General features: G+C 42.6%; 2 protein-coding genes across 2 annotated transcripts; one reads left to right on the top strand and one right to left on the bottom strand.

Annotated features, from left to right (window-relative positions):
- The first annotated feature begins 35,617 nt into the window (after positions 1-35,617).
- LOC120063522 (hyaluronan and proteoglycan link protein 1-like) lies at positions 35,618-50,003 on the top strand. The gene is made up of 4 exons (XM_039013892.1): positions 35,618-35,717; positions 45,859-46,209; positions 48,682-48,984; positions 49,714-50,003. The coding sequence occupies exons 1-4, from the start codon at positions 35,618-35,620 to the stop codon at positions 50,001-50,003; spliced, it is 1,044 nt and encodes a 347-aa protein (XP_038869820.1).
- A 16,795-nt stretch (positions 50,004-66,798) lies between these two features.
- LOC120063521 (versican core protein-like) lies at positions 66,799-143,756 on the bottom strand. Its single transcript, XM_039013890.1, has 15 exons — positions 143,393-143,756; positions 141,582-141,756; positions 139,651-139,778; positions 137,657-137,950; positions 101,832-101,945; positions 101,427-101,540; positions 98,776-98,934; positions 97,893-97,975; positions 89,787-89,931; positions 89,337-89,519; positions 89,131-89,232; positions 78,202-78,384; positions 77,996-78,097; positions 67,067-67,249; positions 66,799-66,962 (listed from the first exon to the last, which is right to left on the bottom strand). The coding sequence occupies exons 1-15, from the start codon at positions 143,754-143,756 to the stop codon at positions 66,799-66,801; spliced, it is 2,493 nt and encodes an 830-aa protein (XP_038869818.1).
- Positions 143,757-144,179: the final 423 nt, after the last annotated feature.

Genomic DNA, 144,179 nt, shown 5'->3' with positions numbered 1-144,179 from the left:
TCCTCATCAGTAAGGCATTCCTTTTGAAATTGGACATTATCTTTATACTCAATGGCTATCAGTGTCTGTCAAGAGTTACGTTTTTCTTTCAGGACTGACTTAGATTGTAACTATGGTTACTCTGGGTTGCTAGCTCAGACCCCCATCCAGGGTTTTTTAAAATTCAGTTTATTAACTTCTTCTGTGTTTGCCCCCCATTTATTAATAAATCCCCCATCACAGTAATATTTCCTACATCATATCCCCCTACGATACCTTCCCCCATTTTCACCCCCCATTCACCTGAAAACCCCCCAAAAAGGAAATGAACCCCCTCCCCAATATTCTGAAAAGTGGCCAAACTAAGTTAATATTTTCCAGGCAATGGGAGCAGCCATCTTTGACTTTGTTTATTTGTGTCTTATGCTGCATTCAAAACAACTGGGCACTCTGAAAAATACAAGGTAAAATCATGACATTCTAGACTATTCTTCTCATTATTTTCAGAGTTCCCAGTTACTGAAGTCTGAGATTTCCGAGTTCCCAGTTGTTTTGAATGCGACACTACAGTGAATGGTATTCTAGGATTAGAGAGTTTTCGCTTGTCAAACGTAAACAAACATGGCTGCCATCAAAGAATTTAGCTGCTGTTAGCTTAGCTGACACACTTTTCATTTCAAAACAACATTTCCTTTGTCTCTTGTACTCACCAGAAATGTGGTACGTTGTAAACTAGTTTAGCTGTTAGGTCGCTAACTTATGTTTTGATTTTTGTCAGCGCAACCTGTTATTTAGACTGATTTATGGGATGAGTTTGGCTGTGGATGTGTTTCGTGTGATGCTTGGATGATGAAGTTTGCATTTATATTTTAAATTAAAAGGGAAAATTGAGGATTAAAGTTTAAGACATTTATGTTCCATCAGTACAAAAATATATTTATATGCCAACTTATTTCTCTCACCCTGGGATAATGTATATACCTCCTGAACCCAGAGAACAAAATGGAATGTGAGGTAACAGACAGGGCATTAAATATGGACAAGCTTCCAACATACACTATCGGCTATTTCAGCCAAACCCATTGCTGGCAGGTGTATAAAATCGAGCACACAGCCATGCAATCTCCATAGACAAACATTGGCAGTAGAATGGCCTTATTGAAGAGCTCAGTGACTTTCAACATGGGTCAGTCATAGGATGAAACCTTTCCAACAAGTCAGTTCGTCAAATTTCTGCTCTGCTGGAGCTGCCCCGGTCAACTATAAGTGCTGTAATTGTGAAGTTGAAATGTCTATGAGCAATAACAGCTCAGCCGCAAAGTGGTCGACCACACAAGCTCACAGAATGGGACCACCAATCATGACCCTGATGCAGACACAGGAGGTGGATAGTTCAGTTCACAGAAACTGGAAACAGTCTCACAAAGGGCTGTGAGACAGAGGTTTAATCCTAGGCACATGGAAAGTGGGATGTATACGGAGGGTGTGGGGCAACAGAAGACGAACAGCAGTGGGCTAAGGACTTTAGAGTTGGGGAAAGGGCCGATAAAGTGGGGGGAAAGTTTACGGGACTCCACCCGGGAAGGCAGGTCCCGAGTGGAGAGCCATACCCTCTGCCCAAGACGATAGCGTGGAGCCGGGGTCCAGTGGTGGTCCACTTGGAGCCGGGGCCCGGTTATGGTCCGCCTGTCACCAATACCTGGAGGTTGTCTTAAGAAGAGCGGACCGGGCTCTCTTCCAGGTACGACGACAGCGGCGGACGAACATCTGGGCCGAGGGTATGCTGACCTCTTCCTCGGGGAAAAGTGGAGGCTGGTAACCCAAGGAACACGCGATGGGCCAGAGACCAGTGGCCGAGCAGGGAAGGTTGTTGCGGGCGTACTCCACCCACACAAGTTGCTGGCTCCAGGTGGTGGGGTTGGCAGAGACGAGGCAACAAAGAGTCGTCTCCAGGTCTTGGTTGGCCTGCTCTGACTGGCCGTTTAGATTGGGGATGAAACATTATTTTACAATTAAAACAGCATAATAAAACAACATACCCATATGTGCATAAAGCAATATAATAAAATAAACATATTTAATAAAAGTAATCTCATTCAACTACATAGAGGTACTCAATCAATAATGTAAACTGCCTGAGTGGCACCAGTACATCTAACTGCAGTGAACTCTGTTCCACAAATTAGAGCCAATAAATCAATAAATCAAAACAGATTTTCCCAAATCTTTGGATACTGAAGGAATCTTTCGTGTTGTCCATTCCTGTGAACGGTTTGGTGCTTATGATTCTTAACTTAATTAATGAAGTTACATATGAAGGAAGTTTCTATAAGATTAAAAAAACAAAACAAAAAAACCAAACAGAATGCAGTTCTCCTCTTAAGGTCCATCCCACATTTTTATACAGACTACAATGATGAGTCCTAAAATTGTCTGTGTTGTGGTACTCCAGGACATTACATATCCAACTGTCCAGTAAAGGACCAGGCTCATCAGTAGGTACGAGTATGTATGCTAACCGACGTTTGCCAGAAGGCTTTTAGTACAAGCTAGGCTAGCAATCCCCTTCGACCGCACAACAGTACGTTTAGAATAACCAAGCGACTTAATGTACTTAACAAGAGAGCTATCCAAGCAACTCCACAGTGGGGAGGCAGAAGTAGCTAGCTAGCCTCTGCGAGTTAACAAACCTGGCTAGAGCTAGCTAGCCTGGTCTCGAGGACCGGACCACCGAGGTGGGACTGCACCCTTCATCGACAAGTCTGGGAAGAGAGACAAGCAGTGCTTGACCGAGGTAGAGACAAGCAGCGGGGCGTACCCACCAAACCTTGCCGCCCTCTCTCTTTGAGTACGCTCTCGTAATTGGCGACAGAACGTATAGAAGCCGGGTTAAGCTTGGGCAGCTACCGCATACACCACGCCTAGGCAGATAAGACATTTGCCCCGACCAAAGACCCAGTCCATCTCTGCGTCCCGTAACTCAGACTCTGCCAAGGTACGGGCACCCGGGAGAGGAATTCACTATCTTAAAACAGCAAGCCCCTTCAAGAATGCTACACAATTGTCAAGGGAACCTACACCGTGGAGTAGAGGAACAGTGCCAGCTGCGGTCATGCCAATGTTAGTGACACTGTCCCCTAGTCCCACACAAGAACTGATTCAATTGAGGGCAGCCAGAGCATGCACTGAGCCAATACTTTTTATCCACTTGAGCATGGTCACGAATCCGAACCCGGGTTGTTAGCCTTCGTTGTTTTGGTCGCGTTAGCCATCTCAGAATCTCAGAATACTCAGAATATTGCATGGTGTGCTTTTTCCGTAAAGTTTTTTTAAAATCTGACACAGCGGTTGCATTAAGGAGAAGTTTATCTAAAGTTCCATGTAAAACACTTGTATCTTTTATCAGTGTTTATTATGAGTATTTCTGTAAATTTATGTGGCTCTCTGCAAAATCAACGGATGTTTTGGAGGCAAAACATTAATGAACATAACGCGCCAATGTAAACTAAGATTTTGGGATATAAATGAACTTCATCGAACAAAACATACATGTATTGTGTAACATGAAGTCCTATGAGTGTCATCTGATGAAGATCATCAAAGGTTAGTGATTCATTTTATCTCTATTTCTGCTTTTTGTGACTCCTCTCTTTGGCTGGAAAAATGGCTGTGTTTTTCTGTGACTAGGTACTGACCTAACATAATCAGATGGTGTGCTTTCATCGTAAAGCCTTTTTGAAATCAGACACTGTGGTGGGATTAACAACAAGTTTATCTTTAAAATGGTGTAAAATGTTTGAGGAATTTTAATTATGAGATTTCTGTTGTTTGAATTTGGCGCCCTGCACTTTCACTGGCTGTTGTCAAGTCGATCCCGTTAATGGGATCTCAGCCGTTTTAAAGCTGGAATCCTTAATGGTGAAACAGCAACGTCAGTTTGCCTCTAATATTATTGCACATGCGATAGAAGTGCACAATATGTACTGCATTTTTTTTTTTAATGCTGAGCAAAGCCCCTCAGCTTGGCAACAAAAACAATATCAATGGTGGTGGGGAGGCCAGTGGCGCTGTTCCCCCTACTGCAGATTCCATCTTTAAATGCCCGTGGAAAAATGCATTCAGCACATCTGTGCAGCTGGGGGATGACTGTCTACTTATAGCAAGAGTGAGGAGGGATGGAGAATGTACTGTATATGGCTGATGCAGGGGTCTCATTTCTTTCTCTCTCTCTCTCTCTCTCGCTCTCTCGCGCTCTCGCTCTCTCTCTCTCTCTCGCTCTCTCTATAAGGTTTCTAACAATGCGTCCATACAATTCTCCCTACTTTTTTATGCCTTTAATTCCATTACTGCCTGCTGGTGGGAAAGACATCGTGATGGTTGAGAAACAGCTTGACGTGAGGTAGCCAATGAATTTTTACTGCCCACCAGGGAGGGGTAGTGCACTCAGTCCAGGGGAATTGTATGCTATAGGCTGCATAGTGGAAAATAATGATATAACTTGCAGCCTTTGGTCATTTGTTTTCCTTTCCTGGCATGGCCTAAACACAGTGTACGTGCATATGGGACACGTACGTAATGGATTCCATAAAGTAACCTCATCCCTATACTGTAGCTGCCCCCATTGACAGTGCAACAGTGTTTACCCGTTTCAGCATCTGGTTCATTATACGACTGATGAAAGCTTTTTAAGATGAACTTGCCGAGCACAGTTCAGGCCTCAACCCGCCTTTTCCCCTTCACCCCCTACTCCTCTTGTGTGAGGACATGTGGAATTCATTTACATGTTGCAGCGGGGACCCTTGGTTAGATAGGAAAGGGACAGAACGCAGACAGGGAGAGTGAGGCAGCTGCAGCTCTGTTGTATTGGCAGCACAATCAACCAGTCAGACAGCTGATTTAAAACAGGCTGAGACCCATGCTGTACAACTTACCACTAGAACAAGAGTGGAGAGGACAGGGATTTTTGTATTCCCATACTATAACTTCCTATTCGTTTTCCACTTTAACTCTCGCTTGTGTTCTCTTTCTTGTCTTCCATAGGGATTTTTGTAAATTGATGTCTGCTCGTGTGAATGGAAGACTCAGCCTTTGGAAAAGTGTGAAATCCATAGGCGTTGCTTTAAAGGGCTGAAGAGAAAGGGAGAGGAGAGGATCGATGAAAGGAGGGAAGGAGGCAGTGAGAGAGGGATATTAACAGGAAAAGGGAGGGAGATAGAAAGAAAGATTGCAGGGATTTGAGTGACATGTCAAATCAAAATAAATACAATTTTATTGGTCGCGTTCACATATTTGGCATATCAATCAAATGTGTTATGAAGCCCTTTTTACATCAGCAGTTGTCACAAAGTGCTTTATAGGAACCGAGCGTAAAACCCCAAAGTTCAAGCATTGCAGATTTTGAAGCATGTTGGCACAGAAAAACTTCCTAGAAAGGCATGAACGTAGGAAGAAACCTAGAGAGGAACCATGCTCTGGAGGGTGGCCAGTCCTCTTCAGGCTGTGCCGGATGGAGATTACAAGAGTACATGGCTATTAAGGCCAGATGATAACGCAGGTGTAGCGAAAAGCTTATGTTCCTATCTCTGACAGTGCAGTAATACCTAACAATACAAAACAATACTCTGTGGGACAAAGAACAACAAAGAAGAACATACGGGCGGGCGGCAGGTATCCTAGCGGTTAAGAGTGTTGGGCCAGTAACTGGAAGGTCGCCGGTTCGAATCCCTGAGCCGACTATGTAAAAACATTTTTGATGTTCCCTTGAGCAAGGCACTTCACCCTAATTGCTTTGAATAAGAGCATCTGCTAAATGACAAAAAAATCTGAACATTAGCAAAACATTGTATTCAAATAAGTGACCGTATCCCAGTATATCTGAAATAAGAAGTCAAGTCTCCATGTCTGGTTGTCAGAGTAGAAATATAGATGTGGTTGTATACAAAGGAAATCATTCATTTAAAATGTTATTACACCCACTTTGGAAGTAAAGTTCCTTGGGTGTGGGACTAGAAGTAGCATGATCCATTCTCTATGTGTTAAACAAAATTGTTTCAATGCATGTGGAGACTCATATATAGGTTTGTCCAATTCCATTTTCCCAAAGTTGGCGGGTCTATTAATCGCGAGCGAAGTCCTTTCATCAGTCAGGCTTCTTGGATGTGTTACATTGTATCTGAGAGGCAGGAACGTTGTGAATGATGGCACTGCGACAAGGCACAGGGGAACGGATAAAGAGACACAATTCAAGCAAAAAGTTCCCATTAAACGCACAAGTTTCTTCAGTTGTTGAGATTAATCCACCGGACCTCTAAAGAAATGCCTGGCACAGGATGCCAACATCTGGGGACTGTACATCAACACTGGGGGTGGTCTCTAGCCCTGGTGGTGTTTGGGAGTTTTAGGGTGGTCTGCTTCCCGTCTCAACAGTGCTCAACCGCACTTCCTTCTGCGGCTGTGATAATGGAAGCGGGACGGTGAGAGAGACGCACTGTCTAATTGATTGTTTTGTAAACATATGGACATTGAGTTTACAGAGCAGAAAGGAAATCGAGGGGTTAAAAGTCCAGAAAAAATAATCAGACTCACTTCCTGTTTGACTTTACATTGGAAGGTGGCATTTGGGAAGTTTAAAAAGCTCCAACCTTGCCGTAAAACACAATGATTATTTTTGTTGAATCACGTTAGCACTAATCCTTTATATCACCACCCCATTCGTTTGTGTAGTCGGTGGCAAGCGGTGAAACTCATGTAGGGCTAATGCACGTCAGTGGGATTCTGAGTCACTGACCCTAAACCGCCAAGACTAACCTCTGAGTGTGATGATAGCCACTCTGTCTGGGTGAAACATACTTCTAAAGGCCTGGAACATACGCCCCCCTGGCCCCTTAAACTGTTCAGATGCCGGGAAACGATCCAGCTTAGCTATAAAACCAATAATGAGAGAAAGCAAGTTTGGACCAGAAATTTGGAGCGAGAGTGTTTATAATAAAAATTTAAAAATCCTCTTCTTCCTCTCCTTCCCTGTTATTTTTAATAGACTGTTTTTCGTGAATGTGTTGTCATTTCCATTTCTGCTCTTTCAAAAGGGAGGAAAGAGGCAGATTGTGTTGGGAGGAGGAGAGCAGGGTGTCTCCATGTTGCCCTGGAGCTCTGCATGTGAAGCCACATCTGAAGGGAAGGGGAGTGGGGGGTTCTGGGAGCCTGGCTGTAATTACTGGGGCACTGATGTTGAGGGAATGGTTGAGTTTGTAATGACCAGTTCAAGACCCATGACCATTCCACTTCAAACAGGGGTCCAGGAAAGAAGGAAGGGGAGAATGGGGAAAGAGGAATGGATGCAGTCTTTTCTGCCCTTGTTCAAATGGATCATTCCAGGTACACAACGGGACCCCTATCAAAAGAGGGGTTATGTTTAGGATGTGGTAAAGACAGGGCTGGAGTCATAACACATTAGTTAACCATGCATTGGTTACACACAGTCAGTAACATGTTGTGGATCGACATTTTAATATTTACATTTCCATTGGACCTCTGTTAAAAGACCACATGCTAATATGATTGTTCTTAGATTCCGCCTCATAAAAAAAGGAATTAAACACTTGAACAATTGTGATTAAAAACCTCTTACGGATTGGACCCTTTTTTTCAATAATAGCCTAAAATGACATACCCAAATCTAACTACCTGTAGCTCAGGACCTGAAGCAAGGATAAGCATATTCTTGACACCATTTGAAAGGAAACACTTTGACGTTTGTGGAAATGTGAAATGAATGTAGAAGAATCCAACACATTAGATCTGGTAAAGGATAATAAAAAGAAAAATACATTTTTTTTGTACCATCTTTGAAATGCAAGAGAAAGGCCATAAAGTATTATTCCAGCCCAGGTGCAATTTATATTTTGGACACTAGATGGCAGCAGTGTATGTGCAAAGTTTTAGACTGATCCAATGAACCACTGCATTGCTGTTCAAAATTTTGTATCAAGACTGCCCAAATGTCCCTATTTGGTTTATTTATAACTTTTCAAGTTCATAACTGTGCACTCTCCCCAAACAATAGCATGGTACTGTAAATTGGACAATGTAGTTAGATTAACAAGAATGTAAGCGTTCTGCCAATATCAGATATTTCTATGTCCTGGGAAATGTTCTTGTTACTTACAACCTCATGCTAATCGCATTAGCCTACGTTAGCTCAACCATCCTGCGTGGGACCCACCAATCCTGTAGAGATTAAGGTAAATGTGAAATAAATTCAAATTTGTTGATGCCCTACACTTCAGCCAGCATGATGCGGATGAGTGAATGTGAGTGAAATAAGTGCCTTAACCCTTTCATGCGTGAGTTCCAAATATCTCTAACGGTCGCCCCAGCGTGAGTTGTTTTATGCACGTGATGTTAGAACGTTCTCTCCATTCAAGAATGTGATTGTTATGTAACAGTACATTTAATCTGCGCTGCCCTCAAACCAAAGCACGCCTTTGCCTGTTTTATTTGTCAATTTTAAATTATTTTCTAAACAGTTTTTTATTTTATAATAACAGATTGAAATTAGGTGTTCCGCCTCATTCATTCACATAAAAGTAGTCATTTTTACTTTTGCGGACCAATTAATTGTTTTGACATTTCTGACCCGGACAAAATTCCCCAAACACTTCTCAATTGTTTGTGCAGTTCAAGTCTGCAGACATTTACTCATCTGCCGTCCTGCATACACGTGTTCATATTTTCCACCTGTCGCCTGCATCGCAATCAAAGTTGTTTTCGTTACCAATAATAACTTTGGAAATGAGTGCGTTTCTATCAAAGTGCCTTATTACGTTATAATAGTTTCTGCATGTCGTGTTATGTCGTTTCTACTGTAGCATCATGTTTTTGTGTATATTCCTTATAACCGCGGACACGCGATGTAACGTTACTCATTTCATAACATGTATGGTGTTATACTCAATGCTTAGGTATCTAGCTACAGTCTTATTAGCTCTGGAAAACAATGCTAATTGCGTCACGGATGTATTAGCATGTGTTGTATGTTGAAGCTACCCTGGCCTTTTGACTCCCAAGTGGCACAGCGTCTCAGTGCTAGAGGCGTCACTACAGACACCCATCTTCAAATCCAGACTGCGTTTCTATCAAAGTAAGTGCCTAATTACGTTATAATAGTTTCTGTGTCGTGTTTTACCGTTTCTACTGTAGCTCACTGTGTGTATAGAGCATAATATATTTGTGTATATTCCTTATAACCGCGGACACGCTAGGTAACGTTACTCATGTTACTCACCTTTTATGGTGTTATATTCAATCGTGCTTATGTAGCTAGTTACATTATTCTATTAGCTCTGTAAAACAATGCTAAATGCGTCAGAAGTATTGGCATGTTGTATTTTGACGCTACCCTGGAAAAATATCTTATACCACTTGATCGTTTTCTGAGTTCATTCCACAAAGCTGTTTATCATGTCGGCCTTATCCACTGCCCCCATTTTGAGGTAATAGTCAAGCACGCAGTCTGGTTTGATGTTTCTCTGTCTGGTTTGTTTCTCTCTCCCGTCAGGTGGTTCACCTTCCCCGTGGCCGACCTGGTTGCTGTATGGACAGTGGAGAGGACATGGACGTCTCGTTTGTCATGGCACTTTACTGCCAGCTGTTGACATCTCTTGTTTTGTATAACGGGTCATTTAGGATGGCAGTAGCGTTGATGATGAAATGCAGTCATAGCAGCAGAACTAGAAAGCAGTCTTGGGAAAAGAGGGTGGCAAAGAAGGGAGTTGCAAACATAGGATCTCTGCTCCAGTATTCTCTTAGGGAGTTCTTCTTTACTGTCACCAGGAATGTATACATTTCACTAATTGTGGTTGTCCCCCCACTCCTGGTGTAACAGTATAACTTTACGTCCGTCCCCTCGCCCATACCCGGGCGCGAACCAGGGACCCTCTGCACACATCAACAACAGTCACCCACGAAGCATCGTTACCCATCGCTCCACAAAAGCCGCAGCCCTTGCTGAACAAGGGGAACCACTACTTCAAGGTTTCAGAACAAGTGACGTAACTGATTGAAACGCTATTAGCGCGTACCCGCTAACTAGCTAGCCATTTCACATCCGTTACACTGGCTCTCTCTTACCCTGTAGCTCCAAGGCATAGCGATTGGTCTCTACTATGTCTCCCACCAGCTCCTCTGTCAGAAACAACTTGAAGCACTCTGCCTCAGATGGAAATGGCAAGGGGCGTTGCACTCCAGACTGGAACTCATCAACACAATCAGCAGGGCCAGGAGGGGTGAAATGGCTGGCAGCCTTCTAGCTACCACAGAACTCCTGTACTTCATCCACTGTCAGTCTGCCACCATCACCACCAGCATCTTCTAATGGAACTGGGACTTTGTCAGTGGACAAGGGGTCCTCAGATTCAGGGTTCTCAATGGCTACAAGGTTGGGGGGCAGCTCCTCACTGTCAGAATCTGATTCCTGACTTTCATATTTCAGACTCAAAATCTCCAGAATTTCCACATTTGTGAGTTGTCTCCTTTTGAAAGTTATTGCTAATGCTACAGCTTAGCTCACTATCTACATACATAAACAACAACACTGAATGGTTTAGAGTGAGAGGGTACGTGGTTGACTGCCGGCACGCGCCACTTGTCTCAATAAATCACTATCAGAAAATGTTTTGTGTGGCAATTATTTGTGTATTTACTGTTTTATTCACATGTTTTCAATTCTATGTGACAAATCATGCATTCCGATTCTTGCACAGATTGTAATGGGCACATATTATGTGTGTAAAATGCTTTTTTGAAGGTTGTACTGATTATGATGAGCTAAGCTAATTCCAGCTGTGTAGCCATGTTTGTTGACATACAATGCATTCTGGGTTTCACGTAATCGTCTGTTTGACCAAAGTTGTTATAACATAAGGAGGTGAGTAAGAGTTCACTCATTTTTTGAGGACTTCCGGAAATGAAGGGTGGGATGTGAACGACAGTGATTGACACACCCCTTCAACATGCATACTATAAACAGACCAAACTCATCTTGTCTTCTCTTATTATCTTCGGTTTCTGTGAGGAACAAATGCATGGCTGCGCGCTGAAACTAATCGTCGGATTACTTTCGATTTCAAAAGTGTTTTACCTAATTATTTCGATCAATGGTGAGCTCACCCGTGATGTGATTAATTATACATAATAATTGCTATTAGCTAATTCATATTGTAGTTTATGTCAGCCGAGAGTTAGAAAATATTACTGCTTGTGTTGGGTCAATCTTTCCTCAGTTAGCGCTTGGAAAAATGTAGCCTACATTTTTCCGGTTAGGATGATTGTGTTATGCTATATATACTTCTGTGAATATCTGAACATTGCATCCCAAAATAAACTGCTCACATTCTGGACATAACTTTGTAAGGACTGTGTTTGTGTAAATAGTTTCTGAAAAAAGTGTGGCCAGCTCAAACGCTGATTGTTGCGTCATTCGAAACTGGCCATTCTAAACGAGCGTTCTAAATGAGTGTTCTAATCACACGGGTGTGATCATACGCTTCAGGGACCACTGTAGAACGATCACACCCGTGTGATGGTACGTGTGAAAGGGTTAATGTTATCAAAGGTCCAATGCAGCCATTTTTATCTCAATATCAAATAATTTATGAGTAAAAATTTTGTACCTTACTGAGAATGGTCAAAAAGAAACAAAAATTGCTTCTTAGCAAAGAGAAATGTGTTGTAACCAGTGCTTATTTTTTTCAGGCAAATTAACCATCTATTAGCAAAAATAAATATATCTTTGTCCAAAATGGTTTAGACTACGCCCTCTGGACAATAAAGCTAATCACAATTTCCCAGCAAAATTATTGCGAAAAAACAATTCCTTTGCCAGAATTATACATATAAGTCATGGAATTCAAACCTAGATCTTTGATGTACAAGGAAAGCACATTAGCCCACAAAGCTAAAGCCTAGATATAGACATAATACCAATGAACTACATAAGCCAATGGAACTCCTAAGGCATGGTTTACTCATCACACGACTGTAGTCACCGAAGCACCACTTTTACACTTAATCCCCCTTTGACCTCCTCCTCGTAGAAACCCAATCGAGTCATAGCATTAATGTGAATGACGGGGTTCATATGCAGGTATTCGACATGCCAGAAGGGTGCATTAGCCTGGTAAGCCAATGTCTGAGCATTGGCACCCTCTTCCCTTCTAGTCTGGCATTTTATGGGCTCCTGACCAATTATTTTGTATGTTTTTTTATGCTGATCTTAACTTTTGTACGTTAAAATCTTTAAGGAAGCATACATGAAAAAGAGGCAGGCTAGGCAGCCTCCTAACAAAATTACTTCAGCGAACAAATAGACCACCATTGCCCTCTGTTCTGTTGGCGAATTCACAGTCACTGGAGAACAGACTGGATGAACTCCGTTCGAGACTATCCTATCCTAGGGGAGGGGTGTGTCTATTTATTAATAACAACCGCTGGTGTGCAATCTCTAATATTATGGAAGTCACAAGTTTTTGCTCGCCTGAGTATGAATAACTCATGATAAGCTACCAAGAGAGTTTTAATCTATCATTTTCATAGGTGTCTATTTACCACCACAAACTGATGCTGACACTAAAACCGCACTCAATGAGCTGTATAGGACCATAAGTAGACAAGAAAATGTGTATCCAGATGTGGAGTTCTCGTGACCTGACATTTTAATGCAGGAAACTGAAATCTGTTTTACTTCATTTTTACCAGGCATTTCACCTGTGTAACTAGAGGTGAAAAGCTCTAGATCACCTTCACTCCGCACAGACACATGCAATGCTTTACCACACCGTCCATTTGGCAAATCTGACCACAACTCTATCCTCCTTATTCCTGTTTACGAAAACTCAAACAGGAAGCACCAGTAACAGGCTCAATACGGAAGTGGACCGACAAAGCGGATGCTAAGCTATAGGACTGTTTTGCTAGCACAGACTTGAATATGTTCTGGGATTTATTCGATAATATTGAGAAGTTTACTGCATCAGTTACCGGCTTCATTAATAAGTGCATCGACGACGTCATCCCCACAATGATCATATATAAATTACATATCCCAACCAGAAGTCATAGATTACAGGCAACTTCCACACTGAGCTAAAGACTAGAGCTGCCACTTTCAAAGGAGCAGGATGTGGCAGGGGTTGTAAACTATCCCGGATTACAAAGGGAAACCCAGCCCTGAGCTGCCCAGTGATGCGAGACGATCAGACGAGCTACATTCCTTCTATGCTCGCATCGAGAGAAGCAACACTGAACCATGCATGAGAGCACCAGCTGTTCCAGATGACTGTGTGATCTCACTCTACGTAGCCGGTGTGAATAAGACATTTAAACAGGTCAACATTCACAAGGCCGCCGGGGCAGATGACAAGAGTCTTCACTGACATCAACCTCTCCCTGACCCTGTCTGTAATACCTACATGTTTCAAGCAGACCACCATAGTCCCTGTGCCTGAGAACACCAAGGTAACCTGTCTAAATGACTATTGCCACGTAGCACTCACATCTGTAGCCATGAAATGCTTTCAAAGGCTGGTCATGGCTCACATCAGGGTGCCACTCAATTTACATACCACCCCAACAGATCCATAGATGATGCAATCTCTACTGCACTCCACACTGCCCTCTTCCACCTGGTAAAGCAGAACACCTATGTGAGAATGTTGTTCAATGACAACAGCTCAGCGTTCAACACCATAGTGCCCTCCAAGCTCATCCCTAAGCTCAGGACCCTGGGACTGAACACCTCCCTCTGTAACTGGATCCTGGACTTCCTGATGGGCTGCCCCCTGTTGTTGAGGGTAGGTAACAACACATCCGCCACGCTGACCTTCGACACGGGGGCCCTTCATGGAAGCATGCTTTGTACCCTCCTGTACTCCCTTTTCACCCACGACTGTGTGGCCTCGCATGACTCCAACACCATCATTAAGTTTGCTGATGACACAACACGGGTAGGCCTGATAACCAGCAATGGTGCGACAGGATATAAGGAGGAGTGTGGTGCCAGGACAACAACCTTCCCTTCAACGTCAGCAAGACTAAGGAACTGATTGTGGACTTCGGGAAATGGAGAGCCGAGCACGCCCCCATCCACATCAATGGGGCTGTAGTGGAGCGGGTCGAGATCTTCAAGTTCCTTGGTGTCCACATCACTAAGGAATTAACATGGTCCACAAACACCAACAGAGTCGTAAAGAAGGCACGAGAATGTCTCTTCAACCTCAGGAGGCTGAAAAGATTTGACTTTGCTCTCAGAACCTCAAAAGGTTCTACATCTTCACCGTTGAGAGAATCTTGACTGGCTGCATCATCGCTTGGTACGGCATCTGCTTGGCATCCAACCACAAGGCGCTACAGAGGGTAGTGCGTATTGCTCAGTACATCACTGGGGCCGAGGCCTCTGCTATATAGGATTTCTATACCAGGCCGCGTCAGAAGAAGGCCATAAAAATTGTCAAAGACTCCAGCCACCCAAGTCATAGACTGTTCTCTTTGCTACTGCATCGCAAGTGGTACCGATACACCAAGTCTTGAACCAACAGGATCAATCAATCAAGTTGTATTTGTCACATGGTGTAGACGTGGTGTAGAAGAACAATGAAATGCTTACTGATGGAACATTCCCAACAAAGCAGAGAGAAAAATGGAGAAATCATAGAAAATTATAACACAAGGAATACATCCACAATGAATAACGATAACGTGGCTCTATACATACATCCTCAACTGGCAGCTTCATTAAATAGTACCCGTAAAACACCAGTCTCAACGTCAACGGTGAAGAGGCGATTCCGGGATGCTGGCCTTCTTGGCAGAGTTGCAAAGAACAAGCCATTTCTCAGACTGGCCAATAAAAATAAAAGATTAAGATGGGCAAAAGAGCAAGGACACTGGACAGAGAAACTCTGCATAGAAGGCCAGCATCCTGGAGTCGCCTTCTCACTGTTGACGTTAAAACTGGTGTTTTGTGGGTACTATTTAATGAAGCTGCCAGTTGAGGACTTGTGAGGCGTCGGTTTCTCAAACTAGACACTCTAATGTACTTGTTCTCTTGCTCAGTTGTGCACCGGGGCCTCGCACTCCTCTTTCAATTCTCGTAAGAGCCAGTTTGCACTGTTCTGAGAAGGGAGTAGCACACAGCGTTGTACAAGATCTTCAGTTTCTTGGTAATTTCTCGCATAGAATAGCCTTAATTTCTCACAACAATAATAGACTGACAAGTTTCAGAAGAAAGTCAATGTTTCTGGCCATTTTGATCCTGTAATTGAACCCACAAACGCTGATGCTCCAGATACTCAACTAGTTTAAGGAAGGCCAGTTTTATTGATTCTTTAATCAGAACAACAGTTTTCAATTGATCAATCAGCCTTTTAAAATTATAAACTTGGATTAGCTAACACAACGTGCCATTGGAACACAGGAGTGATGGTTGCTCATAATGGGCCTCTGCACGCCTATGTAGATATTCCATACAAAAGTTGCCATTTCCAACTACAATATTCATTTACAACATTAACAATGTCTACACCTCCTTCAAGTTGGATGGGGTTCCGCTGGTGTACAGCAATCTTTAAGTCATACCACAGATTCTCAATTGGATTGAGGTCTGGGCTTTGACTAGGCCATTCCAAGACATTTAAATGTTACCCCTTCAACCACTCAAGTGTTGCTTTAGCAGTATGCTTAGGGTCATTGTCCTGCTGGAAGGTGAACCTCTGTCCCAGACTCAAATCTCTTGAAGACTGAAACAGGTTTCCCTCAAGAATTTCCCTGTATTTAGCGCCATCCATCATTCCTTCAATTCTGACCAGTTTCCCAGTCCTTATCTGATGAAAAGCATACAGACAGCATGATGCTGCCACCACCATGCTTCACTGTGGGGATTGTGTTCTCGGGGTGATGAGAGGTGTTGGGTTTGCGCCAGACATAGCGTTTTCCTTGATGGCCAAATAGCTCAATTTTAGCCTCATCTAACCAGAGTACCTTCTTCCATATGTTTGTGGAGTCTCCCACATGGTATTTGGCGAACACCAAACGTGTTTGCTTATTTTCTTCTTTAAGCAATGGCTTTAATTCTGGCCACTCTTCCGTAAAGCACAGCTCTGTGGAGTATATGGCAATGGTCCTATGGACAGACACTCCAATCTCCGCTGTGGAGCTTTGCAGCTCCTTCAGGGTTATATTTGGTCTCTTTGTTGCCACTCTGATTAATGCCCTCCTTGCCTGGTCCGTGAGTTTTGGTGGGTGGCGCTCTCTTGGCAGGTTTGCTGTGGTGCCATATACTTTACATTTTTTAATTATGGTGCTCTATGAGATGTTCAAAGTTTCAGATATTTTTTTATAACCCAACCATGATCTGTTTGGAGAGTCCCTTGGTCTTCATGGTGCCGCTTGCTTGGTGGTGCCCTTGCTTAGTGGTGTTGCAGACTCTGGGACCTTTCAGAACAGATCTATAACACACGCTTCTATGTGAATTTGGTCGGGTCGCCCAAAAAGTGACATATTGAGGCTTCATTGATTGTGTTGGAGTAGTGCGCGGCCACGCAGTCGTGGGTGAACGGAGAGTACAGGAAAGGACTCAGCATGCACCCCCCAGGGCCTAGACCCCCGTGTTTTGTATTTGTATTTATTATGGATCCATTGCCACCAAAGCAGCAGCTACTATTCTTGTGTTCCAGCAAAATACGGCTAGACGTTCCGCTAGTGTAACGTCTCGACAACATCCTGTGAAATTGCAGAGCGCGAAATTCAAATTAAATTATGAGAAATATTTAACTTTCATAAAATCACAAGTGCAATACACCAAAATAAAGCTTAACTTCTTGTTAATCCAGCCGCCGTGTCAGATTTCAAAAAGGGTTTACGATGAAAGGAAACCATGCAATTATCTGAGGACAGCGCCCCATCATACAAACACATGAAATTAATATTTCAACCAGGCAGGTGCGACACGAAAGTCCGAAATAACGATATAATTCATGTCTTACCTTTGAAGATCTTCTTCTGCTGGCACTCGAAAATGTCCCAGAAACATCACAAATGGTCTTTTTGTTCGATAAATTCCTTCTTTATATCCCCATAATGTCTATTTATTTGGCGTGTTTGATTCAGAAATACACCGGTTCCAACTCCCCCAACATGACTAAAAACAATCTAATAAGTTACCTGTAAACTTGTTCCAAACATTTCAAACAACTTTCCTAATCCAACTTTAGGTATCCTAAAACGTAAATAATCGATAAAATTGAAGACGGAATATACTGTGTTCAATAGCAGATAAAATCAACGTGGAGCGAGCTCCAGGTCGTGCGCAACAAACAATAGAGTCCACTTGGCTTGACACTCACACTCGGTTTGGTCATGGTCAAACACCAATGAGTGAGAGATCTGGAGTGGTATTCAAATATGAGCAGAAACAGCCTAGAACAGGGTTGACTCTACCGATCAGTTCTTCTTCATATGTGGCTTTCCATACTGTACAGATACATAATTAAATGTGACGGGGAAAGAAGATTGACAGCTGTGTGGGAAACTACTGACACATCTTTACTAAACACAGGCTTTGTTATGACTGCTTGTCATCTCATTATTTTCCTTTCCTATCTCATAACCAACATGGTAAGAAGTTCATTTCCCCAGTTATCCATTTCTGTTATCCTTTTATCGGACAGATGTTTTTTATTTCTATGAGGTACTCACATAGGAGAGACATTGGCTCTCCACCAGGGTACAATGTGGGCTACTAGATTAGGAAACGGATCCCTCTGAGCCACACACACACACACACTCAGTCTGTAGCTGTGTTCTACATCTGTTCCCTGGTCTGCTCCAGCTGTGCTATGACATGGTTCTTCTTAATCTAAAGGAGATCTATAGGGTCATTGACATTGACAAAGTGTATGGCTTCTGGTGTATACTGTAATCCACTGTGATCCCTCCAGTGCCTTTACATCTTCCTTTTATCAATTGATACAGTTCTGATGAAACTCCAACACTGTTAACTGGCCATATGTTTTCAATCTGCAAGCCCTCTTTAACGATTCGAACTAGAGCTACATCCATGTGGTATTACCTATTTGCTTACAATAAAATATGATGTTGATTAAACTCAAATTAAAAACAAACATTCAACAACTGACATGACGCGCGGAAGACATTTGAAGCTTGTATTTTGTTTGCAATGCCAGGTGGATCTGCAAAGCCCCACCCTTGTCCTTGGCGAGGACTTCAGTTGGGATCTTGGACTCCAGTTGCGATCTTGGACTGTGTGACTTTTTACGACCCCCTAAATCAATTACGAATATAAAACACGTGGCTGTAAACCTGTCCCTGTCCAATCTCTTGGGTCATTCATTAAATCTGCAAGAGAACAGTGATTGTTATGAATCAACCTCCCTACCCACTACCCCATGACGAACCTCCTTCAAATTCCCATTGTCTTCGGTTTCAGCTTTTTCCCATCCATAGATGCTGACTTCAGCTACATATGGCCTCCATACTTACTAACACTCTGTGAAGGCACTCCCAGACTAATCAATTCATTTCCATAGGATCATAGAATGCTGCTTGGATGAGATAGAACTCTCTTGGATTGCAAAGAAACATTGAAGGGAGGAACCCGTCACCCTAAGGCTTGCAGTGTGAGTAATGGCACTATGTCCAGCACTCAAAGCCACCCTGTCTTTCATCTTCTCCTGTCCTTTTACTTGGACCAAACCATGCCTAGACCACAAAGCTAATGATTCACCACTATTATTATAATATTGTCGTTTGGGTTGGGTTGCATCTGTGACTTAGTGCCAGGGTTCATTATGAGGAAGAGGGGCGGTTGTTTCTCCACAATCATCAGGGACCTTAATATGTTATCTGTTAGACATCTCCCAGAGCCACGTGTCTTCATAGTGCCACCTTAGCATCTGCTTCTGGACCTCAGAGAGGCCTAAGAGGCGTTGTTTCATTCTAAGTACAGAAAATACTGTACAAAGGACTTATTCCTGTAATTTGTCCCTTGAGGAGTGAACGTTTGCATATAATTTTGTCAAAGGGTCTGATATTTCAGCAGACGTCACTAAATGGTTTGGGTGGGAGGGTGAGAGTGAGAGTGAGGCTTACAGGCCACCGTAAAGAAGGATAGACCACCCCCTCCACTGATTAGTGACACATTCGTGCAGCTGACTTGTTAAACGTATGATCACGTACAGGAATATAACAGTAACTATTGTAGCTCGGTTTCTCGTAAATGGTGAATGTACAGCGCTGTACCACTCGAGGAAACCCCCCAAAAATGTGCTTTAACAACACCAGTGTGCTCAGTGATGGCAACCAGTGAACTTAAACAGCAAGCTATGAGACTGACAAAGTACTGTAATCACATCTGGGTTCTATGGAGCGTACACTTTCTTTATCTTCAGAGATATTTTATGAAGAAGTATTGTTTTGGGTTTGAATGTTTCCCTTTCAAACAACATACATTCAGAACCCATAATGAGACATAATTGTCCAATGCTTAGCTCTCCTTTATAAAAGCAAACTGAAACAGATGAAGAGAAACACATAGTGTTTGATTGTTGAATGTTCCTCTCCAGTGAATTCCCTGGAACATAGACATGTCTGTCTATGTTCACACTTTGGGAAGCATGCCAGCACTTATGCAAAGGCTACAGACCACCACTTCCTTCTCCCCATAATGGTTCTACCAGAGCCTGACTAGAAATGATGGGGAGTGTGTGCCCACTTCAGAGCCTCATCTTGTGTCCCAATCCAATATGGCTGACTCCATATGCAGAGCCCATTAGCTGTAGTCTCACACAGAGGTCACATGAATCCTATTAGAACCCTAATTATTCCCTGCTATGCATTCAGACCATGGGTCATTTGTTTTATGACACGTCACTGATTCAGATATATGCTGTTCCATAGAGTCATGGCCCTCTAAGCACTCTCAATGTCTCTATTCTACGCCAGCTGTGGGGTTACAGCCAGCAATTAGCTGGCATGAAAGAAAGTGCACTGTCCCCTGACTGCCAGCTATAGCGCCACCACAAATAACCAAGGCTTTGCAACAAAGGACATCTCAATAACATGTCAATAAGCCCCACATATTTATAAAACATTTGTTTCATTAACTCTAGCAACAACAAAAGAGAGAACAACAGAGTGACCCTTGCCAATAGCTGAGCGCCCAGTGGTGTCTCCATCCAACGATGACATAATTTACTGTTATACTGTATGTAGCAGTCATAAGAGGTTTAATAATTGAAGTTGGGCTTTTTAAACAATCAAAGGGTTACAAGAAAATGAAAAGATCCGATTTTTTTCATTATGAGCCCTACCTGTTTATCCAATGTCTTTATATGATGAACTCTGGCAAAAACTAAATGCACACCACAGACAATAAGTTGCTCTTGCCAATAGCCGAACGCCCAGTAGTGTGCATCATGATTTACTATTATAAGCAGTCATAAGAAGTCTAAAAACTAATCTTGGGCTCTTACCAATTATGGTGATGCTCCCGCCATCCTTGGCCGGAATGGTTGACATCTGCAGCCAAAGTGGAGCCATATACAGCTGAAGTTGGAAGTTTACATACACTTAGGTTGGAGTCATTAAAACTTGTTTTTCAACCACTCCACACATTTTTTATTAACAAACTATAGTTTTGGCAAATCTGTTAGGACATCTACTTTTTGCAAGACACAAGTCATTTTTCCAACAATTGTTTACAGACAGATTATTTCACTTATAATTTACTGTATCACAATTCCAGTGGGTCAGAAGTTTACATACACTAAGTAGACTGTGCCTTTAAACTGCTTGGAAAATTCCAGAACATGATGTCATGGCTTTAGAAGCTTCTGATAGCCTAATTGACATAATTTGAGTCAACTGGAGGTGTACCTGTGGATGTATTCCAAGACCTACCTTCAAACTCAGTGACTCTTTGCTTGACATAATGGGAAAATCAAAAGAAATCAACCAAGACCTCAGAAATAAATTGTAGACCTCCACAAGACTGGTTCATCCTTGGGAGCAATTTCCAAACGCCTGAAGGTACCACGTTCATCTATACAAACAATAGTACGCAAGTATAAACACCATGGGACCACGCAGCCATCATACCGCTCAGGAAGGAGACGCGTTCTGTCTCCTAGAGATGAACGTACTTTGGTGCGAAAAGTGCAAATCAAAACCCGAACTACAGCAAAGGACCTTGTGAAGATGCTGGAGGAAACAGGTACAAAAGTATCTACAGTTGAAGTCTGAAGTTTACGTACACATTAGCCAAATACAATTAAACTCAGTTTTTCACAATTCCTGACATTTAATCCTAGTATAAATTCCCTGTCTTAGGTCAGTTAGGATCGCCACTTTATTTTAAGAATGTGAAATGTCAGAATAATAGTAGAGAGAATGATTTATATTTCAGCTTTCACTTCTAACATCACATTCCCAGAGGGTCAGAAGTTTACATACACTAAGTTTCCATTAGTATTTGGTAGCATTGCCGTTAAATTGTTTATCTTGGGTCAAATATTTTGGGTAGCCTTCCACAAGCTTCCCACAATAAGTTGGGTCAATTTTGGCCCATTCCTCCTGACAGAGCTGGTGTAACTGAGTCAGGTTTGTAGGCCTCCTTGCTCGCACACGCTTTTTCAGTTCTGCCCACAAATTTTCTATAGGATTGAGGTCAGGGCTTTGTGATGGCCACTCCAATACCTTGACTTTGTTGTCCTTAAGCCATTTTGCCACAACTTTGGAAGTATGCTTGGCGTCATTGTCCATTTGAAAAAAGCTTTAATTTCCTGACTGATGTCTTGAGATATTGCTTCAATATATCCACATAATTTTCCTACCTCAAGATGCCATCTATTTTGTTAAGTGCACCAGTCCCTCCTGCAGCAAAGCACCCCCACAACATGATGTTGCCACCCCGGTGGTTCATGGATGGGATGGTGTTCTCCAGCTTGCAAGCCTCCCCCTTTTTCCTCCAAACATAACGATAGTCATTATGGCCAATCAGTTCTATTTTTGTTTCATCAGACCAGAGGACATTTCTCCAAAAAGTACGATCTTTGTCCCCATGTGCAGTTGCAAACCGTAGTCTGGCTTTTTTATGGTGGTTTTGAAGCAGTGGCTTCTTCCTTGTTGAGAAGCCTTTCAAATGATGTCAATATAGGACTCGTTTCAACTGTACTTCCTTGCCCCCCAAAGAGAATGGACAGAGAAGGTTGGGAGATTTAGAGAAAAATATATGCAATTGACACAGGGGTCTTATAATTCTCTTAACCTGCCTTGCAGTCATAAACTGATCCAATGTGTGTTTTATGCCCTCTTGTGTGTGTAGTGTATATCACAAGCTGTGTAAAGTTTCAAAGACTGATCTGGGTGGTTTTTGGAGGGGGTTGTGGGTACTCATGCTCCAAATATGTGCAATTGTTGTGTTCCTCACACAGTTGCTTCATGGCGGCACAGTGCAGACATATTCTCATTTGAACCTCTCTTTGTTCATGGAGTGGTGCTTTTATAACTCTAATGTAGCATTGTGTGTTTCCATCTAAAATCAAACAGATGGGCCAAATGCTAATCCTTAGCATTTGATGTTTTTGATATGCTGTGCAGTGATTAGGACCTTGCATGGGCAAAGGACAATCCTGCTATTACCACCCTGGACGCCACGCATTGCACACAGATAGCATATAAATGGGGATGCAGTGCTAAAGGAACTGTACCGTAAGTCTAGCTATCTTTGATCAGGATCAGATGACAAAGTACGTCCATAATAAGATAGCTTAACAAATCACATAGTTTTTGTTCCTCTCTGATCTTATGCGAGGCTGAAACCATTATGCAACGGCGGTGTGGTGTCTCATTACTTCTTATCACGCATGAGTCCATCCCTTTCCAAACGCACCTAGCTCATTTTCCCATCTTTGTGCCAACCACATTTTAATGTTAATATAAGCAGAATGTTGTCTGTGTGACATTAACCAGCAATATTCCTGCCCCATATCACATGCTGTGCCTGTGAAGATGATTAGAAACACGTTTGGTGGTGTTTAATGTGGCAAACATTGATACCCTCTCCCTGTTCAGCCTTGACCTGCTCTCCTCAGGCCTTTGTGGAGATTTACGTAATGGGGCCCGAGGGGTCCCAGATGGCCCTCCGGATGCCTGCAGTCAGATGGCCCTTGTCCCGTGGCCACCGATGGCGGGAGCCCAGGGAGCTGCTATATACACTGCTCAAAAAAATAAAGGGAACACTTAAACAACACAATGTAACTCCAAGTCAATCACACTTCTGTGAAATCAAACTGTCCACTTAGGAAGCAACACTGATTGACAATACATTTCACATGCTATTGTGCAAATGGAATAGACAAAAGGTGGAAATTATAGGCAATTAGCAAGACACCCCCAATAAAGGAGTGGTTCTGCAGGTGGTGACCACAGACCACTTCTCAGTTCCTATGCTTCCTGGCTGATGTTTTGGTCAATTTTGAATGCTGGCGGTGCTTTCACTCTAGTGGTAGCATGAGACGGAGTCTACAACCCACACAAGTGGCTCAGGTAGTGCAGCTCATCCAGGATGGCACATCAATGCGAGCTGTGGCAAGAAGGTTTGCTGTGTCTGTCAGCGTAGTGTCCAGAGCATGGAGACGCTACCAGGAGACAGGCCAGTACATCAGGAGACGTGGAGGAGGCCGTAGGAGGGCAACAACCCAGCAGCAGGACCGCTACCTCCGCCTTTGTGCAAGGAGGAGCACTGCCAGAGCCCTGCAAAATGACCTCCAGCAGGCCACAAATGTGCATGTATCTGCTCAAACGGTCAGAAACAGACTCCATGAGGGTGGTATGAGGGCCCGACGTCCACAGGTGGGGGTTCCTTCTTGCCACAGCTCGCATTGATGTGCCATCCTGGATGAGCTGCACTACCTGAGCCACTTGTGTGGGTTGTAGACTCCGTCTCATGCTACCACTAGAGTGAAAGCACCGCCAGCATTCAAAAGTGACCAAAACATCAGCCAGGAAGCATAGGAACTGAGAAGTGGTCTGTGGTCACCACCTGCAGAACCACTCCTTTATTGGGGGTGTCTTGCTAATTGCCTATAATTTCCACCTTTTGTCTATTCCATTTGCACAACAGCATGTGAAATTTATTGTCAATCAGTGTTGCTTCCTAAGTGGACAGTTTGATTTCACAGAAGTGTGATTGACTTGGAGTTACATTGTGTTGTTTAAGTATTCCCTTTATTTTTTTGAGCAGTGTATTAAACATTATGTAGTCTTAACATTCTGCATACTCCCTTGTTCTAAGGGTAAAAAATGACTTGCCTTCACAAAACCCCTAAAATAAAGCAGCTTAATTTAATTCTAAAGCCCAAATATATTTTGCATGAAGAAACAATCTGTCATTCATCGCAAACTTTGTGAATATCTGGGTTTTCCCTCTTCACAATGCTGAAAGACTGCATCAATGTTGGTGGACACCACTCATTTTTATTACAACACACCTGTCATAATTGTTTTCTATACTAAAGTAGAGGTTTATTATTATGGCTAAAGGTACTGCATAGGTGTAAACCTTTTTTTTTAGCAAGACAAAGCACTTGTATAGCCTAAGAAAGTAGCAAAAATGTGCAAAAAGTAGTTTTGAATGCATTTTATTGAAGGGAAACAATAACAGTCTTGAACTTTTTTGGCAACATAGTGATATATTCTTATATACTGTACAATGAGGAATTCAACTACAAAATACTAGTCTTCTCCCATTTGTTTAACCATTGCCCCCACCCACAAGGTGCATAAACAACAAATAAATAAAATAAGATATTCGAAAAAATGTAGGAAAAAAAAGAACCTAAATCAATCAACTATAAATAGCACATGTATGACAGTATGCAAGTGTGTGTGCATGGACTTTACAGATGCATTTCTCACATGTGCAGCACATAGTATTTGTTTTACAGACCTTCTTTGGGGGGCAGAATTGGCATATCCTCTTCCCTTCCCCAGCTGCAGCTTCAGGTGTATCAGGACAAGATTCAGCCCCCTAAAAAAGCTTTCACAAGTGCTGCAGAGGCTGCTGTGCAGGGAAGGCGCTCCCTTCTTTGAATGTGTGGGGTTACAAGTGCCTTTCCCAGCTGCTCCAAGAACACCCTCTTGTTCTGCTTATCATGCATCCAGGTAGGGTTGATCTTGTTCCATATCACAAACTCATTGTATGAGGACACATCAATGATGTTATGGAAGATGATCAGGGGCCAGTGGGCAGTCATCCTCATGCAGCTGTAAGTTCCAATCACCTTGTCCAGGTTTTCCACACCTCCTTTGTTGTGGTTGTAGTCCAGGATTATGGCTGGCTTCCTGTCCTCACGATCACTGATATCAGCCGTTTTGTGCAGTGTGCTCAGGAGGACCACATTATTGTTCCTCTTTGGGAGGTAAGAAACTAGAGTGGTGGTGGGGGTGAAGGTAAACTTTGATGAGAAGGCTTCTCTCCCTTTTGTTGCGAGGAGTGCAGGTGGCAGCTCAGGCTAGTTCTTTCTAACTGTGCCATGGTGATCTTCTTCTTCAAGAGCTGCTGAATTCAATCAGTAACACACATAATCTCGATTTCTCATTGTGTGTGTGTGTCGTTGTGGTTTTTGTGGTGTGTAAATGATTTTATAACTGCCGGGTCAAAAATTAACCAAAGACAATATTTGTACCCTGGTGGTGTACAGCCTTCATGGAAATATGAACAAAGACGATGTTTCACTTTTTCTAATGTTGGGGTCATTTACAACAATGTCTACACAATGTCTATTTCTGATCAATTTTATGTTATTTTAATGGACAAAAATGATGCTTTTCTTTAAAAAACAAAGACATTTCTAAGTGATCCCAAACTTTTGAACGGTAGTGTATGCATTTTTACAGAAATACCTTATTTATATAAGTATTCAGACCATTTGCAGTGAGACTCTAAATTGAGCTGAGAAATATCCTGTTTCTACTGATCATCCTTGAGATGTTTCTATAATTTTGCAGTCCACCTGTGGTAAATTCAATTAATTGGACATGATTTGGAAAAGAACACACCTGCCTATATTAGGTCCCACAGTTGACAGTTCAAAAACCAAGCCATGAGGTCGAAGGAATTGTCCGTAGAGCTCCAAGACAGGATTATGTCAAGGCACAGACCTGGGGAAGGGTACCAAAACATTTCTGCAGCATTGAAGGTTCCCAAGAACACAGTGGCCTCCATCTTCTTAAATGGAAGAAGTGTGGAACCAAGAACACGATGGTCACTCTGACAGAGCTCCAGAGTTCCTCTGTGGAGATGGGAGAACCTTCCAGAAGAACAGCCAGAACAACCTGCTCCAGAGCGCTCAGGACCTCAGACTGGGCAGAGGTTCACCTCCCAACAGGACTAAGACCCTAAACACACAGCCAAGACAACGCAGGAGTGGCTTCAGTCCCTGAATGTTCTTAAGTGGCCCAGCCAGAGCCCAGACTTGAACCCAATCGAACATCTCGGCAGATACCAGTAAATAGCTGTGCAGCAACGCTCCCCATCCAACCTGACAGAGCTTGAGAGAGGATCTGCAGAGAAGAATGGCAGAAACTCCCAAAATACAGGTGTGCCAAATGTGTAGTGTCAGACCAAAGACAACTCAAGGCTGTAATCGCTGCCAAAGGTACTAAGTAAAGGGTCTTGATACTTATGTAAATGTGGTATTTCAGTTTTGTACTTGTAAAAACTCCTGAAAACCTGTTTTTGCTTTGTCATTATGGGGTATTGGGAGTAGATTGGTGAGGTAAAAAAACAATTTAATACATTTTAGAATAAGGCTGCAACATAACAAAATGTGGAAAAAGTCAAGGGGTCTGAATATTTTCTGAAATCACTGTATATTCAAATCAGGGCCATTCACCATTATTCATCCAGCCAAATTAATGCATTAACCCTCTGACATATAGTTTTCTCCTCTGCAGTCTCATACATTTTCAGTGTTGATGATAATTTGGGTCACGTCATGTCACCTGGACATGGTATGACATTTTAATTACTTGTGCTGTTGTCATAATGCCCTAGCTATGAGTTTATATTTTAATGATGAAGTAGCATTTATACATGGTTATAGAATATTTAGGAAAGATAGAAATGCAAATGGAGGTGATGTTGCCGTGTATGTCCAGAATCATATTCCTGTTTGGCTGAGAGAGGATCTGATGTCAGATTTGGAAGTAATATGGCTACAGGTTAATTTGCCTCACCTAATGCCTATTCTCGTAGGAAGTTGTTGTAGACCATAAAGTGCTAAAAGTCAGTATTTGAATTGTGTGTGTGTAAAAAGTTGGATAATGTATGTGAAACCAAAAGAGGTTTATTTTCTGGGTGACCTAAAAAGACTGGTTGTCATCAAGCTGTCCACTCAAAAAGAAGCTCCAAGCTGTAACCTGTGCCTGCAATCTGGTTCAAGTCATCAGTCAACCTACCAGGGTATTTACAAACAGGAACGAAATCATCCATGTGTAATGATCACATCTTCACTGATGTTGCAGAAATCTGCAATAAAGCAGTGTCCACACCCATCGGATGTAGTGATCATAATATAATAGCCATATTTAGAAAAAACTACGTTGCAAAGACTGGTGCAGAAGGTGAGTTATAATACTTAACAGATACAAAAGAACAAACATGGGAAGTGTACTGAACGTGAGAGAAAAACCAATAACGACTAAGGACTGATGACGGAGTGCTAAATAAATGACGAAGTGCAGGTGTGCGTAATGAAGGTTGCCAGGTGTGCGTAATGAAGGTTGCCAGGTGTGAGTAATGCTGGGTTGCCAGGTACAATGGTTAGTAGACAACAACGTTGAGTGCCGGAGCGGGAGTAGACATGACTGCACCTCCCACTTGACACACGTCCTCCTGGCAGGACGACGTCAGCCAGTAGGACGGCCCTGAGGGAGAGGAGCGGGCCGGTCCTGACGGGAAGGTGGAACTCTCGGATGAAATTGGGATCTAGGATGTCGTCCTCTGGACTGTACCCCCTCCCAGGCCACCAGGTACTGGAGCTGAACCCCACAACGTCGGGAGTCCAGGAGGGATCTGATGTCAGAGGTGGGACTTCTCTCGATGTCCAGGGGAGACATAGGGGTGTCGTGAGGGACGGCATCAACCAGGAGACCAGGAACCACCGGTCTGAGGAGGAAAACGTAAAAAGAGGGTGAGATCCGGTAGTTAGTGGGGAGCTGTAATCGGTAAGTTACCTCATTGCCCCCACAAACCAGGGGCTCAGCTTTGGGCAGGGCAGGGCAGGCAGAGCGAAAGGTTGCTAGTGGAGAGCCAGACCTGGTCACCGGGATGGAATATGGGTACCTCACTACGGTGGCGGTCAGCCTGCTCCTTCTGGCAGCGGACAGTGCCTCACGTGGGCAGCGTCACAAACCTCCTCTGCACGTCGGAACCACTCGGGAAATATGAACCATCATGTTTCTCTATTTCTCCAGAAGGGACAGTTGGGCATTGCTGACCTGGGTAGATGGCAGGGTAGGCCGGGGGCTGGCTCACTGTGACGACCCGTGGTATGAGGCCCTCTGATAGGGGTATGGAGAACATCACTGGTGATGTCGAGGCGATGGAGAACACGGAGGACCTCCTCCATGGCCGTAACCATTTTTCCAGCTGGTCGTCGTGTTGGAGTAGATTACTTTGTTAATTAACCGTCTCGGTTGAATCTTCTTCTGCTTCCATATTGTGAGATGTTATTCGTAGATGCCGGGAGTCAGAAAGCAGGTGCAGAAGGTGAGTTATAATACTGAACAGATAAAAAAGAACAAACATGGGAAGTGTACTGAACATGAGAGAGAAACCAAAAACATGTTAGGACTGATGACAACAGAGGGCTAAATAAAGGGAAGCAATCAGGGAAGTGATGAAGTCCAGGTGTGCCTAATGATGAGGCACAGGTGTGCGTAATGAAGTTAAAGTTTAAAGTTAATCTTTATTTAACTACACAAGTCAGTTATTAAGAACAAATTATTAAAGGTGAAGACTGCCAGGTGTGTATAATGATGGGTTGCCAGGACCAGTGGTTAGTAGACCGGCGACGACGAGCACCAGCGAGGGCGAGCAGGAGTAGACATGACATAAATTGAGAAATTACATAACTACACTAAACAAAAAGAAGAAACTATACTATGGAACAAAGATACATGAAATAAAGAATGATAGTAAAATGCTCTGCAGTACTTTAAATTAAATTCTAAGTAAGAAATCAAAACTTGGCTCCATCTTTCATTGAGGCAGCTTTTGATGTCATTGATCATAACCTACTGCTGAAGAAACTTAGGTATTATGGATTTGCATCCTATCTCATAGAGGTAACGGAAGCCTCTCTCATGCAAATTTAGTTAAGTGTGGTGTACCTCAGTGTGGTGTAGGGCCATTATTGTTTTCTGTTTTTACAAATGACCTACCACTGACTTGAATAAAGCCTGCGTGTCTATGTACGGTGACGACTCAAACAGTATACACATCGGCCGCAACAGTAAAATAAATAACTGAGAAACTTAACAAAGAGCTCCAGACAGATTTATAATGGGTAACTAGCAACAGGCTGCGGCTAAATATCTCAAAAACTAAAAGCATAATTTTTGGGACAAATCACTCGCTCAGCGCTAAACCTCATTTAGATCTATTATTGAATACTGTGGTTATTGAGCAAGTTGAGGCGACTTGACTGCTGGATGTTGCTCTGCCTTCTTGACATCTCAGTCGACCAGACAGGCCCTAAAGGCTCTAGTATTGTCGCACCTGGACTACTGCCCAGCTGTGTGGCCATGTGCTGCAAAGAAGGGCATAGGTACGTAAATTGCAGTTGGTCCAGAACAAAGCATCACTTATTGCACTTACAGTGCCTTTGGAAAGTATCCAGACCACTTGACTTTCCCCCCCAAAAAATGTGGCTACAGCCTTATTAGAAAATTGATTAAATTGTATTTTTTTCTTCTCATCAATCTACACACAATACCCCATAATGACAAGGCAAAAACCGGGTTTCTAGAAATGTTTCCTAGTTTAACTCTGAAATATCATATTTACATAATTATTCAGATCCATTAATCAGTACTTTTGTTGAAGCACCTTAGGCAGTGATTACAGCCTCAAGTCTTCTTGGGTATGATGCTACAAGCTTGGCACACCTGTATTTACGGAGTTTCTCCCATTCCTCTCTGCAGATCCTCTCAAGCTCTGTCAGGTTGTATGGTGAGCATTGCTGCGCAGCTATTTTCAGGTCTCTCCAAAGATATTCGATTGGGTTCAAATCCGGGCTCTGGCTGGGCCACTCAAAGTCATTCAGAGACTTGTTCCGAAGCCACTCCTGCGTTGTCTTGGATGTGTGCTTATGGTCGTTGTCCTGTTAGAAGGTGAACCTTTGCCCCAGTCTGAGGTCCTGAGCGCTGTGGAGCAGGTTTTCATGAAGGATCTCTCTGTACTTTGCTCTGTTCATCTTTCCCTTGATCCTGACTAGTCTCCCAGTCCCTGCCACTGAAAACATCCCCCACAGCAAGATGCTGCCACCAACATGCTTTGCCATAGGGATGGTGCCAGGTTTCCTTCAGACATGACGCTTTGCGTTCATGGCAAAGAGTTCAATCTTGGTTTCATCAGACCAGAGAATCTTGTTTCTCATGGTCTGAGAGTCTTTAGGTGCCTTTTAGTAAACTCCAAGCGGGCTGTCATGTGCCTTTAACTCAGGAGCAGATTCCGTCTGGCCACTCTACCATAAAGGCCTGATTGGTAGGGAGCTACAAAGATGGTTGTCCTTCTGGAATGTTCTCCCATCTCCACAGATGAACTCTAGAGCTGTCAGAGTTACGATCGGGTTCTTGGTCACCTTCCTGACCGATGTCCTTTTCCCCCAATTGCTCAGTTGGCTGGGGCGGCCAGCTCTAGGAATAGTCTTGGTGGTTCAAAACTTCTTCCACTTAAGAATGGTGTAGGCCACTGTGTTCTTGGGGACCTTCAATGCTGCAAAATTGTTTTGGTGATCCTTCCCCAGATCTGTGCCTCAGCATAATCCTGTCTCGGAGCTCAACGGACAATTCATTCGACCTCATGGCTTGGTTTTTGCTCTGACATGCACTGTCAACTGTGGGACCTTATATAGACAGGTGTGTGCCTTTCCAAATCATGTCCAATCAATTGAATTTACCACAGGTAGACTCCAATCAAGTTGTAGAAACATCTCAAGGATGATCAATGAAAACAGGATACACCAGAGCTCAATATCAAGCCTCATAGCAAAGGGTCTGAATACTTATGTAAAAAGTTTTCTGTTTGTGTTTTTATACATTTGCAAAAGTTTCTAAACCCCTGTTTTCGCTCTGTCACTATGGGCTATTGTGTGTAGATTGCTGAGGACTTATTTATTCAATCCATTTTAGAATAAGGCTGTAACGTATCAAAATGGGAAAAAAGTCAAGGGGTCTGAATACTTTCCGAAGGCACTATACACGGAGGGAAAGTGTCAGTAACATGCATGCCAGTCTTTTCTGGCTCAAATTTGAGAAGACATTGACTATCACTATTGGTCTTCATGCGAGGTATTGATGTGTTGAAGGTACCGAACTGTCTGTTCAAGCAGTTGGCACACAGTTCGGACACTCATCCGTACAACAGAAGACATGCAACCAGTGGTCTCTTCACAGTCCCCAGGTCCAGAACAGACACTGGGAAACAGAGCCATGGTGACTACATGGAACTCTCTGCCACCCCAGGTAACTCAAGCTACCAATAAAACTGTAACGATGTGCGCTGAGAGTCGGGAAGCAAGTTCAGGGAGTGAGTGTTTTAATAAAATAAATGGAACATAATATAACACAAGAAACACTAACAACACACAAACATGAAACTGAAACAGAAACAATGACGCCCTGGGGAAGGAAGCAAATGGAGTGACATATATAGGGAAGGTAATCAGGGAAGTGATGGAGTCCAGGTGAGTCTGATGACGCGCAGGTGTGCGTAACGATGGTGATAACGAGCAGCCTGGTGACCTAGAGGCCGGAGAGGGAGCACATGTGACAAAAACCAGTTAAAAAAAACTGATAAACGAACAGCTTACTACACAAAGGGGACTGTGAAGAGACACAGCCATTTTATATATATTGTTTTGTAATTTGTACTATACTCTGTATTAGACATAGATATTGTGTGCATGTACTGATATGTACAATAGGCTGTGTGCGACATTTAAAATGTATGTAATTCAGTCCATGACTAATAATGTTCTGTGCTATGTATTATGTCACGTTTTCATGTGGACCCTAGAAAGAGTAGCTGATGCTTTTGCAGCGGCTAATGGGGATCCTAATAAATACCAAATGAAGCAGTCTTTCAACAGTACTGTGTTAAAGGCCAATTGTCAGTGATTAAGTTCGAAACACTAGCTAGGTTCCATCCAATTTGCGACAGATTTTCATGAGATTATTATAAAATCTGCATTATTAAAAAAAAATGCATTTTCGATAAAAACAGATTTGTTACAGATAAAAGGCTGTGCATGATGACGTAGTGCACATAAAAGAAGTTATGTGCCAAATATAAAATGTAAGTTCAATGTGTTTCATTTGCATTTTCCAATTTATCGATTTACTGTTTTGTCACGCAAAATGTTGAGATAAATGGCACACTTGCCCAATCTGGTTTTCATGCATACAACAGTTTGTTGATAAGGTTGACAGGTTAGGTTATATTATAAGATGTATAAGATTCTTATTTGTTATTTGGCAGCTAAACACTGATCATCATGTCACTAGCATACAGATTAAAATCTCAATATTTATTGGAAAGGAGCACCAAGCTCATAACCTTGCACTTTCAACACCCTGTGAAGTTCATCATCATTTATTTAATCTGTAGTTACAAAAACAGTGCATGCTTTTTCAAGTTGTGGTTAGAGGACATCACAATGTAGAATCTCGGGTCTATCTACTTGCCCAAGAAATCGTTTACCCCGCAATTTGTCACCAAATTCCTTTTACCGACACAAAACGATCCCACCATGTCGAGTAAGCAAATTGTCTGTCGACATTTCTGAAATTGTACTGACACTTCCTGTTTCCATGACAGCTGTCGTGATTTTTTTTCTATGGTATGACTGAACTTGCATAAAACTATGGATGGAAGCCCAAACTGTTCGGACACTATAGACAGAAGTTGTCAGATCAGCGGTACTAACTTCAGACGAGTCCTGTGACGCTTGTGGGGGAAAGTAAAGCACCGTTCGTACGCTACAGAAGTTTCCGCGATGTCTCATGGTCTGACAAACACTGCTGTAGCTCAGCCACCTTCCATCTTAGATGCGGAAGGCTGCCATTGGAAAGGAAAACCCTTGGGAAAATCAGATTTTTATTTTTTAAAGCATGGAATGCTAAAGTAACCGAGAAAGCCAATAGTTGGGGAACGTCAGGTATCAGTTGTGTCCTCAAAGGTTGATTGTGTGTCCAAACACACTTACATAATTTTTCCCGTTGAAAATTCGAGTAAAACAATACTGTTCAAATCTGCACACATCCAAGATAAACTGATTCAATAACATTGTAAGTTTGTTTCCAGAATGGTGGGTGTGTTCGCTGGATCTACATTTGCCCTTGTGGTTTGTCTGTAAGTGTTTCTCTCAATGGGGGTGAAAATTATCACAATCATAGCGGTGCTTGCTTTGATTAGAGGAAAACACTATATAGACTTGTATGTTGAGGTGAAATCCCCCAGTGGTTACAGAGCCATCCATTAGAGTTACTTACCAGCCTAGAGCAGGTATGTAGAGCTCATACGATCTGCCAAACATTGTCCCTGTAATTACTTCGGAATTGCTCAATCTTTAACTACCACAGGACTAGAATCTGTTGAAAGTATAGGCAAAGGTATTCATTTATGCGATATTGCACCATACATTGAGTTCCCTTGCATTTTAGATAAAAACTTTACTAAATCCTAACGCTGCCAACTTAAAGTGGATGGTTGAAGTTGCACCTGGCTAGCTTACGTTCCGAGTTCCTATCTCTGCCATGAGACTAGGGGTTTATAGTGTTTATGCGTCCCCCACGCTCATCTCTATAGTAAACTTATGACTTAAATCAAACCTTATGTACTATCTCCGGTGGAGGGAGGTTTAGGTGTGGAAGATGTGATTAGCTGGGGCTTTAGTCTATACGACAAGGGCCCATAGGGTCTTCTGAGACAGGGGTGTTGTCACATCTCAGGGTGTTTAAAAAAATAGAGAGAGATAGAGAGAGAGAGACCGAGAGGAAAAAATATATAAAAAGGTTTGAATTTCCCCAGCTGTAACAACTCTTGTGATCGAGGGGCCCAGGGCACAATCTATGGTTTGTCCCTCCGTCCTAGTGCTGCCGTCACTCAAGGACCATCCGGACGGCTGAGAAAATGATTAAGACAGACCACACACTCCCCCTCACCCGCCATACCCCGGAATAGCCTAAGCAGCCCTATCGAATCAGTTTAGAAAGTCCTGAAGAGGTTTCCAGATTAGAGTTTAAATGAGTCCTCCTCATTGAAGAGGGCACTATCTACGTATAGTGTTCCTATCTAGTCAGTTATTATTGCACACATCTGCCATATAACAACTTTAAGTGGCAGGAAATGAAAATAGGCTTTCACTGTACAGAGAAGGTTAGACTGAGAAACCAAAGAAAGGAGGGGATTAGGGGAAATAAAGAATGTGAAGGCAAGGAGAGGGATTTTCAATGAGGTGAACTTTGGGAGCCCTGTACAGATTTGCAGCCGGGCAGGTTTTTAGGTTCTTGCATCATCACTGGATGTAGAAATAAATGAAATATCAGCAAGGGCAGCAAAGAAAGAGCAGGTAAAATCACATGGAGGGCCTCACACACCCCAACACAAACCCCAGGCAGGTGCAGTCTCTATTTAAGATTATGCTCTCCCCCCTCTCAACTGGAAAGGTGCTTGGATTTCAGTTGCAGAGGTAAAACATTACAGCAGGACTTACAGCCATAGTAAAAGTACTATAATAGTTTAGGTTGTGCTGCAGGCTCGCTACAAAGAACATGGAAGAAGCAGCATTGTGGTCACAGGAAGAAAACGATCACCAAAAAGCAGAAAGTAATTAAAATGAGTGGATAAAGGTGTTTTTTGCTTTGGACCTGAATGGACACAATACACATATTTGTGAATATGTTTCTTTGTTCAGTGGACTCTCCTGAGGGACACTTTGAGGACAGTATAGTGTACCTTTTCTGCTCCTCGGGGAGACCAGCGTGGAGACACCTAACATTGTGGGGAGGTGGAGGAGAGCCAGGATGATGGGCTCTCTCCCTCTGAGGGGGAGTGGTCTCAGCCATGCTGGGCTACAATAAAAGGCACTTGTGTGGACCTCTAAGGAGTCCAAACTTTCCAGTAGCACTACCGGCAGCTGCTACACCAGGGTTACTGGCACACTTCAAACAAAGAACTCTTGATTCTGATACATTTGCTACCTAGCAAATTAGTGTGACATTTCATTTAGAATTTCTTTGCATTTCCAGTGAAGAGGCCCCTTGGTGTGAAAAAGAGAAAATGATAGCTCTGCTTTGCACCGCTTTGCTTTCTCTGACCCTGGCCAGCAGTGTGTACAGTGATACCAACAGCACTGCTTCTGCACCAGTCTACGCAGCAGGTAAGTGTGTGTGTCTGTGTGATGTGTCTCTGTGGGTTTGTGTGTGTGTGTGTGTGTGTGTGTGTGTGTGTGTGCATGTGTGTGTCTGTGTGATGTGTCTCTATGGGTTTGTGTGTGTGTGTGTGTGTGTGTGTGTGTGTGTGTGTGTGTGTGTGTGTGTGTGTGTGTGTGTGTGTGTGTGTGTGTGTGTGTGTGTGTGTGTGTGTGTGTGTGTGTGTGTGTGTGTGTGTGTGTTCGTGCAGGGGTGTGCATGTGCATGCCATGAGGCCTCAGTAAAGTGGGGACCATAGACTACTATAACAGCAGGGTCATTATAGTGGTTGGTAACAGAACCCTCTCTGGGATGCCATTCACAGTCTGACTCACCACTGACTAACGGTTTACGGCTAGCCACTGGCTGAGCATAAATCAGCCTGTCAGTCACAATGGCTTGCTTCCACACATCACAAACTAACGGTTTTACACTGCATATGGACCAAACTACTATTTTTAGAAGGAAAATGTGTCCGTTTTCATTGTAGCTCAAATTGGGTTCTTGTTCAAAATTGTTTACAGATAAACTGTAGATAATTGATTATTATGTCTACAAATGGACCACTTGGCCTTTTTTGTTCCTTTACAATGTATTTATTAGGAGGGAGTGAGAAGTGGAAAATTGGAGGGGGACATTTTCAGATTGCACCTGCTCAAGCTACTTAAATAGCACCTGTGGCCTACACCAAATACTGTGAGATATCTTACTGCCAAATGCAATAGTACAATACCACTGAGAAACATATGGTTCTAGCTCAAACTAGAGTCTCAATGTACAAAGTGAAGAGTATTTTAATTAATTTGTCCAGCCCTGTAGGCTGACTCAGGGGATTTGAGTTTCAGCATGTGTTAGCTCTATCAGGGTAGAGAGAGAAATCCTGGCAAAAGGCAAACAAATACACTTCCTCCTGTAGATGAGATGCTGCTGTTCTGTCTGTCTGTCTGTGTAAACGTTTGTTCTACTCCTGTGGCCTGATGATGTCAGAAGTTTGTGCGTGTTTATTTGTTTTATTTCACAATGATTTAAAAAGGTAGGCCAGTGCTGTGCTGTGCGTGACACAACACACGTAACTTTTATGCACTGAAGAAATATTCAAGCAAAGTTGCACCCACCTTTTAGATAAGAACATGTCTGCCTACCTTTCTGTCATGTCAACCATCCATCCAAATCAAATAATTCCACGTGTCCGTCTGTCTTCATAAACGTTCACTACATAATGTAATAAGCTACGCGAGTTAAAGTTTATGGTAGGGATCATCAACTACATTTAGCCGTACTCTGTTTTTTGTTTTTTTGAGCAGATTGTCGGGGGGCTGAAAAACAATTACACATTATTTTTAGACTGCAAATTGACCACAAGAAGCCCAAACAGATATCATAATTGACAATGACATAATCATTTCAAACCTTGCTTACATTTGTATATGATCACGTGTCCTTCTATTATCCGTGGGGATACTTGGAGTTGATTTCCTAGTGTTTTTACAGGCTTTCATGCCCAACAATGAAAAAAGAAAGCAATGAAACATTTTTGGGGGGGGATTTGTGTTTTTTTTTTTTGCTCAGAAAAATTGAGAGCCAAATAAAACCACCCATGGGCCAAATTAACCACAAGTTGGGGAAACCTGTTATATGTGGTAATCAAATGAGGAACACTGCAGCTGTAGATTGCCAGTAATAATCATTCATCACGTATACTATACAGTATATAATCAATACACAACTTTCAGGAAGTAGGGTATTTAATGCAAAAATGTTCACTCTTTTCTATTTTATAAAATTATCACATTCTCTTTCTCGCTCAAAGAAGGCAATTTGGCCCTGGCTTGCAAACGAAATATCTTGCATCATGCTGTAAATTAATGTCATTCGTCTACCGATTTGTAAATGTAGGCAATTAATAAATGTTGGCCCAATAATAGCATATTTTAATATAACCCAATAAAAAATTGGAGAGTGTGTATAAATCGCATTTCGATAGATGCACGCATCAGTATTCTATTATAGCCTATCTGCAGCGGGGAAAATATTGTACAGGGATATGTTTCCTGTCAGCTGGCTACTGTAGGAAAGTTACAATCTAATGAAACATTTGTTACATAATTTAGCTCATGAAGTGGACGTTATATTGCACATTCAACACTAACTAGGTGATCCCTCTTATTTTCCTAGGTATACGTATATTACCGTCGAACAATGGATGTAGGGTCAAAAGCATACGACAACATAACACGATGGACAATGTTGATTGGCAGGTGGAATGATGTCCAATAGGATTGCAAGGTAAAAGTGGAAGGTGGGATCAGGTTGGCTCCCTTTTCCCTTGGTTGGTAGAGACTTCAGAAAATATGAAATTGTTACCCGCACCATAAACATGTATGTGGGGGGAGTTGACGTTTGTGTGTATGCATGCATGTGAGTGTTTGTCAAATCAAATCAAAAACATACACATGGTTAGCAGATGTTAAAACGAGTGTAGCGAAATGCTTGTGCTTCTAGTTCCCGACAATGCAGTAATAACCAACGAGTAATCTAACAAATTCACAACAACTACCTTATACACACAAATGTAAGGGATGAATAAGAATATGTACATATGAATATATAGATGAGCAATGGCCGTGCGGCATAGGCAAGATGCAGTAGATGGTATAGAACCGTATATACATATGAGATGAGTAATGTAGGATATGTAAACATTATTAAAGTGGCGTTATTTAAAGTGACTAGTGATACCTTTTATTTAGTCCATTTATTAAAGTGGCCAGAAATGTGAGTCTGTATGTTGGCAGCAGCCTCTCTATGTTAGTGATGGCTGTTTTAACAGTCTGATGGCCTTGAGATAGAAGCTGTTTTTCAGTCTCTCGTACATGCATGCGTGTGTGTGTGAGAGTGAGTGGACGTTTTTTGGGCACGTGCCAGGGGTGTGTGTGTAGGTGTGTGCCTTGGTCACAGCTATGCCTGTTAACTCCATCTTCTTATTGATTCAGGCTAGCTGTGCAGAGCTGTAGGATGTTGTAAAGGATAGCATGTCTAGCAGGCCTGGGTTGGTGTGGTTTTTCACTCAACGATACACATGTAGTTACAGCTGTGTAACATACTCTCTCTCTGTATACATACTGATGTAGGCTTATAGGCTAATTAGTGACTATTCAACTTGCTCGGTTGCTCCTTCAACATCTCAAAGACCACAATTACACCAAGTTAACATAAGGTTAGGATAACATTATTCAACTTCTGTAGACGCCGAACATACAGTATATGCCGCATGGCAACGTTGGACCATTATGATGTTACTGTTCATTTATTCCATTATGATGTTACTGTTCATTTATTGCCCTACGTTGCTACACTCTCAAAGACACAGCTGTTTTCAATAGCGCAGTACTGTAAGCTTTTATGGAGTGAGAGAGAATTGTGCACGATCGTAGAAATGGCAGTAGGTCTTGGCTTCTGCTGTACTTTTTAATTGTCACGCACATGTGTTCATTTACTTATTCTCTCCTCTCTTTCATTTTCACCCCACCCTTGAGAAAATATGTGGGGGGGAAATGGTTGGTAATGGTTTAATGAGCCGTTTCTATACGTTATATCTGACAATTAGGGGGAACCCTTGACCCCACAGAAATAGCCTTGTATAAATAAGCTAAGGCTTGATATATGACAGACAGAAAAAAATATTTAGCTGCTTGCCAAGTGGTTAAATACACATGCAAAGCTGTCGCTTTATGAGTGCAGTGTATATTACTTGGGGCCACATACACTCAAGGGCAATATATCTCCACTGGTAACTCAGGTAGCAGGGACAGGGGTAAGAGAGCAGTCTTACACTCACATCTCTACTGAAATTAGGCATTTTTGGGTATTGTTCACCAATATATCTTTACATTGGCATTCTTTGCATCTTTTTGTACAGGATCTGTCTCTTCTTGATGTTTCAGATGCATGTGGCCAGTCTATGTGCTGTATGGGGTCTCCTTGTACAGGGTTTTTTAGTTTATGTTCAACCGCATAGTGTTTCCTGGTAGCTATGAGATCTCTTATTTGTACCATGTACACCCCATCCCCAGCCTCATATGTTCAGGGATTATGAACCTCAGCCAGTGGCTTACGAGCGCTAGAACAATGTTTCTATAAATCAGACAAACGAGGTCTTTATTATTTTGCCTCGTATCTGTTGAATAAGAATCGGAAATGTTTAGGGATAAATCCTGGATGGCGTCACATCTGGCCGACTGCTGTTGACGTTGTCATGCGCTCCCGGTTTGATGAGGAGCGATTGTGTCATTCTGGGCTTTCAGTTTCCAATGAAACCTCACTCAACGGCTTCCCAAGTCCAGAATTTATGAGGCAGAGAGAAGCTGTGAGTCATAAGCCAGTGACAGAGGGAGAATTCATACAAAGATGCTGGGCCTCTCCATGAAACTCTCCATGCCCCATTCTTTTAAGAAGTGTGATTTTTTATTCTGCCTCGTAAACCCTTTGGCATGCGTCTGGTGTGCCTGCCTGCCTGCCTGCCTGCATGGAGGCGAGGTGTCTGGGTGGGAATGGAGGGGAGGGATGGTGGTGAGTGAGTTGCAGCCCTGAGGAAAGGAAGGAAATGAAAGAGCAGTTAGAGATATAGGGTGAGATTACATTTGTCAGGCAGCACAGCTTCTGCTCATTAAACCCCTCTGCAGGATAGCGTGCAACTGATAACGTATAGGCCACTCTATTAAGCTGAGCCACGTGTCGACTATTTGCTTTGTGTACATGGTAGAATGGGGTTTAGAGAGGTTGGGTGAAAAGCAGGGGTGGAGGAAGTTGGGGTGTGGGGGAGAAATGATCAGAGCGGAAGGCTGTTAACCTGGAGTACCTGGTAGTGATTCCTGCATCTGTAAATGGCACATGTGGAAAAGGTTTTACCCATTGAAGAGAGGGCAGAACCATTTTCCAGTCATGGCTTTGGTGTGGCTCAAGGAGAACCCGACAAGGACAAAAAAAAGAGGAAAGGAAGGAGAGAAAGAGGAATAGAGAAACCAGGAGACACAGTCAGACACAGAAGGGAGGAAGGGAAAGCGGGAGAGAGAGAAGCATATTATTTTGTTAAGCTTACACACTGGCTAGGACGACTGCGGACACTAGTTAGTAGCTACTGATGTAATTTGATCACTAACCAGGTATCTATCCAACCTTTTTATGAGTAAAGTACATGTCAGATAAAAACATGTCATTACAGGCCTATTGGAAACAGAACGTTTTTCCGTAAACTTTCCAAATGTCGACGAAACAAAATACACTAGACAAGGTGGCATCTTTTTGTGTCGGTAAAATTAAGAATGCGAGAGATGTCGGTGGAAACGCTTTAATGCACAAATATTGTTGTGAAGGGTCTGGAGGTCAGGGAGATTGTGGGAACTCACATGGAGTTGTCGGAAAAGCATGCAGTTTATTAGGATACAGACAATATAAATGATGATGAACTTCACAGGGTGGTGAAACTACAAGGTGATAGCTTGATTGTCCTTTTCAAAAAATATTGAGGGTTTTAATCTGGTAACATGATAATGGATGCTTTGCTGCAGTTTGAAAAATAAAAATAATCGTGCTCTTTTGTCCATAACAATAATCTCATCATATAGGCCAGGGGTCTCCAACAAGTCAATCACGAGCTACCAGTAGCTCGCAGACCACCTATGAGTAGCTCGCCAAACAATTCCGAATGTACATGGAATTTTTTCGCCGAATACAACTGGTGTAGACCTTACAGTGAAATGCTTAGTTACAAACCCTTAACCAACCATGCAGTTTTAAGAAAAAATAAGTGTTAAGAAATATTTACTAAATAAACAAAATAAATAAATAAGATAATAGAAAAATAACAAACAATTAAAGAGCAACAATAAAATAATAGTAGCGAGGCTATATACAGGGGGTACCGGTACTGAGTCAATGTACGGGGGCACCGGCTAGTTGAGGTAATATGTACATGTAGGTAGAGGTAAAGTGACAATGCATACAGTAGATAATAAACAGAGTAGCAGCAGTATAATAATGGGGGGGGTCAATGCAAATAGGCCGGGTAGCCATTCGGTTAGCTGTTCAGGAGTCCTATGGCTTGGGGGTAGAAGCAGTTAATAAGAAGCCTTTTGGACCTAGACTTGGTGCTCTAGTACTGCTTGCCGTGCGGAAGCAGAGAGAACAGTCTATGACTAGGGTGGCTGGAGTTTGACAATTTTTAGTGCCTTCCTTTGATAATGCCTGGTATAGAGGTCCTGGATGCCAGGAAGCTTGGCCCCAGTGATGTATTGGGCCATACGCATTACCCTCTGTCGTGCCTTGTGGTTGGAGGGCGAGCAGTTGCCATACCAGGCGGTGATGAAACCAGTCAGGATGCTCTCAGCTGAACTTTGAGGATCTGAGGACCCATGCCAAATCTTTTCAGTCTCCTGAGGGGGAATAGGTTTTGTCGTGCCCGCTTCACAACTGTCATGGTGTGCTTGGACCATGTTAGTTTGTTGGTGATGTGGACACCAAGGAACTTGAAGCTCTCAACCTGCTCCACTGCAGCCCCGTCGATGAGAATGTGGGCGTGCTCGGTCCTCTTTTTCCTATAGTCCACAATCATCTCCTTTGTTTTGATCACGTTGAGGGAGAGGTTGTTGTCCCGGCACCACACAGCCAGGTCTCTGACCTCCCTGTAGGCTGTCTCGTTGTTGTCGTGATCAGGCCCACCACTGTTGTGTCATTGGCCAATTTAATTATGGTGTTGTAGTCGTGCTTGGCCGTGCAGCCATGAGTGAACAGAAAGTATAGGAGGGGGCTGAACACACACCCCTGAGATGCCCCTGTGTTGAGGATCAGTGTGGCGGATGTGTTGTTACCTACCCTTACCACCTGGGGACGCCCCGTCAGGAAGTCCAGGATCCAGGTGCAGAGGGATGTGTTTATTCCCAGGGTCCTTAGCTTAGTCATGAGCTTTGAGGGCACTATGGGTTGAACGCTGAGCTGTAGTCAATGAATAGCATTTCTCTCTTGCTAGATGAGCAATTAAAAATAAAATTGAGGAAACATAATTTGGGAAAATAATCACTGATTATATAGATTTTAAAGGGACAGAAAACATAGTGCACTACTTTCTCTTGTACACTAAGGACCCGGGGAAGAATTGCAGGGGAGATGAGAAGAGAACAATGTGCCTCTTTGAAAGCTAGAAATAAACTAGTAGCTCGCAACGTAATTTAAAAAAAACTAGCTCTCATGCTAGAAAAGGTTGTAGACCCCTGACATAGGCTATACCTGCGCTGTTGGCTAGTGCACACGTGCCAATACCAGAGTGGGCACACGCGCTATATAAAGCAAAAAAAATGTGTGAGAAATCCACCAGTAGAGTTGAAAATGAGATGGAAACCCTTTTAACTTGTATTTTTTATATGGTACATGGGAATTTAACTGTAAAAAGTAGTTTCATGTGCACTACATCATCACGCAAAGCCTTTTATCTACAAACAAGTCAATTTGATGGAAACACATATCTGGTGAGAAAATGTGCATATTGTTTTTATGGAGATTTTAGAATATTCACATTTAAATCTGTCGCCAATTGGATGGAAACCTACAGTAGCTTATGACTCGAAAGGGGACTTGGTTCTTACCAAAGGCTGCTTTTTTTCTACGAGCATACTCGGCTCAAAGGGGAGGGGATGTGAACATTCTGCTTTGTTTGAGAACGTTATCTACGGTAACATACAGGCAGTGGTGTAAAGTACTTAAGTACAAATACTTTAAGGTACTAAAGTAGTTTTGGGGGGAATCTGTCCTTTACTTAAAAAAAAAAAATGTTGATTCAGTACATTCCTAAAGACAATAATGTACTTTTTACTCCATACATTTTCCCTGACACCCAAAAGTACTCGTTATGTTTGGAATTGGTTAGCAGGACAGGAAAATGGTTGAATTCACACACTTATCAAGAGAATATACCTGGTCATCCTACTGCCTCTCTGGGGCACTCACTAAACACACATGCTTTGTTTGTAAATGATGTCTGAGTGTTGGAGTGTGCCCCTGGATATCCATATATTTAAAAAAAAATGCTGTCTGGTATGCTTAATATAAGGAATTTTAAATTATTTATACTATATTTTACTTTTACTGTTGATACTTAAGTATATTTTAGCAATTACATTTACTTTTGATACTTAAGTATATTTAAAAACAAAAACTTTTACTCAAGTAGTATTTTACTGGGTGACTTTCACTTTTACTTGAGTCATTTTCTGTTAATAAGGTATCTTGACTTTTACTCAAGTTTACCAATTGAGTACTTTTTCCACCACTGCATATACTACAGGAAATGCTTATTTTACTCTTACTCTCGATCATATAGACAAACTGTTTGTCTTTTAGCCATGCTTGTATAGTTCATTGAAGTGTGATGTGTCAGCACCATATATTTAAGAAGAGGCTGATGTGTGGTGACCATTGGCTGCTCTGTCCGGCCCATGGGGCTGTATATCCTGGGGCTCTACATACAGCTTTATTGGTTGCGGCTGCACCAGTGGTGAGTGGGTCATGGGTCAAGTGCATCCATCATGTCCCTGCCTGGGCTCAGTGGACTGTGTGTAGGCAACCACTGGGTGGGGTCCCAACAAAGCAACACTCTCATAAAGGGCCTGGAGGTCAGGGAGTGACTGATAGCAGCTACCTATCTGAACTGAAGGGTGGCCTGGTTAGGAGGGAGGCCAGGAGGGAGGGAGGATGGGAAAGAATGATGATGGCCATAACGTGAGGGAAAATGTGTCTGTTTGCAAACCGTATAGTCACCTTTTTTTGTAAATCCTGAATAGTAGGATGCCCAACTCATGTTTTACACAAGTCAGCTGGGGCAGGTGAAAGATAAACATTTCATATTGGGGGTTAATGTGGAGTAACGTTGAATTTGTTAACTGCCAGAGCTGGTCATGGTATATAGTTTGGTGAGAGCTAGGTGGAGATTATTTGCAGAGGAGGGAGACTGGCTGGTTCCCAAAGCTGAATCTATTTAGGACTGAAGGGCTACTTTGATAATATAGCTGATTGGCCACTACAGAGAGGGGAAGAGGGAGTGTGTGTGTGTGTGTGTGTGTGTGTGTGTGTGTGTGTGTGTGTGTGTGTGTGTGTGTGTGTGTGTGTGTGTGTGTGTGTGTGTGTGTGTGTGTGTGTGTGTGTGTGTGTGTGTGTGTGTGTGTGTGTGTTTCTAGGCAATGTTGAGAGGGGCATTTTTCAGAGATATTTTACTGCTTTTTTGCTTGCCAATCAAACACATGCGAAACCATAATTATTGAGGGCCATCTTGATTCTTGTAAAATTGGATGTCCTCGCACATCAATCTTTAAAATCAATTCATTACTCAAAACATTAAAAGATGTGACACGTCTGAACTGACACCAGTAATTAAAAGCCTTTAAGGATCCGCCCCTTTTTTTTTCAATTTCTCGCCTAAAATGACATACCCAAATCTAACTGCCTGTAACTCAGGCCCTGAAGCAAGGATACGCAAACACTTTGACATTTGTGGAAATGTGAAAAGAATGTAGGAGAATATAACACAATAGATATGGTAAAGGGAAAAAAAAACGTTATTTTGTATTTTTTGGTACCATCATCTTTGAAATGCAAAAGAAAGGCCATAATGTATTATTCCAGCCCAGATGCAATTTAGATTTTGACCACTAGATGGCAGCAGTGTATCTGCAAAGTTTTAGACTGATCCAATGAACCATTGCATTTCTGTTCAAAATGTTGTATCCAAACTGCCCAAATGTGCCTAATTTGTTTATTAATAACTTTTCATGTTCAAAACTGTGCACTCTCCTCAAACAATAGCATTGTATTCGTTCACTGTAATAGCTACTGTAAATTGGACAGTGCAGTTAGATTAACTAGAATTTAAGCTTTCTGCCAATATCAGATATGCCTATGTCTGGGAAATTTTCTTGTTACTTACAACCTCATGCTAGTCGCATTAGCCTATGTTAGCTCAACCGTCCCTTGGACGAAGTTAATACAACTTTGTGACGTATTCTACTGTATTCTTCTGATGCTTTAGTAAATCTTGACTTACTCACCTTTTCTTGTCCTTCCCAGAGACTGAACTTGGTGATCAGAACCGTGTGTTTGCCAGTCGCGGCTCCAACATCACTCTACAATGCCGGCTCCACCGCCAGCACGGGACGTCTTTCGGCCGCATGGGCATGAGGATCAAGTGGACCAAGCTGTCTGCGGATGAGTCACTGGAGGAAGATGTGCTGGTGTCCATGGGCTTCCACAAGAAGAGCTACGGCAGCTTCCTGGGCCGTGTCCGCCTGCTGGAGGCCGACGATGACGATGCCTCACTGCTCATCAACGACGTGTCCCTGGACGACATGGGAAAGTTCCGTTGTGAGGTCATTGATGGCATGGAGGATGTCATTCATGAGGTTACCTTGGAGGTGCAAGGTAGTGTAGGCTACAGCGATGGTAAATCATTATCTTTTTACTTCCTTCCCCGGCTCAGCGATGGCCATCTCATCTCATCCTCCCCGCACATCACGTCACCACCCTCCATTTCATGTTCTCTTCACTGTTGTGTCTTTATGGTGTTGTTATACTTTTGTTACCCTGTAAATAAGGACAGGAGGTTTTCATGACCCGACCCATAAACTACTGTCTGGTAGAAATGAATGGTTTCAAGACCAGAACCAGGAAATAATGGTTTCAAGACCAGAGCCTGTTTCCTTATTTTCAACACCTCACCACCATTATATTGATGTATGTGTAGAAAGACAAAAGACAAAAAAGAAGACAGCTTTTGTTCATTTTCCAGAGTTCGTGCTGATTATATTCACACAGCCTTACACTGCAGTACATGAAAACACATTTTCCATCTGAACTAATCCCACTCCGCATCGATTCTAACATCCTCCTTGCTCATACAGTACTATTTGCATAATCGTGAAAGGAGTCCTGTTCTTCCTTTTTAATATGTGGCACAAATACAACCTTTTTGTTTTGCATTCTATTCATAAAACTGAGTCAGCCTGAATCTATTGAATACTATTACACGGTCATAGTTCCCATCTGGGCCAAGACCGCCTGAGCAGATTTTGCTCCAGGTTAATAAAAGGGATCTTGAATAGAGAACAGCTAGCTAGCTGGCCATAATGAAAACAGGCTGGAACGACTGTCTATTGTTAACATTGGAACGAAGTCATGCCCGATGAAAAGCCTCTGTGCTGGTTGTGATTTTCCCTCAGAGTAATCCAATTGAATGTTCTCTTGTGTGCAGCTGTATACATCTGACAGTCAAGCACTCAGCTAGCACTAGGCTACCATGGGATGCAGGCTTGTGTAAAAGATGAACCTACAGACGCTGATGTAACAATCTAATGTGTTACAGGGGATTGTTTCTGCTTTATCGGCTCTTAGTTGTTTCTAAACCACCAAGGGCCAAATGCAACCCTCTCTGTTAGCTAGCAGTGGCACAAAGTACATTAACAAGGGATGAAGAAGTCCAATTCAGTGCTTTTTATATTTTTCCCTTTATTTAACAAGGCAAGTCAGTTCAGAACGAAATTCTTATTTTCAATGATGGCCTAGGAACAGTGGATTAAGTGTCTTGTTCAGGGGCAGAAGGACAGATTTTTACCTTGTCAGCTCGGGGATTCAATCTTGCAACCTTTCGGTTACTATTCCAACGCTCTAACCACGAGGCTACCTGCCGCTTTCCAAGAACATTGCATCTCCTAAACAGTATGTCAACAATCCCTACAGCCAAACGATAGCCACCTTTCCCTCACAACACTTTACATTTTAGGCATTTAGCAGACTCTTATCCAGAGTGAGTCACAGTAGTGAGTCACAGTAGTGAGTCCATACATATTCATACTGGTCCCCCATCATGGGAAGTTAACCCACAACCCTGGCATTGCAAGTGCCATGCTCTTCCAACTGAGCCACACTGGACTAAATTTCACACGTATAAGGGATTACATTTGTTTGTAGGCCGGACACACATAAAATACTGGTCAGGACAATAGAGTGGGCCAGCAAAGTCTGAGTCAAGATAATTCATTCAATTACATAACCATAACACCTAAGGGGGTGTTTTACGGGTGTAAAATCACATAACTGGACCACCAAATGATTGACACCAGAGGTTCCATTTGCTGTACACAGTTGATGATTGTGCTTTGTATTATAGTGCTTTGGAGTCTTGTTCTGGCCTAACATATTTGCTAGCTTGGCTGTTACAGCCTAATTAAAACGTAAACAGCGTGAGATGTATCTCCCTTCCCTGCTGAGGGGCAGAATACCACATAATTAATCAGTTAGCGAAGTCTGAATCCTCTCTGCAGCTTACCAGGAGCTGCAGGACCAAGAACAGCAATAGCTTACACTCACTAACATTATACTATCAGATCGTATGTCAGAAACCCCCAATCCCTCATGGCTGGTCCAGTCTAGACCCAAGGACCACACACATTCTTCATCCTACTGGCTGGCTGGGTCTGCAAACCCACAGGAGGATGAGTGTGTAAGACATAAATCCAAATGTATCTGTATTCAGATGGACTGTATTGTGTTAGAATAACATTCCTCTCCTAGAGTATGCTGTGATATACCGTGTTTTATGTGTATCTGTATGTTTTAATTTACGGTAGATTTCCATGAACTGTATTTATATAACATGCATAACTATGCAATGGGTTTCTATCCACTGTGGTGATTCAATTAAAGACAAAAAAGAAACATTCACGTAAAGACACATTCAAAAAAGTGCATGTCATAAAAAGGATAACAATCGATTCGCTAATAGTTGTCTTACAATAGAATAGTGAGTTCAGTTGGCATTTTCCTGAATGGGTGCTCCATTTAGCCTAAGAGCCAAATTAACTATGATATTAACACCAGCGCCTTGCTCATTCCCAGGTGTGGTGTTCCCTTACTCCCCACGGCTGGGCCGATACAACCTCAACTTCCACGATGCTGAGCAGGCTTGCCTGGACCAGGACTCTGTGGTGGCCTCCTTCGACCAGCTCTACGAGGCCTGGAGGAGTGGCCTTGACTGGTGCAATGCCGGTTGGCTGAACGACGGCTCCGTGCAGTACCCCATAACCAACCCCAGACGGGCCTGTGGAGGAGTCAACTCCGGTGCGGGCCTGAGGAGCTACGGCCAGCGTGACAAGTCCAAGAGCCGTTACGATGTCTTCTGCTTCACCTCTGCCATCAACGGTGAGTTTGTGTCTGCTTTATGTGGTTGTTTTTGAGGTAGTCATTGGACATGCAGTATCTATTATTTTTTATTTATTTATTTTTAAAAAATGTAAATAATTTGTTTTACCCCCTTTTTCTCCCCAATTTCGTGGTATCCAATTATTAGTTGTTACTGTCTTGTCTTATCGCTACAACTCCCGTACGGGCTCGGGAGAGACGAAGGTCAAGAGCCATGCGTCCTCCGAAACACAACCCAACGAAGCCGCACTGCTTCTTAACACACCGCGCATCCAACCCGGAAGCCAGCCGCACCAATGTGTCGGAGGAAACACCGTACACCTAGCGACCTGGTCAGCGTGCACTGCTCCCGGCCCGCCACAGGAGTCGCTACTGCGCGATGAGACAAGGATATCCCTACCGGCCAAACCCTCCCTAACCCAGACGACGCTAGGCCAATTGTGCGTCGCCACATGGACCTCCCGGTCGCGGCCAGCTGCCCGGAGCCTGGGCTCGAAACCAGAGTCTCTGGTGGCACAGCTAGCACTGTGATGCAGTGCCTTAGACCACTGCGCCACCCGGGAGGCCCCAGCAGTATCTATTATTTGAACAAAAGTAGTAGAAATAGATAGACATACATTACAGTAGGGAATAGTTAATCAGCATATCTAATTGACCTCTCTTTAAAATGAGGCAACCCAACCAAAATACTCTGTTTTCATTTGGCCGTCTTCCCCTCTCTGACCTCAGGCCGCTTCTACTGGCTGGTGCAGCCCGACAAGCTAACGTTCAACGAGGCTGCTCAGGCGTGCCAGGATGATGGAGCTGAGATCGCCAAGGTGGGCCAGATGTATGCTGCATGGAAGCTGAACGGCTATGACCGCTGCGACTCTGGCTGGCTGGCTGACGGCAGTGTCCGCTACCCCATCTCCAGACCCCGCAGGAACTGCAGCCCGACAGAGGCGGCTGTGCGCTTCGTGGGATTCCCCGACAAGAAGCAAAAGCTCTTTGGCGTCTACTGCTTCAAGGGCCAGCAGTGAAGAGGAAAGGGCTCAGCCCTGAGCACCAAACTTATATAACCCATCAAAGAAAAACAACAACGACAACAACAACACCAATAAACAGAAGATGCATGTCGTTGCATCAGCTCATTACCTTACCAATACTGTGATAAATTGTTTTTATGAATACTGTAAAATCTCATTTTTCATCCTGCAATGATCCAAAACTATTTTGTAAGCTGAAACAAGCGTTATTCCTTAACATTTTCAGTCATGTAATATGTCGCTCATATAATATAGCAATACCATTTTTAGTTATACAAAATGTTGGTCATATAATAACACAGCACTATGGTTGAAATGGACTGGATGAGTTACATCTTCTAAGGGCTAGATTCAATCAGATCCGCTTTAGCCAACATCTACATAGCGGTTGTTTTGGCGGTGTTGGAGGTGGAACTGCATTAGAGCTGTCAAATCGGGGAGCAGCTGGTCTTGATCATTGTTGCAAAGCCACAACCGTCCCACTCGCATTAAAAGTGTAGGCTACATAGAAATAATGCTCTAATTGAAAATCATTCAATGAAATGAGGATTTCTATCACCCTAATCAAGGTGTAGATCACATTCCAGTGTTTGAACCTGGAAACTAGGCTACAAGGGATTTCTCTTAATTCTACTCCGTGCAGCCAATGGCAACATCCTCTTTAGGTATAATGCCAGGAGCCACTTGTGGATTTGACAGCTCTAACACAGTTCCACCCCCAACACCGCCAAAACAACCGTTATGCGGATGTCGGCTAAAGCAGATCTGATTGAATAGAGCCCTAACTAACATGTACTGAGGCCTATCTAGCAGCTTATGAGCTAAATTGCATGAACATAATGACCACTGTTTGACTATGGCAGAAGTCTATTTTGATTTCAGTAACACTTGCACAGTAATGCTACCACAAAACAATTTAAATATATATTTCAATCCGAATCTGAAGTGAATATTCATCTGAGGAGAGGGGCATTTCACAAAGGAGATTCAAGCTAACTTTCCTGAAACAGCAAACTAGGATATTGTTCCAAAGTTTCAGAATTTCAGAAAAGTTTGCTACTAATTTACAGACCCTAATCTCTGAAAAACACCTTGTATTGTTGCTTTTATTTTAATGATACCTTTCTCTCCTCTGTGTCTAAAGACTTCCCCCTTACACCTCTACTAACAATTCTTTGGGGTGCTTTCAACTTTATTAACTGTGATCCGACATGAAAACATTTCTGTTTAAGGCATAAAATGAATGTATGCGTGCCGAACTGTCACTCACTCATCATAGCTAGTTTAAATCAATAGCCATACAGAGCAATTAGTGTTACTAATATACCTTTTTTGTTTTCATTATCTTTTTCTAATGATCATTTTATGTCACTATGTGTGGCATATTGCATCTCTTTCGAGAGTAAGACATACTCCACATACCTGCCCCTCACCCAAATTTCAGTTGGAAAAATCTCAGCGTACTATAGGCCTACTATAGGCCTAGTGTTTAAACACAATGACCTAGCCATCCACTCACAGCCAAGTGCATATCAGGATTGCAATACAATTGGAGTGAATCCTTGCAAACTAAGCGGAACTCTGATATTGGTATTTAACAGCAGTACAGAAACAGCTGTATGTCTGTAACACTGGAATGGCAGCCAAATAGGGATCCATATTGACAAACTGCTGCTGTTGCAAAGGATTTGGGTTGACTGTAAATCATCACCGAAGTTACGAGCTGCAAACAAAGGGCTTACATTACACTTCTCAGAGCATGCAACCCCCTTTAAGACCCCGTTGCTAGTGTGCGACAGTGCTTTAAGACAGTGCCTTAAGCCAGGTGACCATTTTGGGTGATCCATCCAGGCCACCCAAGACCTGCTTTGAGAACTGCCAATTGTATAATTCAGGCAAAATGACGTTGACGCACAAATAAAAACGCAGGGTCTGACTTAAATCCTGGCTTGAAGAGGTTGGTCCAGTCCAGACTCGAAGATCAAACCAGTCACAAAGTATTTCAAAACAAATATAAAGTGGGAAAAAAGAGAGACTAGAAATATTGCATCTGACTTGTGGTCTATATATGTTATTGCTTGGTATTCTCTTAGCATTAGAATAGTAATGGGCCCCTAGGACATGCAGGAGGTCGACAACTGAGATCTGTGTTGACTGAAATCACAACCACTAGCCTATTGAAGCCAATATTTGCCAATAAAACTGATCATACAATTTATGGTGGTCATCTTTCTTTTTTTTGTGTGTTGTATTTCGGCTTACCTTTTTCTCTTTCCTAGATCTGGCATTGACATAGGTAGCATGTGGTTATTTTGGTTGAACCTGGTTTACTAACTGCAGTTAGATAAAATACACTGTTAAATAGACTGATACACATGCACCTGTGGAGGAGGAGATGCACTGCGGTACTTAATGCACCTGGTGGCCACACCAGATACTGACTGTTACTTTTGATTCCCCCCCCCCCCCCCCCCCCCCCCCACACACACACACATTGTTCGGGGACACATTATTCAATTTCTGTTATTCCAGTCACATGTCTGTGGAACTTGTTCAATGTATGTCTGTTGTTGTATCATGTTATGTTCATACAAATATTTACACAAACACGCAGTTGAGTTTACAAAAGAGAATGATATACAGTGCCTTTGAAAAATATTCCGGCCCAATGACTTTTTCAACATTTTGTTACATTACAGCCTTATTCTAAAATGGATTAAATACAAAAAAATCCTCAGTAATCTACCCCGTAATGACAAAGTGAAAACAGTGTAGAACCTTTTGAAAAAGTGTATAAAAAATACAATAAACAAATCCTTTATTTACATAAGTATTCAGACCCTTTGCTATGAGACTCGATATTGAGCTCAGGTGCATCTTGTTTCCACTGATCATCCTTGAGATGTTTCTACAACTTGATTGGAGTCCACCAGTGGTACACTCAATTGATTCGACATGATTTGGAAAGGCACACACCTGTCTATATAAGGTCCCAAAGTTGACAATGCATGTCAGAGCAAAAACCAAGTCATGAGGGCGAATGAATTGTCCGTAGAGCTCCGAGACAGGATTGTGTAATGGCACAGATCTGGGGAAGAGTCAGCTAAAAAAAATCTGCATCATTGAATGTTCCCAAGAACACAGTGGCCTACATCATTCTTAAATTGAAAAAGTTTGGAACCACCAAGACTCTTCCTAGAGCTTGACGCCCGGCCAAACTGAGCAATCGGGGGAGAATGTCCTTGGTCAGGGAGGTGACCAACAACCTAATGGTCACTCTGACAGAGCTCTAGAATTCCTCTGTGGAGATAGGAGACATTTCCAGAATGACAACCATATCTGCAGCACTCCACCAATCAGGCCTTTATGGTAGAGCGGCCAGACGAAAGCCAGTTCTCAGTAAAAGGCACATGACAGCCAGCTTGGAGTTTGCCCAAAGGCACCTAAAGGACTCTCAAACCATGAGAAGCAAGATTCTCTGGTCTGATGAAATCAAGATTGAACACTTTGGCATGAATGCCAAGCATCACGTCTGGAGGAAACCTGGCACCATCCCTACGGTGAAGCATGGTGGTGGCAGCATCATGCTGTGGGGATGTTTTTCAGTGGCAGGGACTAGGAGACTAGTCAGGATCGAGGCAAAGATGAACGGAGCAAATTAGAGAGATCCTCGATGAAAACCTGCTCCAGAGCGATCAGGACCTCAGACTGGGTCAAAGGTTCACCTTCCAGCAGGACAACTACCCTAAGCACACAGTCAAGACACCGCTGGAGTGGCTTCGGGACAAGTCTCTGAATGTTGTCAAGTGGCCTAGCCAGAGCCCAGACTTGAACCCGATCAAACATCTCTGGAGAGACCTGAAAATAGCTGTGCACAATGCTCCCCATAAAAACTGACAGAGCTTGAGAGGATCTGCAAAGAAGAATGGGAGAAACTCCCCAAATACAGGTGTGCCAAGCTTGTAGCATCACAACCAAGAAGACGATGTAATCCCTGCCAAAGGTGCTTCAACAAAGTACTGAGTAAAGGTTCTGAATACTTATGTAAATGTGATATTTCATCTTATTTGTAACACATTTGCAAAAATGTACAAAATCCTGTTTTTGCTTTGTCATTATGGGTTATTGTGTGTAGATTGATGAGGGGAAAAAACAATTTAATACATTTTCTAAAAGGCTGTAACGTATCAAAATGTGGAAAAGTAAAGTGTTCTGAATACTTTCCTGAAGGCACTGTAAAAGAAGGCTCTACTTTGTGCAACCCTGACATGGATTTGACATAAAACACTTAAATTGTGGAGGAGGATAGTGAGATCCATAATAAACTTGAAAAAATACAAAGTTATAAACAGGGACATCTACTTACTATCAAGACCAAACCTATAGGAAATGTGTGTATTTCCCCTTTATCTCCTCTGGCTGTTAATACTTCTCCATGGGAGACATGCCAGCTGTGCTTCAATTTACTCTTATCTAACAAGTGAGAAAGCAGGACAGACTAGACTTCTACTTTCTTTGCTTTGGTATGCTAAGTGTAAGTGTCCCCTAGCCTACCAAGTAGAATAAAGGGAGCTTTTTCTCCAAGTGGTTCTAACTGTGGTGAAATTGAATGGGGATACATTTGTGTAAGTGAAAAGAAAACCCAGAAGAACTTAAGGGTGTTAATTACCATCCCATGAACCGATTGACATGCCACTTTAAGAGGTCGTGTGACAGCCACTTCCAAGACTACTTAACGCACTGCAACCGACAGGGAGATGGCTGGAAATAGCATTAATAAGGCCATAAAAAACTATGTAGAGGTAAATAGGGACAGTGCTGTTTACAAAACAGTCATGAGTATACAGACTGTGTGTGTGTGCGCGTGTGTCAGGGGGTTACATTTCTTTCAATATATATATATTTTTTTAACTAGGCAAGTCAGGTAAGAACAGATTCTTATTTACAATGACGGCCTACCCCAGCCAAACCCAGACAACACTGGGCTAATTGTGTGCTGCCCTATGGGACTCCCAATCACGGGATTTGATACAGCCTGGAATCGAACCAGGGACTGTAGTGACACCTCTTGCACTCAGATGCAGTGCCTTACACCGCTGCACCACTCGGGAGCCCATGTTTCATGCTCATTACTGAAATCCAGATTAAGGATGAGGAGATGCCACAGAAATGAATGAACAATGTACATGGCGCGGGGGTGATCTTAAGATGGCGCCAACAGATATGGCAGCTCTGCTTCTAGTTCATAAGCAACTTCGCAGTATTTTTTTGTGTGTTTACAAGCATTTTGCTACACACGCAATAACATCTACTAAATATGTGTATGTGACCAATACAATTTGATTAGACTCAGACGGAGCCTGAGACGACCAGGAAACCAGAGAACGCCAGAGCACATTTCCTTTCCAAAACAGAAGAGGTCCCAGAAAGCATCCGATATCCCAAAGAAACCGTGTGAGAGTCTTGTTTTCCGGAGCTTAGCAGCGGGACATCTGCGTTTCATGAGGAAGATTGAAGGATTTCTTTCCCAGCCAGAGACCTGTAATCACAAATCAAGTCTGCTCTAATGACAGTGCAGCAGTCTACACAATGAGAACTTAACAAGCACCTTGTCATGGAGTGCATGTCCATGACTTGTAGACAATGAAACTGAAACAAATTATTGGTTTTAGACTCTTTATTGTATCTCTTCAAGGTATAGCCAAGAATCCTGAAACAAAAGAGAATGTTGGATTGAGTAGTGCATTCATTTGCCAACAATACTTTGGCATAAGGCGCCAAAGTCAAGTGTCTGCTGTGAGTCCCATGTATAAACCTGCCCATTTAAACGTACATGATCTAGCAATGTGAAATATTACTCGAATAACGATTGAAGTGTTGGTAGAGTATAATCATATAATTTAACCTACCTCGTGTGTTAGTCTGAAGCGCGGCGCTGTTTCCTTGTTGAAGTGCGGGTGTGCAGGAGGCAAATTAGTCTACTACTTCTTCTGGGGGGTTTATTGGGTGTTGGCATCCAACGGTATGGTGCATTACTGCCACCTACTGTACTGGAGTGTGGGCCAGAGACGGGGAAAAATAATCCTACCTGACAGCCTCTTAAAAAAGATAACAAAATATTTGAGACTATATGTAATGATGTCCTACTCAATATACTCTTTAAATTAATTTCCTGTATCCCTTCTCCCTCATACTAGACCTCAGCCTCTCTCTTTCCTTCTGATACTGCCCACACTGTAGCAATACATGCTCCACGGTCTCTGTTTCCTGGCAAAATCACACTTTCCCATTGGATGCTTTCCTATCACATTTATGTTCTTATTAAACTAGCTGTGTCCCACCATTAATCTTGTAAAAATAGCCTCCTCTCTTCTGTCCCTTCCAGCCGTCCTCCCCTCCTTGACTTTCCCCTGTACTTTAAATAAATGCCTGCCCTTAGTATCTCTATTCCACTGCTCCTGCCATCTCTGCACCATCACTGTCCACATCAGGCTTTTTGCCTCTGCCCTGCTCATTGAAACTATAACATCAACATCCCCACTTCTAAGTGCTTGTTTAGCCAGTACATCAACTGCCTCGTTCCCCTCCAACCCCACATGGGCTGGGACCAAAGTAAATCTTATCTGTTTATCCATCTGTCTAATCCTGCCATGGGGTTGTAGCACCTCATAAAGCAGGTCTTGTCTGCTACATGACCTAAAGGACTGGAAACGCATTAACACTGCACATGAATCAGAGCAAATAACTACTCTGTCTGGCTTGACTTCCTCCACCCACTGCAAAGCCAACCGTACGGCCATCAGTTCCGCCGTATATACAGCCAGACGATCTATAATACGTTTCCTGACTTCCACCCCACATTCCTGCACTACAAATGCTTACCCAGTACGTGTCCTTGGATCTTTTGAACCGTCTGTGTAAATGGCCCCAAAATCCTCCCTCTATATCTTTCTATAGTCTCTCCAACACTTCTAGATCAACTACTGGAGGCGGGAGTAGCCATGGTGGATTTACAGGAACAGCTACCGTTGGACTAAACTCCCTTCCATATAGTCCCATCTCCATCGCCTGGGTATTACCTACCCACCCAATGCTCGTGTTCTGTCTTTGCTTATGTTCCCAGCATACTTGTAAAATCCCTTTTGCAGGATGAGACACCCCATGTCCCTGTAGGTTGACCCAATAATGAATTGCCAGCTGCTGTCTCTTAATATGCAATGGCATAGCACCCATCTCCACCTGTAGTGCAGCCACCGGGGAAGTCCGAAATACCACACTACATATTCTGAGTCCTTGCCGCTTGGTAAGGATGTCTGGGCTACTGAACCATACGCTATACTGCCATAGTCTATTACAGATCGGATCAATGCAACATACATGATCCTCAATGAAGAACGCCCAGCCCCCAACTCCTTCCCCGTCAGACAGCGCATCACATTTAGCACCTTCTTACACTTTCCCAACACTCTCTCAATGTGTTCTGCCCAGGTCAGTCTAGTGTCAAAGTATACCTCAAGGAACCTGAAGGCCCCCACCCTCTCTTAGTCTCTCCCATATAACCTCAAGCATACTTCATCTCCCACCTTCATCCTGGTAAAGAACACTGAGTTTCCTCTGCAGAGAACCTGAATCCCCACATTAATGCCTACCGTTCTACCTCATCAATTGCTTCCTGTACCTTCCTGACTATGTTTGGCACCTTTCTTCCCCTCTTCCACAAGGCCCCATCATCTGCAAATAACGACCTCACAATATCCTGTTGTACCTGAGAGTAAACATCATTGATCATGATTGAGAACAACAAAGGACTAATCACGCTCCCCTGTGGTGTACCGTTATCCACCATGTAGCTGCCTGAGAGAGACTTCCCCACCCTCACCTGGATAGACCTTCCAAACAGGAAATCCTTTATCCATTTGTAGGTTCTCCCTCCTACCCCCATAATATCAAGCTTGATTAACACTCCCTCCTTCCACATCATATCATACGCCTTCTCCACATCAAAAAAGACAGCTACAACAGTATCCTTGTTCACCTGAGCCTTCCTGACCTCTGTTTCTAAGCAGAGCACTAGGTCCATAGTTCCCCTTCCCTTCCTGAACCCACTCTGATGTGGCGATACTAGCCCCCTGCACTCCAGGAAGTAAGTTAGCCTCTCCGTAATAAGTTAAAGCTATTGGCCGATAGCTTGTTGGCCTCATTGGGTCCTTCCCTGGCTTCCAGATTGGTGCCACTACTGCCTCCTTCCAATTGTCTGGTAGTTTCCCCTCCTCCCACACGGTGATGTACAACACCAAAACCTTATCCAGTGTCTCATCACCAAGATGGGCCAACATAACATAGCACACCTCATCTTTCCCAGTTGAAGTTAACCCAGCCTTACCTATTGCCCTTTTCACCTCTGCTATGGTAAATGGTGCATTCAACGCATCATTTACATCCTCCCTCCTTTCCAGTACTTCAGGATGCCTCTCTCTCATTTTCTCTCTCCCCCTCTTCTGACAAATATCTAGAGCTATGCACTTCTACAAACGCGTTGGCCATCATCTCTGCCTTTTCGTCATCTGTTACTGCCACATCCTTCTCACTTGTGAACACTTTTCCTGACAGATGTTGGAAGTTATGCATATTTTCCAGTACTCTAAATGACCTGTCCCTACCCCTCACCATTTCCCCACACTCCTCTGTCCACCATGGGACTGCTTTCCTCCTCCTCCTCCCTGAACTCTTAGGTATAGCCTCAGTAGCTGCCCCCACTAGTGTCATGCACAAACTAGGTGCCTTAACAGACTTGCCAAAACTATAGTTTGTTATTAACAAGAAATTTGTGGAGTGGTTGAAAAACAATTTTTAATGACTCCAACATAAGTGCATGTAAACTTCCGACTTCAACTGCACATACTAAAGATGCAGTAGCACTGTCAAAGCTGTACAAAAAAGTCTGCAATCAAGCAAACACCGGTCACAAACAATGTGTTTACAATACCACATTGGTAATAAAGCAAAATGTGTTAAACCGCAACTTCTGTGGAAGCTAGCTTTAGCTTGGTACCTAGGTAACACCAATACAACCAGCCTGAAAACATTGACCAGTAGAAACTGCAGTCATTTTCATTATTCTTAGCAATGATTTAGGAATTCTTGTGAGTATGCCACTTGCTGTTCGCCTATTGAAATTGAACTTCAGTTCATGAAAATAAATAGCTAGCGAGCTACTTAACCCTGTTGCCCAAAGCTAATGTTATAAGCAGCCAGCTAGCGTCAATTGGCTAGTGACGCTCGACCGGACCGGGTTATGTGTTGTGAAGCTATCCACAATAAGGATTAGGCACAGTAGTAGAATTTGCATTTTGCCTTCAAAATAAAAGTGTGTCATTGACAGTGATGCAAATGAATACAAATAGTAGAATTATGCTGTACTTTTATTTTGTAGGCTAACCGCAAAGTCCACCATTGTGGCTAATCCTTATTGTGGCTAGTTTCACATAGATGGGTCTGACCACCATTAACCAAATATTAAAACTGTCTTATAAATTAGGGTGATTTTAGATGATGACACGTAGCTATATAATCAGCTAGCTAACTATAGCTACTGAAACAGATTATGTTGTGTTATTTGACATGTCAAATTGTGTAATTTGACACGTCAAATAGTGTTATTTGATGTGTATCTTTTTTGACACGCAAAGACCCAAATGGTGTTCCATAGAAATCCTGGTTGAGAATAAAACGACTGAACAAATGAACAACGAAACAGCACAGCAAGTAAGTGAAAGAAATAGGTTTTGATTATGTTTTACTGGTAAGGGGTACATACGTAAATGCCAACAAAAAAACTTTTTGTTCAGTGTGGTGTGTGTGTGTTTGTGTAACCTTTTTTTAACTAGGGAAGTCAGTTAAGAACAAATTCTTATTTACAATGACGGCCCGGACTACTCTGGGCCAATTGTGCGCCTCCCTATGGGACTCCCAGTCACGGCCGGATGTGACACAGCCTGGATATGAACCAGCCTGGATATGAACTGTAGTGACGCCTCTTACACTGAGATGCAGTGCCTTAGACCACTTTGTCCATGTGTGTGTGTTAATTATTTAACTGTACTAGAATGCTTAAAAGGCCGCAATTTTTTTTTATATTGGTTATCGGTACCGTTATTTTTGGGTAAGGAAAATATCGGATATCGGTATCGGACAAAAATGTCATATCGGTGCATCACTATTTTAGACTATTTAATTTCAGTGGAAGGAGGCAATTTTTCAATGTCCCAAGTGCTGTTCAATCATCTTCAACAAGAATAATTAGGAATAAAAAAATATTTTCAAATTTTCTTCATGAAATGTTATCTTATTTTAGTCTTTTATGTTAAATGCTGCACTTTGTATGAGAATATTGACTATTTTCTGTACTTCCTCAAAGTCGTTGTTCACCCTGTGAACATTTTCTACAATGAAATTAATTATGTCACTTCCTTGGCCGGAAAACAACTGTGGTGAACCTGGTGAGTATCTAGATTTCATACTATTACATTTGCATCATTATATGTTGGTGAGGTGTTATGGGAAAGCATCATTTGTCCACACTGTTATGCAAAAATACAAGAGACGTTCATCGAATTTCATAATTTCAAAATATTATTGTGAAACAATGCAAATTCCTTTTCAAGTGGCCATTATCCTAGCATACCATTATCCTAGCTTCATCACGATCACTTGGAGCATAGTTGCTAATTTTAGCTCAAAATGTCCACCCTGTTATCTATGTACTGTACACTTAACAGGGCGGACATTCACTCAACAGGGTGGACAAATGGATATCTTTCACTAATGTGTTGCAAAATATGTGTTTTTGTTCATAAATTGTAATAAATAATTACAGTATACATATCAGGTATAGTATTTTAAGAATAAATATCAATTGAATCAGGTTTTTCTGAAGGAATGGCACTTCCTCTTAGTGCAGTTGAAAGACAGCGGCTATCAGGGAGTGTACGGGAGGCAAAGTCAGGTGCAGGAGAGCAGAGTATAGTAAACAGGCGCACTTTTATTTTTTGTTCCAAAACCGAGAGCACTACATAAATCAAACGCGCTCAAAACACGAAACATAACAAAAGTAAAGCGCGTAATAAAACACCACATAACATGAAACAATTACACACAAAGACATGATGGGAACCAGAGGGCTAAATACATGTAGATTGATTGGGGAATGAAAACCAGGTGTGTATGGAACAAGACAAAACAAATGGACATATGAAAAATGGATCGGCGATGGCTAGAAAGCCGGTGACGTCGATCGCCGAACGTCGCCTGAACAAGGAGAGGAGCCGACTTCGGCGGAAGTCGTGACAGCGGCAATACACAGAACGACAGAGAATGACGTAATGCTGACCCAGAAAGAAGGAGAGAGTATCTCGAGAAAGAGAGGGAGAGATGGAGGAAAGATAAATAGACAGGGATGAAGAAGGCAATAGCTGAACTCAGTGACAGAGTGCAGTGTGCAGAAAGGAAGAAATGGAGATATTCAAAAAGCATACTCAAGTCCAAGGCTATTGCGTTGCTGCATTCCCAAACACTCCCCTCAACTCCTGAAAATCAGCCTGGGCCTTCAAGGTTAGAAGAAGCTTAAGATAAGGCATTTAAGATTTTTAGTTGCTAAACTTTCTGGATGTAGAGGAACATAAGATTAAGGTGGAGTGCATGCACCGGAATGGCATCAACAAATTCTTCTTGTCAAGTCCAAAGGAAGATATTTGTTGGTACTCTGATGGACATATAATTTGTCTGATGCCAGAGCCACATGCTGTTAATAAATGCTCTGTGAATATGGAAAAATCCACCTGGAAGTATGTGGAAGAGCATTTGGGGTGAAAGGGGGGAGAGATGGAAAGAGGGGGAGCGAGAGCGGGGGAGAGGAAGAGAGGGACAGGAATGTGTTTTAATGCTAATTCCAATGATTTTGTACCGGCAATGTATTTTTGTGTTGTTGTTTTTCACAATGAATATGTAACTAAATAGCAGTTCCAATGTTGTTACTACATGTATTACTATGTAGATGTATATTCAGTGTTCAGGGTTTAATTTATGTTCTGTCCCGTTATAGCTGTCCACCCTGTTATCTTGGCATCTTTTTCAAATTAATTCAGTTACATTGTCAAATATCAAGGATTTGTGTAATGTATTTTAAAGAGCAAGACCCGGCCAACAACACACAATTATAAACTTGGATAAAATATGATTAATACCGGTCTCAATTTAGAAAGATATAAGGTGCAAATTATGCTTGACAAGCGGTAGCAGAATGGAAAAAGTTCCAAGTCTAGGAGCCTCACTGGCTCCTTAACAGCTTCTACCCCCAAGCCATAAGACTTCTGAACAATTAATCAAATGGCCAATGAGACTATTTACATGGACATCCCCCCCCCCCCCGTTTGTTTTTACACTGCTGCTACTCACTGTTTATTATGTATCCATAGTCACTTTACCCCTACCTACATGTACAAATGACCTCGTTAACCTGTACCCTTACACATTGACTCGGTACCGGTACCCCCTGTATACAGCCTCGTTATTGTTATTTTATTGTGTTACTTTTTATCATTTTCTACTTTAGTTTATTTGGTAAAGATTTTCTTAACTCTTTCTTGAACTGCATTGTTAGTTAAGGGCTTGTGAGTAAGCATTTCAAGCATGTGACAAATAAAGCTTGATTTGATTTGATATGGAGATGACTTGTGCCTCAAAGTGTGAGGGGGTTGTTTTAGATTGTGAACTGTACAACAATACGGAGTCTTGCTTTGGTAGCCATTACATTTCCTCTAATTAATTTGTTCTGTCATATCACTCGCATTTTAAAATATAATTTATTAGGTACACTTTTCTAGTACTGGGTTGGACCCCCTTTTCCTCCAGAACAGCCGTAATTCTTTGGGGTATTCTACAAGGTGTTGGAAGCATTCCACAGGGATGATGGTCCATGCTGACGCGATGGCATCACACAGTTGCTACAGATTGGACGACGGTACATTCGTGCTGAGAACAGCCCGTTCCATCTCATCCCAAAGCTGCTCAATTGGGTTGAGGTCTGTGGACTGTGCAGGCCACTCAAGCAAATTGGACTCGCTGTCATTCCAGGCGATGTTTTTCCACTCCTTAATTATCCAGAGTTGGTGATCGCGTGCCCACAGGATGCGCTTCTTCTTGTTTTTAGCTGATAGGATTGGAACCCGGTGTGGTTGCCAGCTGCAATAGCCCGTCCATGACAAGGATCGCTGAGACGTGAGTTCCGAGATGACGCTCTGCACACCAGTTGTACTGCGCCATTATTTGTCCGTTTGTGGCCCACCTGCTAGCTTGCACGATTGTTGCCATTCTCCTTCGACCTCTCATCAATAAGCTGTTTTCACCCACAGGACTGCCGTTGTCTGGATGTTTTCTGCTGCACCATTCTCTTTAAACACTGTCGTGCATTAAAACATTCAGGCAGGAATAAGGTATCTCCTGGATACGTGCTCAGGAGTTACTCAAGTGAAAGTAACTACCCCAGTTCATTGACAGTAGCTGTTCTTGTAGACAAAAGATTTGAGCAGTAAATGTCATGTCTTGCAACTACTGGAGTGCAAATGTGAAACAGTGCCACCTGCTGGTAATAAGTATGTACTACTAACACAGAGAGGTCATGTTGACCAACAGAATCAAAAAAAGTCTAAGCTTACTTCTGAACATTAATTCATGGTTTGGAATATGGTTTGAAACCTAGCCTCTACCAGACTGGTATTGAATGTAATGGTGGTGAGCTTACAAACAAAAAGGAGCCTAAGTTAAATGTACAAACATTTATTGTTTTTTGGGGGTGACGGAGAGCAGGTCTTGTTTTCTTTTTTTTTTTTATTACAAAAATCCCAGACATTCACATTGTAAAAAAAAAAGTTATGCTATGAATATAAAACTTTATTATGTGCACTTTAATGCTAAAACATAACTGGCAAAACGAGACAAACATACAAGACAAAAACGGTTTTAAAAAGCACAACTGCTGGGGACTCCACAAATTGATGACAGTCTTCAATTGTGCAACACAAAATCTCTACAAAGTGTTTCGTAATATTGTGACGAGGACAAGGCGTAATCAGCTGATTGAAGCCATACACTTTGGTCCATTGTTGACCCCTAAATGTCAAACTATAAGGTCAATTTAGTGTAGGGTGTAGTAAAGGAATATCTTCATCACATTGACTAATACTGTGATGATAGCTGTCTCCTGCAAAGCCTGTACAAAACATGTACAAAGTGTTGAGACTGTAGTCAGGCCAACTGATTGCATCATCAGAATATTTCACTGATGAAATAATAGCATAGCAAGAAGAGGAAAAGCAGCTTGAAAAAATAAATTACATCGCATCTCTTGTTGAAAAAGGTGTTTGTTCAAGTCTTTTGGAGTGTTTCACGGAGCACATTCTCTCAATTGTCATTTTGCGTTGACCTAAGTAAACGGCACCCATTATCAACGTATTATATATCCTTTAATATCTATTCATATACAGTTGAAGTCGGAAGTTTAAATACACTTAGGTTGAAGTCATTAAAACTCGTTTTTCAACCACTCCACAAATTTCTTGTTAACAAACTATAGTTTTGGCAAGTCGGTTAGGACATACATTTACATTTAAGTCATTTAGCAGACGCTCTTATCCAGAGCCACTTACAAATTGGTGCATTCACCTTGTGATATCCAGTGGAACAACCACTTTACACACTTTACACATATCCCTACCGGCCAAACCCTCCCTAACCCGGACCCGGAAAACGCTAAGCCAATTGTGCGTCGCCCCACGGACCTCCCGGTCGCGGCCGGCTGCGGCAGAGCCTGGGCGTGAACCCAGAGACTCTGGTGGCGCAGCTAGCACTGCGATGCAGTGCTCTAGACCACTGCGCCACCCGGGAGACCTACATACATCTACTTTGTGCATGACACAAGTAATTTTTTCAACAAATGTTTACAGACAGATTATTTCAATTATAATTCACTGTATCACAATTCCAGTGGGTCAGAAGTTTACATACACTAAGTTGACTTTGCCTTTAAACAGCTTGGAAAATTCCAGAAAATGATATCATGACAACAATGTCAAGGTATTGGAGTGGCCATCACAAAGCCCTGTGTGGGCAGAACTGAAAAAGCGTGTGCAAGCAAGGAGGCTTACAAACCTGACTCAGTTACACCAGCTCTGTCTGAAGGAATGGGCCAAAATTCAACCAACGTATTGTGGGAAGCTTGTGGAAGGCTACCCGATACATTTGACCCAAGTTAAACAATTTAAAGGCAATGCTACCAAATACTAATTGAGTGTATGTAAACTTCTGACCCTCTCGGAATGTGATGAAAGAAACAAAAGTTGAAATAAATCATTATCTCTACTATTATTCTGACGTATCACATTCTTAAAATAAAGTGGTGATCCTAACTGACCTAAGACAGGGAATTTTTACTAGGATTAATTGTTAGGAATTGTGAAAAACTGAGTTTAAATGTATATGGCTAAGGTGTATGTAAACTTCTGACTTCAACTGTAGGTGTTCCTTTTGTCGAGGTGGGAAAGGGCAGTGTGGAGTGCAATAGAGACTGCATCGTCTTTGGATCTGTTTGGGCGGTATGCAAATTGGAGTGGGTCTAGGGTTTCTGGGATCATGGTGTTGATGTGAGCCATGACCAGCCTTTCAAAGCACTTCATTGCGACAGACGTGACTGCTATGTGTCAGTAGTCATCTAGGCAGGTTACCTTAGTGTTCTTTTTAAACATGTTGGTATTACAGACTAGGATTAAATATCAGGAATTGTGAAAAACTGAGTTTAAATGTATTTGGCTATGGTGTATGAAAACTTCCGACTTCAATTGTATATTTATCTTTACAAGACACGGATGAGATGAGATGAAGGCTGCAGCTGATTACAAGGAACTGGTTATTTGTTCAAAACCGCCATCACAAGCACTCTAAATTGATTGGATCGGCCTCCCCCATGTTTCTTTTTTCTTTCGGTGATCTGAAATCTGATTGGTCAATGACGTGTGCCATCCAATAATCCCAGGGCCTACTCCGTTCCTCTGGTAAAGATGAAATCTTGGATGAAAAACTGCCTAAAATACATACAGTAATCATGTTTAACAACAAGACCTATATTGATGATAAACCCAAGGATAGATCCTCTTTCTTTGAAATTGTATTTCCGGATTATGGAGAAGATCTTAATGGGAGATGTATTGGGTACTGTGGATTCATTTGAGCATTAGGAGCTGCGTAGCACAGCCTATTTGAAAATGTTTTGTATTCATTTGCATAACACAAGAGCAATAATTTCACAAAAGCTGGCATTTGCCTGTATCTTTTTCACCATATAAGAGTTGAACAATCTTCAGTCTGTGTAAAATAGAGAACTGTCTAATGAATGCACTATTTGGTTCAAAGTTCTTCCCCAGCACACTCATGAGAGGTTATTTTTCTTTATTTTCCAGTAGCCAGCGGAAGGTATCCACTTTGGCGTTGTTATAAATTAGTGTCCCTTTATCAGAATATTCTTTGAAAAGGCACTTCATTCCAAGATTCCATCATCAAAATGGTAAGAAAATTTCACATTTCCTTTGGGTTTGTTTTTTTGTTCCTTTTTTGTTAAAAAGTATTTTTTCTTTTTTCATTTGTAAAAAAAAAAACATCTCCACATGAGTGACAGTCATGCATTCCTATTGTGTAGGTTCTGGAGATTGTGAGCATGCGTAACCTAGCCTAACCATGGCGATCACTGTCTTCTGTTTCGCCTGTTCACCGATCTCCTCAATCTCCTTCCTCGATGGTGAGGACGGTGTCGGGCCTCCGCCTCGTCGGACCGCCACTTGGAGTTGTTACTGCTGAACAGGCGGTAGCTCTGGTGCCTACTTGAGAATGCCCTTTGGGAGTTTGATGCTGAGGAAGAAACAATGGCACGTTGTCAGAAAATGTGGAGTGAAAACCAGTAAACAAATGTGTCCTCACTAGAATCAGTCAAATAATCAATCTATTGTACTTACGACTCATGCAAGCAATTTTGGGCATGTCCCATCGGCCATCTCCACGGCAACGGATGGTTGGCACATGCCTCTGGATGAAGCCGTCCTTATAATGGTACCTCACCAGAGCATTGATCTCATAGCGTGACCTCTTCCTGCCGAAGGTCTGAGCATTCTGTACCAGAGGGGGCTGATTACAGGCCACTGAGGAGAACACACAGGGGTAGATGGAAGAATGGATGGCTGAATGGATGGCTGAATAGAAATTTCCTGTATCCCTTCTCCCTCATACTAGACCTCAGCCTCTCTCTTTCCTTCTGATACTGCCCACACTGTAGCAATACATGCTCCACGGTCTCTGTTTCCTGGCAAAATCACACTTTCCCATTGGATGCTTTCCTATCACATTTATGTTCTTATTAAACTAGCTGTGTCCCACCATTAATCTTGTAAAAATAGCCTCCTCTCTTCTGTCCCTTCCAGCCGTCCTCCCCTCCTTGACTTTCCCCTGTACTTTAAATAAATGCCTGCCCTTAGTATCTCTATTCCACTGCTCCTGCCATCTCTGCACCATCACTGTCCACATCAGGCTTTTTGCCTCTGCCCTGCTCATTGAAACTATAACATCAACATCCCCACTTCTAAGTGCTTGTTTAGCCAGTACATCAACTGCCTCGTTCCCCTCCAACCCCACATGGGCTGGGACCAAAGTAAATCTTATCTGTTTATCCATCTGTCTAATCCTGCCATGGGGTTGTAGCACCTCATAAAGCAGGTCTTGTCTGCTACATGACCTAAAGGACTGGAAACGCATTAACACTGCACATGAATCAGAGCAAATAACTACTCTGTCTGGCTTGACTTCCTCCACCCACTGCAAAGCCAACCGTACGGCCATCAGTTCCGCCGTATATACAGCCAGACGATCTATAATACGTTTCCTGACTTCCACCCCACATTCCTGCACTACAAATGCTTACCCAGTACGTGTCCTTGGATCTTTTGAACCGTCTGTGTAAATGGCCCCAAAATCCTCCCTCTATATCTTTCTATAGTCTCTCCAACACTTCTAGATCAACTACTGGAGGCGGGAGTAGCCATGGTGGATTTACAGGAACAGCTACCGTTGGACTAAACTCCCTTCCATATAGTCCCATCTCCGTCGCCTGGGTATTACCTACCCACCCAATGCTCGTGTTCTGTCTTTGCTTATGTTCCCAGCATACTTGTAAAATCCCTTTTGCAGGATGAGACACCCCATGTCCCTGTAGGTTGACCCAATAATGAATTGCCAGCTGCTGTCTCTTAATATGCAATGGCATAGCACCCATCTCCACCTGTAGTGCAGCCACCGGGGAAGTCCGAAATACCACACTACATATTCTGAGTCCTTGCCGCTTGGTAAGGATGTCTGGGCTACTGAACCATACGCTATACTGCCATAGTCTATTACAGATCGGATCAATGCAACATACATGATCCTCAATGAAGAACGCCCAGCCCCCAACTCCTTCCCCGTCAGACAGCGCATCACATTTAGCACCTTCTTACACTTTCCCAACACTCTCTCAATGTGTTCTGCCCAGGTCAGTCTAGTGTCAAAGTATACCTCAAGGAACCTGAAGGCCCCCACCCTCTCTTAGGTCTCTCCCATATAACCTCAAGCATACTTCATCTCCCACCTTCATCCTGGTAAAGAACACTGAGTTTCCTCTGCAGAGAACCTGAATCCCCACATTAATGCCTACCGTTCTACCTCATCAATTGCTTCCTGTACCTTCCTGACTATGTTTGGCACCTTTCTTCCCCTCTTCCACAAGGCCCCATCATCTGCAAATAACGACCTCACAATATCCTGTTGTACCTGAGAGTAAACATCATTGATCATGATTGAGAACAACAAAGGACTAATCACGCTCCCCTGTGGTGTACCGTTATCCACCATGTAGCTGCCTGAGAGAGACTTCCCCACCCTCACCTGGATAGACCTTCCAAACAGGAAATCCTTTATCCATTTGTAGGTTCTCCCTCCTACCCCCATAATATCAAGCTTGATTAACACTCCCTCCTTCCACATCATATCATACGCCTTCTCCACATCAAAAAAGACAGCTACAACAGTATCCTTGTTCACCTGAGCCTTCCTGACCTCTGTTTCTAAGCAGAGCACTAGGTCCATAGTTCCCCTTCCCTTCCTGAACCCACTCTGATGTGGCGATACTAGCCCCCTGCACTCCAGGAAGTAAGTTAGCCTCTCCGTAATAAGTTAAAGCTATTGGCCGATAGCTTGTTGGCCTCATTGGGTCCTTCCCTGGCTTCCAGATTGGTGCCACTACTGCCTCCTTCCAATTGTCTGGTAGTTTCCCCTCCTCCCACACGGTGATGTACAACACCAAAACCTTATCCAGTGTCTCATCACCAAGATGGGCCAACATAACATAGCACACCTCATCTTTCCCAGTTGAAGTTAACCCAGCCTTACCTATTGCCCTTTTCACCTCTGCTATGGTAAATGGTGCATTCAACGCATCATTTACATCCTCCCTCCTTTCCAGTACTTCAGGATGCCTCTCTCTCATTTTCTCTCTCCCCCTCTTCTGACAAATATCTAGAGCTATGCACTTCTACAAACGCGTTGGCCATCATCTCTGCCTTCTCGTCATCTGTTACTGCCACATCCTTCTCACTTGTGAACACTTTTCCTGACAGATGTTGGAAGTTATGCATATTTTCCAGTACTCTAAATGACCTGTCCCTACCCCTCACCATTTCCCCACACTCCTCTGTCCACCATGGGACTGCTTTCCTCCTCCTCCTCCCTGAACTCTTAGGTATAGCCTCAGTAGCTGCCCCCACTAGTGTCCATGCACAAACTAGGTGCCTTAACAGACTTGCCAAAACTATAGTTTGTTATTAACAAGAAATTTGTGGAGTGGTTGAAAAACAATTTTTAATGACTCCAACATAAGTGCATGTAAACTTCCGACTTCAACTGCACATACTAAAGATGCAGTAGCACTGTCAAAGCTGTACAAAAAAGTCTGCAATCAAGCAAACACCGGTCACAAACAATGTGTTTACAATACCACATTGGTAATAAAGCAAAATGTGTTTAAACCGCAACTTCTGTGGAAGCTAGCTTTAGCTTGGTACCTAGGTAACACCAATACAACCAGCCTGAAAACATTGACCAGTAGAAACTGCAGTCATTTTCATTATTCTTAGCAATGATTTAGGAATTCTTGTGAGTATGCCACTTGTTGTTCGCCTATTGAAATTGAACTTCAGTTCATGAAAATAAATAGCTAGCGAGCTACTTAACCCTGTTGCCCAAAGCTAATGTTATAAGCAGCCAGCTAGCGTCAATTGGCTAGTGACGCTCGATCGGACCGGGTTATGTGTTGTGAAGCTATCCACAATAAGGATTAGGCACAGTAGTAGAATTTGCATTTTGCCTTCAAAATAAAGTGTGTCATTGACAGTGATGCAAATGAATACAAATAGTAGAATTATGCTGTACTTTTATTTTGTAGGCTAACCGCAAAGTCCACCATTGTGGCTAATCCTTATTGTGGCTAGTTTCACATAGATGGGTCTGACCACCATTAATCAAATATTAAAACTGTCTTATAAATTAGGGTGATTTTAGATGATGACACGTAGCTATATAATCAGCTAGCTAACTATAGCTACTGAAACAGATTATGTTGTGTTATTTGACATGTCAAATTGTGTAATTTGACACGTCAAATAGTGTTATTTGATGTGTATCTTTTTTGACACGCAAAGACCCAAATGGTGTTCCATAGAAATCCTGGTTGAGAATAAAACGACTGAACAAATGAACAACGAAACAGCACAGCAAGTAAGTGAAAGAAATAGGTTTTGATTATGTTTTACTGGTAAGGGGTACATACGTAAATGCCAACAAAAAAACTTTTTGTTCAGTGTGGTGTGTGTGTGTTTGTGTAACCTTTTTTTAACTAGGGAAGTCAGTTAAGAACAAATTCTTATTTACAATGACGGCCCGGACTACTCTGGGCCAATTGTGCGCCTCCCTATGGGACTCCCAGTCACGGCCGGATGTGACACAGCCTGGATATGAACCAGCCTGGATATGAACTGTAGTGACGCCTCTTACACTGAGATGCAGTGCCTTAGACCACTTTGTCCATGTGTGTGTGTTAATTATTTAACTGTACTAGAATGCTTAAAAGGCCGCAATTTTTTTTATATTGGTTATCGGTACCGTTATTTTTGGGTAAGGAAAATATCGGATATCGGTATCGGACAAAAATGTCATATCGGTGCATCACTATTTTAGACTATTTAATTTCAGTGGAAGGAGGCAATTTTTCAATGTCCCAAGTGCTGTTCAATCATCTTCAACAAGAATAATTAGGAATAAAAAAATATTTTCAAATTTTCTTCATGAAATGTTATCTTATTTTAGTCTTTTATGTTAAATGCTGCACTTTGTATGAGAATATTGACTATTTTCTGTACTTCCTCAAAGTCGTTGTTCACCCTGTGAACATTTTCTACAATGAAATTAATTATGTCACTTCCTTGGCCGGAAAACAACTGTGGTGAACCTGGTGAGTATCTAGATTTCATACTATTACATTTGCATCATTATATGTTGGTGAGGTGTTATGGGAAAGCATCATTTGTCCACACTGTTATGCAAAAATACAAGAGACGTTCATCGAATTTCATAATTTCAAAATATTATTGTGAAACAATGCAAATTCCTTTTCAAGTGGCCATTATCCTAGCATACCATTATCCTAGCTTCATCACGATCACTTGGAGCATAGTTGCTAATTTTAGCTCAAAATGTCCACCCTGTTATCTATGTACTGTACACTTAACAGGGCGGACATTCACTCAACAGGGTGGACAAATGGATATCTTTCACTAATGTGTTGCAAAATATGTGTTTTTGTTCATAAATTGTAATAAATAATTACAGTATACATATCAGGTATAGTATTTTAAGAATAAATATCAATTGAATCAGGTTTTTCTGAAGGAATGGCACTTCCTCTTAGTGCAGTTGAAAGACAGCGGCTATCAGGGAGTGTACGGGAGGCAAAGTCAGGTGCAGGAGAGCAGAGTATAGTAAACAGGCGCACTTTTATTTTTTGTTCCAAAACCGAGAGCACTACATAAATCAAACGCGCTCAAAACACGAAACATAACAAAAGTAAAGCGCGTAATAAAACACCACATAACATGAAACAATTACACACAAAGACATGATGGGAACCAGAGGGCTAAATACATGTAGATTGATTGGGGAATGAAAACCAGGTGTGTATGGAACAAGACAAAACAAATGGACATATGAAAAATGGATCGGCGATGGCTAGAAAGCCGGTGACGTCGATCGCCGAACGTCGCCTGAACAAGGAGAGGAGCCGACTTCGGCGGAAGTCGTGACAGCGGCAATACACAGAACTACAGAGAATGACGTAATGCTGACCCAGAAAGAAGGAGAGAGTATCTCGAGAAAGAGAGGGAGAGATGGAGGAAAGATAAATAGACAGGGATGAAGAAGGCAATAGCTGAACTCAGTGACAGAGTGCAGTGTGCAGAAAGGAAGAAATGGAGATATTCAAAAAGCATACTCAAGTCCAAGGCTATTGCGTTGCTGCATTCCCAAACACTCCCCTCAACTCCTGAAAATCAGCCTGGGCCTTCAAGGTTAGAAGAAGCTTAAGATAAGGCATTTAAGATTTTAGTTGCTAAACTTTCTGGATGTAGAGGAACATAAGATTAAGGTGGAGTGCATGCACCGGAATGGCATCAACAAATTCTTCTTGTCAAGTCCAAAGGAAGATATTTGTTGGTACTCTGATGGACATATAATTTGTCTGATGCCAGAGCCACATGCTGTTAATAAATGCTCTGTGAATATGGAAAAATCCACCTGGAAGTATGTGGAAGAGCATTTGGGGTGAAAGGGGGGAGAGATGGAAAGAGGGGGAGCGAGAGCGGGGGAGAGGAAGAGAGGGACAGGAATGTGTTTTAATGCTAATTCCAATGATTTTGTACCGGCAATGTATTTTTGTGTTGTTGTTTTTCACAATGAATATGTAACTAAATAGCAGTTCCAATGTTGTTACTACATGTATTACTATGTAGATGTATATTCAGTGTTCAGGGTTTAATTTATGTTCTGTCCCGTTATAGCTGTCCACCCTGTTATCTTGGCATCTTTTTCAAATTAATTCAGTTACATTGTCAAATATCAAGGATTTGTGTAATGTATTTTAAAGAGCAAGACCCGGCCAACAACACACAATTATAAACTTGGATAAAATATGATTAATACCGGTCTCAATTTAGAAAGATATAAGGTGCAAATTATGCTTGACAAGCGGTAGCAGAATGGAAAAAGTTCCAAGTCTAGGAGCCTCACTGGCTCCTTAACAGCTTCTACCCCCAAGCCATAAGACTTCTGAACAATTAATCAAATGGCCAATGAGACTATTTACATGGACATCCCCCCCCCCCCCGTTTGTTTTTACACTGCTGCTACTCACTGTTTATTATGTATCCATAGTCACTTTACCCCTACCTACATGTACAAATGACCTCGTTAACCTGTACCCTTACACATTGACTCGGTACCGGTACCCCCTGTATACAGCCTCGTTATTGTTATTTTATTGTGTTACTTTTTATCATTTTCTACTTTAGTTTATTTGGTAAAGATTTTCTTAACTCTTTCTTGAACTGCATTGTTAGTTAAGGGCTTGTGAGTAAGCATTTCAAGCATGTGACAAATAAAGCTTGATTTGATTTGATATGGAGATGACTTGTGCCTCAAAGTGTGAGGGGGTTGTTTTAGATTGTGAACTGTACAACAATACGGAGTCTTGCTTTGGTAGCCATTACATTTCCTCTAATTAATTTGTTCTGTCATATCACTCGCATTTTAAAATATAATTTATTAGGTACACTTTTCTAGTACTGGGTTGGACCCCCTTTTCCTCCAGAACAGCCGTAATTCTTTGGGGTATTCTACAAGGTGTTGGAAGCATTCCACAGGGATGATGGTCCATGCTGACGCGATGGCATCACACAGTTGCTACAGATTGGACGACGGTACATTCGTGCTGAGAACAGCCCGTTCCATCTCATCCCAAAGCTGCTCAATTGGGTTGAGGTCTGTGGACTGTGCAGGCCACTCAAGCAAATTGGACTCGCTGTCATTCCAGGCGATGTTTTTCCACTCCTTAATTATCCAGAGTTGGTGATCGCGTGCCCACAGGATGCGCTTCTTCTTGTTTTTAGCTGATAGGATTGGAACCCGGTGTGGTTGCCAGCTGCAATAGCCCGTCCATGACAAGGATCGCTGAGACGTGAGTTCCGAGATGACGCTCTGCACACCAGTTGTACTGCGCCATTATTTGTCCGTTTGTGGCCCACCTGCTAGCTTGCACGATTGTTGCCATTCTCCTTCGACCTCTCATCAATAAGCTGTTTTCACCCACAGGACTGCCGTTGTCTGGATGTTTTCTGCTGCACCATTCTCTTTAAACACTGTCGTGCATTAAAACATTCAGGCAGGAATAAGGTATCTCCTGGATACGTGCTCAGGAGTTACTCAAGTGAAAGTAACTACCCCAGTTCATTGACAGTAGCTGTTCTTGTAGACAAAAGATTTGAGCAGTAAATGTCATGTCTTGCAACTACTGGAGTGCAAATGTGAAACAGTGCCACCTGCTGGTAATAAGTATGTACTACTAACACAGAGAGGTCATGTTGACCAACAGAATCAAAAAAAGTCTAAGCTTACTTCTGAACATTAATTCATGGTTTGGAATATGGTTTGAAACCTAGCCTCTACCAGACTGGTATTGAATGTAATGGTGGTGAGCTTACAAACAAAAAGGAGCCTAAGTTAAATGTACAAACATTTATTGTTTTTTGGGGGTGACGGAGAGCAGGTCTTGTTTTCTTTTTTTTTTTTATTACAAAAATCCCAGACATTCACATTGTAAAAAAAAAAGTTATGCTATGAATATAAAACTTTATTATGTGCACTTTAATGCTAAAACATAACTGGCAAAACGAGACAAACATACAAGACAAAAACGGTTTTAAAAAGCACAACTGCTGGGGACTCCACAAATTGATGACAGTCTTCAATTGTGCAACACAAAATCTCTACAAAGTGTTTCGTAATATTGTGACGAGGACAAGGCGTAATCAGCTGATTGAAGCCATACACTTTGGTCCATTGTTGACCCCTAAATGTCAAACTATAAGGTCAATTTAGTGTAGGGTGTAGTAAAGGAATATCTTCATCACATTGACTAATACTGTGATGATAGCTGTCTCCTGCAAAGCCTGTACAAAACATGTACAAAGTGTTGAGACTGTAGTCAGGCCAACTGATTGCATCATCAGAATATTTCACTGATGAAATAATAGCATAGCAAGAAGAGGAAAAGCAGCTTGAAAAAATAAATTACATCGCATCTCTTGTTGAAAAAGGTGTTTGTTCAAGTCTTTTGGAGTGTTTCACGGAGCACATTCTCTCAATTGTCATTTTGCGTTGACCTAAGTAAACGGCACCCATTATCAACGTATTATATATCCTTTAATATCTATTCATATACAGTTGAAGTCGGAAGTTTAAATACACTTAGGTTGAAGTCATTAAAACTCGTTTTTCAACCACTCCACAAATTTCTTGTTAACAAACTATAGTTTTGGCAAGTCGGTTAGGACATACATTTACATTTAAGTCATTTAGCAGACGCTCTTATCCAGAGCCACTTACAAATTGGTGCATTCACCTTGTGATATCCAGTGGAACAACCACTTTACACACTTTACACATATCCCTACCGGCCAAACCCTCCCTAACCCGGACCCGGAAAACGCTAAGCCAATTGTGCGTCGCCCCACGGACCTCCCGGTCGCGGCCGGCTGCGGCAGAGCCTGGGCGTGAACCCAGAGACTCTGGTGGCGCAGCTAGCACTGCGATGCAGTGCTCTAGACCACTGCGCCACCCGGGAGACCTACATACATCTACTTTGTGCATGACACAAGTAATTTTTTCAACAAATGTTTACAGACAGATTATTTCAATTATAATTCACTGTATCACAATTCCAGTGGGTCAGAAGTTTACATACACTAAGTTGACTTTGCCTTTAAACAGCTTGGAAAATTCCAGAAAATGATATCATGACAACAATGTCAAGGTATTGGAGTGGCCATCACAAAGCCCTGTGTGGGCAGAACTGAAAAAGCGTGTGCAAGCAAGGAGGCTTACAAACCTGACTCAGTTACACCAGCTCTGTCTGAAGGAATGGGCCAAAATTCAACCAACGTATTGTGGGAAGCTTGTGGAAGGCTACCCGATACATTTGACCCAAGTTAAACAATTTAAAGGCAATGCTACCAAATACTAATTGAGTGTATGTAAACTTCTGACCCTCTCGGAATGTGATGAAAGAAACAAAAGTTGAAATAAATCATTATCTCTACTATTATTCTGACGTATCACATTCTTAAAATAAAGTGGTGATCCTAACTGACCTAAGACAGGGAATTTTTACTAGGATTAATTGTTAGGAATTGTGAAAAACTGAGTTTAAATGTATATGGCTAAGGTGTATGTAAACTTCTGACTTCAACTGTAGGTGTTCCTTTTGTCGAGGTGGGAAAGGGCAGTGTGGAGTGCAATAGAGACTGCATCGTCTTTGGATCTGTTTGGGCGGTATGCAAATTGGAGTGGGTCTAGGGTTTCTGGGATCATGGTGTTGATGTGAGCCATGACCAGCCTTTCAAAGCACTTCATTGCGACAGACGTGACTGCTATGTGTCAGTAGTCATCTAGGCAGGTTACCTTAGTGTTCTTTTTAAACATGTTGGTATTACAGACTAGGATTAAATATCAGGAATTGTGAAAAACTGAGTTTAAATGTATTTGGCTATGGTGTATGAAAACTTCCGACTTCAATTGTATATTTATCTTTACAAGACACGGATGAGATGAGATGAAGGCTGCAGCTGATTACAAGGAACTGGTTATTTGTTCAAAACCGCCATCACAAGCACTCTAAATTGATTGGATCGGCCTCCCCCATGTTTCTTTTTTCTTTCGGTGATCTGAAATCTGATTGGTCAATGACGTGTGCCATCCAATAATCCCAGGGCCTACTCCGTTCCTCTGGTAAAGATGAAATCTTGGATGAAAAACTGCCTAAAATACATACAGTAATCATGTTTAACAACAAGACCTATATTGATGATAAACCCAAGGATAGATCCTCTTTCTTTGAAATTGTATTTCCGGATTATGGAGAAGATCTTAATGGGAGATGTATTGGGTACTGTGGATTCATTTGAGCATTAGGAGCTGCGTAGCACAGCCTATTTGAAAATGTTTTGTATTCATTTGCATAACACAAGAGCAATAATTTCACAAAAGCTGGCATTTGCCTGTATCTTTTTCACCATATAAGAGTTGAACAATCTTCAGTCTGTGTAAAATAGAGAACTGTCTAATGAATGCACTATTTGGTTCAAAGTTCTTCCCCAGCACACTCATGAGAGGTTATTTTTCTTTATTTTCCAGTAGCCAGCGGAAGGTATCCACTTTGGCGTTGTTATAAATTAGTGTCCCTTTATCAGAATATTCTTTGAAAAGGCACTTCATTCCAAGATTCCATCATCAAAATGGTAAGAAAATTTCACATTTCCTTTGGGTTTGTTTTTTTTGTTCCTTTTTTGTTAAAAAGTATTTTTTCTTTTTTCATTTGTAAAAAAAAAAACATCTCCACATGAGTGACAGTCATGCATTCCTATTGTGTAGGTTCTGGAGATTGTGAGCATGCGTAACCTAGCCTAACCATGGCGATCACTGTCTTCTGTTTCGCCTGTTCACCGATCTCCTCAATCTCCTTCCTCGATGGTGAGGACGGTGTCGGGCCTCCGCCTCGTCGGACCGCCACTTGGAGTTGTTACTGCTGAACAGGCGGTAGCTCTGGTGCCTACTTGAGAATGCCCTTTGGGAGTTTGATGCTGAGGAAGAAACAATGGCACGTTGTCAGAAAATGTGGAGTGAAAACCAGTAAACAAATGTGTCCTCACTAGAATCAGTCAAATAATCAATCTATTGTACTTACGACTCATGCAAGCAATTTTGGGCATGTCCCATCGGCCATCTCCACGGCAACGGATGGTTGGCACATGCCTCTGGATGAAGCCGTCCTTATAATGGTACCTCACCAGAGCATTGATCTCATAGCGTGACCTCTTCCTGCCGAAGGTCTGAGCATTCTGTACCAGAGGGGGCTGATTACAGGCCACTGAGGAGAACACACAGGGGTAGATGGAAGAATGGATGGCTGAATGGATGGCTGAATAGAAATTTCCTGTATCCCTTCTCCCTCATACTAGACCTCAGCCTCTCTCTTTCCTTCTGATACTGCCCACACTGTAGCAATACATGCTCCACGGTCTCTGTTTCCTGGCAAAATCACACTTTCCCATTGGATGCTTTCCTATCACATTTATGTTCTTATTAAACTAGCTGTGTCCCACCATTAATCTTGTAAAAATAGCCTCCTCTCTTCTGTCCCTTCCAGCCGTCCTCCCCTCCTTGACTTTCCCCTGTACTTTAAATAAATGCCTGCCCTTAGTATCTCTATTCCACTGCTCCTGCCATCTCTGCACCATCACTGTCCACATCAGGCTTTTTGCCTCTGCCCTGCTCATTGAAACTATAACATCAACATCCCCACTTCTAAGTGCTTGTTTAGCCAGTACATCAACTGCCTCGTTCCCCTCCAACCCCACATGGGCTGGGACCAAAGTAAATCTTATCTGTTTATCCATCTGTCTAATCCTGCCATGGGGTTGTAGCACCTCATAAAGCAGGTCTTGTCTGCTACATGACCTAAAGGACTGGAAACGCATTAACACTGCACATGAATCAGAGCAAATAACTACTCTGTCTGGCTTGACTTCCTCCACCCACTGCAAAGCCAACCGTACGGCCATCAGTTCCGCCGTATATACAGCCAGACGATCTATAATACGTTTCCTGACTTCCACCCCACATTCCTGCACTACAAATGCTTACCCAGTACGTGTCCTTGGATCTTTTGAACCGTCTGTGTAAATGGCCCCAAAATCCTCCCTCTATATCTTTCTATAGTCTCTCCAACACTTCTAGATCAACTACTGGAGGCGGGAGTAGCCATGGTGGATTTACAGGAACAGCTACCGTTGGACTAAACTCCCTTCCATATAGTCCCATCTCCGTCGCCTGGGTATTACCTACCCACCCAATGCTCGTGTTCTGTCTTTGCTTATGTTCCCAGCATACTTGTAAAATCCCTTTTGCAGGATGAGACACCCCATGTCCCTGTAGGTTGACCCAATAATGAATTGCCAGCTGCTGTCTCTTAATATGCAATGGCATAGCACCCATCTCCACCTGTAGTGCAGCCACCGGGGAAGTCCGAAATACCACACTACATATTCTGAGTCCTTGCCGCTTGGTAAGGATGTCTGGGCTACTGAACCATACGCTATACTGCCATAGTCTATTACAGATCGGATCAATGCAACATACATGATCCTCAATGAAGAACGCCCAGCCCCCAACTCCTTCCCCGTCAGACAGCGCATCACATTTAGCACCTTCTTACACTTTCCCAACACTCTCTCAATGTGTTCTGCCCAGGTCAGTCTAGTGTCAAAGTATACCTCAAGGAACCTGAAGGCCCCCACCCTCTCTTAGTCTCTCCCATATAACCTCAAGCATACTTCATCTCCCACCTTCATCCTGGTAAAGAACACTGAGTTTCCTCTGCAGAGAACCTGAATCCCCACATTAATGCCTACCGTTCTACCTCATCAATTGCTTCCTGTACCTTCCTGACTATGTTTGGCACCTTTCTTCCCCTCTTCCACAAGGCCCCATCATCTGCAAATAACGACCTCACAATATCCTGTTGTACCTGAGAGTAAACATCATTGATCATGATTGAGAACAACAAAGGACTAATCACGCTCCCCTGTGGTGTACCGTTATCCACCATGTAGCTGCCTGAGAGAGACTTCCCCACCCTCACCTGGATAGACCTTCCAAACAGGAAATCCTTTATCCATTTGTAGGTTCTCCCTCCTACCCCCATAATATCAAGCTTGATTAACACTCCCTCCTTCCACATCATATCATACGCCTTCTCCACATCAAAAAAGACAGCTACAACAGTATCCTTGTTCACCTGAGCCTTCCTGACCTCTGTTTCTAAGCAGAGCACTAGGTCCATAGTTCCCCTTCCCTTCCTGAACCCACTCTGATGTGGCGATACTAGCCCCCTGCACTCCAGGAAGTAAGTTAGCCTCTCCGTAATAAGTTAAAGCTATTGGCCGATAGCTTGTTGGCCTCATTGGGTCCTTCCCTGGCTTCCAGATTGGTGCCACTACTGCCTCCTTCCAATTGTCTGGTAGTTTCCCCTCCTCCCACACGGTGATGTACAACACCAAAACCTTATCCAGTGTCTCATCACCAAGATGGGCCAACATAACATAGCACACCTCATCTTTCCCAGTTGAAGTTAACCCAGCCTTACCTATTGCCCTTTTCACCTCTGCTATGGTAAATGGTGCATTCAACGCATCATTTACATCCTCCCTCCTTTCCAGTACTTCAGGATGCCTCTCTCTCATTTTCTCTCTCCCCCTCTTCTGACAAATATCTAGAGCTATGCACTTCTACAAACGCGTTGGCCATCATCTCTGCCTTCTCGTCATCTGTTACTGCCACATCCTTCTCACTTGTGAACACTTTTCCTGACAGATGTTGGAAGTTATGCATATTTTCCAGTACTCTAAATGACCTGTCCCTACCCCTCACCATTTCCCCACACTCCTCTGTCCACCATGGGACTGCTTTCCTCCTCCTCCTCCCTGAACTCTTAGGTATAGCCTCAGTAGCTGCCCCCACTAGTGTCATGCACAAACTAGGTGCCTTAACAGACTTGCCAAAACTATAGTTTGTTATTAACAAGAAATTTGTGGAGTGGTTGAAAAACAATTTTTAATGACTCCAACATAAGTGCATGTAAACTTCCGACTTCAACTGCACATACTAAAGATGCAGTAGCACTGTCAAAGCTGTACAAAAAAGTCTGCAATCAAGCAAACACCGGTCACAAACAATGTGTTTACAATACCACATTGGTAATAAAGCAAAATGTGTTAAACCGCAACTTCTGTGGAAGCTAGCTTTAGCTTGGTACCTAGGTAACACCAATACAACCAGCCTGAAAACATTGACCAGTAGAAACTGCAGTCATTTTCATTATTCTTAGCAATGATTTAGGAATTCTTGTGAGTATGCCACTTGTTGTTCGCCTATTGAAATTGAACTTCAGTTCATGAAAATAAATAGCTAGCGAGCTACTTAACCCTGTTGCCCAAAGCTAATGTTATAAGCAGCCAGCTAGCGTCAATTGGCTAGTGACGCTCGATCGGACCGGGTTATGTGTTGTGAAGCTATCCACAATAAGGATTAGGCACAGTAGTAGAATTTGCATTTTGCCTTCAAAATAAAAGTGTGTCATTGACAGTGATGCAAATGAATACAAATAGTAGAATTATGCTGTACTTTTATTTTGTAGGCTAACCGCAAAGTCCACCATTGTGGCTAATCCTTATTGTGGCTAGTTTCACATAGATGGGTCTGACCACCATTAATCAAATATTAAAACTGTCTTATAAATTAGGGTGATTTTAGATGATGACACGTAGCTATATAATCAGCTAGCTAACTATAGCTACTGAAACAGATTATGTTGTGTTATTTGACATGTCAAATTGTGTAATTTGACACGTCAAATAGTGTTATTTGATGTGTATCTTTTTTGACACGCAAAGACCCAAATGGTGTTCCATAGAAATCCTGGTTGAGAATAAAACGACTGAACAAATGAACAACGAAACAGCACAGCAAGTAAGTGAAAGAAATAGGTTTTGATTATGTTTTACTGGTAAGGGGTACATACGTAAATGCCAACAAAAAAACTTTTTGTTCAGTGTGGTGTGTGTGTGTTTGTGTAACCTTTTTTTAACTAGGGAAGTCAGTTAAGAACAAATTCTTATTTACAATGACGGCCCGGACTACTCTGGGCCAATTGTGCGCCTCCCTATGGGACTCCCAGTCACGGCCGGATGTGACACAGCCTGGATATGAACCAGCCTGGATATGAACTGTAGTGACGCCTCTTACACTGAGATGCAGTGCCTTAGACCACTTTGTCCATGTGTGTGTGTTAATTATTTAACTGTACTAGAATGCTTAAAAGGCCGCAATTTTTTTTTATATTGGTTATCGGTACCGTTATTTTTGGGTAAGGAAAATATCGGATATCGGTATCGGACAAAAATGTCATATCGGTGCATCACTATTTTAGACTATTTAATTTCAGTGGAAGGAGGCAATTTTTCAATGTCCCAAGTGCTGTTCAATCATCTTCAACAAGAATAATTAGGAATAAAAAAATATTTTCAAATTTTCTTCATGAAATGTTATCTTATTTTAGTCTTTTATGTTAAATGCTGCACTTTGTATGAGAATATTGACTATTTTCTGTACTTCCTCAAAGTCGTTGTTCACCCTGTGAACATTTTCTACAATGAAATTAATTATGTCACTTCCTTGGCCGGAAAACAACTGTGGTGAACCTGGTGAGTATCTAGATTTCATACTATTACATTTGCATCATTATATGTTGGTGAGGTGTTATGGGAAAGCATCATTTGTCCACACTGTTATGCAAAAATACAAGAGACGTTCATCGAATTTCATAATTTCAAAATATTATTGTGAAACAATGCAAATTCCTTTTCAAGTGGCCATTATCCTAGCATACCATTATCCTAGCTTCATCACGATCACTTGGAGCATAGTTGCTAATTTTAGCTCAAAATGTCCACCCTGTTATCTATGTACTGTACACTTAACAGGGCGGACATTCACTCAACAGGGTGGACAAATGGATATCTTTCACTAATGTGTTGCAAAATATGTGTTTTTGTTCATAAATTGTAATAAATAATTACAGTATACATATCAGGTATAGTATTTTAAGAATAAATATCAATTGAATCAGGTTTTTCTGAAGGAATGGCACTTCCTCTTAGTGCAGTTGAAAGACAGCGGCTATCAGGGAGTGTACGGGAGGCAAAGTCAGGTGCAGGAGAGCAGAGTATAGTAAACAGGCGCACTTTTATTTTTTGTTCCAAAACCGAGAGCACTACATAAATCAAACGCGCTCAAAACACGAAACATAACAAAAGTAAAGCGCGTAATAAAACACCACATAACATGAAACAATTACACACAAAGACATGATGGGAACCAGAGGGCTAAATACATGTAGATTGATTGGGGAATGAAAACCAGGTGTGTATGGAACAAGACAAAACAAATGGACATATGAAAAATGGATCGGCGATGGCTAGAAAGCCGGTGACGTCGATCGCCGAACGTCGCCTGAACAAGGAGAGGAGCCGACTTCGGCGGAAGTCGTGACAGCGGCAATACACAGAACTACAGAGAATGACGTAATGCTGACCCAGAAAGAAGGAGAGAGTATCTCGAGAAAGAGAGGGAGAGATGGAGGAAAGATAAATAGACAGGGATGAAGAAGGCAATAGCTGAACTCAGTGACAGAGTGCAGTGTGCAGAAAGGAAGAAATGGAGATATTCAAAAAGCATACTCAAGTCCAAGGCTAGTGCGTTGCTGCATTCCCAAACACTCCCCTCAACTCCTGAAAATCAGCCTGGGCCTTCAAGGTTAGAAGAAGCTTAAGATAAGGCATTTAAGATTTTTAGTTGCTAAACTTTCTGGATGTAGAGGAACATAAGATTAAGGTGGAGTGCATGCACCGGAATGGCATCAACAAATTCTTCTTGTCAAGTCCAAAGGAAGATATTTGTTGGTACTCTGATGGACATATAATTTGTCTGATGCCAGAGCCACATGCTGTTAATAAATGCTCTGTGAATATGGAAAAATCCACCTGGAAGTATGTGGAAGAGCATTTGGGGTGAAAGGGGGGAGAGATGGAAAGAGGGGGAGCGAGAGCGGGGGAGAGGAAGAGAGGGACAGGAATGTGTTTTAATGCTAATTCCAATGATTTTGTACCGGCAATGTATTTTTGTGTTGTTGTTTTTCACAATGAATATGTAACTAAATAGCAGTTCCAATGTTGTTACTACATGTATTACTATGTAGATGTATATTCAGTGTTCAGGGTTTAATTTATGTTCTGTCCCGTTATAGCTGTCCACCCTGTTATCTTGGCATCTTTTTCAAATTAATTCAGTTACATTGTCAAATATCAAGGATTTGTGTAATGTATTTTAAAGAGCAAGACCCGGCCAACAACACACAATTATAAACTTGGATAAAATATGATTAATACCGGTCTCAATTTAGAAAGATATAAGGTGCAAATTATGCTTGACAAGCGGTAGCAGAATGGAAAAAGTTCCAAGTCTAGGAGCCTCACTGGCTCCTTAACAGCTTCTACCCCCAAGCCATAAGACTTCTGAACAATTAATCAAATGGCCAATGAGACTATTTACATGGACATCCCCCCCCCCCCCGTTTGTTTTTACACTGCTGCTACTCACTGTTTATTATGTATCCATAGTCACTTTACCCCTACCTACATGTACAAATGACCTCGTTAACCTGTACCCTTACACATTGACTCGGTACCGGTACCCCCTGTATACAGCCTCGTTATTGTTATTTTATTGTGTTACTTTTTATCATTTTCTACTTTAGTTTATTTGGTAAAGATTTTCTTAACTCTTTCTTGAACTGCATTGTTAGTTAAGGGCTTGTGAGTAAGCATTTCAAGCATGTGACAAATAAAGCTTGATTTGATTTGATATGGAGATGACTTGTGCCTCAAAGTGTGAGGGGGTTGTTTTAGATTGTGAACTGTACAACAATACGGAGTCTTGCTTTGGTAGCCATTACATTTCCTCTAATTAATTTGTTCTGTCATATCACTCGCATTTTAAAATATAATTTATTAGGTACACTTTTCTAGTACTGGGTTGGACCCCCTTTTCCTCCAGAACAGCCGTAATTCTTTGGGGTATTCTACAAGGTGTTGGAAGCATTCCACAGGGATGATGGTCCATGCTGACGCGATGGCATCACACAGTTGCTACAGATTGGACGACGGTACATTCGTGCTGAGAACAGCCCGTTCCATCTCATCCCAAAGCTGCTCAATTGGGTTGAGGTCTGTGGACTGTGCAGGCCACTCAAGCAAATTGGACTCGCTGTCATTCCAGGCGATGTTTTTCCACTCCTTAATTATCCAGAGTTGGTGATCGCGTGCCCACAGGATGCGCTTCTTCTTGTTTTTAGCTGATAGGATTGGAACCCGGTGTGGTTGCCAGCTGCAATAGCCCGTCCATGACAAGGATCGCTGAGACGTGAGTTCCGAGATGACGCTCTGCACACCAGTTGTACTGCGCCATTATTTGTCCGTTTGTGGCCCACCTGCTAGCTTGCACGATTGTTGCCATTCTCCTTCGACCTCTCATCAATAAGCTGTTTTCACCCACAGGACTGCCGTTGTCTGGATGTTTTCTGCTGCACCATTCTCTTTAAACACTGTCGTGCATTAAAACATTCAGGCAGGAATAAGGTATCTCCTGGATACGTGCTCAGGAGTTACTCAAGTGAAAGTAACTACCCCAGTTCATTGACAGTAGCTGTTCTTGTAGACAAAAGATTTGAGCAGTAAATGTCATGTCTTGCAACTACTGGAGTGCAAATGTGAAACAGTGCCACCTGCTGGTAATAAGTATGTACTACTAACACAGAGAGGTCATGTTGACCAACAGAATCAAAAAAAGTCTAAGCTTACTTCTGAACATTAATTCATGGTTTGGAATATGGTTTGAAACCTAGCCTCTACCAGACTGGTATTGAATGTAATGGTGGTGAGCTTACAAACAAAAAGGAGCCTAAGTTAAATGTACAAACATTTATTGTTTTTTGGGGGTGACGGAGAGCAGGTCTTGTTTTCTTTTTTTTTTTTATTACAAAAATCCCAGACATTCACATTGTAAAAAAAAAAGTTATGCTATGAATATAAAACTTTATTATGTGCACTTTAATGCTAAAACATAACTGGCAAAACGAGACAAACATACAAGACAAAAACGGTTTTAAAAAGCACAACTGCTGGGGACTCCACAAATTGATGACAGTCTTCAATTGTGCAACACAAAATCTCTACAAAGTGTTTCGTAATATTGTGACGAGGACAAGGCGTAATCAGCTGATTGAAGCCATACACTTTGGTCCATTGTTGACCCCTAAATGTCAAACTATAAGGTCAATTTAGTGTAGGGTGTAGTAAAGGAATATCTTCATCACATTGACTAATACTGTGATGATAGCTGTCTCCTGCAAAGCCTGTACAAAACATGTACAAAGTGTTGAGACTGTAGTCAGGCCAACTGATTGCATCATCAGAATATTTCACTGATGAAATAATAGCATAGCAAGAAGAGGAAAAGCAGCTTGAAAAAATAAATTACATCGCATCTCTTGTTGAAAAAGGTGTTTGTTCAAGTCTTTTGGAGTGTTTCACGGAGCACATTCTCTCAATTGTCATTTTGCGTTGACCTAAGTAAACGGCACCCATTATCAACGTATTATATATCCTTTAATATCTATTCATATACAGTTGAAGTCGGAAGTTTAAATACACTTAGGTTGAAGTCATTAAAACTCGTTTTTCAACCACTCCACAAATTTCTTGTTAACAAACTATAGTTTTGGCAAGTCGGTTAGGACATACATTTACATTTAAGTCATTTAGCAGACGCTCTTATCCAGAGCCACTTACAAATTGGTGCATTCACCTTGTGATATCCAGTGGAACAACCACTTTACACACTTTACACATATCCCTACCGGCCAAACCCTCCCTAACCCGGACCCGGAAAACGCTAAGCCAATTGTGCGTCGCCCCACGGACCTCCCGGTCGCGGCCGGCTGCGGCAGAGCCTGGGCGTGAACCCAGAGACTCTGGTGGCGCAGCTAGCACTGCGATGCAGTGCTCTAGACCACTGCGCCACCCGGGAGACCTACATACATCTACTTTGTGCATGACACAAGTAATTTTTTCAACAAATGTTTACAGACAGATTATTTCAATTATAATTCACTGTATCACAATTCCAGTGGGTCAGAAGTTTACATACACTAAGTTGACTTTGCCTTTAAACAGCTTGGAAAATTCCAGAAAATGATATCATGACAACAATGTCAAGGTATTGGAGTGGCCATCACAAAGCCCTGTGTGGGCAGAACTGAAAAAGCGTGTGCAAGCAAGGAGGCTTACAAACCTGACTCAGTTACACCAGCTCTGTCTGAAGGAATGGGCCAAAATTCAACCAACGTATTGTGGGAAGCTTGTGGAAGGCTACCCGATACATTTGACCCAAGTTAAACAATTTAAAGGCAATGCTACCAAATACTAATTGAGTGTATGTAAACTTCTGACCCTCTCGGAATGTGATGAAAGAAACAAAAGTTGAAATAAATCATTATCTCTACTATTATTCTGACGTATCACATTCTTAAAATAAAGTGGTGATCCTAACTGACCTAAGACAGGGAATTTTTACTAGGATTAATTGTTAGGAATTGTGAAAAACTGAGTTTAAATGTATATGGCTAAGGTGTATGTAAACTTCTGACTTCAACTGTAGGTGTTCCTTTTGTCGAGGTGGGAAAGGGCAGTGTGGAGTGCAATAGAGACTGCATCGTCTTTGGATCTGTTTGGGCGGTATGCAAATTGGAGTGGGTCTAGGGTTTCTGGGATCATGGTGTTGATGTGAGCCATGACCAGCCTTTCAAAGCACTTCATTGCGACAGACGTGACTGCTATGTGTCAGTAGTCATCTAGGCAGGTTACCTTAGTGTTCTTTTTAAACATGTTGGTATTACAGACTAGGATTAAATATCAGGAATTGTGAAAAACTGAGTTTAAATGTATTTGGCTATGGTGTATGAAAACTTCCGACTTCAATTGTATATTTATCTTTACAAGACACGGATGAGATGAGATGAAGGCTGCAGCTGATTACAAGGAACTGGTTATTTGTTCAAAACCGCCATCACAAGCACTCTAAATTGATTGGATCGGCCTCCCCCATGTTTCTTTTTTCTTTCGGTGATCTGAAATCTGATTGGTCAATGACGTGTGCCATCCAATAATCCCAGGGCCTACTCCGTTCCTCTGGTAAAGATGAAATCTTGGATGAAAAACTGCCTAAAATACATACAGTAATCATGTTTAACAACAAGACCTATATTGATGATAAACCCAAGGATAGATCCTCTTTCTTTGAAATTGTATTTCCGGATTATGGAGAAGATCTTAATGGGAGATGTATTGGGTACTGTGGATTCATTTGAGCATTAGGAGCTGCGTAGCACAGCCTATTTGAAAATGTTTTGTATTCATTTGCATAACACAAGAGCAATAATTTCACAAAAGCTGGCATTTGCCTGTATCTTTTTCACCATATAAGAGTTGAACAATCTTCAGTCTGTGTAAAATAGAGAACTGTCTAATGAATGCACTATTTGGTTCAAAGTTCTTCCCCAGCACACTCATGAGAGGTTATTTTTCTTTATTTTCCAGTAGCCAGCGGAAGGTATCCACTTTGGCGTTGTTATAAATTAGTGTCCCTTTATCAGAATATTCTTTGAAAAGGCACTTCATTCCAAGATTCCATCATCAAAATGGTAAGAAAATTTCACATTTCCTTTGGGTTTGTTTTTTTTGTTCCTTTTTTGTTAAAAAGTATTTTTTCTTTTTTCATTTGTAAAAAAAAAAACATCTCCACATGAGTGACAGTCATGCATTCCTATTGTGTAGGTTCTGGAGATTGTGAGCATGCGTAACCTAGCCTAACCATGGCGATCACTGTCTTCTGTTTCGCCTGTTCACCGATCTCCTCAATCTCCTTCCTCGATGGTGAGGACGGTGTCGGGCCTCCGCCTCGTCGGACCGCCACTTGGAGTTGTTACTGCTGAACAGGCGGTAGCTCTGGTGCCTACTTGAGAATGCCCTTTGGGAGTTTGATGCTGAGGAAGAAACAATGGCACGTTGTCAGAAAATGTGGAGTGAAAACCAGTAAACAAATGTGTCCTCACTAGAATCAGTCAAATAATCAATCTATTGTACTTACGACTCATGCAAGCAATTTTGGGCATGTCCCATCGGCCATCTCCACGGCAACGGATGGTTGGCACATGCCTCTGGATGAAGCCGTCCTTACACTGGTACCTCACCAGAGCATTGATCTCATAGCGTGACCTCTTCCTGCCGAAGGTCTGAGCATTCTGTACCAGAGGGGGCTGATTACAGGCCACTGAGGAGAACACACAGGGGTAGATGGAAGAATGGATGGCTGAATGGATGGCTGAATAGATAAATGGGTGGATTGATGAATGGATGGATGAATGGATGATTAGATCATGTACACAGTCAGTGGATTGAAATAGCGCTCAACTGGGCACTGCATGTTTTACATTGTGTAGTTGTGGTGAACACACTCCCCTTTTTAAAATATGGCAAAAAGTATTGTTTTCAAAGAAAATTAAAATTAAAACAACAACAAAAAACAACTTTGTCTTACCTGTGCCTTTCTTGCAGGTGAAGGTGAGGTGATAATTACAGGGCACATCGTTCCACTGGCCGTCCTCGTGCCAGATCATCACCACACAGTCCTCTCCAGACGAGAAGAAACTGTCCGGCTGGTTGGGGCGCCAGTTTTCATATTGCTGATGGGGAGGGAAAGAAAGAACAGAAACAAACTATTATGAAAAGATGATCATCATCGTCATCAGTAGCAGCAGCAGCATCATAATCATCGTCGTCCTCATCAGCATCCACCTCAGCATCATCAGGTTTAGGATTATGTTTATTTCAACATCTTGGTAGATATGGAGAAACATATATAAAATCTGATGCAATACAATATAAAACACAAGTAAAATACATGATCGGTGTATCATCAATGAATCACAAGTCATAAACAACCAATTGACATACCACTAAATCAAATAGGATCAGACCAGGATCTCCGTAAATACAACATAGAGATTTTCCACTAGCAAGTGTCTCACTTTGTCCTACCCCATACAACACAAAAACACATACTCTGTCTCTCTAAGAATGACAGCTAACAGCATGCTGACAACACTGCTTATCTCTGGGGTATAATTGGAACAGTAGATATGGTCAGTGATAGTCCAGTCTTAAGCCCGCTCTAGGGCAACGGCTACACAATCAGTACATTCACTATCACAGTAAATCCCAAATATTTCTTACCCCTAACATGACCCACCAGCTCCCACTTGCTATTGCACGTAAATGTACCAAGTTAGACTCTATTGATAATAAAGGAACTTGGGCTTTTACCAATAATGTGTAAGATGCATTGTTTGATGCGGCAGGAGGGAGCAACACAGCTGTTGAAACTATAAAACAAATGCCGTTGGTTTCACATTTGCAGTCTGTGTTACTAACAGCCTTTCAGTATGTATACTGAACAAAAATATTGCAACAATTTGAAAGATTTTACTGAGTTACAGTTCATATGAAGAAATCAGTCAATTTAAATCATTAGGCCCTAATCTATGGATTTCACATGACTGGGAATACAGATATGCATCTGTTGGTCACAGATACCTTAAAAGAAATGGGCCTCACAATGGGCCTCAGGATCTCTTCACGATATGTCTGTGCGTTGGAATTGCAATCAATAAAATGCAATTGTGTTCGTTGTCCGTAGCTTATGCCTGCCCATACCATAACCCCACCGCCACCATGGGGCAGTCTGTTCACAGCGTTGACATCAGCAAACCGCTCGCCCACGTTGGACGTACTGGACGTACTGCCAAATTCTCTAAAACGACATTTCAGGTGGCTTATGGTAGACATTAAATTATCTGGCAACAGCTCTGGTGGACATTCCTACAGTCAGCATGCCAATTGCACACTCCCTCAAAACTTGAGACACCTGTGTCATTGTGTTGTTTGACAAAATTGCATATTTTAGAGCGGCCTTTTATTGTCCCCAGCACAAGGTGCACTTGTGTAATGATCATGATGTTTAGTCAGCTTCTTGATATGCCACACCTGTCAGGTGGATGGATTATCTTAGCAAAGGAGAAATGTTCACTAACAGTGATGTAAACAAATTTGTGCATTTGAGAGAAATACGCTTTTTGTGTGTATGAAACATTTCTGGGATCTTTTATTTCAGCTCATTAGACATGGGACCAACACTTTGCATGTTGCGTTATATTTTTGTTCAGCGTAGTTAGCTGGTGAGGCAATTTCTGAATGTGACAGCTGTATGTGATTCTTAGATTCCCCACATGGGGGCACAATTTTCCTCTTTCCTGTTCAGATCAATACAGACTTTTGACACATCTGTAACTATTATAATGGTCATGTTGTGGCGCTATAGACATCACAACAAAAACATTTCTTAAATAAGATGTATTATTTAAACACGTGTTAACTTACAAACAAAGATCAGGCGAAGAGTTGTAAAATGTACTGTCACTTAGGGTAAGCTAAATCACTTTTCATTTTCTCCCACTTTCAAACTGACTCTCCTACCCCTCTGTCTCTCTGACCACCCTCTTAGCCTCTATCCTAACCCTCTCCACCCCTCTGTCCTCTATCCTCACCCCCTCCACCCCTGTCCTTTATCCTCACCCTCTCCACCTCTCTGTCCTCACCCCATCCACCCCTCTGTCCTCTATCCGCACATCACCCCATCCACCCTGCTGCCTCAGAGACCCCAAAGGATACTGCAGGACCAGCTACTCTATGACATAATTATACAGAGTTTTCTGAGAGAGGCTTCACTTCAAAGCCAAACAAAGGAAGAGAAAAGAGATCAAAACACAAAATAGACTGAGCATGTGAGCCCTGCTCAGATACACATTTACACTGCTACAGAGATGTGCTGTGCAGCATGGAAATAGTCTGGAGAAATATAAGGTTTCTACTAGAAATACAACGTCATTTTGCCAATTTGTAAGATGGTGGACACAGATCAATTTTGGAGTATTGCATATTATCTATTCATCCAAGGAAAGTATATTCCAAATGCTGCACTAATAATATACGTTTCCTAAGTCAGGATATTTTTTCCGAACAAGGTGAGAGCTGGGTTAAGAGATTCTCAATGCCTTGCTATCGTCATTGTACACTACAATCTTAGAAAAGGAAAGGTGCTATTTAGAACCTAAAACTGTTCTTCGGCTGTTCCCATAGAAGAACCCTTTGAAGAACCCTATTTTGAAAAATCTTTTCCACAGAGGGTTCTACATGGAACCCAAAAGAGTTCTACCTGGAACCAAAAAGGGTTCTCCTATGGGGACAGCTGAAGAACCTTTATGGAACACTTTTTTCCAAGAGTGTACACCAGCGGAGGCTGCTGAGGGGAGGATGGCTCATAATAATGGCTGGAACAGAGCAAATGGAATGGATTCAAACCATGTGTGTGATGTATTTGATACCATTCCACCTATTCCACTCCAGGCATTACCACAAGCCTGTCCTCACCAATTAAAGTGCCATCAACCTCCTGTCGTGTACACGTTTCCAACAACATACAATAGTATTATGTCATCACATCCCACATACAATACATGCGTGGAATTATTAGTGTAACTCAGCTTCCACACACTACAATGCACATACACGTACAGTTGAAGTCAGAGGTTTACATATACTTAGGTTGGAGTCATTAAAACTTGTTTTTCAACACCTCCACCCATTTCTTGTTAACAAACTATAGTTTTAGCAAGTCGGTTAGGACATCTACTTTGTGCATGATACAAGTAATTTTTACAACAATTGTTTACAGGCAGATTATTTCATTTATAATTCACTGTATCACAATTCCAGTGGGTCAGAAGTTTACATACACTAAGTTGACTGTGCATTTAAACAGCTTGGAAAGTTCCAGAAAATGTTGTGATGGCTTTAGAAGCTTCTGATAGGCTAGTTTACATAATTTGAGTCAATTGGAGGTGTACCTGTGAATGTATTTCAAGGCCTACCTTCAAAACTCAGTGCCTCTTTGCTTGACATCATGGGAAAATCAAAAGAAATTATCCAAGACCTCAGAAAGAAAATTGTGGAAGGCTTACTGAAACATTTGACCCAAGTTAAACAATTTAAAGGCAATTCTACCAAATACTAATTGAGTGTATGTAAACTTCTGACCCACTGGAAATGTGATGAAAGAAATAAAAGATGAAAGAAATAATTCTCTACTATTATTCTGAAATTTCACATTCTTAAAGTAATGTGGTGATCCTAACTGACCTAAAACAGGGAATTTTTACTAGGATTAAATGTCAGGAATTGTGAAAATCTGAGTTCATATGTATTTGGCTAAGGTGTATGTAAACTTCCGACTTCAACTGTACATGTAGAGTATATATTGACACAGCTTCAGAGCTGCTTGGAATGCACTGCTGCATTGATCAGAGCTACCATCTCTCAGCGCGGCTTTTTGTTCAAATAGTCTGTTCAAAGCTGTGACCCCCCCCCCCCCCATTCCTTCCCTAAGGCCCCATGCAGGGACCCTGTCATTACGGTTAGCAAACACATCAGCTTCCTGCTCAGCTGACTGACTCAACAAACACCCGCTTGGGCAACCCCACAACAGCCCCCTGCATCCTCCACAAAATAATCAAACAGCCTCTTCATCCCCCCAATCCCCCCCCCCCCCACACAGTATAATTTATACATGTTCTGAATTAATTGAGAATCAAGGCTGTGCGTGTTACAGTTGAAGAGGGAAGTTTACATACACCTTAGCCAAATAGATATGAACTCAGTTTTTCACAATTCCTGACATTTAATCCTAGTAAAATTTCCCTGTCTTAGGTTAGTTAGGATCACTGACTTTATTTTAAGAATGTGAAATGTCAGAATAATAGTAGAGAGAATGATTTATTTCAGCTTTTATTTCTTTCATCACATTCCCAGTGGGTCAGGACTTGACATACACTCAATTAGTATTTGGTAGTATTGCCTTTATATTGTTTAACTTGGGTCAAACATTTCAGGTAGCCTTCCACAAGCTTTCCACAATAAGTTGGGTGTATTTTGGCCCATTCCTCCTGACAGAGTTGGTATAACTGAGTCCGGTTTGTAGGCCTCTTTGCTCGCACACGCTTTTTCAGTTCTGCCCACAAATTTTCCATAGGGTTGTGGTCAGGGCTTTATGATGGCCACTCCAATACCTTGACTTTGTTGTCCTTAAGTCATTTTGCCACAACTTTGGAAGTTTGTTTGGGGTCATTGTCCATTTGGAAGAACCATTTGCGACTAAGCTTTAATTTCCTAACTGATGTCTTGAGATGTTGCTTCAATATATCCACATCATTTTCCTTTCCTCATGATGCCATCTATGTTGTGAAGTGCACCAGTCCCTCCTGCAGCAAAGCAACCCCACAACATAATGCTGCCACACCCGTGCTTCACGGTTGGGATGGTGTTTTTCGGCTTGCAAGCCTCCCTCTTTTTCCTCCAAACATAACGATGGTTATTCTGGCCAAACAGTTCTATTTTTGGTTCATCAGACCAGAGGACATTTTGCCAAAAAGTACGATCTTTGTCCCCATGTGCAGTTGCAAACGGTAGTCTGGCTTTTTTATGTCAGTTTTGGAGCAGTGGCTTCTTCCTTGCTGAGCGGCCTTTCAGGTTATGTTGATATAGGACAAGTTCTACTGTGGATATAGATACTTTTGTACCCGTTTCCTCCAGCATCTTCACAAGGTTCTTTGCTGTTGTTCTGGGATTGATTCGCACTTTTTGCACCACCGTTTTTCAGATAGAACCTTCCTGATAGAACCTTCCTTCCTGAGCGGTATGGCGGCTGCGTGGTCCCATGGTGTTTATACTTGCGTACTATTGTTTTTACAGATGAACGTGGTACCTTCAGGCGTTTGGAAATTGCTCCCAAGGATGAACCAGACTTGTGGAGGTCTACAATTTCTATTCTGAGGTCTGATTTCTGATTTATTTTGATTTTCCCATGATGTCAAGCAACGAGGCACTGAGTTTTAAGGTAAGCCTTGAAATACATCCACTGGTACACCTCCAATTGACTCAAATTATGTCAATTAGCCTATCAGCAGCTTCTAGAGCCATTACATCATTTTCTGGAATTTTCCAAGCTTTATAAAGGCACAGTCAACTTAGTGTATGTAAACTTCTGACCCACTGGAATTGTGATACAGTGAATTATAAGTGAAATAATCTGCCTGTAAACAATTGTTGGAAAAATTATTTATGTCATGCACAAAGTAGATGTCCTAACCGACTTGCTAAAACTATAGTTTGTTAACAAGAAATTTGTGGAGTGGTTGAAAAATGAGTTTTAATGACTCCAACCTAAGTGTATGTAAACTTCCGAATTCAACTGTACGTGTGTGTGTGTGTGTGTGTGTGTGTGTGTGTGTGTGTGTGTGTGTGTGTGTGTGTGTGTGTGTGTGTGTGTGTGTGTGTGTGTGTGTGTGTGTGTGTGTGTGTGTGTGTGTGTGTGTGTGTGTGTGTGTGCATTGTAGTGTGTGGAAGCTGAGTTACACTAATAATTCCACGCATGTATTGTATGTGGGATGTGATGACATAACACTATTGTATGTTGTTTGAAACGTGTACACGACAGGAGGTTGATGGCACTTTAATTTAACAATGAAGAGGTGACTCAGGGATGCTGGTCTTCTTGGCAGAGTTCCTCTGTCCAGTGTCTGTGTTCTTTTGCCCATCTTAATCTTTTATTTTCATTGGCCAGTCTGAGATATGCATTTTTCTTTGCAAATCTGCCTAGAAGGCCAGCATCCCGGAGTCGCCATTTCAACGTTGAAGTTGAGACTGGTGTTTTGCGGGTACTATTTAATGAACCTGCCAGTTGAGGACTTGTGAGGCGTCCGTCTGTTTCTCAAACTATACACTCTAATGTACTTGTCCTCTTGCTCAGTTGGGCACCGGGGCCTCCCACTTCTCTTTATATACTGGTTAGAGCCAGTTTGCACTGTTCTGTGAAGGGAGAAGTACACAGCGTTGTACAAGATCTTCAGTTTCTTGGCAATTTCTCGCATGGAATAGCATCATTTCTCAGAACAAGAATAGACTGATCAGTTTTAGCAGAAAGGTCTTTGTTTCTGGCCATTTTGAGCCTGTAATCGAACCCACAAATGCTGATGCTCCAGATACTCAACTAGTCTAAAGGCCAGTTTTATTGCTTCTTTAATCAGAACAACAGTTTTCAGCTGTGCAAACATAATTGCAAAAGGGTTTTCTAATGATTAATTAGCCTTTTAAAATGATAAACTTGGATTAGCTAACACAACGTGCCATTGGAACACAGGAGGGATGGTTGCTGATAATGGGCCTCTGTACGCGTATGTAGATATTCCATAAAAAATCAGCCGTTTCGAGCTACAATAGTCATTTACAACATTAACAACGTCTACACTGTATTTCTGATCAATTTTATGTTATTTTAATGGATAAATAATGTGCTTTTCTTTCAAAAACAAGAACATTTCTAAGTGACCCCAAACTTTTGAAATGTAGTGTACATCTAATGTGTTTTGTTCTTCTTCTGTCCAGCTTCTTATGCAAGAGATTATTTAATACAAGTTATGTTAATAGACTCTCTGCTCCCAGATAAAGTCGAGATACAGTAAAGCTGACCACCCACCCAGGCCCACTACCCTACCCCTTCTCTCTATTTGCTGCCGTGCACAGGTGCTGCCCATCTGTGTGTCTGGCTGCTGATTGGTGGCCCTTCCCCCGGGTGCCTGCTGTGCTTCCCGAGGAGAGGGAGGAGAGGGGGAGGCCTGTACCTGTCTGTGCCTGTCAGCTCCTCTCTATTCCGCATCACTGACACCTTCATTCCTATCTCTCTCAGCTGAGAGGGGATCCTGCTGCAAACGGACACAACTTATCTCCTGCCCCCCAGGCGCTCTCTGTCCTTCCCCCTTCCACCCTCCCCCTCTCCACTGGTGATGGTGGGCTCTTATCTTTGAAGTGGAGAGTTCATCTGTATTACGTAGCTGAAAGTAGTAATTAACCACTTTCCTGTTTAGTGAGGGGAATCTGCAGTAAGTTTACACAGCCATAAACAAACACACTTCCACTTGTGCAGACGCATAACGCTACATACTGAGGCACACCTCGTGGCTCTTCTTTTTTTTTTTTTTTTTTAAATTGTTAAAGTTTGTGAATGACAGAGATTGTTGTCATTGAGTGGCACCCGATGTCACTGGACATGTAGTGTAGCGTGACACCAAGCCAGTGCGCTCGTCCAACAGGGTGTCGAGGACAAAGTAGTGTACATCATGAGAAAGTGACCACAGTGAGTTTATTTTTTCACTACTTCAGGATATTTTTTTTAAATGTAACCTTTCTTTAACTAGGCAAGTCAGTTAAGAACAAATTCTTATTCACAATGACGGCCTACACCGGACAATCCCGGACGACGCTGTGCCAATTGTACGCCGCCCTATGGGATTCCCAATCACGGCCGGTTGTGATACAGCCTGGATTCGAACCAGGGTGTCTGAAGTGACGCTGAATTGCAGTGCCTTAGACCACTGCGCCACTCGGGTGATGGCCACCCAGATGATGGTGTCAGCAACATATTTAACAGGGTTCAACACTGTCACTGAGGCTAAAAACTGTGAGAACCCCTTCTTACCATGGGCATGCTGTCGGTCCAGCGGAAGTCATTATCGTACATCTTATCGTTCAGGCCGATCCATTGGTAGTCCTGTCCAAGACCTGGTGGGCACGGCACAATGAAACACAGGAGGTCAATGATTTGATTCCACTGCCTTATTAGGCGTATTTCAGTCCCTCCATAAACACAGAGAGGCATTTTTAAATACATGCATCACTCTTCCTGTTCCAACTGCCTGCCTCCATTCTCTCTCTCTCTCTCTCTCTCTCTCTCTCTCTCTCTCTCTCTCTCTCTCTCTCTCTCTCTCTCTTTCTCTCTCTCTCTCTCTCTCTCTCTCTCTCTCTCTCTCTCTCTCTCTCTCTCTCTCTCTCTCTCTCTCTCTCTCTCTCTCTCTCTCTCTCTCTCTCTCTCTCTCTCTCTCTGTCTCTCTCTCTCTCTCTCTCTCTCTCTCAGTCGAGACATTTGTCGTCTACTCTGCTGGCGCTGCTAACCAGCCAGAAAACTACTGTAGTCATCCACTATGCCTCTTCAACTATTACTCCACAGCCCATATACACTGCTGAGGTGAGAAAATACTGACTTTAATGCGAGCAGCATGGGGATGCATGTGTTGTGAATCCCCTGGTGTTCCTGGAAATCCGTTCCAGATGTAGGATAATCCTACTATTGGCCGCTACCTTGCAGGGGTTGTGCCTTAAGAGGTATACTGTCTGTGACACGCCGTAGAAGTAACTTACAGATTGTTAATACGGTGTTATTGAGCGTTCTTCTCTGCAAGAGTGTCTGTCTGCTTGCCTGTCCGGTAATGCAAACGCTTTGAACTATTAGTTGGTTGTGTCTTGTGTGCAACTAATGGCGTTGTTTGTGTGTCGTGCACGTGCATGTGTGATATCACACTTACGGTTGACAAACTGCTGCTCGTCATGGGAGAGAATGCTGGTGAGGTGTGCCCCCTGTACCCGACACTCCTTCTCCGCTGTGTCCCAGTTCCTCCTCTGGGGGGTGTACTTGTAGCAGTGTCCCTGGAATTTATGCCAGCCGTAGTCACATGCCTGAGTGTCTGAGAGAGAGAGCGAGAGAGAGCGAGAGAGAGCGAGAGAGAGAGAGAGGTAATATGATTAGTAGATATAAAGGTTACACATATTCCAATACCCTTTCACTATTATTTCACAGAAAAATAAAATCTGCCTTAAAGAATTAAGAATGTCCAATCTGTCCAACACCTGCAAGAGCCTAGTCCTATCTGCATGTTTATCTTTGTTTGTTACTAATCCTCCAGTGCATAACAAATAGATTAAGGAGATATTTGGGAGAAAGACAGAGAGCAGGGTACTGTGTGTCTGGCCCTGTTGCTATCTCGGACACACTAATTAGAGCTATCTCTCTCACTGTATTTCTCTCTCTCAGGGTCAGGATATGGCTGCTGCCTCCATCACCCCCCAGCACCACTAAACGAGTGGGGAGATCAAACAAAGAAAGATACTTAGGGTCTACAACAGCAGGAGTATCACACTAACAGCCTGGATAGCTGTGTGTACTGGATCTTCCCCAAATCTCAGGTCGATGCTAAACAATTTAAGGTTATTATTCTTATCATAGCTAATTAAAAGTGAAATACTTTAAGATTTTGGAATGTAATTTATATAGCTCTGCAAGGTGACTGCATATATATAGCTTTTTAAAATGTATATAGCTCTGCAAGGATACTGCATATATGGATAATTATGTTGGGAAACCCCTGACTTGGTACCAATTAATATTATATAATGTAGTTGAGCATCGGCTGGCAATTCCTAATATAGATTAGCATCAGCTGGCGATTCCTAATATAGATTAGCATCAGCTGGCGATTCCTGCAGCAGTTACTGTAACTGGAACCAAGCCAGGGGTTTCCCAAAATAAGAATCTAAGTATGAAGCATCACACATTCAGCTATCAATCCCCTCAGTTTCGAACAGACACACCGGAAGAATAACATCTCCTAACCTCATTACATAAGGGCTGCATTAACACAGGCAGCCCAATTCTGATATTTGTTATACTTATTAGGCTTTTGGTCAGCTCTGAAAAAGATTTGATGTGACTGGTCCAAAAACAATTTGTGGAAAAAAATATCTTAATTGAGATGCCTATGTAAGCACAGCCCTTTGGTAGCCTACACTAGTGGTTATCTATGTATCTTTTTCAATATCAGATTTCATTAACCATTTTGATTGTAACCCTGTCATGATGCAATCGGGTGTGTGTGTGTTGTGTGTTTGTGTGTACTACTGTGACACGTCTATTTACTTCTATTTACTATTTACTCTCTCTCTCTTGTCGTGGTTACTCCCTCGATACAGCTGTACAACCCTACGGATTAATCGTGACCTTTTCTCTGTTTGTCTACCCTTACTGTTTCTCTTCTGGCACGAGACCCTTAGAAAACAGCTGGGTCTTAGCACACAGGATCCGTCCCTGGCTCGCTGATGAGTGAAGGCAGCAACATTCGAGGTGTGGTCGGGACAAACTGGCCCATCTGGATAATGCCCTTGGTCAACACACTAGGGACAAAATGGGTTGCAGCGAAGCTATAGACTCGAATAAGAGGCTATGAGTTGGTCTGGATGACATCATCCTTCGTCATTACACCCATCCATGTCAACGAGTGTCCCGACCCAGGTTCTGTTGAACAAATCCAGCAATGTCTACTGATTCCTTTCACATTCCCTGCTTAAGGCCAGGGATTGATTGCGTCGTTGTTGAGCTGATTAAGACTAGCACACCTGTACTGGTAAATTCCTTCACAGCTTGACCGGTGTGGGTATCAACCAAATGTCTGTGATTTCTTTATTAGGCCATTGTGTTTCCAGTCATGTGGAATTTGTAGAGACTGTTGGCCCTGGCAATGTGTTTAGTAACACTACCCTATATCTTAATAGTATGAGTGCCTGAGGCCGACACTAAGGCCTGTAAAATGTGGATGTCCTGAAGACATAAATAAAGATGTTTATGACTCAGAGACTGTCTGTGAGTGGAAGCAGCAGGTGTTATGGAGAAGGCACTGAATGGAGCTGTACTGTGAGGTGGGAGGTGACCATCACATTTCTACTCTAACTCCAGTGTTTTAATGACTCAGGCTCATCGTCTCACTCTATTTCCCAGCGGCGCAGGTAACTGATCACATATTAAGATAGATCACACATACACACACACACACACTATCTGGAGATACGTCACTTTTCTCCAACAACGCCAAATGTCTTTCCTCTGTTTCCTAAATTCAATGATCTGTGATGTATTTTTGTGTGAATTAGAAACCAGCGATGGAGCACCTTGAGCCATTGCTACGAACAATGACGTAGTTTATTTTACTATGTCATATTCTCCCTTGTACGTACAAGTGCTCTAATGTGTGGATACACTGTAGGTCGGACATAAAAACATTTATGTCCGACTGGAAGCCTGAAACAACCTAAAACCAATATCTTATCAAATTATTTGATTCAGCTGATATGTTCGACAGGGAGAGGATCATACTGACAGATCCCATGGAAATTGTAACAAACATACCTTCATCACAATACAATCCAGCATAGCTTGGGAGGCAAACACAGGTGAAGGAATTCAGGCCGTCAATGCATGTACCTCCATTGCGACAGGGGTTGGATTGACATTCATCAATGTCTGAAAATTATTTTTGAAATAACATGGGTAGATTACACTGCATAGGAAAACAAAAAAACATGGGGGGGGGGGGCAAATACATATTTCTGAAGAACTCTATGAATCCAAATATTATACAGATCCTACCATTCGTCAAATTTTGGCACATGGCTAATGCACCCAACGCTACACCAGTAAGCCACCAAAATGTGTCTTCTTTAAAATGTATTTCATTAGCATATTGACAACTGATCATCACACTCTAAAAAAACACGTAGTCCACCACTGACTAAAAAAACATTCTTGGCATACCTGTCTCACAACGATCTCCACTGTAGCCAGGGGCACAGCTGCAAGATTGGAAACTTCCGCTTCTGTAGCAAGAGCCCCCATTCAGACACATGTTCTCATCGCAGGAGTGGATGCCTGTGGTGTAGAATAGGAGTAAAACGAGAAAAACAAACACTCAAATGATTTCACATTCTAGAGAAGACAAATGTTAAATGACAAATGTTAAAACGTTTGATATGATGGTATTATTTCCATAACACACAATAGCATTGTATTATTGACCAACATTTTTTAAATGACATACCTGCAATCTCAACTGTCTCACCAACAGTCATGTGGCCCAAATCCATTCCAGTCTCAGCTGAAGTGATAGTTTCCACTACCTTGATGGGGGGTTCACCCTCGACTAATGTAGGTCCTGATACATTATCATAGTCCACACTTTCCTCCTCCTCACACACAGATGAAGGAGTGCTTTGGATCATAGAGACGGATTCTGTCCGGCTCGGTGTTTCAGCTGGCGATACAGTTGTGTACTCTGGCATTTCCCACATTGGCATCTTAGTGGCAGGAGTAACAACGTCAGAAGCCGTCTTTCCTCCGGGACTGCTCTCAGAACCCGCCGACTCAATTTCAGCCCTAGGATGCGTGAGAGAGGGTGAACCAGTGATGGCGGTTGCAAGTTCTGTCTGAGTAACAGAGCGGGATGGGGTGGTCTCCTCTGTTGTGTCACTCTCTGGCTTCACAGCGGAAACTTTGGTCACCTTTTTCTCCAAGCTGCTTCCTGAGCTGCTTTCTGAGCTGGAGGAGGCCAATACTGACTGAGTCACAGGTGGGTTTGACTCTTCCTCTGAGCTGCTCGATGAACTGCTCTCTGAGCTTGATGATGCACTCTCAATCTTCTGAGTCTTTGTTGGGACAGTGCTGAGCGCGGTTGCTTCTACCTCAGGTGTTGTGGTGGTTTCAATGAGGGAAGGTTTAGACTCAACCTGTAAGGGCTCTGTAATACTTTCATAGTCCACCTCTTCATCAATGTCTGTCGTTGGTGTTCTATACACTTTAGTTTCTAACACTTTCTCAGTTAGAGGAGAGCCAATGGCAGAAATGGCTGTTTCTTCGACCTCAGCCTCTTGTTCGGAGCTGCCCTCTGCACTAGGAGAAGCATCCTCTGTTGTAGGTACCTGGCTTGAAGCTGCAACTTGTTCCTCTTCCTCTGATGTAGATAGTACAGCATCAGTCTTCACTGGAGAGGCAGTGGAGACTAAATTTGATTCGGAGCTCTGTGCGGGTGTTGTTATAGTGTCAACAGACTGGCTTGAATCTTCCTCAGTCAGCATGGGTCTGGTTGTGGGCATTGCCGTTTCCTCAGAAAATATGTCAGGTTGGGAACGATGGGTAAATGCAATCTCAGACAGGGCCTCTTGGAGCAAAGCCTCAGGTGTTGTCAGGTCTGGTTTGTGGGAAAATGTTGTGACAAACTGGATCATCACATTGGCCTCCGTTGTCACCTTAGTGGAATGGACAGAGACAATTGGAGGGGCTGTACTAGCCAGGAGAGAGGCTTCTGTTGCAAAACCATCTGCGGTGAAACCCTCACTTGTCTGGTCCCCTGAGCTCTTGTCATCTGTAAAAGGTAAGACGGAGCTGGTTTCAGTATCATCAATAACTGATGGTTTGTCAGAGCCTGCTGGTCTCTCTGTTTGCTCAGTGACTTCACTCTCTGCTGTTACAGTTTCCTGTGAAGATACTGTAGCTTTCTCAGTGCTATACAGAGAAGAAACTGTAGTAGTTGGTGAGTCTTTGGTAAACCTATGAGGAGTCTGGTCACCTGAGCTCTCCTCATCTGTATCAAGTAGGACTGAGCTCCCAGTGCTTTCCATTGAACTGGAAACACCCGATGGCTGTTCTATGCTTGTTGATTCCATCTGTTTTGTTTCTTCACTATCAGCAGTTATTTCAGCAGAGGCGAGGTCACTCATTGAGTCGGGTTTCTCTGTGCTGTACAGAGAAGACACTTTTGTAGATGCCATATTTTCACTATCTGCTCTTGTGGTCATTAAGTGTGGCATTTCTGTGGTTGTTACTTGTTCAGTGGCAGACTCTTTGGTAGACATATCAGGGGTTTGATCACCTGAACTAGTTTTGTCTGTAGAGGAGAGAACTGGGCTTGTCTCCGTCTCATCAATAACAGGAGTAGATGATGGCTGTTTTGAGCCTGATGGCCTCTCTGTTTCTTCTGTGACTTCCGTCTCTGCTGTTACAGTTGCATGTGAAGATATTGTAGGTTTCCCAGTGCTATACAGAGATGAAGCTAACGTTGTGACAAACTCTTTGGTAAACATATCAGGAGACTGGTCACCTGAACTCTCCTCAATTGTATCAGGTAGGACTGAGTTCACAGTGCTTTTCATTGAACTGGGAAAGTATGATGGCTGTTCTGTGCTGGTTGATTCCGTCTGTTCTGTTTCTTCACCATCACCAGTTATTTTAGCAGAGGTGAGGGCACTTTCATATTCAGAGACTGGTGATGTGGATGTCTGCAATGGCTTGGCTGTGCTACTGTGCACATGAGCTTCTGTTTCAAGAGACTCCTGGGTGGTCATTGGAGTCGTCTCGTCTACAGAACTATCTTCATCTGTTGATCCTGTTTCTGTGTCATCAACACTTGGAGTAAAAGACTCCTGAGAGTCGGATGGTTTTTCGGTATGATCAATAGCAGCACTCGCTTCTGGTGATTTTGTTGTTGTCATTACATGTAGGACTGGGCTCGCCTCTGCCTCATCAATAACAGGAGTAACTCCTGGTCCCTCGGTTTGGTCTGTGGCTTCAGTCTCTGTTGTTACCGATTCTTGTAATAATGTTGTGAGTTTCTCTGTGCTAAACAGAGAAAAAACTGTGGTTGTTGTAGTTGCATACTCTTTGGTAAACATAGCAGGTGTCTGATCACCTGAGATCTCTTTATCGACGGAGGTGAGGACTGAACTTGTGTCAGGGGCAGTGCTGACAGCTGTAGGTTCTCCCTCTGGTTTTGTGGTTGTTTGAAGAGCAGTTTCAGATTCAACCTGTAAGAGATCTGGAATATTTTCATAGTCCGCCTCTTCCTCAATGTCTGGCAAAGCAGATGATACCGCAGCGGAAGCAGGTGTACTGTACACCGCAGTGGCATTGTCCGTGACTAGAGTAACAATATACCCGGTCGCTTCCTCCTTTATAGAGATACTGGTGGGAATGCAAGTCCTGTTGACCTCACTATCTTGTTCTGAGCTGACCTCTGTATCAGTAGAAACTCTCTCTGTTGTAAGTCCCTGGCTTGAAGATTCAACTTCTGATTTAAATGGTATTGCTGTAGAAGCCGTGGCAACAAAAGGTGATTCTGAGCCCTGTGCAGGTGTGGTTACAGTGTCAATGGAGTCCCTTGAATCTACCTCAAGCAACATGGGACTCGTGGTGGCCTCTGCAGTTTTTTCAGATGAGACGTCAGTGAGAGGATGTTGGGTAAATGCAATCTCAGACCTGGCCTGATGGAAAGATTTCCCAGGCTTTGTCATGTCCACCTTGGGCACAAAGGTTGTGACAAACTGGACCACCACATCAGGCATTACAGATGGCTCAACAGTGGAATGGACAGACAAACTCAGCTGGGAGTAAGCTTTCTCTGTGTTCTCAGTGCTAAACGGAGACAACACTGTAGTAGATGTAGTCTTTTCACTCTCTGCTATTGCTTTTTCAGGTGACATTGTTGCGGCTGTTACCAGCTCCATTTTCACAGTACTGTCAAATGGAGAAACTGTGGTAGTTGCAGACTCTTTGGCAAACATATTAGAGGTCAGCTCACCTGAGCTCTCTTCGTTTGCAGAGGTTATATCCGAAATGGAAGCAACTGAAGGTTTCTCAGTGCTGTAGAGAGAAGAAGCTGAAGTTATAGCAGTCCTTGCAGTCTCATCTGTCACAGTTTCATTTGACGATGTTATTACTTGTCCTGGTGTCTCAGTGCTAAACAGAGAAGAACCTGTAGTTGTGGCTGTAATTTGTTCCCTTACAGTAACAGACTCTTTGGAAAACATTTCAGGGGTCAGATCATCAGTGCTCTCTTCATGCATGGAAGTTATTTCTGAAACGGACACCCCTGATGGTTTCTCTGTGCTATATAGAGAAGAAGCTGAAGTTGTAGCAGTCCTTGCAGTCTCATCTGTTACAGTTTCACGTGACATTGTTGTTACGTGTAAGGGTTCCTCAGTGCTAAACAGAGAAGAAACTGTAGCTGTAGCAGTCTTTTCACTCTCTGCTGTAGCAGTTTCCTGTGACGCTGTGGTAGGTTTCTTAGTGCTATCCAGGTAAGAAGTTGTAGTTACAGAGTCTTTGGTAAACATATCAGGGGTCTGGTCACCAGAGCTTTCTTCATCTGTAGAGGTTAAATCGGAAATGGAAGCTACTGATGATTTATCTGTGCTATACGGAGAGGATGTGGTTTCAGAGGGTTTGGGTGTCCAAGTTGTCATTTCCTCCCCAGAGATGCCCTCCTCTGAGAATGAAGGTACTGGAGTTGTAACCTCTGTCACTTCTCCCTTCTTAGTAGCTGTTGAGCTCGTGTCTGGGGTGGGAATTGTGGTTTGGGAGGTCTCCACTACAGAGGCGGAGGTTCCAGAGCCTTCAGAGTCGTCATCCCCTGAAAACCCATCAACAGGGAGTGGACTGGTTGATTTCACAGTCTCTCTGTCTTCCTCATTGGACACTGACGTCTGTTGTGTAGCAGCGGCAGACACCACGCTGGCTTGCATGGAACTAGATAAAGTTGTTGTGTTCTCCACTTCAGAATCCTCATCAGATGGGCCTCCTCCTGCAGAATCAATAGTCTTAGGAGAAGGGGTGGTGGATAATTCCATCTCATCTGTCAGGAATTCATCATGCTCACTGCTAACTGTGGTCTGTGTGCTTGCATCTATGGGGTGAGTTGATGCATGGGAGGATACAGGGGCAGAAGGATTAGTCTCTGTATTGGACTCCTCTTCAGTGACACCATCTCTGGACAACTCATTAACAAATATATATGGTGTGGTGAAGGCCGTCTGAGAGCTGGACTCTGTGAAAACAGTTGTGGCTTGCGTGGTTTGAGCTACAGTGGACATGACCTCTGAACTAGATGCCTCAACATACTCTATAGATGATGTGGTGGTCGTTATTACAGTCTCTGAATCTTCAAATTTTGTAGAGCTGCTTGTCGTCTCAGCACTTGCCTCTGCAGATATATTTACGGAGGTGACTGATGGGATTTGTGATGTAGCCAGACTCGTTGGGTCAATTGTGGAAGAAGAGTAGTAATCGGTCCCAGACCCTTCAGGTTCCTCTGTCATTGCAATGGAGGAGTGTGGTGTCATGGTAAGGCCTGTGACTCCCCCTGCTTCCTCTGCAAAGACGGTGGGGTGGAATTGTGAGGAGGGGTCCACCATTGTCACAGTATCAGCGTCAATCATTGTGTCATCTTTAGTGATAATCTCAGCGGTTGTGGTCATGCTGTCCACAACAGTGGAGAACAGTTCGTCCTCATCTTTGGCCTCTTCTGTAAATATGATAACTGGGCTTGTCGGTGGTTTTGTACCATGCAGCACCATGGTGGGGGTCTGGTCAGTTTTGGTTTGGCTGCTGGTTGAGGTGATGATCATAACCTGCTGGTCAGTAACACCCTGATAGATAATAGAGGGGATGGCAGTGGATATGGGTGACTGTGAACCAAAAGGCACTGTTGTATGGTCTCTGACAGTGGTGTGGTCCCTTGCTACAGTGTGGTCTCCAGTGGTTAAATGATCACTCGTTGTATGGACTCTCATTGTAGTATGGTCTCTTTTGGTTGTATGGAATTGGTGTGTTGTATGGTCACTCATAATTGTACGATCACTCAGAGTAACAGTAACAGGGGGCTGTGTAGCCTCAGGAAAGATGGTGGTTTCTGTGTCTGGGCTGATATGACCTTCCTCATCTGGGCCTGGTGTGCTTGACACAATGGATTCTGTTTGGCCTGTTGCCTCGCTGAATGTGTCGCTCTCAGCTGATGGTTGTTGTGGTTGTGCCATCCGTTTTGTTATGTCATCGACACCCGTTGTCTTGGGAGCGGTGTAGTCAGAGTGAGGTGATATGGAAGTCTGAGAAGCTTGCATTATTGTTGACATTGGTGTGGTCATTCCTTGTTCTGTTACGACAGTACTGACAAGAGAGGACAATGTTGCAGTGACAGACTCTTTGGTCAACATATCATGGGTCTGATCACCTGAGCTTTCTTCATCTGTAGAAGAGACTACTAAGCTTGTCTCTGTGTTAGGGAAAACTCTGAATATGGTAGATTCTCCCTCAGGTTTTGTGGTAGTTTGAACAGGTGAAGGTAAATAGTCCACCACTTCATCAATATCTGGCAAAGTGGATGATGTGAAAGTGACGGAAGTAACAAGTTGTTCTGAGCCTGATGTTTTCTCTGTAACTTCGCTCTCGCCTGTGGTCATTACAAATGGCAGTGCTGTGGTTGTCACTTGTTCTGCTTTGACAGTGCTGTACAATGAAGTAACAGTTGCAGTGACAGACTCTTGCGTGAACATATCAAGGGTAAGGTCACCAGAGCTCTCTTCATCCTTGGAGGTTAAATCTGAAATGGAATCAACTGATGTTTTGTCAGTGCTACAGGGAGAAGAAGGTAAAGTTGGAGCAGTTCCTGCAGTCTCAGCTGTCGTTTCATGTGATGCTGTGGTCAGTATTTGTGTTGGCTTGTCAGTGCTGAACATTGAAGTTGCTGTAGTAGTCTTTTCACTCTCTGCTGTTGCAGTTTCCTGTGACGTGGTGGTAGGTTTCTTACTGCTATCCAGGTAAGAAACTGTAGTTACAGAGTCTTTGGTAAACATATCAGGGGTCTGGTCACCAGAGCTTTCTTCATCTGTGGAGGTTAAATCTGAAATGGAAGCAATTGATGGTTTATCTGTGCTGTATAGAGAAGAAACAGAAGTTGTAGCAGTCCTTGCAGTATCATATATTGCAATTTTATGTGACTTTATTGTCAATACTTTTCCTGGTTGCTCAGTGCTGAACAGAGAAGAAACTCGAGTCATGGATGTGACATGTTCTGTTTTTTCTGTGCTGTATATGGAATAAGCTTTTGCAGTGACAGACGCTTTGGTAAACATATCCGGAGTCTGGTCACCAGAGCTTGCTTTGTCTGTGAGCGTTACATCTGAAATGGAAGCAACTGATGGTTTATCTGTCACATCACTTTCCAGGGCCTGAGCTTTGCTAGACGTAACCTTTGCAGTTGTGCCAGATGATATAGTTACATCAAGCTCAACATCTGTTTCTTGGATTGTTTCAATGCTGAAAGAAAATGTGTTAAAATCCTGCTTTGTCGTTGCTGTCCTAGACAGGGGAGGAGAAGTTGTGCTTGCAGGTTGCTGAGTAGACACGTCAGAGATGTCTTCACCTGAACTCACGTCCTCTGTCCCTTCAGCCTCAGCTGTAGAGTCTATTGTCAAGTCCCCACTACCCTGCTCTGTGAAAGAGGCTGTGGAAGCCTCTGTTGTATTATCTGTGCTTGACATGGAAGGAGATTGGATTAATGTGGACTTCTGGGACCGTGTGAACTCTGTTGAAGATTCAACACGAGGTGTTTCAGGTGCGCTTTCAGTCTCTCTGGTTTCAGTCTCATTGGTTGCAACAGTGAACTGGTCCTGCGGTTCAGTGGTGCTCTGCACTTGTGCCTCCACACCTGACTCTTCTGCTTGGATTTTCTCCTGGGCATCATCTGTTGGTGAGATTTCAGAGACCTCCATGTCTACATAAGTGAAGGAAGTGACAAAGGGTTTTGATGTGCTTGCTAGTCCAGTTGTTTGGTCCACAGATAGCTCCAGAGTTTCAACGTCTGCAGTGGGAGTGTATGAGGGTGTTTCATCTATTTCTTCTGTGGGTGTGATGACTGTTCCTACAGTTGTGCTTTGGAAGGGGTCACTGCTGATTATTGGGGAGGAAGATTTGGCCATCACAGCTTCTGACCCTAGTGATGTTGCAAATTCCTTGTTAAACATATCAGGTGTCAGGTCGCCAGAGCTCTCTTCATCTGTGAATGTGACCACTGAGGCCGCCACATGTGAGTCAGCGCCAGCTGAATGTCCCTCGGTGCCTGTTAGTTCTCCTGTCTGTTCAACCCCCTTGGTTCCATCAGTTACCTCTGTGCTTACTGATTTTGTAACCGTTGAGTCTGTTGAAGATGATGTAGTATGCAGTGGGGCTGTTGTAACAGCAGATGTATCATCACCTGAACTCTCATCCTCTTTGCCCTCACTTTCTGAAGTAGAGGGTTCTGTGAAGTCTCCACTTCTCTGCTCAGACAATGAAGCAGTGGCTGATTGTATTGTCTCAACTGTGCTAGTGGAGACATGATATTGTGTTGACATAGATGCTTGGCTGATCTGTGTTGACCGTGTTGAGGATGCAACACTTGGCTCATCAGATGTACTCTCTGTCTCATCTGTGGCTACAGTGAACTGGTCCTGTGGATTAGTGGAGGTCTCCATTGGTACCGCTTCACCTGAACCCTCTGGCTGAGTTGTCTCTTGGTCATCCTCTGTAGTTGTGATTCCAAATCTCTCCATGTCTTTGGGTGTAGAGGTGCTGTGAGTAACCTGTGTTGAGGCCCCGGTTTGTTCTGTCACCTGTCCAGTTGATGTATGAGGAGTGGTATAACTACTGACAAACTCAATTATCGTAGCTTGCACCTTGCTAAACATATCAGGGGTCTGGTCACCAGAACTGTCTTCTTCTGTTGAGGTCACTGTTGGTGTTGATGTAGTGTACGCACTAACTGACTCTGATGGGAATGCAGTTGTTGCAACAGATTCCTTGGTGAGAATCTCAGTTGTTGCACCACTTGAGTTTATATCCTCTTCTGAAGTGAGAACGGCTATTGTCTCTGTTTCATCAATGACGAATACAGCTGATGACATTTCTGAGCCTGTTGGTTCTTCTGGCTGTTCTGTTCCAACTGTACTATACACTGGAAGAAGAGGTGTTGCATCTGACTGTGCAGTAAACATATCGGGAGTCTGAACTCCTGAGATCTCCTCTGGGATGGTACTCTCAACATGAGCAATGGTACCTGTGCTACGTAGAGAAGAAACTCTAGTAGCAGTAGCAATCACTTTACATTCTGCTGTTGCAGTTTCCTGTGACCCTGAAGTCATTACATGTCCTGGTTTCTCAGTGCTGAAGAGGGAAGTCGCAGATGTCTTTTCACTCTCTGCTGATGCAGTTCCCCGTGACGCCGTTGTAGGTTTCTCAGCGCTATACAGGGAAGAAGCTGCAATGATTGTAATCTTTGAAGTCTCAGCTGTTGCAGTGTCAAGGGATGATGTAGTCACTCCTTGTCCCGGTTTCTCAGTGATGAACAGAGACGTTGCTGTAGTTGTGGCAGTCTTTTCACTCTCTGCTGTTGCAGTTCCCTGTGACGCTGTGGTAGGTTTCTCAGTGCTAAACAGAGAAGAAGCTGTGATGATTGTATTCTTTGAAGTCTCAGAGGTTGCAGTTTCATGGAATGCTGTAGTTACTAATTGTTCTGGTTTCTCAGTGCTGAATAGAGAGGACTCTGTGGTGGTTGCAGTGTCTTTGGTAAAAATATCAGGGTTCTGGTCACCTGAGCTCTCTTCGTCTTTGGAAATGAGGACTGAACTTGTGTCAGGGTTAGTGCTGACGATTATAGGTTCTCCCTCAGGTTTTGTGGTTGTTTGAATGGTAAATGGTATAGTTTCAATGAGTGGAGGCTCTACTCGTATGTCATAGTCCACATCTTCATCAATTTCTGGTGAAGTGGATGATGTGACAGTAATGGAAGCAAAATGTGTTGCTTCTGTGCTGTACAAAGAAGATGTAGGTACTAAGGAAGACGTATTGGTAAACATTTCAGTTGTCTGGTGACCTGAGCTTTCTTCATCTGTAGAGATGAGGACTGAACTTGATTCTTTGTCACCAGTAATATGGGTAACAACATTGTTTTCTGTTACTTGTCCTGGTTTCTCTGTGATATATAGAGATGAAGCTGCAGCAAGAGCCATCTTTGAAGTCTCAGCTGTTGCAGATTCATGTGACGATGTAGACACTGTTTGGCTCGGTTTCTCTGTACTGAATAGAGAGGAGACTGTCGTAGTTGCAATTTCTTTGGTAAAAGTATCAAGGATTGAGCTTGTCTCTGTATCGCCAATGTTGGAAACACCTGATGTCTTCCCTGTTTGTCTAGTCGGTTCAGATTCTGTTATCTCAGTTAATGCTTCCTGTGAGGTGCCGATCACTGTAGCTGATGTCCCCATTGATTCCCATGTCTGATCTATCAGGGTAACGACGGGAGTCATTGGTGATTCTTGGGTAAAGATTTCAGTTGTGTCCGCTGAGCCCTCCTCTGTGAGGGTATAAATTAAACCTGTTGTTTTTTCGACACTTGCAGTGACTGATGGGTGGACAGTTGCATCTGTTGTCTTTGTTGTAGCATCCAAAGAAGTGGCGGCAGTACCTGCTGTGGCCGGGGACCCAAAAGGTGACACTGTTGATGCCCCATTAGCATGTCCACCGGGTCCAACAGTTGTTGATTTAGTGGACACCTCATCCCATATTGTGACTGGGCTGAACTTAGGAGATGCAGTTGTTACAGAAGCCATACCGGTGAACATCTCAGTTGTCTGACTGACTGGACTCTCTTCTTCTACTGATGTGAATCTTGTCTCTGCATCATCCCTAATAGGAATAGATGTTGACTTAGAAGACGTTTCATCCTTCATTGTGACTGTGCTGACCAGAAGAGAGGCTTTTGTTGCAGAAGTCACACCGGTGAACATGTCATGGGTCTGTTTACCTGAGGTCTCTTCATCTGTAGAAGTTATTACTGGAGATGCAATAGTAGTGCCTGCCATACCAGGAGTAACTGGGAGTGTATCTTTGCTTGAGGTTTCTACTTTCTGCTCAGTCACACCACTTATCACAATAGCTCCCTGTGTTGTGTATCTGCTGACTGAGTCTGATAGAGAGGGCATGGTTGTCTTGATCATCTGAACAGTAGTGTACATTGGATACGCTGTTGTCACTGGAGTCTCTTTGGTGGACATCTCAGATGTCTCTTCATCTATAGACCTGACAGCTGAACTCGTCTCTGCATCATCAATAACTGGAGTTACTCTTCCTGTTTTCACTATCACTGTTGCCTCTGTATCAGGCTGTGTTGTGGTTGTTTCCAGCTCTGTTTTGATTGTGCTTGAAGCACTTTTTGTGGGGAATATATTAGGAGTCTGGTCACCTGAGCTCTCTGTAGTGGATGAAGAGGAAGTTGTTTCGGTGCCATCAGAAACAGGATAAAGTGGAAGTTTTCCTGTGACTGTACTTTCTGCAATTCTTTCTGTGCTGTACTGAGAAGTTGCTGTGGTTGTAGTGATCTTTCCACTCTCTGCTGTTGCAGTTTTTTCTGATATTGGTGAAGGTTTCTCGGTGTTATACAGAGAAGAAGTTACAGAGATTGTAATATTTGAAATCTCAGCTGTTGCAGTTTCCTTTGATACTGAAGTCGTTACATGTACTGGTTTCTCAGCGCTGAACAGAGAATACACTCTGGTAGTTGTGGTGTCTTTGGTAAGCATACCAGGTGTCTGATCACCTGAGCTCTCTTCTTCTGTGGAGGTGAGGACTGAACTTGTAACAGGGGTGGTGCTGACGGTTGTAGGATCTCCCTCAGCTTTTGTGGTTGTTTGAACAGCGGAAGGTATAGATTCAAGAAGTGAAAGCTCTTCAGTAGTGTCATAGTCCACCACTTCAATAATATCTGGCAACGTGGATGATGTGACAGTAATGGAAACTAAACTCGTTGCTTCTGTTCTGTACAAAAACGACGCAGGTGTCACGGAAGAAGTCTTTGTAAAAATCTCACTTGCTTGGTCACCTGAACTCTCTTCATCTGTAGTGGTTAAAGAGGAAGTTGTTTCTGTGCCATCAGAAACAGAAGTAACTGAAGGTTTATCTGTGGCTGTACTTTCTGCAGTTTTCTCTGTGCTGTAGAGAGATGTTGCTTCAGTTGTAGTGGTCTTTCCACTCTCTGCTGTTGCAGTTTCTCGTGAAACTGTTGTAGGTTTCTCAGTGCTATACAAAGAATATGCTGCAGATATTGCCACCTTTGATGTCTCACCTGTTGCAGTTTCATGTGACAATGCCATCCCTACATGCCCTAGTGTCTCTGTACCGAACAGAGAGAATACGTTGGTGGTTGCAGTGGCTTTGGTAAACATATCAAGGATTGAGCTTGACTCTGTGCCATCAATAATGGGAACACCTGATGTCCTTCCTGTTTCTTTGGTTGGTTTAGATTCTGTTATCTCAGGTAATACTTCCTGTGAGGTGTCAATCACTGTAGCCGATGTCCCCATCGGTTCCCAAGTCTGATCCATGAGGGTAACTACGGGACTCATAGATGATTCTTGGGATGATTCTGTTGCAGTTTTATATGACGCTGTAATCCCTACAAACCCTAGTTTCTCCGTACTGAATAGAGAGGACACTGTGGTAGTTGCAGTGTCTTTGGTAAAAATATCAGGGGTCTGATCGCCTGAGCTCTCCCCATCTGTAATGGTAAGTACTGATGCAATTGTCTGAACATCAGCACTCTCCTCACCAGTAGAGGAGATGACTGAGCTTGTCTCTGTGTGACCAGTAACAGGGGTACCTGAAGGTTTTTCTGTGTTTGTGTGCCTCTCTGTGACTTCTGCGACAGTCTCCACTGTTGCAGTGTCTTGTGACATTGTTGTTGTCTTTGTGATATATACAGAAATAATTGTAGTAGTAGCGGTCTTAGTGTCAGCTGTTGCAGTTTCATGTGATGCTGTAGTCACTGCATGTTTTGGTTTCTCAGTACTAAACAGAGAATATGCTGTGGTTGTTGTAGTTACAGAGTCTGTGGAATCACTTGTCTGGTCACCTGAGCCCTCTTCATCTGTAGAGGAGATTACTGTGCTCGTCACTTCATCATCAATGATAGGTGTAACTGATGGTGTTCCTGAGTCTGATGGTTTCTCAGTCTGATCTGTAACTTCACTTTCTCCTTTTGGGATCATTAAATCTGGCATTGCGGTGGTTGTCATTTGCTCTGCGTTGACTGTGCTATAAACAGAAGAAACAGTTGTAATGACAGGCTCTTTGGTAAACGTATCAGAAGGCTGGTCAACTGAGCTCTTTTCATCTGTTGCAGAGGGGATTGAGCTGGTCTCTGTATCAGTAGCAGAAGTTTCTGTGGCTTTACTCTCCTCTGTTTCATGTGACGTTGTAGATATGACATCTTTTGGTTTCTCAGTGCTAAACAGATAGGAGACTGTGCTGGTTGGAGTGTGTTTGGTAGACATATCAGGCACCTGGTCACCCGAGCTCTCTTCGTCTGTAGAAGAGAGGACAGAGCTTGTCTCTGTTTCATCAATTATGTGGACAGTGGAGGGCTTTTCTGTGACTGATGTGTCTTCATTTGAAGCATTTCCGATTGTTATATCTACAGGTTGCTTAGTGGTAGTCATCTCAATCTCCTTTTTGATTGAGCTGAACAATGTGGGGCCACTTGTGGCTGTAGACTCGGTGGGGAACATATCAGGGGTCTGATCACCTGAGCTCTCTTCGTCTGTGGAATCAAGGACTGAGCTTTTCTCTGTAACAGGAAAAGATGACGGTTTTTCTGAGCCTGACAGTTTCTCAGTCTGCTCTGTGACTGAACTCTCTGCAGTTTTATGTGACACCGTTGTAGTAACTACTGGTTTATCAGGGCTATACAGAGAAGACACTGTGTCAGTTGCCGTGTCTTCGGTGAAAACCTCACTTGCCTGGTCACCTGAGGCCACTTCGTCCGTAGAGGATAAGGTCGAGCTTACATCTGTTACCGCAGTATCCATTGCAGCGCCACTAGAAAAACCTGTGCTGATAGTAACAGAAGGTGAGACTGTTGATGATACATCAAACACTTCACTGGGTTCAATGCTCGATGATACTGTTGATCTATCATCCTCCTTTCTGCCCGTGCTGAACATAGGAAATGCTGTTGTCGCAGGAGACTCCTGAGCGAACATCTGAGTTGTCTTTTCTCCAGAACTCTCTTCATCTATCGAAGTGACGGTCGTGCTAGTCTCGGTGTCATCAGTCACAGGAGTAGCTGAGGGTTTCTCTGTTTGCTCTGTAGCCTCACTGGTTGCCGTTGAGGTCGTGGGCACATCCTCTTCTGTTTTGACTATAGTATAAAGAGGAGAGAGGTGTGTTTCAGTAGCTATACTAGGAGACATATCAGGATCACCTGAACTTTCCTCCTCCATCAGATTTGGGGTAAGTGAAGGTTTGTCTTTGCTTATGGTGTCTTCTAGTTTACGTATCTCACCTGTCCCAATTGTGTCCTGTGTGGTGTATCGGCTGACTAAGTTGAAGAGAGATGCCATGGTTGTCTTAACCATCTGAATAGGACTATATATTGCAGAGACAGTTGTTGCAGGAGATTCTTTGGTTGGCATTGGAGATGTCACTGGACTCTTAGAACTCTCTTTTTCTGTGGAAGTGGAGGCTGAGCTTGTCTCAGTCTCATCAACGACAGTAACAACTGATGGTTTTTCTGTGCTTGTTGTGCCTTTGGTGAATGCTGTTACCTCTCTTTCCATTGCCGCTTGTTGTGTAGTGTCTGCTGAACTTGTTCTTGGTGATGTTTTTGTGGATCCTAACAAAATCTGTTCTGCGCTGGATAATGGAGAGCTGGTCGTGAACATTTCAAGAGTTTGGTCTCCTGAGCTCTCCTCCCCTGGTACAGAAATGACATGTGTTGCAGTAGTGTATTTCACCGTGGGAGACACTGAAGGCAGGCTAAGCGTTGTTCCCTCTTGCTGGCTTGTCAAAGATTCAGCTGTGGTAGAGATCATTGAAGGTGATTCCGTGCTGCCTGCCTCTTTGGATGGCATCACCTCAGTCTTGATTGTTTCCACTAAATGTGTCTGGCCACTTGTCATTGAGGGAGGCAGAGCGATGCTAGCTGGTTCCTGAGGAGTGTGTGTGGCCTGTGCGGATCCTTTCTCCTCGCCTGAGGTGGTGCCCTCAATGTCACGTATGGTCACTGGCACTGATACATCTTCAACATCTCCAGAAGAGGGCGTAGAGACCGACAGTAGAGGGGTTTGAATGGAGATTTCAAAATCTGGAAGAGCAGAGGTGCTCTTTGTTACGTCTGCAGTGTCAATGTCATCAGTGGCAACGTGTATTTCTTCTGTGGGAGAAACAGAGGGCTCTTCCCCTTCTGGCGGATTCACCTCCGCATCCCTGTCATCATCTGGCGGTTGTGTCCCTGACCCCTCCACCTCTTTGCCATACACAGAGGTGCTGATTTGTTGGCTTCCCTCAGGAGTCTTGGGTGCATAAGCTGTTTGGCTTTGTTCTGAAGTTTTGCTCACTGCTGTGCCAGATGATGAAACAGTGGACACTGCTTCAGTGGATGTAGTTATGACGTCACGTGGTCCCTCTGTGGTCTCTGAAACAGATGATAGACCCTCAGCTCTTTGCTCCGTTTTGGATGGAGTGGTTCCCACCATTGTTGTGACCGGTGCAGAGGTTGCAGTCACATCTGTTTGCACAACACGGCCTTGTGTGGTTCCCTCAACCTGCTCTGGGGTTGTGGTGGGAGTTGACTCCACATGAACCACCTCAGGCCCATAGTCATAAAAAAATGTATCCAGAGTGGACATCGACAAAGGCAGTGGGGTACGTGAGAATGGGTCCCCCGTGGACTCCAAAGAGCTCTCATGATCAGGCTTATCTGGTATAGTATCAGGTATCTCTATCAGAGGGTAATCAAACACAGTGGGGGTCAACTTCTCCTCACTGCCCCCCAGCGCGGTCACATTCTCCTCAAACTGGTCACCTCTTCCTCTCCCTGCTTCCTCCTCTACCTGTCTTCTCTCTTGCTCCAGGGTCACCTCGTGTTTGCCATTGATGAAGATCAGCGTTGGAGTCATGGTGACGGCAGCAGAGGAGAAGAAGTCAGGTTCTCCACTGCCCGGGATAGGTTCACCGTCCACCAGGGAAGGGGTGGCCCGGTCAGGAACGACAGGGATGACAGGGAACTGACCCAGTTCCGGCACCTCTGGGAACACAGGGAACTGACTCAGAGTGTCTAAGGTCGGCAGAGTCATATCCACTGAAACGAGAGAGGAAAATGGAGAGAAAAGATGAGAGAGTGATTGAAATACATGACAATGACACTATGATGAGCAATAGTGTGGCTAGCATTAGTTAATGCATTCGTTTACTCCTATTTACTTAGTGAAAGTGATTGATACAGTGCACAAAATTAAGAATTGTGACATTTTTCTTAAACTTTTGATTTGATTTCTTCCCTCCTGAACTTCCACCTATTTACTAAACACAGAAATGGTCATTCTCAACTATTTAAATCACTCGGAGCGCTCAAATTCCATAACTACTGGAACGGCAAAGACGGTCAATCTGACCGTTTATATTTTAGTTGTGTAAATATTACATAATAAATAAATGATTGCTGAATCAATGCATTTATTCTGTTACAAATGGTGATAAGAAACCTTAGGACACCAAATGTAAATTGCAATTAGTCAGAAAATATACTAATCGACGCAGAAGAGCATAGACTGGAAAATACTCAAATAAGACGATGGTGTATTTTCTGACTGTAAGAAAACAGTTGCCTACCGAGCCGGCCTGTCTTAACTACGCCTAAACTATATTGAAACTAATTTCACACATATAATAATAATAATAGATGTGGCTTAAAGACAGTATTAAATTCACAATAGTCTGATGGGTGACAATACTATCAATTGTCAAATAGAGAACGAAGAGACTGATGACCAGTGCATCTTACATTGACAAAAAAAGGGAACAGAGCTTACAAATAGCACTTCTTCCATAATCATCCTACAGAGGTCCATGCAGGTCAGACATTTTGATTGCTATACGCTTGCAGAAAGAGCATATTCCAAGATTTATAATGACGTTTTTTTGTCAAAAAACTCTACAGATTACACTGATCGTCTCTGTTTCAATATATCACTTTTTCCTAGAATAACTGTGGCTCCTGTGAGTGTTTGTCATCTGAGTAAGCTACTGGTGACAATCAGCAATAGCCATTTGGGAAGAAATATCCTTTCTATTTTCTTCTGTTATATTCCATTATATTCTTACTGTAAAAGATATGTGTGTTGACTGTGTTAGGGCAGGGCCTGTGATGTCTGCTAAATGAACAAGATGATTTCATTGGCATGGAGCAGCCATAGATTGGCTACTAAGCACAGATAAATACTACTCAAAACGTGCTATTCTGTTCTCTTGAAATCAATTGACCGGTATCATGTTTTTTATGACCTTCCTAAACAAAATAGTATTGATTTCTTTGCGAATGTGTGATATCAACACTAGGAAGTCCGAGCATCACCATGATTCAAAACTAATTGAAATGTTAAATATAGCATGGATTATCTAAAGATGAATACATTTGATTTTGTGAAATAAGACAGTCCTATGAATACATGAATTGAAAGGTATTTTCCCAACCTCCACAGTTCTGTCAGTGTTCAATGCCCTGAAGCTGTACTTAGCGGTAATCCAAATGAAACAAATCAATCCCATGTTAGTCCTTACCTCCTGCAGTTTAATTAACTCTAGTCAGCTCAACGCTTTACAATAACAATGGACCTGAATACCTGTATGATAACATAGGCCTAGGGCATCGGTGTGGGGGGGTCAAAAAGTGGCTAAATTCTGCACGAAGTAGAGCTCAACATCTTGTCCCTGTTATGTGCGTATGACTTAATGATTTTAGATGGCCACAGCATCTTCATGACCAAGACAGCACAGGAGGACGAGTGAATTGAATTGTCCAAGCAGAAAGTGTCTTACAATAAAGGTCAGCCTACAAATAATCAAAACATTATTTTCATTGTTTCATGATGTAGACTTTTCCTAATCTTGACAAATGTTGCCATTTTAACAGCGGCGCTGCATCTTTGCGGAACATCATTGGCCGTTCTGGGTTCATCAGTGTTGCGTCACAGGTCTTATAAAAACTCCAAACTTGGTTTGGAAAGCACACTGAGTGACATGCTTCACGAATTAACGTGATGTCATCTGGCCAACCTCACATTGTTTGTCACTGATGCTTCAATCAGGCTCTTACGGGGAGCATTATTCATCCATATACACTGAGTGTACAAATTAATTAGGAACACCTGCTCTTTTAATGACATACTGTAGTCTGACGAGGTGAATCCAGGTGAAAGTGATGATCCCTTATTGATTTCACTTGTTAAATCCCCTTTAATTGGTGTAGATGAAGGGGAGGAGACAGTTTAAAGAAGGATTTTTAAGCCTTGAGACAATTGAGACATGGATTGTGGATGTGTGCCATTCAGAGGGTGAATGGGCAAGACAAAAGATTTAAGTGCCTTTGAACGGGGTATGGTAGTAGGTGCCAGGTGCATCGATTTGAGTGTGTCAAAAACTACAACGCTGCTGGGTTTTTCATGCTCAACAGTTTCCCGTAATTATCAAGAATGATCCACCACCCAAAGGACATCCAGGCAACTTGACACAACTGTAGGAAGTATTGGAGTCAACACAGGCCAGCATCCCTCTGGAGTGCTTCCGAGACCTTGTAGAGTCCATGCCCCTATGAAGTGAGGTTGTTCTGAGGGCAAAAGGGGGTGCAACTTAATTATAGGTAGGTGTTCCTAATGTTTTGAACACTGATTGCATACAGTGCATTCGGAAAGTATTCAGGCACCTTCCATTTTTACACATTTTGTTATGTTACAGGCTTATTTCTAAAATGGATTAAATAAATAAAAAATCCTCACACACAATACCCCATAATGACAAAGCGAAAACAGTCTTTTACACATTTTTGCAAAAAAGAAATACTCAGACCCTTTGCTATGAGACTCGAAATTGAGCTCAGGTGCACTCTGTTTCCATTGATCATCCTAGAGATGTTCCTACAACGTGATTGGAGTCCACCTGTGGAAAATTCAATTGATTGGACATAATTTGGAAAGGAACACACCTGTCTATATAAGGTCTCACAGTTGACAGTGCATGTCAGAGCAAAAACCAAGCCACGAGGTCGGAGGAATTGTCCGTAGAGCTCCGAGACAGAATTGTGTCGAGGCACAGATCTAGGGAAGGGTACCAAAAAATGTCTGCAGCATTGAAGGTCCCCAAGAACACAGTGGGCTCCATCATTCTTAAATGGAAGAAGTTTGGAACCACCAAGACCATCCCTAGAGCTGGCCGCCCGGCCTAACTGAGCAATCGGGGAAGAAGGGCCTTGGTCAGTGAGCTCCAAAGTTCCTCTGTGGAGATGGGAGAACCTTCCAGAAGGACAACTATCTCTGCAGCACTCCACCAATCAGGCCTTTATGGTACAGTGGCCAGACGAAATGACACCCCACTTGAAGTTTGCCAAAAGGCACCTAAAGGACTCTTAGACCATGAGAAACAAGATTCTCTGGTCTGATGAAACCAAGATTGAACTTTTTGGCCTGAATGCCAAGCGTCGTGTTTGGAAGAAACCTGGTACCATCCCTACGGTGAAGCATGGTGGTGGCAGCATCATGCTGTGGGGATGTTTTTCAACGGCAGGGACTGGGAGACTACTCAGGATTGAGAGACAGATGAACGGAGCAAAGTACAGAGGTTTTCATCAAGGATCTCTTGATGAAAACCTGCTCCAGAGCACTCAAGATCTCAGACTGAGGTAAAGGTTCACCTTCCAACAAGGACAACGACCCTAAGCACAAAGCCAAGACAATTCAGGAGTGGCTTCGGGACAAGTCTCTGAATGTCTTTGAGTGGCCCAGCCAGAGACTGGATTTGAACCCAATCCAACATCTCTGGAGAGACCTGAAAATAGCTGTGCAGTAACACTCCCCATCCATCCTGACAGAGCTTGGGAGGATCTGCAGAGAAGAATGGGAGAAACTCCCCAAATGCAGGTATGCCAAGCTTGTAACGTCATACCCAAGCTGACTCGAGGTTGTAAAAGCTGCCAAAGTACACTGAGTAAAGTGTCTGAGTACTTATGTAAATGTGATATTTCAGTTTTTTTTTATACTTTTGCAAAAATGTATAATAACCTGTTTTTGCTTTGTCTTCATGGGGTAGTCTGTAGATTGATGAGGGGGAAAAAATTTAATACATTTTAGAATAAGACTATAACATAGCAAAATGTGGAAAAAATCAAGGGGTCTGAATACTTTCCGAATGTGCTGTATGCTCGGTGTAACACTGACCTTATTAAGCCCCTGCCCTTTTGGCTGAAAGGTCCCTCTCAGACCCCAAGTTAGCTTAGGCCCTGAGCAAAGATAGACATCCTGTTCCTGCCCTGAGCAGATCCACTGGATGTCAGTGTTTCCCTAGAGAGGAACGTGCGAAACATCCGAAGATCAGCCCACACAACTGCCTAAAGCCTTTGGAAAATAAGTGCTCACGAGTCCCCTCGAGGCGCACAATCCTCTTTTTTTTTTTTCTTCTTCTCCAAAATGTTTAACAAACTTTGTACTTCACTCCCTGATCTGACAAAACTAAAACTATCTATAAAGCAGGTGGCAAATGGCTTAACACAGAGCAGTGTTGTGGTCTCTCTGTTATAGTGAACAGCTCTGCATTCTTTGGCTTGTGACTTGCAATCCAACCAACGCCAGGGTAGGGGATAATGGTTATTCATTCACTATTCACTCCTCCTCCATCCATCTCTCTCTCCCCCATCTGAAAAGTGGAGTTTCCCACAAGCTGTGGCTCAGCTAGATTAGTGGCTGGGAGAGAGAACACCTGCAGGAGTCGGACACCTGTTTAAGGCCAGTGGAGCCTGGGAACACAAGAGAGCAATAACCCAACCCCTCACACACACACACACACACACACACACACACACACACACACACACACACACACACACACACACACACACACACACACACACACACACACACACACACACACACACACACACACACAACCCCCCTATTTAATCACCGCACCTTACCTCACTCGACAGCCCCAACTCACAACCACTCCCCTCCCCTTTCTACTCCCCACCACCACCACCACAATTGCCATGGCTCCCCGCTTCCCTCCTGTCCCTTCCAGCCTCAGTTGCTCAGTGGCCGGTGCCCAAGCTCCTGGTGCCGTATTACGAATCTGTTCAAATAAAACCAGACGCCCACATAAACCCAGGCCAGCGGTGGCTCTGGAGGAAGAGCAGTGCTCCATGCTGAGGACAGGCACAAACGCTCTGTTGTGTGCAAATCATGAACTCAGCAACACAACTCACCAGCCCCACAGGGCCTTGTGTATCTCATTACTGCAATTCAATGGGCAGGTAGGTAATGTGGTTGCTTTGAAGGAATCATTTTGCACTGGATAGCACATAATAAGGTTGGACCACACACTAAAATTTGAAGGTCAAATTATAAGTGGACAAATACCAATGTGCACTTATGGAATCTGTTTGTTCATTCTCAACTGGGAGATGTGAATGATTATTCTAACTTCTCAAGCCCTTTGTTTACTATGACTCCAGTGAGTGTACAAAACGGGACAATATCTTTCAGAGGCCAATTTCCATAAACCAGGGGTATCTTCGGTGAAGGTCCTGGTTGCACCAAACAATGTGGCACTAAAACACCCATAATCTCCCTCTCTAGTCAGGCCACCACAACACCAACTGCTCAGCTGTCCTTACAGAGCAACTAACTTCCGCAGTCCCATGTCAGAATTAGACATGCATCCATGTTTCTCCCTGTTCACAATGCCCTCGCAAAACTGAATCCTACTTGAAGGTAACAGCACTCACTGTTGCCCCTACTGGCCAGTTTCCACGTCTTCTCCCGACGTCGTCGGACATGGATGGATGTCAAATACTGACTTGTATCACAGGTGGCCTGGCTGCACAGAGAGGGGAGACTTTGCCTTAAAATATTTATCATAGTACAAAACGTGTACGAGTACACACAGCAGTCTTCTAGAATATTGAGTTGGTGTTCAGGCTGCAGTGTGATGACAGGCATCTGTGCTTAGTCAGGTAGGCTGCCAAGCCTCCTCCTTTGCTGCCAGGCTGGCAGAGGGAGTTACACATACACACACACAGAGGGTGTGGCCTTGGTCCTTGGTGTGGCTCCTCTGCACACAGCTTTGGCTCTCTCCCCAGGTTGCACCAGCAGGCCTGCACTCAGAGGGAGAGGGAGTCCAGATCACCAGTACCCAGGCTCCATGGCAGTCCCAAACCATGTGTGTCTTGTACCACTGTGCCAGAACACCAGACTCATTTACAATTAGTGTAGCACCACATTAGGTCAGGAACGCTTGAGTGCATAGCTCTGGTTGGATGCTCACAGTCACAACATGATTGCCATGCTGGAAACCATGTGTGTGCATGTATCCCTTCTCTCCTCATATTTCTCTACCTCAACTTTCTTCAAGACCAGCCATATCCTCTGACTTAAGGACAAAAGTATAAAACATTCCCATATACTGTAATGTGAAGTGGGTGAGGTAAGGTTACTGACATACGTTAAAAGGCAACTTCAGGAGAAACGACTTGCCTTACACTGAACAGTGGCATTATGACTCATGGTAAAATATTATAATTATGCTGTCCTACCTATACCCCAGCATTACTCAACAATCATGAGTAATTTAGCCTGAGACACACTGCCACTCTGAGCAACCGTCATCCAACCAATAACCTGCCTACTAAGTTGTAAGACACTCCTGTTCAGTAATCTCTCCGCTGGCCGATTGACCGTGAGGTGAGTTGTGGAACTCAACACACCGCATTCCGTTGTCTTACACCATTGCGGCTGCCTCCATGAAGGAGAATACCAGAGATAGCGAGAAAGAACAGTGGGGGGAGTAAGCCTAAGTCATAATTGACATCATGAGGTTCCGGAGGCCTCACTGTTATGCTGACCGCAAGACCTGTTAATACAATAAACAGCTGCATGCTGAGAGATTGTGGCCTTTTTCATTTTTCATTCAGTGTTTATTTCCCTATGACCCCCATGTCTGTCTGGACATCTGTTCAGCTGGACTGACTGACCGAGTTGAGGTGGTCCAGGCACTAAGCTGCAGTCTGTCAACGGATGTGGGAGAGAGGACCCACAGAGGAATTCGCTAGCTAGCTAGGGGGGATAGGAAAACAATAACAAAAAACGGGTTTCGCAAGAGGTCCCTTGACAGGTCTAGAAGGGTGGACATGGAAAATATACCTGTTTACTCTTATTTAATCCAACGACTTGATTGGAAGTCATGTTATTTATTTGTTTTTTGCGCTTTATAGCTACAGTGTATGATCATGTAAAAATCTGACAATAGGCTGATACTCAGGGGCTTTTCTCCTGTCATTTTCGAAGGGTCTTTTTAAATAGCCGACATGACTCTTGCTTGGTCTAAGGTATTTCAAAAAAATACGCTAAAGTGGCCTATATAGAGTAAAATGTTGTGATGATTTTAATTAAGGCCAGACAACACACCCTAATAAGGTCATTTTTTCTCCCTTAATCACATCGCAATCAACCTTTACCAGTTGAATGTGGACAAAAATTGTAACTTTTTTGTATTACAATCCATTTGAAATATTGTATGAAAATATGCAAATGATGTGACTCCTCATTAAATATGTGCATATTTGTATATCACACAACAACAACAACATTCTGGACACTGGATGAAGTCAGCCTAAATATTTTGGTTTTAAGATACATTTTGTTAAGATACTCTAGGACTGAATGTATACATAGCAGGTTGTGGATAAATACTTTTTTTCATCTGTCCAGCAGTAAAATACTAAAGAAAGGTACGTAAAATGTATTTTTGGTGTATCTTTTAGAAGAAAAATGTCAAACCCCAAAATGTTTTGGACAACATATCAACAATTATCTATGCACGTCTGGAGTTTATGTCTAAGGATAACCACACACAATTTGGTGAATGCAGATGCGTCTGAAGCTGAAAACAATGTGTGGGCATGTGGGGAGAGTGTGTGGGAAGAGACTTTCGGAAAATGACAGTTGAAGACAAGTACACTGATTTTAGAAACACCAAACACATATTTAGACCCAATCACCATCTCTTCAAAGTAAGTTGCTACATACAGTATAGTCCAGTTTGTAAAATTCTCTATGAAATGGGTTTTTGAATTGTGTGATTCAATTATGGAAATGATGGATGTCCAGTGGTGTTTGAAATGATTAAAACCCTTGATAAAGATGAGCAATAATGACTGTATAAAATAAATAGCTCATATACTGAGCTACGTGTGTTTTGTTTGCTCCAAAAAATAGGGAAATTATATGACATGAATACAATTGCTCAGAGATTTTGTTTAACAATTAATACTTTTTTCTCAAAGTTATTGACACCCCTAAAGATTCTTATAAATAGATTAGTCAAAATTGGTATTTGGTCTGATATTGCTAGCACGCAATGACTACATCAAGCTTGTGACTACAAATGTGTTGGATGCATTTGCAGGTAGTTTTGGTTGTGTTTCAGATCATTTGTGCCCAATGTAAATAATGTACTGTGTCATTTTGAAGTCACTTTTATTGAAAATAAGAATATAATGTTTCTAAACACTTCTACATTGATGTGGATGCTACCATGATTGTGGCTAATCCTGAATGAATCGTTAATAATGATGAGTGAGAAAGTTACAGCGGTTCAATAATCATACCGCCAAGACATGCTAACCTCTCGCTATTACCAATAACAAGAGAGGCTAGCATTTCTTAGCTGTAAGATGTTTGACCCTCTGTCTCACACATCATTATTCACGATTCACTCAGGATTATCTGTCATCCTTTTTGAGAAAATTAGCCAACCCAGTGATTCATTTCCTCATCCTTGTTGTGCAGTAAGGGTGCTATGAAAAAACATGAACAAACGCTTTAAAACCACCCAAATACATCCTTTTAGAAACGGAAAGCTCTCAGTATAGTGATGCAGTTTAGATGTTGTACACTATTCTAAAATTCTAAACTATTCTAAAATGGTTTTTTCCTTCATCAATCTACACCCATAATGACAAAGCAAAATGTTTATAAATGTATATTCAATTTTTTTTACTGATATATAACATTTACGTAAGTATTCAGACCCTTTACTCAGTACTTTGTTGAAGCACCTTTGGCAGCGATTACAGTCTTGAGTCGTCTTGGGTATGACGCTACAAGCTTGGCACACCTGCATTTGGGGAGTTTCTCCCATTCTTCTCTGCTGATCCTCTCAAGCTCTTGGCATTCAGGCCAAAGAGTTCAATCTTTGTTTCATCAGTCCTTTAGGTGCCTTTTGACAAACTTCAAGCAGGCTGTCATGTGCCTTTTACTGAGGAGTGGCTTCCGTCTGGCCAATCTACCATAAAGGCCTGATTGGTGGAGTGCTGCAGAGATGATTGTCCTTCTGTAAGTTTCTCCCATCTCCACAGAGGAACACTAGAGCTCTGTCACCTCGCTGACCAAGGCCCTTCTCCCCCGATTGCTCTGTCTGGCCAGGCGGCCAGCTCTAGGAATGGCCTTTTTTTATTATTTGTACTTTTGCAAACATTTCTAAAACCTGTTTTGGTTTTGTCATTATGGGGTATTGTGTGTAGATTGATGAGGCCCTTTTTTTATTTAATCAATTTTAGAATAAGGCTGTAACGTAACAATGTGGAAAAAGTGAAGGGGTCCGAATACCTTCCAAATGCACTGTAACATTCCATTTACATAAAAGACAGAGATTTGGTTGTAAAAAGGCAAACTTTTCGTTCATGGCACATTAATTCCACAGTATTTTAATGTTTTGTTTCGGTAATGACAATCATATCGGCTGTATTTCTGTACTTTAAAAGTGATATATCTTAAAAACATGATTGCTGACATGCAAAACTATTTGGGTCTATATCAACAATTGACTAATGAAAAGCAAATACCAAAAGAACGTTTTTGGTCAGAGTTTTTCTTGAACTTTTTTAGATATTTTTGGGGGTGGGAATGTAATTTGCACCATGTTTGTAGAATCACCCATATACGTAGAGATACATGATAAACTAGATGGCTAACTGTGTTGTCACCCATGAAGATGTGTTCAATCATCTAGCATAGTTAGCACCCATGCTAAATCAGAATACTGTTAGCATATTCCAAAAGAGTACAGCTTCATCATTTGCAAAGCCAAAAAACTATAAACATTATTGCTAAAATGATGGTTGGTGTAAGCTTTGAAGGTGGTAAAATCCTGATGAGAGATGTTCCATAAAGGTACTAAAATTAACAACAACCAAACCAGATGCTGATGTAGCAACGCCGCTATGCGTATGTCTGTGTGTGAGAGGGAGAGAGAGCAGCACATACATTCTCCTTGGCTGAGAGTCAAAACCCCCACTTCAGGACCCTGGACAGCACATGGTCTTACTGTATCTGCCAAAAAACCCTCTACTGTACATTCATGTGCATCGACAGAGAGCAACGGCACAGTATGCTATAAGTGTTAACACATGCCTACGTTACAGACAACCACTCTCTGTCACATAGGGCCTAGGCCAAAACATAAAGAGCGGTTCTCCACAGTAAAACCAAAACATGTACTGTGCTTATGTTTTCATAAGCTTTTTAGCAAGTCAACAGTTTGCAAGTGATCAAGTTGATATCACACCCCAGTAACAGTAGTTTAACACATCTGACCTCCTACCAGAGCAGACATAAAGGATCCCAGGCATGGGCTGATCTGAAGAACTAGTCCTTATGCACCACATTACTATGTAGTAGGCCTAATCCTATTACAGGAAGTACTGGTCTTTCCAGGTGACGTACAGCAAACTTTATCAACCGCAATTAACTCATGCGGACAAGATTACTGTCAAGAAAAGAGTCATCATCTGGAGAGCTACTTGTAGTTTGACCTTTATATAACAAACTTTACATAGGTCACCGAACTCTGAATTGGTACAGAGCAACGTTTACCTCAAATGTCTAGCCTATATCATATAACCATAACAATGCACTTAATGGAATATAGTGAACAAGAGGTATTCTTCTTACCTGACTCGTTTTGCTTCTGCTCGTCGGCATTGATGTTGATGACTTGGATGGGGAGTCCATCTGGGCCCACAGTGGCTGGAGCGCTGGTGGAGGTCAAGGGAGCAAATGAGAAGAACTCTGTATCGATGTCTGTGGTGGTGTCCTGGCCTTCAGTCAAGGTTTCACTGAGGGACTCAGGAAAGTGAGTGGTGGACTCTTCAATGACCTGATCACCTGAGCTCACATCCTCAGCTGACGTCTCACTGCCGATGAGAATGGCGGCTGCTGTTGGATTCACTGAGGAAGGTTCCTTAGAGGTCACGGTTGCATGTGAAGTGGTGGTTGTGGAAACACTTGGTGGATCCTTTGTTTGACTCGCATCCTCCTTGTACAGAATGGCTGGTGTCTCTAAATCACGAGGAAGAGGTTTCTGTGTGGGCTCAGCTTTAGAAGCCCCTTCTGTCTCAGTCGGGTGAGTGATAACTTGTATGATTGAGTATTGGGATGAGGGTGTGGTCGGGGCATCAGTTGCTGAGCCATCTAAAGGCTTTGATGATGACTTTGTTGGTATTGCTGATCTTGTAGCTCCTGATTGTGTTGGGGTAGTGGTCTCCATGCCGGTGTTGGGCTCTGTATCACACACGATGGTGGTAATCATGGTTGTTTCATCCATGACAGTGGTGGTAGAGGTGCTTGTTGAGGGATCGTCATGCACCGCTTGGGTTGGCGGAACGGGTGGGGTACCCTCTACAAATCCTGCAGTTCCAATCTCATCAACATAGCCTGGGGAGGGGGTCGTTGAATGAAGGCCCTCCTCAGAGTATGGCTCTCTTTCTGGGTACACTGTCGTGCCAGCGGGACTGTATGAATCAGTGTGGGGGCTAAGTGTGCTTCTGTCCTCAGTGTTTACTGCCACTGTAGATGATGCCCTTGGTGTAGGTGGCAAGGTGACCAGGTCAGCGATGGTTTCGGGACCCATTCCACTGCCCTCCACATCTTCAGTGAATAAGGTCACAACCAGACTGGGAGTGACAGTGGATATTGTGGGTGGGGTAGTTTCAGTGATGACTGCATTAGGGGATCCCTCAAGGACCTCTGCTGTTGTGGGCGGGGCAGTGGCAGTTCCACGTACAGACGCATCTTGAGTGGCGGAGGCCATCACCATTGTGGAATCGTCTGCGGTTTCAAGAGTGGAGGGCTGTTCAGTTACATGTAGACTGGACTCATATGTAGTGTCCTCAGTACTAACAGGTGCATCTTTAGTTTTCTCAGTGGTGATTGGTTCAGTTGGTTCGGTTGTCGAAACTGATTGGGCGTCTATCAGGTCAGAGGTCATCTCTGCAGTGATCCCTTCCAGGGTGGTTTCCTCTGTGTTTCCGTGAGCAAACATGGGTTCTGTGCTTGGAGAGGCCTCTAGAAGAATGTCAGGCTGAACTGTGCCCACTTCTATCACATTGTGATTCTCTGGTTCTTCTGTGGGCTCAGCCAATCTCTCTCCCGTGTTCGATGGCTGGGCCACGGCGGTATCTACGGACACTTCAGGTGTGGCATCTTCTACCTGGACGACTGCAGTGGCCTGAGGGGGAGCAGGGAAGGTAGAATCACTAGGATGTGGACTTCCTGTTGTGGGTGGAGCTTGGAACGTGTCTCCACGGGGAGGGAACGACTCCACATGGCTTGGGCTTTCCTCAAAGTCATCAACATTGTAATCGGGGAAGGATGTTGTCGTGAAAATGTCGCCTTCTTGTTTTGCAGCGGCAGTGGTGTGTGGCGAGGTCACCTCCTCAAGATCGCCTTCATGTGTTACCGGGGTGGGGCGAGGTGATACCATGCTGGTTGAGAACATAGATGAAGGGGCCGCTGTTTCGGCTGATTCTCCGGTCTCTGAAACAAGTTCAAAACCTGGGGTCTGAGTAGTGCTGCCTCTGTCCAGGGGAGAGAGAGCTGTGGTGGGACCAATGGCGGATGTGGCCAGCATGGGGTGAGGCGTGGTAGCACCCTCCACAGACACTTCCACCCAAGTCATCTGATTTATCAGCTTCTTCCTAGCTGAGGATAGAGAAAGATAAATAAAGTGTATTACTGTCAAATAAATCCCCAGAAAAAAAAACAGCAGACCAAAATAACCAATGACCAGCATAGGAAAATTTGGCCAGGCCCAAAAATACTTTGTTACATAAGATCAGAGTGATTAATAGACAGTAAATTAATATCCCAGCGTTTTATTTTTGGACCACATAACTATTTCATCTGGGATCTTTCATTCTATTTTCAAACTATCCAGTTCTTGTCTGAGGCTCCTTGGCTGGCACCAGAATGGCACGTTTGTCTTGGCTATACCTTGCCAACTCACTCAGTCCACCAGGTTTCACACAGCACTACCCACTCACAATGCAGCACACACACTGGTATATGGCACAACGCCAGTATAGACTTCAGTATGAACCCTACAGAGAGAAGTAGTCTTTAGAAATAACATGACACTTAGAGAGACATCATTGTCTCGTGGGACTTACCCACAAAGCTTTGACAGCTACTGTTTCTACCCCTGGTCCAACCATAAATTCACCCTCACTCTCTAAGAAATAATGATATAATTCTGAAATGGTATGGAGGAGACTCTCTGGAGCATTGGTTTTGGAAGGAGTTTCACAGCATCCACCCCAGAGGCTTGTGATCATAACAAGGGTGGACATTACCAAGTAATGGTCGTAAACTGTGTCTTGAAGTACAATATTATCATGTTGATCCACTCTGAATGTTCTTTTCCCACATTCCCACCACTAACACGGGCTAATTTACCTCGCTAAAGCAGATAATGTAGGTGAGGTCATTTTCAAAGCTTTCTATTTCAGAGCACATGTTGAACATTCATTTTACATTTCCTATTGTGTCTACGGGCATTCATGGGGCCATTAAGGGTCAATTAAACAGCATATAAACTTTTCGGGCATCTTCTGTTGTGGTTTTGTGGAGTGGCCCTGAGTCTTGTCTTCTGGTCTCTTCCATGCCTGTCCTCCCACAGTCTCTGTGTTTACTAGTGTTTCCCTCCCTGTGGTCCAGCTCCTGACTTTTATATGTATTTGTATTTGTGGTCACTTGGGCTGCTACTCCAGTATTCATATTAAATAGACTAATCATAATTATGATCCCTCTCTATAAGTTACAGCACCGTATGAATAATAGAGGTTAAGCTGCTAAGAGACCAAGAATGAATTCCTCCCAGACTGCTCTGTGACTGGATCAAAGCTTGAATGTTCAGAAGGCACATCCTTGCTTGTTCTCATCCTGTCCCAATGTCTGACCCACTCACACTCTCCACTCACACTCTCTCTCACCCTCTCACCCTCTCTCTCTCCCGCTCTCATATACTGTACAGACACAGGCACAGGCACAGACAGTGTGACAGTTTCAGTATTCTCTCCTCAGTGGCGCGACACAGACTGTGTAAAGCAGACAGCAACTCTTCAGCACTACGTACTTGCCCTCCTTCTCCACGCAGCTATCTCTAATGTAAGGTTTGAGAAACTTTTTTCACGAACAGTAAAAATAGACCCTGGTCTATAAGAAAGCAGACGGGGTGCATTATCTCACTGGATGTTTGTGTGCGGTCACTTTTACTGGGGCCTTTGTCTTCTCCAGTCCAGGGACCAATTATCCCTCCATTTTCCTCCTCTGCCACTCTTTCATCTAACTGACTAATGTTTATACAACATCTTCTTTGGTGTTTTGTGTTCCTGCAAGGGGAAATTGTGAAGAATTCCAGCCAATGGAAAAGGGGTTACTTGAAAAGCACTTAGGTGAGAACAAAACCAAAAAAGCACTGAGAGCGCTAAAATGGAATACACAAAGCGGGAGGTCAGGGTGCCCTGTTTGTGTGACCTCCTAACCCTGTGGGGACTTATCACACGGAGAGCTAGCGTCTCTCAGGGAGACCCAATAGCCTGGTAGGGGGCGGCTTATCTCGCTGACCCTCTTTTAAAAAGATGGAAAGCCCAGGTCAGAGGTCACCGAGGCTGACTGGCTTTAGAAGTCCGGCCAGTAACTTTGTCCATTAACCTAACGTCTGCTCCGATAACCACCAAGTGAGAGCGATGGAAAAGGGGAAACTCTGACAGCTGAAACAATCTGAAAGAGGAGGAAAGAGAGAGATAGGCTGACAGGTGCTGTATCTGCACTTTTTCGTCACACGGATATAGTCATGTTTAGATGCAGTTTATCTAACTTCAATCAGATAAGTACAGTGCCTTCAGAAAGTAATCATACCCCTTGACTTATTTCAATTTTTTGGGGGGGTGGATCAGCTTTAATGGATTGTGGCTTCTATCAATGTAATTGTCTGCATAATTTCTAATCCCCTATACATATGTTTTTTATCTGTAAATGATTATTTTCATCTTTATTATTTTCCCCCTTAACCTACCACTCCTTCCCTAATTGGAGTAAACTAATTAAATATATTTTTCTTCTTAATTTTGTTGTGTGACACCCTGCATTCAAAATGGATTAAATCAAAACATTATCACCAATCTACACACAATACCAGATAATTACAAAGTGAAAACCCATTTTTAGACATTTTTGTATTCCCCTGAGTCACGACTTTGTAGAAGCACCTTTGGCAGCGATTACTGCTGTGAGTTTTTCTGAGTAAGTCTTTAAGAGCTTTCCACACCTGGATTGTGCACGATTTGCCCATTATTATTTTCAAAATTCTCCAAGCTCTGTCAAATTGGTTGTTGATCATTGCTAGACAACCATTTTCAGGTCTTGCAATAGATTTTCAAGTAGATTTAAGTCAAAACTGTATGTCGGCCACATAGGAACATTCATTGTCTTCTTTGTAAGCAACTCCAGTGTAGATGTGGTCTTGTGTTTTAGGTTATGAAAGGGGAATTCATCTGCCAGTGTCTGGTGGAAAGCAGACTGAAACAGGTTTTCCTTTAGGATTTTGCCTGTGTTTAGTTCCATTCCATTTCTAATTTATTCTGAAAAATTCCCCAGTCCTTAACGATTAGAAGCATACCCATAACATAGTGCAGCCACCACTATGCTTGAAAATATGAAGAGTGGTATTGGGTAATGTGTTGTATTGGATTTGCCCCAAACATAACACTTCGTATTCAGGACAACAAGTTAATTGCTTTGCCACAATTTTTGCAGTATTACTTTAGCGCGTTGTTGCAAATAGGATACATGTTTAGGAATAGGTTTGTTCTTTACAGGCTTCCTATTTTTTCCTCTGTCAATTGGGTTAGTATTGTGGAGTAACTACAGTGGCTTGCAAAAGTATTCACCCCCATTGGTATTTTACCTATGTTGTTGCCTTACAACCTGGAATTAAAATAGATTTTTGGTGGGTTTGAATCATTTGATTTACACAACATGCCTACCACTTTGAAGATGCAAAACATTTTTTATTGTGAAACAAACAAGAAATAAGACAAAAAAACTGAAAACTTGAGTGTGCGTAACTTTTCACCCCCCCAAAGTCAATACTTTGTCGGCCACATTTTGCAGCAATTACAGCTGCAAGTATCTTGGGATATGTCTCTATAAGTTTGGCACATCTAGCCACTGGGATTTCTGTCCAATCATCAAGGCAAAACTGCTCCAGCTCCTTCAAGTTGGATGGGTTCCGCTGGTGTACAGCAATCTTTAAGTCATACCACAGATTCTCAATTGGATTGAGGTCTGGGCTTTGACTAGGCCATTCCAAGCCATTTAAATGTTTCCCCTTAAACCACTTGAGAGTTGCTTTAGCAGTATGCTTGGGGTCATTGTCCTGTTGGTAGTTGAACCTCCGTCCCAGTCTCAAATCTCTGGAAGACTGAAACAGGTTTCCCTCAAGAATTTCCCTGTATTTAGCGCCATCCATCATTCTTTCAATTCTGACAAGTTTCTCAGTCCCTGCCGATGAAAAACATACCCTACAGCATGATGCTGCCACCACCATGCTTCATTGTGGGGATGGTGTTCTCGGGATGATGAGAGGTGTTGGGATTGTGCCAGACGTTGTGTTTTCCTTGATGGCCAAAAATCTAAATTTTAGTCTCATCTGACCAGAGTACTTCTTCCATATGTTTGGGGAGTCTCTCACATGCCTTTTGGCGAAGATCAAACATGTTTGCTTATTTCTGGGCTCTCTTCTGTAAAGCCCAGCTCTCTGGAGTGTACGGCTTAAAGTGGTCCTATGGACAGATACACCAATCTCCGCTGTGGAGCTTTGCAGCTCCTTCAGAGTTATCTCTGATTAATGCCCTTCTTGCCTGGTCCGTGAGTTTTGGTGGGTGGCCCTCTCTTGGCAGGTTTGTTGTGGAGCCATATTCTTTCTATTTTTTAAATAATGGATTTAATGGTGCTCCGTTGGATGTTCAAAGTTTCTGATATTTTTGTATAACCCAACCCTGATCTGTACTTCTCCACAACTTTGTCCCTGAACTGTTTGGAGAACAGTTCATTTAATAAAGAATAATAACGTGAACACTACAAGCTACAAAACAATAAATGTGAAAACCGAAAACAGTCCTATCTGGTGCAGAACACAAAGACAGAAAACAATCACCCACAAACCAACAGTGCAAACAGGCTACCTTAATATGGTTCACAATCAGAAACAATGCAAAACATCTGCCTCTGATTGAGAACCATATTAGGCCAAACAACAAACCCAACATAGAAACACAAAACATAGACTACACCCACCCAGCTCACGTCCTGACCAACTAAACAAAGACTAAACCAAGGAAATAAGGTCAGGAACGTGACAGCTTGCTTGGTGGTGCCCCTTGCTTAGTGGTGTTGCAGACTCTGCAGCCTTTCAGAACAGGTTTATATATACTGAGATCATGTGACACTTAAATAAAGTCACCTGTGTGCTATCTAACTAATTATGTGACTTCTGAAGGTAATTGGTTGCACCAGATCTTATTTAGGGGCTTCAGAGCGAAGAGGGTGAATACCTATGCACGCACCACTTTTCAATTTTTTGTTTTTTGAATTTTTTGAAACAAGTAATTTTTTTCATTTCACTTTACCAATTTGGACTATTTTGTGTATGTCCATTACATGAAATCCAAATAAAAATTAATTTAAATTACAGGTTGTAACGCAACAAAATAGGAAAAACGCCAAGGGGGATGAATACTTTTGCAAGGCACTGTACAATGTTGTTGATCCATCCTTAGTTTTCTCATATCACAGCCATTAAACTCTGTAACGGTATTAAAGTCACCATTGGCCTCATGGTGAAATCCCTGAGCGGTCCCTTTCCTCTCTGGCAACTGAGTAATTAAGAACGCCTGTATCTTTGTAGTGACTGAGTTTATTTATACATTATCCAAAGTGTCATTAATAACTGCATCATGCTCAAAGGGATATTTAATGTAAAAAATATATATTTTTACCCATCTACCAATAGGTGCCCTTCTATGCGAGGCATTGAAAAACCTCCCGTGGTCTTTGTGGTTGAATACGTGTTTGAAATTCACTGCTGGAATGAGAGACCTTACAGATAATTGTATGTGTGGGGTACAGAGATGCGGTAGTCATTCATGCAACTTATTTTGTTACTTGTTAAGAACATTTTTACTCCTGAACTTATTTAAACTTGCCATAACAAAGAGGTTGAATACTTATTGACTCAAGACATTTAAGAACATTTTTACTCCTGAACTTATTTAAGCTTGCCATAACAAAGAGGTTGAATACTTATTGACTCAAGACATTTAAGAACATTTTTACTCCTGAACTTATTTAAGCTTGCCATAACAAAGAGGTTGAATACTTGTTGACTCAAGACATTTCAGCTTTTCATTTTTTTTATTTATTTTTTAATCTGAAAAACACTTTGGAATTGGGGTGTTGTGTGTAGACCAGTGCCAAAAAAAATCTACATTTTATCCATTTGAAATTCAGGCTGTAACACAACAAAATGGGGGGGAAAGCCAAGGGGTGTGAATACTTTCTAAAGGGACTGTATATTATGAACTATTTTAACAGATTATATTTGTATATTTTATGAAGGAGTATGTGACTGTTTTCTCTGCTCAACTGTGCCAATGAGGTTATCCAAGGCTAACCACAGAGAAAGAAAACAAAAAATGTGTCCTGCCTTGAAGTACAGTATTACAGGTAATAAAACCGGACAGACAATGATTGTGTAGGACTCTCCAATAAACTATTGGTAAGTAAATCATCCATTAGTATCACATTGGGCTATGCATCGAGTTCAAAGGCAGCATGAGTTTAGAATGATGATTTCACACTCCTGTTAGCCAATCCCAATTTGGTTCCAGAGGTAACGGTCGGTAACCCAAAAGGACATGCAGTGAGGTCAGTAATTCACTGTACTGGGCTACACAGCCTAGCTCTAGCACAAAACGCACAACGCTCTACATAGGGATCCGTTTCATCTGTTTTATTGATGATTTCTTCTATCAACAAACAAAAGAAACACGAAAGTGACCATGCAAATAAACCTGACAATTGATTCAAGATGAGTTATAGACATTATATTGCAAGAAGACTGTTTTGTAGATATTTCATTATATGTGTCAGAGAGGTTGCAGCAAATATGAGGATTGGGGAGGGGTGCAGGAGCTATACCCTAAGAGGGTAACATCGCAATTACTCACAGCGCTGGCCTTGAGCAAAAATACTCAACTCTATGAATAGTGTGAACTTAGAGTGCTCTTTCAAATCCAAAATGTAACATTTGCACATAGATGAGAACATAACAGTGAAATGTATGTTTACCTTTGAAGCAGTATGCTCCCAGCTGGGTGATGGGTTCTGGGAAGCCAGTCTGGTTCCTGTAGCGATACATGGTCCTGACGCCCAGCAGACCGCCGCCACACTGCATTCTGGGTACCGCGACGGGGTGGCGAGCGCTGCCGTCGGCCAGCCAGCCGTAGTCACACCTGTCCAGACCCTGTCTCCAGGCGGAGTGGAGCTGACCCGGCGACGCCAGGGCGGCGTTCCTGTTCTCACACTCCTCCTTCGCCTCCTCAAACGTCATCTTATAGGTCACAGGTGCGTAGTACACCTCACCTGCAACAAATAAGGGTTACATGTAAAAGACGACTTTCTAGTGACTGAGGATCAGGATGTTTTAATAAAAAGTCTATGTTTGCCATGGCTGATTTAGTGTGCTGAAATACTGAACTGTTACTGCTTACACTAACAATAGTGGTATCACTAAGTTATACCTACATTTGAGTTCAGTCCTCACTATTATAAGAATTTGGATTTACCTTTTCAGAAACTTGTATGTGACAGTGCTTCAATATATCCAGTCGATATGGATATGGGGGAATGACTTATCATTCCAATTTGACCATGGTAGCAGTTGCATAGAGATATAGACCCATAATTACAACCTAGTGTCAATGCTGTGGAGAGCTCTGGGCCCAAACGTTCTCCCACTAATTTGTTTGGGACTACAGTACAGCATTCATTCCATTATCCTGAGGTGGGCTAGCAATGCTGACTATGTGTTTGCACTCACAAAGACAGTCTGTCTATCATGCCATTAGGTCCCCCACAGTGGGTGTGGCAGTCCACAGTTAATGTAGTCAAATTAATCTTTCAAAACGTAGGTTTCCCGCTAAATGAAGATGACAACACTTATTGGCTGTGTTCTTAACTTGGACAACATAATCAAACACGTCAGAACAGACACCATACTTGAGCAACTACATCTGCTCCTCAGCTGGCCCCCGTCACACTGCATAAAGATCAATACCACTAATACACCACCGTTACACATGCCAATGATATTATCGTACTCCTCGCTGACTGATCCAATGATCCAGAATGACACCCCCTTAGCCATATGACCCTCAACCTGATGTGGTGGGGGATATATGTGGGCTAAATGTTGCATAGCCCAAATATCTTTCGCCTCACGCCTGCACTCTTAGAAAACAAGGGTTCCAGAAGGGTTTTTCAGCTGTCCCCATAGGAGAACCATTTTTGGGTTTACCTGGAACCAAAAGGGTTATTCTACCTAGTACCAAAAAGGCTTCTACCAAGGTTTCTCCTATCGAGACCTACTAAGAAACCTTTTCAGTTCTAGAAAGCACTTTTCTTTCTAAACGTGTGCCTTCAGTTCAGTGGCGTGAGGAGTGATGTTAGAGCTTATAAACGAGCAATGGGGCACGCTGCAACTGAGGTTAAATTTGTCATCAGGCTCAGCATGGAGGATACACAAAGAGATGATAAAGTGCATTGGCAGCTCTGAAGCTTTTCCTTTATGGTGCCAGCAGCTTTTAAAGCTCCCATTATCACATCGTTTCTGGTGTCTTTTTTTAGAGCCTTTTAGAGCCTGGTCCAATGTTGAGAGACTGACAGCTTGTCTCTGTTGATCGCTGTGATTGTCAGGGAAAAAACGTTTGGCACTTTGCTGATTGTCAAAGTTACATAGAGTTACAGTACCTTTCACTCATTTCTATTTACATACCCCAAAATATGTTATAAACGGTCAACAAAACAAGAAGTAGCCCAGTAAATATTTGGAGAGGAAATGCCTCACCAGGTGCATTTACTTGCTTACATTAAAATACAAGACAAAGACCTAAATTGTACATTGTCACCTCTTTCCATCTCCAGGTGTATAGAAATTCACTTCTCCCCTAACTAACATCAGTGTACTCAGCACCTGTGCGTGGGTCAATTGGATGTGCTGATCCTGCATAGAATTTAATTGTATGTATCACCAGGCCACTACCTCCCACATTTTTTTCTCTTACCATTCAGCTTGTCCACATAACAGTACACGTCATAGGTCTCTGTGGCCTTTCGGGGTCCATATGTCCTCACCCCAGGCTTCCTCTGCAGGTTTCCATAGCAGCCAGGTCTCGGTCTAGTGATTGGGTATCTAAACATGCAAAGAAAAGATAAGATAATTTAATTGATCTGTAACCGGAAATTTCACTGTGTCAGTCAACCTATAACCTCACACCATAAAATTATGACAAAGACAAAAGGGACTGCCTTGTGAGTTAGAATACAGCTGGAAATGTCACTGGCTTGAACAATCTCAGTATACGTGCAGTTCACATTCAGGCCAATGACAACTATGGCAGAGTGGGTAAACCAAGCAGTTTTATACTTTAGGCCCTGTAAAAACCAGTTACCAGTAGCCTGGGAGCCAGTCCTTTTCTGATTAAACCAAAGATGTCTACTTTGTCTTTGACACAAATGGACTAGAATATATAATTGATGGTCATCTTTATTTTTAGGGGGTAGATCAGCTTAGTACTCAAGATATATTGTAGATTCCATCAATTGAATTGTCTACATAATTTCCAATCCCTAATATAAAAAAATATATTTATATACATATCTTTTTAAAATATATTTTCCTTTATTATTTCCCCCTAACCCTACCACCCCTCAGCTAATTGGAGTAAACGAATGGACAACAACACTTCAGCTTCTACTTCCAGCTTAAACATACTATATACATTTATGGACACAATGTATTTTAAAATAGTTATCTTTTGTTTGTTTTAATCCCATCCTTCAGCTACCATCAACCCCTCTCTATCTCGTAACACCATCCACTTTTGATTGGTCTCTGAAGTCTCTGAAGACCATCCAGTTGTATTTCTATTTTGCCATATATTTTTAACTGTGCTGTTTATCAAAAATTCTGAACCTATATACATTTTACGGACACAGTATATTTTTTATTAGTAATCTTCTTGTTTTTAATCCCACCCTTCAACACCACAACCCCTCCCATCTATCTCGTAACACCATCCATTTTTGATTTGTATTTGACAAATATTTTTCAGCTGTGATGTTTCACAAAAGTTCTGAGCCTTTCTGTTCTCATAGTTTCTACATATTGAAAATTAAAGATAAACATATTTGCTAAAAGTGTTATTATATTATTGATCGATTGACTATGACTTTTCACATCACCCAGAAGTGTTATCTGCAGAGTTATCTCCAGGTAAATGTTGCACTTCTTCAACCATTCCTGGACCTGCGACCAAAAACAAGCTACATATGGACAGTACCAAAACAAATGATCTAATAATTTGGTCTCTTCGCAGCAAAATCTGCAAAGCTGGGACGGTTGTATCCCCCATATATATATATAACATTCTATTGGTTCCAAGAATTTAGCATAATAATTTAAATTGAAAAATTATACGTTTTGAATCTGCCGTTGTTTTGCCTATCAGTTCATAAACTATGTGGCATGGAATCGGTACATCAAAAATCTCTTCCAAACTATTTTGCAATATATATTGCACAGCTGTCAATTTTTTGGTCCTTAAATGAAACTGGTATACTTTTTAATTCATCACCATTTTGTTTCACCAATTTTGGTCTTTATTTCAAGGCCAAAAGAGAAGTTCCTTACTTTTTCCCCTTTCTACTTGCCTCTTCCATTTTTTGCAGTAATGCTGCAATTAGTTGGTTGTAATTTTGGGTAGAACAGACATTTCCATATATTTTTGTTAGCTGCATGTGTGACATAACTCCACCGGTCCTATTTATGATATAATTGAATGTTTATTTATAAATTAGTATTTTTGAGCTTAACCACAATATTTGTTTTATTATTTGTTCTGTCTTTTCTGGTGGATTAAATTGAAATCGCAACCACCTTTCAATTTCTTGTTATAGAAATAGAGATATTTTGGAGATTATTTCATTTTCTTACCTAACTGACAGATCTGCGATCCAACCTGCATCACAGTGGTCAAAGCCGTCCTCATACGCTGATTTCAGCTGGTCAGGCGTGGCAATGGAGGCTCCTACGGTTTGGCAGGCCTGGACAGCATTCTCATAGTTCATGGTGTACCTGCTGGTGCTTGCCCGGTAGTGAAACACAACACCTAGGAATAAACACATACATACATAAAGACAAATTAGGTCCTGTGTAAAAAAAGTTAAAGAGTACAACTGAATCAGGGGTAATGTCTAAAGTCTTGGTCACGTTGGCAGTTTGAAGTGACTCAAATAAAAAAAAATGAACTTTTTCCTGCAGTCTGAACAGCCAAAAATAGGATATTTCAAGCCACATGTCAAACAACCTTCGTAGATGGTTTGAAGTCAGATACAAATCGTATTCCGTCCATGGCAGGCATTGTTGTCAGCTTAGCTTGCTACATAACTTCTGAGATATCAGCCTGCACTACTGCCCACTCACTCGCCATTACTATGACAACTAGCGTAGCCATGTCAGCAAATTACTTCTCTCTGAACACACACAAATCCCGATTTGACCACTTGTAACTTGCCGATTGTACAGTCAGTATTCCCAAACGGATTTGAAAAACGAAAACAATTTGAGCATTAAGGCCTGCAGTGTGAACAAGGCTAAATAGCACACGTGTGAAATAAATCAAGGTCTACATTTCTTGTGATGATACAGTATATTACAATTTGGTGGAAGATTACTAGAATCCTCTGCAATGACCACAAGATAACTCTGGATGATTTAAAGACGATGCCATGGCCCTGACTTCCCATATTTGTGAAAAGAGACTGACTGATGCCTTGATTATAATTGAAGACAGTTGGCGAGATGAGCGGTTGGGTCTCTGTGAAAGCCAAAGCTATCCCATATCAACCCATGCCTGTTTTCAACATATCCCAAATTTGAGCTATGTCTCCCAGATGAAGTAACTCCCGAAATAAAGATGGGGGAATAGAGGCTTATTAAGTTAAGATTTACACCACAGTTCGCTACACAGTTAAATGATAGTGCAGCGGTAATCAGCGGTAATCAGTCTGGTAATATGAGGCTACGGTGCAGATGGCATAGCTTTGGAACTGTTCTATCCAACTTGAAACATAGACTATAAACAGCAAGATTCAGCTTTTATGGTAACACCTTTTCGATGACTGACCGTAACGGGTTTGTCTTTACTCTGATCATGCAGTTTTCCTGATGAGAAGACTCAACGAGCCTATCCACTACCTACTGTTTACAATCAGAAACTGCCTTCAAGAAAACCCAGAGGAGATACATCTCTAGTGAGAATGTGTGCCTATAGCACAAAATGCAGGAAACCCTGAGTCTACAGTCAACACGTGCTCCTTCATTTCATCTTTACTGATTGGCACACTGAGGGAAAGTGCTTTTGATTTGTCACTAAAACGTATCCGCCACCGCCCACTACATTCAAAGCTTGGCTCATTAACTTCAGAAGTATTCATATTTTTCCAACATGAACTTACCAGGGTGTCAATGTGCCTAGAAGATTTTTGCTCCAGCATAAGGGGATGAGCAGAGAAACGGACTATACTTATAATTGTAAATGTTTTGAGGGTGGATTAAGTAAGCATCAGCAAAACCGTTATGACAAATATAAGCGTCATACCAACAACAACAAAAATTCCATAGCACACAAGACTGAACTGGGCATACTATTATAAGGTTAACCTTCACTCGACCTCTTATACATTTTAGAGAGGTGTAAATAACAGAGGTGAAAAGAGGCAGAAATAAAACCAGATGACACCAACCGTTGACATTGAGGTTGACCGTGTCCTGCGTGTCCTCGATGCCGTACATGACCTCACAGCGGTAGGTGCCGGCATCGCTGGCTCGGAGCTTCACCATGGTCAGAGAAGAATCCCCCACATCCTCTGGGTGGCTGGGCACCGACACACGGTTCCTGTAGGTGGAGCCTATTTTAATCTTGCCATTTTGGGCCACCAGCACTGTGGATTCCTTTTCTCCATCCATTTTGGTCCATTTGATGCGCAGGTAGTCAGTGCTGGGGGTGGTGCCATTGGCGTTGGTGGCGGGCATGGTAGTGGGTATGGTGGAGAAGTGGCACGGCAAAACTACCTTCCCCGAGAGGGAGCCACTCACGGGCCTCGTCATGGTTAATGTGTTGGAGACTGGGAAACAAAGTACAAAAAGTCTTGGTAAGGCAGTCAAAATAGATAGGTTACTGAACAAGTGCATGTTTTTTCACAATCAATGGAATCAGAGAATAACAATGTTAGCTGTGGCACAGTATCAGCATGGGTGATACTGGACAACAACAACACACAATATATTGATTCAAGGTTGTCCACTTTGACCACACTACCTATGTTTTTATTCTATGTGTTTATGTAGTCTGTGGCAAGATCTTAATAAAAAGTAAAACATTCTATTCAAAGTTCAAATCAGTCTTTAAAGATGTTTAATTAGTCAAGTGGGTAACGTTTTACATTAAGTTGCCCCTATTACTATGTAACTACACAGTAATAACTGTAGTAACGACAATGTAATTACAAGGTAACAAGGTTGTAGTGCTAT

Source organism: Salvelinus namaycush, chromosome 18 (genome assembly GCF_016432855.1).
Source record: "Salvelinus namaycush isolate Seneca chromosome 18, SaNama_1.0, whole genome shotgun sequence".
NCBI lineage: Eukaryota > Metazoa > Chordata > Actinopteri > Salmoniformes > Salmonidae > Salvelinus > Salvelinus namaycush.
Note: the sequence above shows the minus strand (reverse complement) of the source record. Positions and strands in the feature narration are given on the sequence as shown.

Excerpts from the sequence above, each read along its gene's own strand:
- LOC120063522 (XM_039013892.1), top strand. The coding sequence starts at position 35,618 with ATGATAGCTCTGCTTTGCACCGCTTTGCTTTCTCTGACCCTGGCCAGC. Across the intron at positions 35,718-45,858 it reads TGCACCAGTCTACGCAGCAG|AGACTGAACTTGGTGATCAG; the intron begins GTAAGTGTGTGT and ends TGTCCTTCCCAG. Across the intron at positions 46,210-48,681 it reads GGTTACCTTGGAGGTGCAAG|GTGTGGTGTTCCCTTACTCC; the intron begins GTAGTGTAGGCT and ends GCTCATTCCCAG.
- LOC120063521 (XM_039013890.1), bottom strand. The coding sequence starts at position 143,756 with ATGACGAGGCCCGTGAGTGGCTCCCTCTCGGGGAAGGTAGTTTTGCCG. Across the intron at positions 97,976-98,775 it reads CGAGCAGCAGTTTGTCAACC|GTCTTGGACAGGACTACCAA; the intron begins GTAAGTGTGATA and ends CGTGCCCACCAG. Across the intron at positions 67,250-77,995 it reads CGAGGCGGAGGCCCGACACC|TGGCCTGTAATCAGCCCCCT; the intron begins GTCCTCACCATC and ends TGTTCTCCTCAG.